The sequence below is a fragment of the Ambystoma mexicanum genome, chromosome 13 (assembly GCF_040938575.1).
Source record: "Ambystoma mexicanum isolate Mex_15411 chromosome 13, UKY_AmexF1_1, whole genome shotgun sequence".
Taxonomy (NCBI): domain Eukaryota; kingdom Metazoa; phylum Chordata; class Amphibia; order Caudata; family Ambystomatidae; genus Ambystoma; species Ambystoma mexicanum.
In genome coordinates, this window is record NC_090938.1 from 829451987 (window position 1) to 829596165 (window position 144179).

Here is a 144179-nt window from a genome sequence, read left to right on the forward strand (position 1 = left end):
AGACTTCAAAGTGAGCACTAGCCATTTGGACTTCCTCCTCAGGAGTGAAGGCTAAGGAGACTGTGCTGATCCCTGTAGGTTTACCCTTACATCTGGGATCTCCTTTGATGTGGTCAGTTGCCCCACAGAGAGAGCATGTTCCAAATGCTCTCTGGAAGGGTGGCTTGGCCTGACCTCCTTCTGGTTTGTGACCAGAAGGTACACTAGCCTGTAGTGGTTTACCCTGGGGCTTACCCTGGTTATTTTGTTGTTTGTGGCCCTCTTTGGTATGGGAGGTATTAGACTTCTCTGGATTCACTTTGGGTGGCTGCTTTCCCTCATCCTTTTTCTGAGTGACCCCTGAATCCTTGTGAGTGGCCCTGTTGGCAACCCACAAGTCAGCAGCCTTAGCTAGCTTCCTGGAATCTAATTCCTTTGAATCAGCCAAGTGCTGTCTGAGCTCAGGAGAGCAGGCATCATAAATTGACTCCAACATTACAAGATTTTTCATACCTTCATAACTGTTCACCTTGTAACCCTTAATCCATCCCTCTAAGTTTTTCAAACACTCACTCACCCAGGTAGCCCAAGGGGTACCATCATTCTTTTTGAGGGTCCTAAACCTCTTAAGGTACTGGGAAGGGGTCTTCCCGAATCTAGCTATCAAAGCTAGTTTCACACATTCATAATCCTTCTTATCCACCTCCCCCAACTCCATTACCACATCAGTTGCAACAGGGGGGAGCCTAGAGAACAACCAGGGAAGTAACTCATTCCCTGTGATGTCCTGGAGCCCATGATTATATTCAAACATGTTCAACCAATCCAACACATCCAATCTAGGTTCATACATACCCACTAATTCCTTAAGCATCCGGGGTCTTTTGGGACTGGAACTCCTAGAGGAACCAGAAGAGAGAGAAGCAGTTTCCACAGACAACTTTTTCATTTCAAGTTCATGATTAAGCTCCATTTCTCTGAGCTTCAACTAAGCTTGCTTCTGCTCAGCCTGGGCATTGATTCTCCTGAACTCTTAACTCTTGATTCCGTTCAGATTGAGCAATAAAACGTTTGTATTCGAATTCCAGCTTCATTTTTTCAAGTTCAAAATATTCAGGATTACATGTGGGACCTGGTATAGGTCCAGTAGGTACAGTTGGTAAGGCAGACAGAGGTTCAGGGTGGCTAACTGCATTAGGCTCACTTTCCTCTTCTGACTCATTATCAAGATTATCAATACTTTGATTCAGATCAATATCATCACTGTTATCTACATTTGCTTGGGGGGTAGATTCCTGTCATGACCACTGCTTCCAAGGAGTAAGGAGCAGCCCAACGCCCTTGGAAGCAGGCTCACAACATTCATTGCAGACGCCAGCAAGTCCCTTTAGGGACCTTTTGGGCCTTGTCCTGGCACCGGTGGTGCCAGGCTCATTGTGGGGACTGGCCCCGGCACAAGAAGCGCCAGGCTCATAGCAAATACAGAAGTGCTTGGGTGGACCTACCTGCAGCAGACCATGCTGCTTCCTTACCGACAAGATGATGTCTTCATCCTCTTCTGGCAGGAACTACTTTTCCTCTGGGTGGGGCTGGCACCACTCCCTAGGACTGGAACTCTTCTGGAAACTGGAACTCTTTTTCTTACCTGGGCGAGGCTGTGGAAGAAGACGCCTAAGCACTCCTGTGCACTATTTAAACCACACCCGATTGGTGCAACGTGCTTCGCGTTATTCTGCATCAGCAGCAGGACGCTCACCGTGTCAGCTCCAGGGAATCTTCCATTCCGGCTCCTGTGAACGCGAAATCTCCGGATTTACCTGATGAGAATCCAATCTTCAGTCTTCAGCAGCATCTGCAAAACAACAAAAACACAGATTAGCAAAGTCAAGGTCAGCGCTTCAACTTACCCGATCCACCGGAGTGTTTAAGGTATTTGCCGCATTCTTTCTCCGCCATCGAGCCCTGCAAAGACAAAAGAACATTGGTTAGTAACGTTCTGTTTCTGAACGGCTTACCTGTGCGACGTACGCTCCAAAGTCAGCTCGCACCGCACTCCGCCACCTGCAAGGCAAAAGAGAGACATTAAGGTGCGTTTAAAGGCCTAGAACAGACTTTCTACTTACGTGCCTTCATATGCTCCATCATCTTGTTCACTCTTCGGCACAAACCTGGGCATCATCTCCGGCGCCTTCATCATTCTCCATCTGAAAGGAAAAGACATTAAGGTGCGCATTAAAGTACTGTGGCATTCATTCTACTTACGTGCCTCCACGAACTTTGGCATTCTTTCGCCATCATTTCTTCTCAGTGAACCCTGCAGAAAAGGGACGTTAAAAGAGAACATTAAAGACTTTGATATATGCAAAATACGCTCGTGCAATTAACGGCAGCATCGCTCTCTACTTACGCTCTGCAATCAAGAGGCTGATCCCAAATCCAGTGAAGTAACTGGACCCAGAGCCCCTGCACAAGACGCAGGATGGAGAGCCCGGCATTCACCTATTTAAGGTGAGCACAGTTAGCAACCGAGTACCACGGGAGGAGAGAGTGTGAGGGTAGAGACTTCATCCAACCTTCCAGCTACTAATCCCCTGATTTTTCCACTTGTAGACATCTCACCCTCCAAGTCAAGCTTTCGGTGAGAAGGGGGCCAAACCAGGGAGCCAAACGAACCCTACGCCTAACATTGAAGACGGTTTCACCGCCCAGCCAAGACCCGCGCCTCCGAGGGAACCAGGTGAGCGTTACAGAACGCGAAGCCTTACCGCATATTTCCCGCCCAGGCGCAATGGAAACCTCAGACACAGACCAATTGGCCCAGTTGCTTGGGGAGTTGAGGGCAGAAGTACACGCAGCACGCCAGGAAACGAATGCCTTAAGGAGAGAGTTAGTTGTTTCTAAGGAGCGAACTGATGATCTTGCCAGACAGTTGTTACAAGCCCAAGCGGGACAAACTCCTCTGCCCGCCTCGGGAGGGAGCCATGCTCCAACGACTTCCACTAATCCGGTGCAGATTAATCTACCAGGAAATGTACCTTTGGCCCCGCCCGAGCGTTTTTCTGGTGATCCGAAGAGATTCGCTGTACTCTTCAATTAGTGTCGCTTGCACTTTTTGTGTAGACCCGCCGCATTCCCAACGGACCAGACCAAGGTGGCCTTCGTGCTCTCATATCTTAGTGGCAGTGCCGCAGATTGGTCTATACCTTTAGTGACTCAGGATGACCCTGTTCTTCATAACTTCCAAGACTTTCAAGCTAGTATGGAGAGATTGTTCGCACGACACTCCCAGGGTCAGGCCTTGGATAATGAACTTCTTTCACTACGACAGGGTAATCAAGACCTATTGGCTTACATTGCGTCATTTAACAGACTAGTGGTGGAAACCGGATGGCCGGAAGATAAGAGAATCACGCTTTTCTACAGAGGCCTGCGAGGGGAACTTAAAGACGTTCTGGCCCAAGTGGTAAATCCGCCACAAGACTGTTCTGAATATATCGATCTGGTGGTTCAATTAGATCACAGGCTACAGAATCGGAAGGCCGACCGTTCCAGATTTGAATCTCGTGTTTTTTCAAGACCACAGAGCTCCGCTAAAGGAAATGATTCCGTGGAACCCATGCAAATTGGGGTCGTGAAAGGACCCCTAACCCAAAAGGAACGGGAAAGGAGAAGACAATTGCAATTATGCCTCTATTGCGGAAATTCAGGACACTTTCTTCGAGATTGCCCGGTGAAACCAAAGAAGAAGATGGTAGGAGCATCCGATAAAGGTGCCGAAGGTTCTGAGTCGGAAAACGACCTCGCCCGACAAGTGTAGAGGTCCGCTTGCCGAGCGTTAAAACCAGTTCTTTGACCTCGCATTTCGTCATGCCTATGGTCCTCGTGAGTCCAGAGCAGCCTAATCGTATGCATGCCATAAAAGCATACATTGAAAGTGGCGCGATCGGCAATTACGTGGATTGTGAAATGGCCGCCAGGATGAATCTACCTCTTTGTCCTAAGACGGTGAGAGACGTCATTACCACCGTGGACGGTACGGAAATAGCTTCCGGACCAGTAACTCACACCACCTTGGAAGTGACGTTGGTAGGCCAAGATGGACATCAAGAGAAGATCGTGTTTGACGTGATCAAGGCCCTGCAGTTTCAAGTTATTCTGGGAATCCCTTGGTTGGAGAAGCACAATCCTCAAATCGACTGGCGAGCAAAGACAATTCGGTTTCCAGAATGCGCTCCCACCTGTTATCCTCAGCCTCCCAACAAGCTGGCAGCAACCTCCTCTGAGACTCCACAATTGCCTCCTGAATACCGGGAATATCATGATGTCTTTCGGAAAGATCAAGCTAACACCCTGCCTCCTCACAGGTCATACGACTGTCAGATAGACCTGATTCCGGGATCCACTCCTCCGTGCAGTCGAATTTATGCCCTTACCGAACCAGAAAATCTTCACCTAAGGCAATATTTGGACCAATACCTGGCTAATGGATTTATCCGTCCTTCAAAGTCCCCAGCCTCTTCAGCTCTGTTCTTCGTTCCAAAAAAGGAGGGAGACCTGAGAACATGTATAGATTACCATGCCCTGAATCAGATAACAATCAAGAACAGATATCCGTTACCATTGATCCCAGAACTACTAGACCAAGTTAAAAGTGCCTGTATTTATACTAAGTTGGACCTCAGAGGAGCTTACCATTTGGTACGAATAAAAGAGGGCGATGAATGGAAGACGGCCTTTCGTACTAAGTATGGATTATTCGAGTATCAAGTAATGCCCTTTGGATTATGCAATGCACCGGCCGCTTTTCAGTACTTTATGAATGACGTCCTCAGAGAACTCATTGATGTGTGTGTAGTTGTCTATACTGATGATATTCTGGTGTACTCGGCCTCTGAGACTGATCATCGAAAACACGTCACAGCGGTACTGGAGAGGCTCCGTCAACACAGACTTTTTGCCAAGCTGGAGAAATGCGTTTTTCACGTTACTGAGGTCGAATTTTTGGGATTCATTTTGTCACCTAACGGAGTTCACATGGACTCAAGAAAAGTGGACGCTATTCTTAAGTGGCCCTCACCAACCTCAGTAAAAGGAGTCCAAAGCATGTTGGGCTTCGCCAACTTTTATCGTAGGTTTATTCCAGACTTCTCTCGAATAGTTCAACCCATTACAGCCCTTCTCAGAAAAAACAAACGTTTCGAATGGTCTACAGAGGCCGAACAAGCCTTTCAAGAACTGAAAACTAAATTCATCTCAGCTCCGGTTTGAAAACATCCCCGCCCGGAACTTCCCTATATTGTTGAGACCGATGCCTCCAGTCTCGCGATGGGAGCAGTGCTTTCGCAGAGGGACCCAGAAACAAACCAGTTGCACCCTGTGGCCTTTTGGTCCCGCAAATTTTCGGCTCCCGAAATCAACTATACCATTACCGATAAAGAACTTTTAGCTATTAAGTCCGCCTTTAAGGCCTGGCAGCACTATCTCCTGGGAGCCCGGCACACAGTCACCGTCATTACGGATCATCGCAATTTACAATACTTGAAATCAGCCAAAGCTCAATCCTCTAGACAACTCCGTTGGGGTTTATTTTTCGCCGAATTCGACTTTGTAATTACTTACCGATCAGGCAACAAGAATGGAAAAGCAGATGCCCTCTCCCGAGTGGCAGTAGATGAACTCACGACTAGTCCTGAACCCGTACCAATAATTCCGGAACAAAGAATCCTGGGTTTAATTAACACAAAATCCCTTGAAGATATTGAAGCGAAAGTTAAAAAACTTATAACTCCAGCAGAAATAAAAGATTGGAAACTCAAGGGGAAAGATTTTACAACGGAAAAAGACTTACCATACTTTCAAGGTAGATTATATCTGCCATGTACGGATTTACAATCACAGGTCATCTCATGTTACCATGACTCCTTAATGGAAGGGCATCCCGGCATTGCTAAAACGTCTGAAAAAGTAAAAAGACATTTCTGGTGGCCATCTTGGAGGAAGGACATTAAAGATTTTGTAATCTCCTGTGGTGTGTGCGCTCAAAACAAAAGTCAGAAGGAGAAACCATCAGGCCTCTTACATCCAATAGACATTCCTCCTCACCCGTGGCATACTCTCTCCATGGATTTCATCACAGATTTACCACCATGCTCCGGATATAATACGATCTTAGTAATTGTGGACCTATTTTCTAAAATGGCTCATTTTATTCCATTGAAGGGGTTACCCACAGCTTCAATTCTAGCCCGGGAATTCCTCGAGAACATCGTTCGGTTGCACGGCTTTCCTTCAGTTCTAATCTCGGATAGAGGAAGTCAGTTTATTTCCCACTTCTGGCGGAGTTGCTGTCGCTTAGCCCAAATTGACGTAAGGCTTTCAACCAGCCATCATCCCCAGACGGACGGGCAGACCGAAAGGACCAACCAAACTCTGGAACAATATCTACGCTGCATGTTGCAGCAAGCAGAAGGCACTTGGAAAGAAATCCTCTGGATTGCGGAGTACGCTTATAATAATTCAGTCCATTCTGGAACTGGAAAAACCCCTTTTTTCCTCTTGTATGGAATCCACCCTCGCACCTCAAATCTCGATCCACCTCAGACTCTTGGAACACCTGCTGTAGATCACCTGCACTCTACAATCACTCAAGCCTTTAAGGAAGCCACTTCTCATCTTCAGCAAGCCAAGGAACATTACAAGAAGGGTGCAGACCAACATCGAAAGGAAGCTCCCCAATATCAAGTGGGAGATCAAGTCTGGCTGTCCACCAAACATTTACCCTTAAAAGGACCACGTACTTTCAATCCACGATACCTGGGACCTTACCCAATCGCTGCCATAATAAATCCAGTGGCAGTTAAATTGGGCCTACCTACTCATATGAAAGTTCATCCCGTCTTCCACGTTTCCTTACTAAAACCCATGCAACCTGGAACCCGTTTGACAAAATCTCCAGACCCTATCCTACTGGATGGAGAACTGGAGTTCGAAATTCAGAACATCCTAGACTCCAAGATTTCCAAATCAAAGCTATACTATCTGATTGACTGGAAAAGTTATGGCCCCCAGGAACGGTCTTGGGAACCATCGGAACATGTGCATGCACCCCGTCTGGTCAAGAAGTTTCATCGAACTTTTCCCGACAAACCAAGACCCCCGGAGAAGACGAACTTGGGAGGGGCCTGGAGGGGGGGTGCTGTCATGACCACTGCTTCCAAGGAGTCAGGAGCAGCCCAACGCCCTTGGAAGCAGGTTCAAAACATTCATTGAAGACGCCAGCAAGTCCCTTTAGGGACCTTTTGGGCCTTGTCCTGGCACCAGTGGTGCCAGGCTCATTGTGGGGACTGGTCCCGGCACAAGAAGCGCCGGGCTCATAGCAAATACAGAAGTGCTTGGGTGGACCTACCTGCAGCAGACCATGCTGCTTCCTTACCGACAAGATGGTGTCTTCATCCTCTTCTGGCAGGAACTACTTTTCCTCTGGGTGGGGCTGGCACCACTCCCTAGGACTGGAACTCTTCTGGAAATTGGAACTCTTTTTCTTACCTGGGCGAGGCTGTGGAAGAAGACGCCTAAGCACTCCTGTGCACTATTTAAACCACACCCGATTGGTGCAACGTGCTTCGCGTTATTCTGCATCAGCAGCAGGACGCTCACCGTGTCAGCTCCAGGGAATCTTCCATTCCGGCTCCTGTGAACGCGAAATCTCCGGATTTACCTGATGAGAATCCAATCTTCAGTCTTCAGCAGCATCTGCAAAACAACAAAAACACAGATTAGCAAAGTCAAGGTCAGCGCTTCAACTTACCCGATCCACCGGAGTGTTTAAGGTATTTGCCGCATTCTTTCTCCGCCATCGAGCCCTGCAAAGACAAAAGAACATTGGTTAGTAACGTTCTGTTTCTGAACGGCTTACCTGTGCGACGTACGCTCCAAAGTCAGCTCGCACCGCACTCCGCCACCTGCAAGGCAAAAGAGAGACATTAAGGTGCGTTTAAAGGCCTAGAACAGACTTTCTACTTACGTGCCTTCATATGCTCCATCATCTTGTTCACTCTTCGGCACAAACCTGGGCATCATCTCCGGCGCCTTCATCATTCTCCATCTGAAAGGAAAAGACATTAAGGTGCGCATTAAAGTACTGTGGCATTCATTCTACTTACATGCCTCCACGAACTTTGGCATTCTTTCGCCATCATTTCTTCTCAGTGAACCCTGCAGAAAAGGGACATTAAAAGAGAACATTAAGGACTTTGATATATGCAAAATACGCTCGTGCAATTAACGGCGGCATCGCTCTCTACTTACCCTCTGCAATCAAGAGGCTGATCCCAAATCCAGTGAAGTAACTGGACCCAGAGCCCCTGCACAAGACGCAGGATGGAGAGCCCGGCATTCACCTATTTAAGGTGAGCACAGTTAGCAACCGAGTACCACGGGAGGAGAGAGTGTGGGGGTAGAGACTTCATCCAACCTTCCAGCTACTAATCCCCTGATTTTTCCACTTGTAGACATCTCACCCTCCAAGTCAAGCTTTCGGTGAGAAGGGGGCCAAACCAGGTAGCCAAACGAACCCTACGCCTAACATTGAAGACGGTTTCACCGCCCAGCCAAGACCCGCGCCTCGGAGGGAACCAGGTGAGCGTTACAATTCCTCCCTAACCCCCAGACTTTGATTTTCTGACAATCTTTCTATGAGTTCGATTTTCTTGCCTTTCCCAGAGAGGTTCTTATGTCTACACAATACTTTCAAGCAATCAGCAGTTTTGGCAGACAATGATTATAGGGTATAACTTTCCATAGTAGACAGGTTTAGAAAATCAGCTTTTTAGTGCTAAGCTTTGTGGTTAGTTGTCCTAAAGTATCTACAAGCACACTAAAGTGTATACTCAATACAAATCCCACCGCTGTACACCAGTGTTAGGCAGAAACCTGTGCAGTTCCCTTAGGGACCACTGCAAAACGTTAAGGACTACAGGAGTTAGCAGTAAACCCCATTGGTAGCAGTCTGCACCACCCAGATTTACTTGGTAGCTGTGGCTGAGCAGTCAGACTTCTCTCAAGAAGAGTTAGGCAGTATACAGAGCATACACAATAGGCAGGTAAACACAGTAGAACAAGCAAACACTGACCAGAGCTTTGGTGTAAAAGATATATAATTATTTATTTAAAAACACATCTAAGAAAACACACTGGCACTAATCTCAAGCAAGTTCAAAAACACAGTCACTAAAGTATGTACACTCCCTTAAAAGAATATGAGACAAGTCTTAAGTAAAGCCCCACTTATTTTCAGACAGCGGTGAGCGCTTAACGCAGATGGCACTCTAATAATTCAGTTTATAAAGGGAGAGAAAGGCAGAGCATAAATTGAAACAGATCCCAACACTTTCAAAAGAACACAGCAAGAGAGGAAGGCAGAATCAAACCGTGAAGTGAGAGTTCAGAAAGCCGATCCACTTTAAGAGGATCAGAACAAAATGTGTCCAAGGTCACACGGTTGAAAAGTGCACAAAAGTCTTGAAAAGGTTCAGAAAGAAGTTGGACCAAAAGAAAGGGACCAGTTAGATGGTCAAGAGGCCAGCCCAGTCTAGAAGGTTAAAGATTTACTGTCACCTTGTAGCAATCTATAGAAAGGGAGGCCAGGCGGACACAGTACCTTGAAATGGTGAGAACAGTCCAGCGGGGGCAGTTGTTCCTGGCAGCGGTTGCGAGTCGGTGCTTCGTCCGGCAGAATAGAAGATCTCGTCGGGGAGGAAAGCAGGAGGTCGTTGTGCTGCCAGGGAAGAAACCAGCCGCGGAGTTTCTCGATTCAAAGGAGTGGTCCTTTCTTTCGCGGTTCAGTGGTAAGTGGCTATCCGGTTGCCGGGGTGCTTCGCACGGGCAATTCAACCACTAGACATCCTGGTAGGCAAAAAGGAAAGCAAACTGGTTGTCCCCAGCTCAAGGGGAAGAGACTCTCCGCCAAGAAGATCTCCTCTGTGGTCGGGAAGTGGTGAGACGGTGCAGCAGGGCTCCACCGGTGGTGTCGTCGTTGCAGGTCGGCTCAGCTTCTCCCTCCTCGCATTCTCAGGTCCTGTGGCGACTTCTGAAGTTCCAGTCCCAAAAGCCCTGCTTTTATGCAAGAAACCCCCATTCATTCAGCCTAGCAGTCAATCAAACATGCTAAGTGGTGAGCCGACCGGCTCACCACTTGGGCCAATCACACAAGAGTGCGACTTGAGTTGCCAAGGCAACTCAGTCCAGGGTGCCTAAACCCCCTCCCACACCCCCTGTGGTACCCAGACAGAGTGGCACCACTTTTGGAGGCTTCTGTGGAGAAGCCCGCCAAAAAGTGGAACAAAGGACTCGACTTGGGTTGGAGTCACAGAAGAGAACACAAACGCCATTTTAGAATTGAGTTCTGGCAAAAAAAAACAACCGGTGAATTAATATTAAATAAATAACCCGGCGGTATGTTCGAGGCTATAGGAATTAAATAATTAGAGTTGGTAGCCTCGAACAATGGGAAAATCCCATAGAGATATATTTGCGGTCGAATATAAAAAAGTAGTATCCACTGCCACCAGCCAAAACTCAATCAGGGGGGACGGAGACGTGCCCCCTAGAATAACAGACCCCCGGGTAATCGAATTGCCCCGACCAGTACGTCCACAATATGATGGTTTGTACTGGTTTCTGTTCATAATTTGGGACTAGTAAAGCCAATGGTGACTTTACATGCCCTGGGAGACAGTAGTCAGTCCCAGGGTAAGGAGTCTATGGTGGGGTGTCACTATGACACCCCTGTGTCACTGCACTGAGGGTGCTGTGTAACACACATAGTAAAAACACATGAGGCCCTATGGAGTAAAAGACCCCATAGCCCATAAAACACATTAACAGTCAAAGGAACCCCTCAAATCATGTCCAAGAGTGTGAGGAAGAGAGACTCACTCTTGGCAGGAGAAAAAAACAAACTCCAGAAATCCAGCAAAGCTGCTGGGGGACTCACTAGGTTAGGAAATTCAGCCTAAACAGAGAATTCTCCCTAACAGCAGCCCGTTCACATACTAATGCAAATTCGAATAACTATACATTTTTCAATGTTTTCCTCAAACACTAGACATGTTTTTCTATACATAAGCACAATGGTAAAATTTGTTTTCAAGCTTAAAGTTAATCCAGTTTCAAGGAACGTACACATAGATTTCTGCAAAGGCACACGGTTTCAGCTATTCAACATTCTATTCCAGTGTTTGAATAAGGATGACGCTATTGGTACAGACACCATCTAAATTACTGTTCAGTTCAACTCTAGTTTAGCTCCAAGGTTTCTTAGTTCAGGACAGACAATCCACTCTCAGCAGCCACAACATTTTTATCTGTGTTGATACGGTGCAAAGTTCATTTTTCTCAGCTGGAGCCGAAAACGCAAAGTTTAACACGAGGCAGAAACAGGAGTTAATCAAAATGGTGGATGATTCTAAAACGGCGGCGTAGTCAACCTTATTCAGGTTCATTCAACTGCGATTTTCAGTGCGATGCGAATGCGCTTAGGCCAATGTTCGATATCAAGTGGTATTATGTGAAATATACTTTAACACTCCTCTCTCTTGGACTGACCACTTTGTGCTCTCCTCTCACCTGTAACTCTCTGTCCCTCAGGTAAAGCCCCCCCCAGCACTGCTACCTACCTTCTCTGTCTTTTGGCCCATGAAGCGTGTGTCAGTGGATCCGTTTGCCGCTACTTTATCTCCTCCTCCTACTCCTGCAGCTGATTCAAACTGACACAGCCCTCGCTAACCTTGTATCTTTCTATCTCCAACACTCTGGAAATCCATGCCCCAGTCTTGAGAATCCGTCTGAAGCCTACCTCCAAGAGCAACTCTTGGTATGACTCCAACCTTGCAGCCCTGAAACGCAAGTGCAGGGTGGCTGAGAGGAAGTGGAGGGCTTCAGGCTCATCCTCTGACAAACAGGCCTGCCCCCTGCTCCAAAGGCAATACTCTGTCCAGTCAAAAAAGATAGTCCACATCTCTGCAGCCTCTAACAACAGTGCCAAACTGTTTAAAATCTGCAAGGAGTTGGTCAATCCTTCTGTAGTCTCCACCTCTCCTGTTCCCTTCCAGGCCCTAAGTACAGCTCTGACTTCTCACTTCACCACTAAAATGCAGGACATCCTGTCTTCTCTCTTCTCTACTTCTCCCTCTACCTCTCAAGGCCCCCCTCCGGCCACCCCTCCCTCTCCTCCTCCTTTCTCCTCTTTCTCTCCAACAATACCTGACAACGTTTCAAGACAGGACTGATACATGAAATTGTTGTCCAAACAAGTGCTCCCCTGCTTCTCCAGAACCATCAAGAACAACATTGACACCCTTGCTACAGCCTTTGGCGATTTCTGCAATCACCCTTTCACCACTAGAACTTTCCCCTCTCTCCTCAAGCACTCCCTTGTGCAGCACCTCCTTAAAAAGCCTTCTGCCGATCCTACCAGTCCAGAAAAGTATCGCCTAATCTCTATCACTCCTTTCCTGGGCAAACTCCTGGAAAAGCTGGCCATCTCCCAGCTTACTCTCCACACTGAATCTGTTGGCTGTCTCCATGACCACCAGTCTGGGTTTGGAGCTGCCAGAGGCACGGAAACTGCTCTTCAGAACACCCATGAATATCTGCTCACTAATCTCGATTGAAGCCTTCCTTCTGTCCTCTTCCTCCTTGACCTATCCTCTGCTTATGACACGGTCAATCACGCCATTCTGATCAATTGACTCTGTGAGAACCTGGGCATCACCAATCAGACCCTGGAGTGGTTGTCCTCCTTCCCACTGGACTAACCCTCCTAGGTGCAACTTGGGTCCTTTCTCTCCACCACCTCTATCTCCACATGTGGTGTTCCCTAGGGCTCTACTCTCTCACCCTGGCTCTTCAATGTCTACTTGGCCCCTTCGGTCCACCTGATCTCTACCTTCTCCTCTAACTTTCAGTGTTATGCAGATGACAATCAACTCTCATTCAGGCTCCCCTCAGCCTCCTTTCCTCTCTTGCTCATTCCTGACTGACTATCTGCGATTCAAGATTGGTGCACCACCAACAATCTCTGTCTTACTTCCAGTAAGACTCAGATCCTTCTCATTGGGACTCCTGCTCCCGCTTTCCCTCTTTCACTCTAGCCGCCCTCCATGGACCCTCTTCCTTTGCCTTCCTGTGCAACAAAAAAACCTTGGGGTCATCTTCGACTCCCCACTCTCCTTCTCTCCTCACATCTCTGACATCTCTAAGAAGTCACACTACCAGCTGCACCTCCTCAGAGGTATTCTTCTTTTCCTCTCCTTCCCCCAGAAGCTCACTGTCTCCAGAGCCCTGGTTCTCTCTAGGCTTGACTACTGCACAAGCCACTTTCTCAATCTGCCTAACTCTACTCTTCACCCTCTGCAACTCATCCAGAACAGGACCGCGAGACTTGCCCTTGGCCTCAAGTCCAGGGACCGTATCTCTCCAGCCCTAAAATCTCTCCACTGGCTCCCGGTGGCTGCAAGGATCAAGTTCAAGATGCACTGCATTGTCCACAAGGCTTTCTGGGGTCGGGGTCTGCATTACATTCAACGCCCCTGTCCAAAATACCTTTTTTCGCCAGCCCTTTGCTCAGCTGCGCCAACTTTTTGAGGGTCAGATGTTTCTCCAGGGAGAGAGTGGGGTAGATATCTCTCCTCTGCAGGTGCCTCCCTCTTGAATGGCCTCACTGCCCCTCTCAAACCTGAGCCGGACCACCTGAAATTCCGGAAACAGCCCAAGACCTTTCTTTTTGCCTCTGCTTTCTCTCTCTCTCTCTCTCTCTCTCTCTCCCCTGCTGACCTACCTGTCTGCTGCGCTGACTGGTGGCTGGGCTAGCCTCAGAGTCTCACTGGGTACCAGGTTCCTCCATGACCAGTCTTCACTGCATTGCCTTCGGGCCTTCCGTGCGCTTAGGGACTTTAACTGTAACCCAACAGTCCCCTTCCTCCTGGCACTGACCCAGAGCCATGCTGCCCTGGCTGCACTTCCTGAGAGCAATGTTGCCCTGATTGCACTTCCCATTTTACCTACCCTTTGCACTTTGCGCTGTCGCACCATCGGAATGATATTAGGCCTAGTAAGATTGTTTGTTTTGTCCTCAGTCTGTCTCCCCTCCTTGTCTTGTTGTGCCTAGAAACACTTGTGTACAGGCACGTTCTAAATGACTTATAACATACCATATCATAGCTACCAAAACAAACCATATTGGCAGATTAATTATAGGGGTAGCGATAACCACAGTAATTATAGGTGTTGCGGGGGTTTCAGCCCCCACACAGCACACCCCCAAGATGACGGCAGCCACCCACTGAAGCAGCCCCACAGACTATATCTGGATGTTATCACCAAAGTAACCATGAAGAGGTGACATGGCTGAACATACCCACAGAAACATTAGCCAGGTGCAAAACAACACTAATGAACTGCTTGCTGACACCGAAAAAGCAATTACCATGAACAGCCATTAAAGCAAAATGTAAGCCGCAGCTGCATTGAAATTAATTGGGAAAGCTTAAAAATGAAACGCAAAGCAGATCTAGCAGAGCAGGCAGCATGTCCAGCCCTGTAAAGGACTCTGGGAGAGAGTTCAAGTCAGACGAAAAGATACAGCATCTATGATGACAGAAGACCGAAATCCCTCATAAACGCAAGCAGGGGAAATCATTTTTACGCTCCCAGAACACGTGACCTGGAGCTGGGGAACAAGGACCATTCAGATAAGGTTGTTCCCATCAAACTGAAGACAGAAGATGGAGAAAATGTCCTTGCTCTGGGCTTGAGAAGTAGAAAGTAGCAACATTAATGGTGGGCAGGCGGTGCTCTGAGCTCACCTTCCCCACCCATCATTGTTGGCTCACATGCTGGTCAATTTCCTAAACTGACAAGGCTTGCACAGACCTCCTGGGAGTGGTGCCAGGCTAGACCAAACATATTATTTGTCCCTATATACTGTAATTATGCCTATACTGTTCACCCAATCCAAATCTCGCTTAGAGCCCAGGGTTCTAACATTTGGTTGTGATGGCAGACCTGTTCAACACCTCATTGCATGCCTTAATGAGCTGAGAGTGCATTTGGAGCTGTAGAATCAATGTGTATATTCCTGCTTGAATTAATAAAGCAGCAATTTGTCACATTTCTGGGGTCCTCCGTTTTCTGGGCATGAGAGGATTTCCCTCAAGCCGAACTCTTGTATTTCTAGCTACACTTCAAGTGGTAGCAGAGAGATGGCTGCTCGTACCCTCAGAAACAAATGCCATCTCTCCCCTGCATTCCTGCCTGCTACGGAGAGCCGAAGATGGGGGTGGCAGACTGGGGGACGTGACAGCGAGCCGAAAGCTGCAGCAAACTTGCGGAGCTGGTGTAAGTATGAGTCCAGGAATCTGACAAAGACAGGGGGTGGGGACCGGGGCAACAGCTATGTTTTTGACAGTTGTTTTGTGTGCAGATTATGGAATATAAGCTAAATGGCAAACAGGGGAGGGCATTGAAAGGGTCCACTTGATGTTCATGTTAAGGTTTTGGTTTCATATGGAATGTTGTTACATTTTTGTTTTGGTTAGGGAACATTTGGTCTTGGGTGATCAGTTTGGGCAGTGAGCTTAGACTACTGACTTAAGAGTACAGATGACAACAGGTATGTACATATTGGATTTCCTGTGAGATATGTGTTTTAGCTTGTTTCATGGATGAGGGTTACCTGTGAGTAGGGTTGGCAGTAGGGTTGGCAGAAATAGCTAGCTTGTATTATGGAAGGTGAGTTCCTTGGTTTTTCCTCATGCAGGTAGACCTCTACAGTTGACGCAGTAGATAAAAGAGGACCACAAGAATAACTGGAGAAGTTCCTTCTTAGGTAGACGGGAAGGTGGCCACGGATTGTTATTTAAGTATTGTTAAGTTTGTCAGTGTGCTAGGGAAGTGCTTAACTGGACTTGTAGTAAAGGAGAAGCTGTTCACTATTTGTTTTTTGTTGCCTTGCTGTAGGATTTGTGACATCACACGTGCGGTTATTGAATAGGACGTAAAGTGCTTAGAAGGTGGCAGATTCTATCTCAGTGTAGTTGCGCTTGAATTGGCTCGAGGAGCACATGACAGAACTGTATATTGGCCTTTGAGTGCATAGAATACAGAGAGGGTGCTGCCTGCGGGAGAGCTAGGAGGGCTTGTTGTTATTCTGGCAGAAGTGGGTTAACATGTATGCTAAGTGCCAAATGCATTGTGATCAATAGAGGAGCACAGATTCGGTGGAAAACACATTGAGGTTTTCAAGCTTTCCAAAATGTGACATTATTCGGGTGAATTTGAGAAGCGTGTGAAAGAATGATGGACTGGCCTAGGATGGAGGTTGAAGCGAAAGTGGTTGGTGGGGTGTGCGTGCTGAGGGCATTTGAACAAGTGGTGGGTGAGTTTATTGTATTTGTCGTGTGTGAGTGCTGTTGAATGTGTAATGTGTGGGGGAATGCATTCAATTGTGTGTGTTATGTGTTCAAAAATATAGTAACTGTGTGCGTTGTTTTTTTTTTCTTTCTTTTCCATGTCCTCTCTTTTGCTGCGGGAGGCTAAGATATGTTGTGTCCTATGTTCAAGCAGACGGCTCAGCTGTGAGCTGTCTGCAGAAAGATGGAAAACTCCTACATAGGAAAGTTTCTTTTTTAAGAGTTCGAAGATTATACTCCTGCAGCAGGCATTGGAAAATGACCAGCAGTGAAGGAAGGGGGAGGAACCCAAGTAGGCGAGGCTGGCTTTAGTTATCTCGGAAGGCAATGCGGCATTCAGCAGATTTTTGTTTTAACCTATATCTTGGACAAAATGAAATAAAACAAAGTAGGGAAATTGTATTAAGCATCATGGTAGGCAACTGAAGTGTGATAAATGGAGTAAGCACCCACAGAAGCAATGGTTTTTAAGATGGACAGGAGTTTGCGAGAAGCAACACATGTAGAAATTGTGAATGTTAATTTCCATTACATGACAAAAAAGGCAATGTGACTTTTGTGCATTGGGGAAAAAGTGCATGGAATTTAGGTATTGCAAAGTGCAAAGTAACAAAGGCACAGTTTGTTTTCAAGGATTGGGAGGTAACTAGAGATATGACAGAGGCGCAGAAAGGGGAAGCTTTGGTAAACTTTGGATTTTTGAATGACTGGGACAGAGTGTGGGGGCTTATGAGATGTGATGTGGGGAGCAGAAGAGATGTGGGGTGTGCAGTGAGTTAAGTAAACAAAGAGTTAACATTATTTAATGATTGTGATATACGAGATTGCACATTTATATTGGGATAATGAATAACAAAGTTCTTGGAACAATTTATGAGTGCAGCAGTTGCTGAATTTGTAAAGCTCTGCCTTGCAAACTGTAATGACAAAGCATTTAGTTTGTGTTGGAGGTTTAAACGTGTACTTTCTGCAGCCCCTTTTGGGCCACTTAATGGTGAGCATCACTTTGTCTGCATGTGGGACTGCACAGGAGAATGGGTGGGGCCATAAATAACATACATAGCAGGGCATGTCGGTATGTAAATAGTGTCTGGCGTGGGGAGGCAATACGTAAGATTTCATTTATATTATGATGAAGCAACATTTGTTTTATATAGAAGGTGTAAAAAAAGGTTTTGTTTGGCATTGGAAGTGGTACAAGTATCAGAACATGTTAAGTTATGTTATGTTAGCATTACTTCTAAAGTGCACGGTTTCCCAGGGGTATCTTGGTGCTAAGAGAAGGAGACTGCGACTACAAGCAGCTCAGCCTAAAAGAAATGACTTTTAATGGCCTTCCTAAAGGCTAGAGAGTTAGTGGTTTTCCTAAGAGCAAGCGGAAGGTCGTTCCATAGAGTATCAGCAGCTATGGGGAACGCCTGACCTCCGACCCGTACCCGTGTATAGATCGGAATCACCAGACGATTAGTCGAGGCGGAGCGCAGACTACGTCTGGGAAGATAATGGGTAAACGTAGCTTGGAGATATTCAGCGCCCTGGTCTTGCAGGCCACGATGAACTATCCATAGTGCTTTAAAGTGGACCCGCTGGGCCCTCAGAAGCCAATAAAGGGCCCGAAGCACAGGAGAAATATGTGCTCCATAAGATGTGCCAGCAGCCACACGGGCAGCTAGATTCTGCAAACATTGCAGCCGCTGGATCAGGCCCTTCGGTAATGCCAGGTACAGGGAGTGCAGTAGTCTAGCTGGGATAATACCATGGTTGCCACCACTGGAGGTCGCAGTGGGGCAGGAATCATGGGTAACACCTTCCTTAGGATCTTAAGCTGGAAATGGCCGGCTTGACAAACCGCAGTGACTTGCTTGCCCATAGATAGTGACACAGTCAAAATAACTCCCAGGTTTTTAACCTTATCAAAGAAAGGACTTGCCAGCAGAGCTAGAAAAACAGTGGCAAGACCGCTACCGATGAGCAAGGGCGAGCTCTGAAGAACAACATGGCTGGTGGAGGGCATCACCCCCCTTGGACACAAGGGGTCCAAAAGCACACCTTTTTTAGTTTCTGGTTAATATTTCTGTAAATAACAAAAGCCTATTGTCAATGCTTCATTCCACACAAACAATGGTACAGAGTTTTTGTAACTGTATAGGAGTACGCGAGAGAGCAAGGGTTCCCACACTACTCAGCCTATATGCGATGCCCCATTGGCAGGGGGGATGCCACACTGGTATATACTGCCACATCCTTCTCACCAAGAGTTGCCCATTTCCAGGACGTGCATGGCACCCTCACCACCCTAGGCCCAGGCTCATTGATTGATGCTCCCTTTGGAGATAGTCACTACCACCTCGCAGGCTTCTCTGGATTACATGGCGCTCCACAGTGAGGGAAAGGAGATCTGCATGACTGTTGCTGGGCCCGCCCCATGCCAAGATAGGCCCTTACTTAATCCCGGGTCGTTGCTGGCAGTCTGGGCCAAAGGAAACGAACTTCCCTAGGGCCCCCCACTACAGCAATTAGCGCCAGGCTGCTCTTGGCATACGCAGGCAGAATTCCTCAAAGGACCCCTCACACGCTGCCGCTGCTAATGCATCGGGCTGCCCCATGAATACGCAGCCCACCTTAAGAAAACCTTGGGGCCCCCTCCACACGCTGCTGCTCCTAATGCATCGGGCTGCCCCATGAATACGCAGCCAACCTTAAGAAAACCTTGGGTCCCCCTCCACACTCTGCTGCTCCTAATGCATCGGGCTGCCCCTGGAACACGCAGCCCACCTTAAGAAAACCTTGGGGCCCCCTCCACACCCTGCTGCTGCTAATGCATCGGGCTGCCCCATGAATACGCAGCCCACCTTAAGAAAACCTTGGGGCCCCCTCCCCACGCTGCTGCTCCTAATGCATCAGGCTGCCCCTGGAACACGCAGCCCACCTTAAGAAAACCTTGGGGCCCCCTCTACACCCTGCTGCTGCTAATGCATCGGGCTGCCCCTGGAACACGCAGCCCACCTTAAGAAAACCTTGGGGCCCCCTCTACACCCTGCTGCTGCTAATACATCGGGCTGCCCTGGAACACACAGCCCACCTTAAGAAAACATCGGGGGCCCCTCCACACCCTGCTGCTGCTAATGGATCGGGGTGCCCCATGAACATGCAGCCCACCTTAAGAAAACCTTGGGGCCCCCTCCACACCCTGCTGCTGCTAATGCATTGGGCTGCCCCTGGAACACGCAGCCCACCTTAAGAAAACCTTGGGGCCCCCTCCACACCCTGCTGCAACTAATGCATCGGGCTGCCCCTGGAACACACAGCCCACCTTAAGAAAACCTTGTGGCCCCCTCCACACCCTGCTGCTGCTAATGGATCGGGTGCCCATGACCATGCAGTCCACCTTAAGAAAACCTTGGGGCCCCCTCCACACTCTGCTGCTGCTAATGTATCGGGCTGCCCCTGAAACATGCAGCCCACCTTAAGAAAACCTTGGGGCCCCCTCCACACTCTACTGCTCCTAATGCATCGGGCTGCCCCTGGAACACACAGCACACCTTAAGAAAACCTTGGAGCCCCCTCTACACCCTGCGGCTGCTAATGCATTGAGCTGCCCCTGGAACACGCAGCCCACCTTAAGAAAACCTTGGGGCCCCCTCCACACCCTGCTGCTCTAATGCATCGGGCTGCCCCTGGAACACGCAGCCCACCTTAAGAAACCCTTGGGGCCCCCTCCACATCCTGCTGCTGCTAATGGATCGGGCTGCCCTTGGAACACGCAGCCCACCTTAAGAAAACCTTTGGGCCCCCTCCACACCCTGCTGCTGCTAATGCATCGGGCTGCCCCTGGAACACGCAGCCCACCTTAAGAAACCAGACTGCCCCTGAAACACGCAGCCCACCTTAAGAAACCTTGGGGCCCCTCCACACTCTGCTGCTAACCTTGGGGCCCCCTATACTCTGCTGCTAACCTTGGGGCCCCTCCATACTTACTGCTAACCTTGGGGCCCCCTCTACACACTGCTGCTCCTAATGCATCGGGCTGCCCCTGGAACACGCAGCCCACCTTAAGAAAACCTTGGAGCCCCCTCTACACCCTGCTGCTGCTAATGCATCGGGCTGTCCCCGGAACACGCAGCCCACCTTAAGAAAACCTTGGGGCCCCCTCCACACCCTGCTGCTGCTAATGCATTGGGCTGCCCCTGGAACACGCAGCCCACCTTAAGAAACCCTTGGGGCCCCCTCCACACCCTGCTGCTGCTAATGCATCGGGCTGCCCCTGGAACACGCAGCCCACCTTAAGAAAACCTTGGGGCCCCCTCCACACCCTGCTGCTGCTAATGCATCGGGCTGCCCCTGTAACACGCAGCCCACCTTAAGAAACTGGGCTGCCCCTGAAACACGCAGCCCACTTTAAGAAACCTTGGGGCTCCCTCCACACTCTGCTGCTAACCCTGGGGCCCCTCCATACTCTGCTGCTAACCTTGGGGCCACTCCATACTTACTGCTAACCTTGGGGCCCCCTCTACACGCTGCTGCTCTTAATGCATCGGGCTTCCCCTAGAACACGCAGCCCACCTTAAGAAAACCTTGGAGCCCCCTCTACACCCTGCTGCTGCTAATGCATCGGGCTGCCCCTGGAACACGCAGCCCAACTTAAGAAAATTTTGGGGCCCCCTCCACACCCTGCTGCTGCTAATGCATTGGGCTGCCCCTGGAACACGCAGCCTACCTTAAGAAACCCTTGGGGCCCCATCCACACCCTGCTGCTGCTAATGCATCGGGCTGCCCCTGGAACACGCAGCCCACCTTAAGAAAACCTTTGGGACCCCTCCACACCCTGCTGCTGCTAATGCATCGGGCTGCCCCTGTAACACGCAGCCCACCTTAAGAAACTGGGCTGCCCCTGAAACACGCAGCCCACTTTAAGAAACCTTGGGGCCCCCTCCACACTCTGCTGCTAATCCTGGGGCCCCTCCATACTCTGCTGCTAACCTTGGGGCCACTCCATACTTACTGCTAACCTTGGGGCCCCCTCCACACCCTGCTGCTGCTAATCCATTGGGCTGCCCCTGGAACACGCAGCCCACCTTAAGAAACCCTTGGGGCCCCCTCCACACCCTGCTGCTGCTAATGCATCGGGCTGCCCCTGGAACACGCAGCCCACCTTAAGTAAACCTTGGGGCCCCCTCCACACCCTGCTGCTGCTAATGCATCGGGCTGCCCCTGTAACACGCAGCCCACCTTAAGAAACTGGGCTGCCCCTGAAACACGCAGCCCACTTTAAGAAACCTTGGGGCCCACTCCACACTCTGCTGCTAACCCTGGGGCCCCTCCACACTCTGCTGCTAACCTTGGGGCCACTCCATACTTACTGCTAACCTTGGGGCCCCCTCTACACGCTGCTGCTCTTAATGCATCGGGCTTCCCCTGGAACACGCAGCCCACCTTAAGAAACCCTTGGGGCCCCCTCCACACCCTGCTGCTGCTAATGCATCGGGCAGCCCCTGGAACACGCAGCCCACCTTAAGAAAATTTTGGGGCCCCCTCCACACCCTGCTGCTGCTAATGCATTGGGCTGCCCCTGGAACACGCAGCCCACCTTAAGAAACCCTTGGGGCCCCCTCCACACCCTGCTGCTGCTAATGCATCGGGCTGCCCCTGTAACACGCAGCCCACCTTAAGAAACTGGGCTGCCCCTGAAACACGCAGCCCACTTTAAGAAACCTTGGGGCCCCTCCACACTCTGCTGCTAACCCTGGGGCCCCTCCATACTATAAGCACTTTTTAAATATTTTTGAAGGACTATTTTTTTTTGTTTAAAGCGACTGCTTAGGCATAGTAGTAATGCTTTACAGTGTGTAATGTGATTTCCACTTTTTGAATAAAAAATGTAAAACGGCTGATGCACTGGGGTTAAAGTTAAAAGCTGCATATATTTATATATATTGCAACCAACACCTAAAAGACCCGCACACCAGCTTCCTGTCTCTGCCTGCCCTTGCGTGGTATATATTTCCTCTAGCCTACTGTTCTTCCTAGGGGGATGGGGGGGTGGACTCGCTCTAGCCCTTGCCTCTGCTGCCCACCTCCTTGTCCTAGAGTGGCACAGCTGAGTCTTCAGACACTCAGGTAAGCAGGGGGTGCCGAGGACAGATACAAAGTGGGACAAGAATGGTAAGTAAGAGCAGGAGCATTACCCTGCCCGCCTGCACCTGTCTCCCACCAGGCCAACTCTAACGCCCTAAAGATGGCTTCTCTACCCTGTTTACCACATTCCATCCGCCAGCAGGATGAAATGCTCGTGCTCCTCAGGGAGAGTGTGTGGGGGGGGGGGGGGGGCAAGAAAGGGAAAAGAAACAGCCAATCCCATTCTCAATATGGCTCCCAGGCCCCAGAGGAGAACCCTTCATCTCCAGGTCAGGTCAGCACATGACCTCACAGCTGTGGATCACTTCCTCCTACAGGCTCTTCGGATGTCACAACCCCACCCTCGCACTCTAAGAGTCTATGAGGTCACAATAGGCAGGCAGAACACCTTAGAGTCTCGGGGAATGGTCCAGAGATGCCTGACTGTGCTGACGGGCCACCTCGAGCATCCTTTCCAGAGCCTGAGAAGAGGGAAGCCAACTGCCTAGGGTCAAACAGAGCTTCTGGGTCTGAGCTGAGACTCAAACTGTCCACATGCCCTGATGATGTCAAGCAGGGCCCTCTTCCTTGCTAGGCCACGCCCTCTTGGTCATGTCCACCAGTGACTATAATGAGCCTCCGTACAGTTCTCTGTCACTCTCTGATGAGGCCCGGAAGTCCCTGGAGACCACGCCTGCCTGGGCCATAGTCCTGCTCTGCCTTGCCTGCATCATCCTCGTCATGCTCTTTGGCGTCACCTGCATGGTAAGAGGGCCACACATTGCAAAGGGGCGGGGCAATGCGTGGAGGGGAAACCGGACATGGGGGTTTGGGATCCAGCCAGAGGTTATTGCCTCATTACGAGGTTGGAAACTCCCATCCGGGTGCAGCACCCGCAAATGGACAATTACGGGGCGGGAGGGTGGTAGCGCCAGTACATTATGTTCTGCTCGCAGGTGCCGTTACGGCCAGTAGGTCAGACCAGGTGGCTGCAAGGGCACCCCCGAGCAGAACTCCTAATGTGGCGGTACGGTAGCAACGGTGCCGGTAGCGATACCGGCGCCATTGTTGCCTTACCGCCATACTTGTAATTGTGTCTAAAATGATCACGGAAGAGTGTAGAAACACTTAACCAACTCCGTTGCAGGAACGTTTTAGGAGATCCCTGCCATGCGGACCTTGGGGGTCTGTGAGTGTGTGTGTGTGTGTAGGTACCTGCCTCTATGAATGTACATGTTTGTATGTATTTTTGTGTTCATGCATGAATGCATCTGCATGTGTGTCTTGTTATGAGCCGACAATTTCATTGCGTTTATTTATAAACAGGAGGTGGTGGGACAACAGCTTCTGGGGTTCAGAGTTTATCTGCAACAGAACAGGAACCCTACCCTTGCGACTGAGCAACTCAAGAGTCTCAGAATGGGGCAAAGAATAAAGTAGGGGTTCTGCTTCAGGTGGCCTCCCCAGGTTCTCCAAACACAACACAGCCTTCTGGGTGTAGTGTTCAGCTGCTTCTTGACTCGGAGCAAAGTCTCAGGCAAAAAGCAGCCAACCCTTCTCTAACTCTAGTCTTCTTGACAGGCAGTTAGGGCCCGCCTGGTTATGGGTAATCCAGTTTCATAGTACTGGGTCCACTTCTTCCCGCTCCAGGATGATAGGGTCGCCTAGCCACCATAAAAGGGTTAGGGGGGCCTTTGTAATCCCTTAGGGATCTCCCACCCCTCTTGCTCTGTTCAGGTCTGTCTTGCCTTCTCTCTTTCTGCTAAGGGATAACTTGTCCCTCCTCTCTGTCTTTCCCGCTATCAGGCTTTTCTGGCCCTTAAGCGGTATTTTGCCTTTCTCATCCTTAAGGGATATGTTGTATGAAAGACACCAAGCCCGCGCAGTGTTAATAACAGGTTTATTCTTCCTAAAAGCAGCCTCTGAGCCACAGCCATTTCAGGGTTCTTGAATCCAGTGAGATCAGAGATGGAAGGGAGGAAGAAGAAAGAGAAGTAGGACAACAGTAATATGGGAAGTGCACAGTGTCCACGGGCCAATGATGGCATTGTAGAATATAATAGGATAGCGCCCCCTTCTGACGAGTAAGGATATAATGCACGTTACCCACACAGGCAATTGGCCCCAGAATGTCAAGTCCAGATGTGGTGGCCTTTCCTCATCTTAAGCCTCTTCTGCTTGGCCAGCAATTCCAGTTGACTCGCTGACTCAAAGTCTTCATCCTTCTAGAGCAGGTGTCTGTAACCGTTGGCTCTCCAGATGTTTTGGACTATGACTCCCACAATCCTTCATCATTATTTATGCTGGCTAGGGCTAATGGGAGTTGGAGTCCGGAACATCTGGGAGTCAAAGGTTGGAACCCCTGGTTCTATAGTAATAGCACCTCCACCAAGGTTTATGCATTCCTCCGGCTGCCTCTGCTCCAACTTCTCTCCTTCCTGCTTTGTTTGCCCCTCCCCCACTTTTGGGTCAGCTTTTCATAGGCTCTGCCTAGTCTTTGTACTTCTTTCAATACTTCTGATAGGTTATCATCTGCACTCCTTTGTGAGTGGTTTTTAGATTGGCTGCATTTTTTTGAGGAACTCATTTGCTGCTCCCACTGATGATTTGTGACTGTCTGAAGCAATTACCTGTCTGGTGGCCATCTTTACTCCAGGCAGAAGTCGCGCCTCCTCTTGGGTTTCATCCTGGACCTCAGCAGCATTCATGCTCTGATCCCTGTGGCTAGTCCACATTTGCAGTGCTTTCTACTACTATTTATTTTTGCCTGTGGCATTTCTGTCCAGGCTTCCAGCCATAGGGTCGACCACCACACGCTCTCGACCCCATAGCGGAACCAATACATAAAGCACATCCTCTCTACCATTAATGTTCAGCCAGGTCTTCGTCAACAATGTTTGGTCTAGCAGGACTCACGCCAAGCCCCGCAACCACCGCATGGATGCCACTTGCTCCTAACAGTGTTCCTCGCGCCACACACCCTCTAGTTAGCCAATGTGCCTGAACTTGGAGGGATTGCATATCTCGCCAAGACATTGGACGTGGAGGTAAATCGAGGTTTGGTGGTGGACAGCACTTGAAGGTGTTCTTGGGGAGAGACCATTTAGTGAACTTGGAAGGGATGTGGGAGTGGCTACGAGGTTACACCTGACTGGTGTTGGGGCTGGTTAACACTTTGCATCGGATAGAACTTTGATACTGTGCATGTACCGCACCTGAAGTATGGGGAGTAGCTAGCGTGTTGCGCTTGAAGGAGTTGTGAAGACAGATCATGTGAAGGCAGAAGGTAGCCCTGTACTTCATAGGGTTGAATGTAGAGTGTAGCCAATGTGGAATCCAGGTGAGTGTAGAGTGTGGCCAAAGTAGTGAATCCGGGTGAGTCTAGAGTGTGGCCAATGTACTGAATCCAGGTGAGTCTAGAGTGTGGCCAATGTACTGAATCCAGGTGAGTCTGTGGCCAATGTGCTGAATCTAGGTGAGTCTAGAGTGTGGTCAATGTACTGAATCTAGGTGAGTCTAGAGTGTGGTCAATGTACTGAATCTAGGTGAGTCTAGAGTGTGGCCAATGTACTGAATCTAGGTGAGTCTAGAGTGTGGTCAATGTACTGAATCTAGGTGAGTCTAGAGTGTGGCCAATGTACTGAATCTAGGTGAGTCTAGAGTGTGGTCAATGTACTGAATCCAGGCAAATGTAGAATGCAGCCATTGTATCAAAACTGGGTGAGTGCAAAATACAGCCACTATAGTTCGTCTAGGTAAAGGTCGAGCGCACCCATTGTATTGAATGGCGGTGAACGGATAATGCAGTTTATGGATCGATCCTAGGTAACTACATTGCAGCCACTCATTTTCATTAATCTGGCCACTCTGGAATAGGGCGAATGGTTTCAGAACTAAGGGATTCACAGAAGTATAACCACCGTATTAAACCTTTCGCACTCCATGCTTATGGAACTTCAGCCACAAGCTATGGACGCATTCCCTCACACACTCACACCAGACTAAACACAAAGCACAGCACCTCTGCCATCAGAATGCAGCTATGTCCTATTCGGTGTAGCTGGATCCATAATTGAGTGTCTTGCACTCGCACGCTCCATCCGCATGCCTGACCATCGTGGGTAGCTTATTGGGGCTCAGTCCACCCACCTACTCCCTACTTCGGCCAAATTCACACATGCATTATAATCCTCTCTGGCTGTCTTTTTGCCACATGTGGACTTCGGTCCCTCAAGGGTACTCCCCCCACAAGCGCCTTGAGGCCATACTTATTTGATAAAGGCACTATATAAATGACAAACCACTACTAGTGAAAATCTCCTGGTTACGAGCACTCTGCGGCGCACACGTCCTGCAGCTTCCTTCTGCCCTTGCACGTGCTTTCCATGGGGATCGAGTGTGAACCACAACACTTTTGATCATGGCTGGTTTGAGCTATCTCCACACTCACCAGTCCCAACACCAGATGAACACCAAGATTGTTTGAATCCCTGCAGCGGCCAAAGCCCAGAATCCAGTATAACCACAGACCTGCATGTAGGCCCTGCGGGCAGAGAAGTGCCCACACAACATAGCATTGTCTCCTTCCATAACGTTTGCCAGCACGTGTCCCGTCCACTCTACCCGTTCTTTCGAGTCTACCCGGTCCGTCCTCGCCACACGTTCCATCCACTCTGCCGATTCCATCCACTCTGTCTGTTCCATCCACTCCGTCCATTCCATCCACTCCATCCGTTCCATCTGCTCCATTCGTTCCATCTGCTCCATCCATTCCATTTGCTGCATCCGTTCCATCTACTCCATCATTGCATCCGTTTCATCCAGTCTGCCCATTTCATCCACTCTGTCCGTTTCATCCACTTCGTCCGTTTCAACCACTCCATCCGTTTCAACCACTCTGTCAGTTTCATCCAGTCTGTCGGTTCCATGTTCATTTTTTCCCGTTCCATCCACTCTACCCGTTCCATCCACTGTATCCACTGTGTCATTCTTTCCTCTCCATCCATCACATCCACCCCGTCCCTCCATTTCATCCACCCCATCCTACTCCATTCATCCCATCGACCATTCATCCCATCCGTCCCATTCATCCATCCATCCCATCCATCCATCAAATGCATCCATCCATCCATCCTTCCATCCCATCCACTGCATCCCATCCACTCCACTCCATCCCATCCACTCCATCCCATCCACTCCATTCCATCCCATCCACTCTGCTCCATCTACTCTATCCACTCTGTCCATTCTGTAAGTGACTCCAATCAAGCAATCCCACTAAGTTGGTGTCTTGTCTGGAATGCCCAAGGGAAGCCCTTATTTATACATTTTTATGGCAAGTTATAATCTGGATGATGAACCCTTGTATAACACCCCTCTCTTAGAATCCCCACTGACCCCACTGAGCCAAGAAGTAGGCTTGTTTTGCAAATTTAAAAGGTTTATTTGAAAAATTAAACAATATATATATATATCACACTTTTATAATAAATTAATAATTGATATCACACTTATTAATATAATGTTGATCAACAATGGGTAATCTGACACTAGCACACCTCTTTACAATCAATGAGGAGTTGGTATAGGATGGATAAGGCAGCGAAAATACTTTTATGGTTTCAAGGGAAAAGCAATGAGGAATGAAATGCAGTACAGAAATAACTTGATAAGATTTTAGCAAAAGATAATATAATCACTTTTTCTCTGGCAATTCACCCCCCCTCCCCCCAATGGAATTGAATACCTATCTGTCCTGCACTGTCTGCTTTTATGTGTTTAGAAAGTGGGTGGAGAGGCTAGCTTCACTAAGCCTGCCCGTCTCTTAATTTGATAGGTCAATAGACTCTTTGGTCCCTGATTTGGGAAGGGATAGTGTGTCAGAGTGATGTCATTTTTATGACCTGCAGAAATGACACTCCCCTGGTCAATGTGCACACAAATCTATTTCTGATCCAAATACATATTTCCCAGGTGCACAAGTGGTTGACATTACATGTACATATTACACATTGCTTAAGGTAGTCTCTGTTCCGACTCTGGCGTTTCTAGGAGCTTGCATTCAAAAATGGCAACTTATTTTCGATTTTAGTGGGTTTGCAACATTGGTTTTTCATCAAAAATTATACAAATGTACACCCCCCTTCTACACATATCCCATTAAATTTCCAGGTCGCTAGCTTAAATACTGTGCAATATTCATAATTAGCGGGGTTTTGCACCAGAACATCACACACATTGGAGTTTGGTCTTGAATTGTGGGCACAGTTTTCATTTTAAGGATCCCCAAATTGCACATTTCTGTCATCGGGTTACAAAGAGTTATCAGTATTTTTATGAAACATATATTAGCCTTCAATTCAACTCCCCAACGTGTTTGGGTCCGCCTCCAGAAGCTTGGGTGGGTCAGGAAACACGTCTCTCCTTGCTGGCAGAGGGCTGTTGACAGGAAACACTCAAAATTAACATACCCCATTCAAGGGGAAGAGTCTTTTGTGTGGGCTCCAGCAAGCTGGAGGAAAACCCCTCCTTCTCACTCAGAAGGGCCATGTGATATCCTGCCTCCTGGTGTGGGAATCTCTGAGGTTTTAAGGTTTCTCAGCCTCTTGGCCTCTGGGAACAGCAGGTGGCTAAGATTTTTTAATTAACCAACAGGCTTTGAAATCCAGCTGACTCAGGTCCCTTTGTCAGCTATTGAACTCAGTTCTCCTGTCAGAGTTTAGACCGCTAGCGCCGCCTTGTGGAATTTGTCGGTACTGCATCCATTTAGGAGATGTCTTGAATTTGACAGGAGATTTTTGCTATTGTTTTGATAGGCATCCTTACATTAGAGTGGTTATGTGGAACCCCCCCCCCCCACAAGAAGGTTGAATCTTTAGAGTGGTCTTGTGCCCATGATTTCAGCAACTTTTTGACATCAGTAAAACTGATTTTTGAACAAAGGTCTCCGGTATTAGCTATCTTGCAATGTTTGGAATGGACATTTGGAGCTTGCCCTCAAAGCAACAGAGGTGATTTAAAAGCGCTTTTGCTCTGACAGGTGCTGCTATTTTTCCTTTGGCACCACCATTCACCGCTGGCGCTTTTGGTATGCGCACAACTGCGCGGTTCTCCTGGACTCTGGGATGGAATGATGGGCGGCGGCAGCTCATCCCCACATCTACCCAGTCTATTGATTCAGCATGGGTCAAAACCCTTCACAATTCCATCCACTCCATCCGTTCCATCCACTTTGTCCGTTTCATCAACTCTGTCCGTTTCATCGACTCTATTGGTTCCACGTCTGTTCCACCTGTTCCACGTCCATTCTACCTGTTCCATCCACTCTATCCACTGCGTCATTCCATCCACTCCATCTCATCCACTCCACCTCATCCACTCCATCTCATCCACTCACTCCATCCACTCCACTTACTCCATCCACTCCATCCACTCCATTCATTCATTTTGACTTTGTACTTGTAATCCCCTCTGTATTCCTGTCCTATAATCTGTATATTCTTTGAACTGCCTAATTTTTTATACTTTCCTGTCCTGCATCTTGCATATGCCTGTATCTTTGAAACAATGTATGGAATAAGTATTTTATGTAATGTGCAATGCGCCCAAATACCTCTGGGTTGGGAGTGATATATAAATAAACAAACCACGACCTTCTGAAGCAATTCAAACCCTAGCAACCCGATCACTAATGCTCAATGAGATTCCCAAGAATGACATCAATGAATATGCTCATTAACTTAGCCATTAAGCAACCGCATGCCCGAACCGCATGCCTAAAATGCAGAATAATGATATCCTTAGATCATAACTCCACGCAATCTCTCCCCTGATATTCACATATCCTTGCCAGTACACTTGCTGCCTCTTCACCATACTAGGCAGGCAACTCCCTGCCCACCTCAGGTATGCCTCCCACCCCTCGCAATGTTGCCATGTACCCCCAGCTCCTCTGGTTCCTGTGTTGTTGCTACATGTCCCCATTCCCCCTCAGATCCCAGTGATGTCAATATATGCCCCAGCCCCTCCGGTCCCCTCTGTTATCACTGTGTGCACCCTAGCCCCCTCCGTTCCACCATGATGTCACTGTGTGTGTTATCACTGTGTGCCCCTAACCCCTTTGGTCCCACATGTCGCTGTGTACCCCCTGCCCTCTGGTTCCCCGCGATGCCTCTGTGTACCCCTCTGGTCCCCTGTGTAGTCGATGTGTGCCCCCCAGTCCCTTCTGGTTCCCATGCAGTCTATGTGTGCCCACTATCCCCTTTGGTCCACTTTGTCGCTGTGTGCCCCCCAAACCCCTCTGGTCGACCGCGATGTCGCCATGTGCCCACGTGATGATATGCTTGTGTTTGCGAATTCTAAGTCTGAACATGATGAGGTTTAGAGGCAAGTGCTAGGAAGATTGTCAAACGCCGGGATGACTGTAAGAAGGAGCAAGTGTAAGATTGCTGTGGAGAAGGTGGAGTATCTTGGGCATGAGATCGATGAACTGGGAGTGTGACCAAAAAGATGTTTGGTAGAAGCGTGGAAAAAGCCCCTGTGCCGATGGACAAGGACCAAGTGAGGTCTTTTTTAGGCCTTGCAGAATATTATCATCGTTTTGTAAAAGATTTTGCTATAGTGTCGGCCCCAATAAGAATGATACTTAAAAAGGGGTCGAGATTTGAGTGGTCTCCGGAGTGTGGGAGAGCATTTGAAAGCATCAAGGAAGCAATCTTTGACAATCTTCTTAGCACTTGCCTCAAAACCTCATCATGTTCAGACTTAGAATTTGCAAACACAAGCATATCCTCTTGGAACACCACAACATTCCTCACACCCTCCATAACTTTGTCCATTACTCTCTGAAATACGGCCACTGCCGAGGCAAGACCGAATGACATCCTCCGATACTTGAAAGTTCCAAAAACTGTAATGAACGCCGTCAAATGCTGGCACTCTTCCTTCAAATGGATCTGGTGATACGCCTGAGAGAGGTCAATCACAGAAAATACTCTAGCCTTATCGAGAGTCGACAACTTGTCACTGATGATCTGCAAAGGGTGCCTGTCCACAAGAATGTTCCTGTTGATGTCCCTCATATCAACACAAAGTCTTATATCACCATTTGCCTGCTACGACGACTGGCGATGGAAGTCTCAGAAGTGTCCAGCAAACAAAGTGCTCCCACCGACGTATTTATGATGAACGGGAGAGTAGTGGCTTTGAAAGTGGATAGTTGCTCTCCATGGACTCTGATTTCGAGGAAGACGTATGAAGACTGTTTGCAAAGAAGAGTGAGCGAATTGAAGGAGCACGGCATAGAGCCATATGCCTATGGAAATGTGAAGATAGACGTGTTGGGCAAATTCCAAGCTGTGATTAAGTATAAGGGCAGGAGCTGTAATTCGGAAGTGTTTGTCACACAGGAAGGCTTGTCCTGGTTAGGGTGGGAGGAACAGCGCAAACTAGGAATCAGGATACAAGCAAGCGCCAAGGAACCACTTTCAGTAGCTGAGATTTGCGACAAGTGGGAGGAAGAGTTCCCGAGGGTTTTTAAGGAAGAATTGGGGATGGTTAGAGATTTTGAACATGAGATTCGCCTTAAAGCAGGAGCGGTCCCCAAGGTGCATAAGGTGAGGCCGATACAGGTCAGGCTACATCTATCCAACTCCCTCAAGAGAACACCAGTCACACATAAACATTCTAACCATTAACATTCCATTGTCAATCATGACACTCACTCCAGATTCGATTAGGATGCAGGGTAAGACCTGATCCTTAGTTATCTCCCCTCCTTAGAGATATAAAAAAAAAACAACCAGTTAACTCAAGCATAACAGCTATATACAGCACACACACACACACACACACAAACACAAACACCCACAAGTTCGATGCACCTGCATCATCTCTCCAAACTAAGACCATTCTGCTAACCACTTCCTATATTCCATGAGCATCCACACCACCGTGTGACACAATTACAACCAATGTCCCTTCCTCTTTCTGCTAAGTGAAGAAGAGGCATCCAACTACTGAAAACCATTACTACAATTTACAAACATAGAGGCACCCATACCTCTCATCCAAATCTTAACTCCAACGTCCCCCAATAGAACACGCACACAACTCCCTCACATCCTTCAATCTCAAACTGGTATGTGCCTCAACACATACCACCTCCAACTATGCTGAGTATCCCTGATACTCGGGTATCTACTTCCTTTCTCAGTGACTCCGTTACCCTAATTGTGCCCATGTTGAAAGTATTCCTCAGTACATCAAGCTCCTTTTTGGGAGAACCCCACTTCATACACCCCAGCAACACACAGACCTCAATAACTCTATTATCATGACAACTACGACAGCACAACAACCATTAACTTTCCTTGACCATCAGCACATATACACTTTAACATAACCAAACCTCTTCGCCAATGTGGAGTTCTGAGTTTTAGCAAAAAAGATATCAAGGTGTGGATGAGTAACTTCTTTAATCAGTTTCCAAGCATAACCTCCAGTTTCTAGAGTCATTATTCATCACATGGTAAAGTCCAGGTCTCATAGGCAAGCACCGGCATCCTCTCTCTCAGGCTACATCTCTCAACTCCCTCAAGAGAACACCAGTCACAAATAGACATTCTAACCAGTAACATTCCATTGCCAATCATGACACTCACTCAAGATTCCATTAGGATGCAGGATAAGACCAGATCCTTACATATCTCTCCTCCTTAGAGATATCAAAAAGACAACCAGTAAGAATGAAGGGGAGGCACTTTGAGTGGAACAAACAAGTAAGTTTATTCGGTAAGGGGCCCGCCGTGCCCAACCACTCGACAACTCCTCCAACGGCTCCCTGGGTCACGCGAACCAAGCTCCGAACAATGCTGGGAGATTGGTTTGCGTGCCCCAACATTCCAAAGACACATCACTACACACCTTCCTCCTTAAAGAAAACAAAATTCATTTCCACTACAATTTGTGAAACTAAGATTAACAATTTACCTATTGCATAAAATAGAGAATAACCAAATATAGAAATATTTGTGTAAATAAAACTACTATGCTTGTATCAGAATGGACACAAACGTAGACAAATAACCTTTGTCAACACCAAACAATTTACCATTTTAGCACGGATGATACACATTCTTGTCAATGTTTCAATAAGAAGCATAGTCTTTCATCCACACTGGTTTAGATCTGGATCTCTGATTACTACCAGAACTGTCATGTGCACCACCTCCACCTTGGGCACTCTCACTCCCACCTTGAACACTTTCACCATCTTCATCTCTTTTCTTTTTGCTGTCGTTATTAGACTCATTTGTTACCACTCCCCCATCCACGCCATGTGCCCTTGCAATTTTTCCTTTGGACCAGACCTCTCCTCCTTCCAATATAACCACGCTCTTCCTTACTGCGGAAATCTTCTTTGGGCCCACAAATTTGCTGTCCAAACATTTGTTCACCAACCTGGGATTCTTCATATATATCATATCTCCTACCTTCCACTCACGCTCCTTCACTTTCTCACGGGCATCAAAACACAATTTATTTTTTCTTGGCTTTCCTTGATACATTTCATTATCTGTTTTCTATCCACCTGGACTACACCTGCTACTCCCAGCCACCCTGGACACAATTTGGTTCCTGGTTCTCTTCCCTTAAGAGAAACAAATGGTGATACCTTTGTCACTGAATGTGGTGTAGTGAGATAATTCCACACCATAATCTCTAACATCTGCTTCCATGTCTGCCTTACCCGCATGGCTAGTTGCAAACCTTCCTTCAAAAACTGGTTGACCCTTTCCACTAGGCCATTGGCCCTTGGGTGATACACCACAGTTCTAACATGTCTAATGCCATAACTGCTGAGAAATTTCTTCATTGCCAACGAGACAAACTGAACCCCATTGTCCGAAATAAGTTCAGTGGGCACCCCCTCTCTAAAGAAAATGTTCTCTAAGAACGCAATGAGCTCTTTAGCTGTGACCTCTCTTACTGCTTCCCATTCATCCTCGTCGCCAATGTAAGAATGAAGGAGAGGCACTTCGAGTGGAACAAACAAGTACGTTTATTCGGTAAGGGGCCCGCCGTGCCCAACCACTCGACAACTCCTCCAACGGCTCCCTGGGTCACGCGAACCAAGCTCCGAACAATGCAGGGAGATTGGTTCGCGTGCCCCAACATTCCAAAGACACATCACTGCATTATTCTTGCCGCAACACAGTTTTCCCTTTCCTCTTCATGAGTCCTGTCTCACTAAATGCATGATACCGATGCCCAGCTTCTATACAATGGCAGCTTCACCTGCATTCTATTCACTATGTATAGCCAGCTTCTATGATAATTTAGTCTACTTGCATTTTAGCGTCTGTACAATTATTGAATGGTTGATTCTCTGTAGCACTGCATGCACATGTAATCTTCCTTTTCATATTTAAAAGTTCACTTAACTCTTTACTTCATAATAAGTTTCTGTAGGATCCATAAATCCTCTTCAGCTCGTATCTCGGGACGTTGTGTTATGTGTTCTTATGACGTCACTAGCTTCTTTCTTTGCTCTTTTCATATTCCTTCAGGGAGTTCCTCCCTTAGGTTGTCATCGCTTCGGGGATTCATTCGGTAAGGTTGTCTCAATGGGTATCCTTTTTCAAACACATGCTGCGGAATTGGCACAACTGCTGGTGTCAAACACAGCACAATCTCAGGTCTCCAACATATGGGGGTAAGGGGACAGGGTTTCCTGCAGAGGCATGCAGCTGCTCCTCTACATTCCCCTCTCTGGTCGAGTCCACAACCACCTCCTCAATCGTTTACACATCCTGGCATTTTCTCTTGAAGAAGTGTTTCTTTGGTGTCCAAATCTTCATCACCCCCTCAGGGTGCCGGCTGATTTGACATGTTCATCTACACTCCAGGTCAAATAGACCCATTGTCCCATGTACTTCTTATGATTCTTTGGATACAGGAACTTCATTCCCTCAGATTCTACGATACTGGCCTATATGTATTTCCTGACAGCATCATCAGTCAGCTCCTGGCGTTTGGTTCAGGTTTGACATTGATCAGGATCTTCATCCCTACCACCTTCTTTGCCATTTTCTTGCATTGGACAATCACCATCCGGACCACACAGAATCCAAACAATACTAGCACCAGTATTAGAACCTTGAATAGACATGCCAACCATTGTGGAATCCACAATAACAAAGAGTCAAACCAGCTGTCATCTTCAATGCCATCTGTCTCGTCTTCCATCTTGGCATGCAGGTCTGTCCACAACGTTATGGCCTCTGTCAAGGTTCCATTCTGGTCATCGTGAGAAGGTAAGAATGTGCAACATGATCGCCTGATCTTGGCGCAAACTTCTCCTTCGATTGCTGTGATCATATCAAGAACATAATGATTCTGGACGGTCATCATTCGTATGGCCCTCAGCTTTCTTTTAATGGCATTGAATCCCTTTATGGTAGCATTGATTGTCTGCAAAAGCTCCCATCTGGTGATCCAGGCATCAATATAGTTGTCATTACCATAGCAGTCTTGCGGAACAACCTGTGCTCCTCAGGAATGGTATCATACGCTGTTATAGATTTGGCTGAGAAATAATGTTCTCTTTTTGTCCGTCAGAGAAGTTCAAGCGATCTTCTTTTCCTAAAATGGGCATCCACCTTTGGAAATTCACCAATGTTCAAATCGCTCTGAGGAATCACAACTTCTGGAACATGAATGAGTACCAGGGAACACACTCCACCCCAATCCTTGGGCAGCTTCATATAGGCTCTAGATACACAAGCCCAATATTGATCCATAAGGACGGCTGTCCCTTCTCCCATTCTAGGGACATCAATTGTGGTCTTGCGTTCTTTGTTCTATCCCACATGGTTCTTTCCATGTCTTCGGTACCATAGTGTCACATTAACCAACAGAATTGCAACTACTTGGCCTGATTTGTCTTGTATCCATGTCAATAGTTTGGAGTGCTTGGCCCATGACTTTAAGCATCCATCATTCACTTTCTGCCCTTCTTGCACGTAGTCCGTCTACAGAGGGTGAGCTGCACAGGACACCATTCCTTCTTTCTATCCTTTCTTGGTATGCACTCGTCCATAGATCAACATTTGAGTTTGTTCCCAACATCCAGGTGATCCTGCTATTTGTGTCACATTGGGACAATTCATTCTCTTCATTTTTTCAATGATCACCTCATCCTGTCCTGCAGTAGGATATACTAGCATCTTGCTCTTCCATTCCGGCTCCTTCTTCATTTGTGTGGTCTTGATATAGACATCCTGGTATGGAAACAACCATTTTGATCTCCATCGCAAGGTCGCCCAATTTCCTTGAAAATTTCCTCCAGTAGTACATGCTGCAAGATGGCTGATGAAACCTCTTTCAAAATGAAAGTCCTTACTGTATTCATGGCATAGGGGATGAGAGAGAAGACATAGCAACTCTCCTCAGATCCTCAGATGCTCTTTCCCCCACCTTTTTCATGTGTTGATACCAAATGTTATTGCCCAGGGGAGCTGCATTACCTTGATATGTATTTATCCCTTCATTATCTTCATCTCCATCTCTTTTATGTCTCCCAATATACTTATAGAAATCAAGGAATTTTTCATTATGCGTTTTCATAGTGGGGCGAATCGTAAGAGCTCTTTCTTTGGTAGAAACATTAAGATGATAGAGACTGTGAAAGATAAGGAACAGAAAGACAAGGGGAACAATCATGCAAATATATATCATGCATAGAAATCTGGGCACCATGTCCCACGCCATCCCACTGCTTGCTGAACTTGTTCACTCTCTATGATCATGCCACCTTCTTCATTAATCATTTTTAATGCAATCATCAAGTTTCTTTTATGTCTGCAACTGTACAATTTCTTCAATTATAGCAATAAGGAGTCTTGTTATCACTGGACTGTTTTTAGAATCCTGTAAGAAAGTGTGAATAGTAACATCTTTTCTGACAACAGCAGGGTAAGATTCAAGTATAAACACAAAGACAGCAACCACAAGCCAATGAATGTCACTGTTGGCAGGTACCATGTGTTTTTATCACTTAAAACTAATATTCTCCACAAAATGAATCTGGATACTGATCTCTTTTCCAATTTCTGATCAAGAACTGACGTTGTAGAGGAGGTCCAAAGCACGATTTGCACCCCAACCAGCCATTTTGAAGTTCCAGGAACGTTCACGCCAAAATATGTGATGTATGATGAGCAAATAAACCAGCAGAGAGCCGCAGTTGGGCTCTGTCCAGTACCTATCAAACTGACAGCACCTATTGAAGTACCAACACCTAAGAAAACCTGGACAGTGAGGTACCCATTGAGAAAACCATACCGACAAATGAGACAGAATGATGGTTGTCAAAACGCAATCCCTAAAAGAAGATGAATAGTGACGTCATAAGAACCTGGACTGACTCACATATAGAAGATATGATGACCTGTGAATGATGAAAAGAGACAAACACCATGGATAAGTGACATCCCAACTCTAAAAGTGAAATAAGTGATGTCAAATTTTAGAAACTTATGCCATGAACTTGATGAAGATATTCAACCAGTTTACACGTGTACATATGCATAGTAACCGCAAGAAGCTAAGAAAATCGTGAGGCTTGCTTAAGCTTAGTAGTGAGATAGATTGCAGCAAGCGCCACCTATACGTATCTACCTCAAAAGGAGCACTTTTCTACAAGTATACTTCCACTATGCATAAAAGCAGAATCAACCAAAGGTTATTAAAGGTCTCAAGAGAAGAGCCTCGCAGCAAGCAAATCGAGAATTAAAGACAGAGAGAAAACTCAGATGAAGGCAAGTCATGCCAAGAAGCCAAGGTCGTATCAGCTGAAACAGACCCACAGTAGATACAATTAATGAAGAGAAGAACAGAGTATCCTATTCTGAATGGTCAAGATAAGCCACAGATGGCAGATGGCAGATGGCTGGCAAAGCTGGCAAAATTAAATGAAATGCACAAATTACAAGGAGAATAAGACAATTTCACGGTGTCAAAATCACGTGACCAAGCAAGCAGAAGGGATGAAACTTTCACACCTACGCATAGACTTGTGCCATGCCCAGACACCTTAACTTTTCCAGCCCAAGAAGCAGTTTCAAGGCCAAAATACAAAGAAATTATGGACAAATGACCACTGAAGTGAGGATTGATGGTTGCAATAATTGGAGGGAGGCTGGGGGTGCAGACAAACTCCCTGCACCTGGCCGGCTATTCTGCATGCTGCTAAGCTAGTGGAAAAGTATGAGTGGGGTTGATGCCAACCCAATCATAGTGGACCAAGTAATCTAGGGTCCTATAGTTAGTAGAACCAATGAGACGTTGTACTTTTAGTGACGTCTACAGAAGTCATTTTGAAAGAAGGGCTTAGATGCCCCACCTGACACTGTTTATCCAATCCCCTCACTTTGTTACCATATACAGATATAGCACCTATATTAAAGTTACCTTCCTAGAACCAATCAACTTGCATGCTAAGTTTTGAGATATTACACATCAGTGATGATGGATTTTTAGTATAAAAGATGTGTTTTTTATGAAATTAAGTGGAGTTAAAGCGAGAAGGAAGATCAAGCAACTGCTGATATTCATAACTCCCCTGTTTTTTGTACTTGTCATTAAACGGTCTCCTTTTGCCAAACTATCGAGTTCTCGTTATTCATGTGATGCGAGAGTATTAATATGCATCCCCATCCATCTCACGGGTGCTGCTATTCCATCTTAAAGTGCTATTGAGCAAACCCCAGCTCTATGGGCCGGTTGGGGGTCCTACTGTACACTTGGTAGCAAAGATAGATGGTTATTGATTATCGATTAGATAGGACACCCATTGGCTGTCGACATAAGTAACTCTAGGTCCTCGGCAATATCACGAGTTCTTTGCCATCCGGCTAAGTAGACCGAAAGGCTCCCCGTAGATAGTGGTTAGTATAAAGTGCAAAACCTGCAGGTTAAGGTCTGAAGGAACCTGTGCTTTCCCCCACAACCCCTTCCCACTTCTAGGAACAGCTAATCAAACGAAAATCGATGAACAAGGCAATCTGAAGGAAATGGGCTTACACTCCATGTCGGAGTAAATCATAGGGGCATGAGATTTGTATAGCCGGCCGGAGTCTGTCTAGATCGTCATGTCTGTCTTATGTTTTTTTTCTCTGACGTCACGAGGTAAGAACATTTTTTTGGGGAAACAGCATGACAATTACGCAATTGTATAGCTAGGATTTTGTATGACATGAAGTGATGGTTGTTGTTTGAAAAAGTAAAAGAATTTTTTGGTGAAAAATGGGATTGGAGGGGGGTGCTGTTGCGCCGCAGCAAGATGGCCGCCTAAGCGTAACGCTCCGGACGGATAGAGCGACTGATCCTCATTTTCCCCTTCATAACGCTGCCTACACCCTGCTGCGCTGCTGACAATCCTTTAGGAACCTCTTTGCTGCATCCCCACGAAGTTTCAGCACGGAACGCCCACTGGGCACCTGACTAACTCCTCCAGTTTCGCCTGCGGCTGTGGCTGCCCGCTCTCCCCACACTGCGGCTCCTGTGACCGCGGCTCTCTCACCCACCTGAGAGCGTGGTGCTGCGGGCCGCTGTGGGGGAGGAGCCAACAGGGTTGCTCCCCTGCACGTCTCACCATCTTGCGGAGGTCTTCTTTGGCCTGCCGGCCCTCCCGCTCTGGGCCGCGGCCCCCCTGCATCGGCAGCATCTGTGAGCCGGGTGCCCCGGCGCCACTTCCTTCAGCACCGTGACTGCCTTGCCGGACTTCGCTTCGCCGGCCTCCCCCCCCGCCGCTCCTCTACACGGATAGCAGCACTTGAATACGGCAAGGTAGGGGGCGCGGGGGACGGCCCACTATCCTCTCTACCGCTATAGCTGCGGTTACTCTGCTGCTCTGGGGTGCGCGAGCTGGCGTGGCTAAAGAGCTTGCGCCGGTGCTGCTCCCCCACCCGTGGCCCTTGGGTCGCCTTTCCGGATCCTCTCATCCACACGGTGCCATTGTCTCCTCCTGCTGGTGCCCACCTCCTTCTAGGATACTGGCTGCAGGCCCCTAACCTCAACTACTGCTGGGTCCTAATCCTGGGCTGGGTGACCCACTGCAAGACACCCTGTCCCCGGCTCCACTCCTGCGCCACGATCGATTGGCTCTCCCCACCCCTCTTGACTGCGCTGACACGTGCCTGGGCTGATTTGGGGGGCCTCACCGACCGCAGTGACATTTACCATCTAGGTGTGCTACCCGGTGCACTTGGACCCACACCTGCAGCCTACCACTAATCACTGCTGAACACCTTTTCTCCACCTGCCACAGGAACATTGGCTTCTCACCTCCTCACAGCGATACAGCTATATTAAGCCACCTACCTGTTGTGCCCCTATCGTTCTCAAATACAGGACACTGTGACTTGCAGATCTGCTCCCATGGGCCTCCTGCCACCTCAACTGGTCTGAACTATATCCGTGGACCCTCTCGCTACCCCACTCCTCCGCTAACCGTGCATACGCCCCACGCCCCTTGACCTAGGGGTGGGGACCCGTGTTGGCACCTGGTTTACCTTCCCCAGCTCCCCTGCAGTGGTTGGAGCGCTTCATCATGAGCTCCGCAGTACCTTGTACGTCCCACCCTTGTGCCAGCAACCTGTGCTACGCCTTCCTGCATCACAACACTGATCCAACGATCCAGTGTCAACATCACGTCTGGACCACCCCTCCGGCCCCCGTGGGCTCGCCACCTGGCTCTGTGTGCCCTGGTGGTGAACCCCTGGTGCTGCCTCCAGCGTCACTAACCACAATCCTCGCCTTGCCCCTCCCCCCCTGGGGCACTCGGTGGGGTTGTGATCGGAGGGCCTGCCTGTCATATGCATACTGGGCCCTGGGTGCCGGCCACGGCCTGTCACCATGACCAAGGGAGCGGGGGCTAGCAAGAAGCAAAGCTCACTAAATATGTTTGCTAAGACGCCCTCCAAGCCGCTAATTGACCCTCCGGGGGAGACGCCGGCTGCCACAACATCCTCAACCCCTGATGACTCGCAGAAAATGCTGGAATATATGCGCGAGGGCTTCACTACGCTTCACACTAAGTTAGACGATATGAACGGACCATCTCATCTATAAGGGCCCATATCGAAAGAACAGACAGTAGGGATGCTGAGATCGAGACAAGGGTTGGCACCGCGGAGGACGACCTGGGTTCCTTACGTGCCGCTGTACCACCTTGACCAGCCGGGTCTCGATGGTCGAAAAGAAAAATGATGACCTTGAATCCCGCTCCAGGCGGAATAACCTCTGCATCGTTGGCATACCAGAGGACAACATCAGGGAGCCCATGGAGGATTACGTGGAGCGAACCCTTCTAACACTCCTTGATAGCCCCAAGCTTTCGGCACAATTTGCGGTGGAAAGAGCTCACCGCTCCTTGACCGCGAGGCCCAGGCCGGGTGCCCCACCCCGCCCCATCATAGCCAGAATCCTCAACTTCTGTGACTATGATGCCCTGGTCCGGGCGGTCAGGGCCTAGGGGGAGCTGCATCTTGGGACGGAAAGGATACACTTGTACCCGGATTACTCTGTGGCTGTGCAACAAGAGCGTAAGACTTTCCTTGCAGTCAAAAAGAGACTTCGAGACTTAGGAGTCAAGTACTCCATGCTCTTCCCCGCCAAGCTGAGGATGGAACACTCCAATCAAACATACTTTTTCACCATCCCAGAAGAGGCTTTGAAATTTATAGACAAACACATTCCTAGTTGATCTAAACAGTGCTAATATAAGTCTCATGTTTCTCAATGGCTGTTATCATACCTAGGCCACGTGGCGGGACCGCCATGGCACTCCCCCCCCCCACGATGGCCACTTCTCATCGTAGTTTATTTGTTGTTCAGTTTGATAATTGTTGCTCCATTACTTCTCTGCGTAGGGGACCTTCGCGCCACACTGTCGCATTGTATGCAGTAATATCTGCTTCTTGTTGGGCCCCCGACTCGGTGCCAACCGGCACTACAACCCAGCCACTTCTGTGATTATACCCCGATACCTTGACCCGCCCGGACTGGGACCACACCCAACTCTTTCCTAGCCGTGTCAAGGCACATGGCTACACCCCACACTCCCATGGGTCCTTTGTTTATAGACCTGGCCCGATGTAACCCGCACCCACTCTAAACGCCCTGCTTTATCCTACTATGTAGCATAACTCTCCTTACGCTCTTCCCAGTCCGGCGCGCCATCGCCCGGCTGCTAGCAGACCCCCAGGCGTTGATGCCTAAAAGTTTGTGGTTGTTTTGGTTCTGTTCGGGTTTCGTCCCTCTGTTTGGGGGAGGGATGTTGGTGGGGGGTTGGGTGGGAACATTATGGTTTAAAAAAGTCTTGACAGCCTCCAGAGGCATCGCATGCACCGCGCCAAATCAATTCATATGTGTGGTCAGTCAATTGCATACATCTAAGGTTTACGCCTTTCATTTTCCAGAAATCTACTTTTACTTATTCCACCATCACCCCCTCAAATATGGCTGACACTACCCTGACCTTTATGAGCTGGAACATCAGGGGATTAGGCAATTACAAAAAGATGCGACAGATTCAGCTCCACGCTGAACGCCACAGAGTAAAGATCCTATGTTTACAGGAAACCCACGCTCGCTCGGAGCAATGTGAATGGTTTGCCAAGCAATGGGGCCCCCAGAGGTATTACACTAACTATTCCACTCAGAGCCGAGGCACCCTCACCCTAATACATAAAAGTCTGAAGTTTACGTGTCAGCACTCCCACATAGATCCACTTGGAAGGTTTGTGTTCATCACTGATATGTTACAGCATCAGGAGATAGCCATCCTGAACATATATGGTCCCAACATAGACGACCCTGACATCTACCTCCACCTGGCCACTCTACTTGAGAGCTACCCCCTGATTCCTATTGTATGGGGCAGGGACTTCAATACGATACTTGATGTCACCCTAGATAGATCGGGTTCTCGGCCTCGCCAACTGTCTAGGGCAGCATATTCTATCCTGACCTCGCTCCCCCGTCTGTCACTGGTGGATGCTTGGCGTCTGATGTATCCCGAGGACCGTACATACTCCTTTTATTCCTCAGTGCATGATTCCCACTCTAGAATACATAGATGGCTTATCACAGACATACTGATTAGATGTATAACTCACTTAGCCATTCTCCACAGGACACTATCAGTCCACTCACCGGTACTTATCTCCTTAAACTGGGGATTAGACGCCAAGAAAACCAGACAGTGGAGGATGAGTCCCCACGCGCTTCTTGACCAGGTTTTTGCCTCCGAGCTAGAATCCTCCATCGAGAAATATTTTGAGATTAACACAAATTCTGTCTCAACACAAGCTGTGCTCTGGGAAGCCTTCAAAGCACACACGAGAGGGGTCGTCATTTCCAAGAGCAGTGGCATCCTGAAGGGCATCCGTGCCAACATCGCTACCAGCGAATCAGCCCTGTCTGTCTATGAATCCCAATACGGGGTAGATCACTCGCCGGCTACCCTAGCAACGCTGGGCTCGGAGCTGGTCAGGTTCCGCAGCCTTGCCGAGCGCGAAGTTAAGTTCCTGGACTCCCCTCGATCGGCGAGGAAATACGGCGAGGGGGAATGGCCCGGCAGAATGCTAGCTAGGCTGCTGTGCTGTGAATTCAATGCCCCCAATATACCGGCCATTACTAGACCGGATGGCACACTCGCCACCTCCCCCCAAGACATCAATTCTGAGTTCCTCTCGTTCTACACCTCCCTGTATTCGGAGGTTGACAGATCCCAGATTTCTGAAATCGATACCTACTTGGAGAACCTACCTTTATCAGTCCTGCCAGCCGACGCTAGCGGCTTCCTCGAGAGGCCCTTCACCCTAAAGGAAATTGTAGAGGCCATCGAGTCACTGGCATCAGGGAAGGCCCCCGACCCAGATGGGCTCCCGATGGACTTCTACAAACTGTACAAGTCCCAACTAGCGCCGCACCTACTGACCCTATGGAAGGAGTCGTGCGACAAGGGCATACTTTCACCATCCCTCCGGGAGGCACTGATTACAGTGCTCCTTAAACCTGGTAAACCGCCTACGCAGTGCAGCTCATAGCGACCCCTCTCGCTGATTAACAGCGATATTAAAATATTTGCCAAACTACTTGCCAACTGCTTAGCCCCGTACATGTCCCACATTATCCACCCAGACCAGGCCGGCTTCATCCCGGGTAGGTCCACTTCCCTAAATTTAAGGAGGCTCTTCAATGTAATCAGCAGAATCGACCCGGCCACACAGGCGGTGGCAGCTACATTGGACATGCAGAAGGTATTTGATTCAGTCTCGTGGAAATACCTGTGGTGTGTTCTCGAAAAATGCAAATTCGGCCCCAACTTCCGTACCTGGATAAAGCTCCTTTATATTGCCCCGTCGGCCAAGGTCCGCACGGAAGACAGATGCTCTTCCCCCTTCCAGATATCTAGAGGCACACGCCAAGGATGCCCCTTCTCCCCACTCATTTTTGCTATAGCCATGGAGCCCTTCGCTGACATGATTCAGCAATCACATTTGCACAGGGGGTTGCGCACATCTGGCCAAACCGATATAGTCTCCCTCTACGCTGACGATGCCCTGCTGTATGTTCGATCCCCTGAAATCAACCTTGCCCCTATCCTGACAGATGTGGCACGATTTGGGGATATATCCGGTTTGAAGGTTAACTGCTCCAAGTCTACATTATTTCCACTCACAGACTCAATACAACCCCCACCCGATTTACATGGGTTCAACTGGTCTCCATCTAGCTTTACCTACCTGGGGGTGGTGGTCTCCCGGCACACGTCACAGTTGCATGACGACAACTACCAGAGTTACCTAACTAACCTGGAGGCTAAAACCTCCAGCTGGACTAAGCTTCCCCTCTCACTAGCAGGCAGAATTGGGATACTCAAAATGATTGTATTACCTCAATTACTGTACCGATTCACCAATCTGCCTCTATGGCCCGGGGATACTTTTTTCCAAACACTGCGCGGCATCTGTAACACCTTCCTCTGGCACTCTGGGGCCGTCCGCCTCAAATCATCCACACTGACTGCTTCTAAGGCGTTGGGCGGTTTCAGCGCACCCGATTTCATCAGATACTGGGTGGTGGCCCAATCACAGTTCGCTGCATACTGGTTCAATACGACTGACCCACCCCACATGTTCGCCTCGAGAAGCTAGCGGTCTGTGACCGAGTGATCGGATCCCTGGTCCTCCAACCAATCCCCCCTGACTCAAACTCTGCGAATCCTGTAGCCAGTACATCCTTGGCTTTGACCAAACTCTGGACCATGGTCGACACACCCCATCCATTTCACGGGGATCTGCCATTATGGAACTTCTTCCCTGATGTCCCACACATTCCACTTTCAGTTGTCACTCGCTGGGACGGTGCTGGCTTCCTGACGCTACGCGATGCCTTTGAACAGGGAAACTTTATCGAATGGTCTGATCTCCCTCCTTCACTCAGGCACCGACCCTTGGTGTGGCTACAATACTCCTCACTCCGCGAACATCTAGTTCATGAACATCCAGATATTCAGACTTCCCCACCTTGCCCCCTGACGAACCTATAGTGGAGGAGCTCTGCTCCTTTCTCTCCTTCAGAGGCAAGGTGTCGAGACTCTACTCCTTATTACAAACTAGAGCGGTCCCCTACTTCACCGAGCTGAGACGCAGATGGGAGGAGGACCTTGGTTCTGAGATCACCGATGAGAGGTGGTCTCGGATGTGCGCTCGTACCCACGAGGTCTCCTACAACACTAAATTTAAACTCATCCAGTTCAAAATCCTACACAGGTATCATCATATACCTATTAGACTCCATCGCATGTTCAACGCCACCCCTCCCTCCTGCCCCAGGTGTGGCGCGGATCAAGCCTCCTATATACACATGTTGTGGTTCTGTCCCCGGCTGACCCAATTTTGGCTATCCATTTGCTACACACTGTCTGACATTCTGGAGCACTCGATCACCCCCACCCCACTGCACTGCTTGTCCCATGACCTCCCTCAGTTACCCCGTGATTCTAAGAAACTGGCAGGTCTCTGCATGCTACTGGCAGTTCGCTGTATATTACTTTGTTTGCTCCGCCCTAGAGCGCCTACATATACACAATGGCTCAGATCGGTCGCATGGGCTCACAACACGGAGCAGTCCTGGAACGCGATGCAGCATCCACACTCTAGGCCGAGGGATATCTGGCCGAGATTCCGAGACTATATGTCTGCCATGGCCTCACCATCAACTTCCCCCTCTACTTCCCCAGGTGGCCCCCCATAGATGTTGACCCGTTTTGGTGTATGTATCAATACTTTGTATATTGCCTTTCATCAATACGCTTCATTCTACTTATTATTCGCATTGCTTGCTCCTAACGCTGGTACCATGTGGCTCCCTCTGTCTCTTTTTTGTGCTGTCAAGTCAAATTAAAAAAAAGTTTAAAAATAAATAAATAATGGGATTGGAGCTTGCGACGATTGGTGCTCGCTTATACTATTGAATTTGTTTAAGAAACGTAAAACGTGATAAAGTATTGTATGAGGAGAAGATAAATACATTTAAGCATGGAAGACATTACACTGTTAGTACACTTGTGCAAACAGTTGCCAGAACATGCACCTAAGCTGAAAAAGTACAGTGCAGAATGGGTTAAATGAACCACCACAAAATGTTTATGCCATGGCCCCAGGGTGGATCGCTATCTAAAACGATCCTGCAACACATGACGACATATTTGTAAGCCACGAACACTGGCAAAAAGTTAGATAAACGCCTAGCTAGTTTAGAGCTTTGGAAGATGTACCAAGAGGATAAGGAGGAGGAGCCGCCAGTAGATTGGATACTTAGCATATGCACAGAGGGGGGTGAAACACCTTCTGCGCCACCCGCCCCGTCTGAAACAAAAAGCAAAGCTAGTAAAGATGAAGGATTATATCCATTGATGGAACTTAAAGCATCCACGGGATATAGCAACCCGGCATATGAGTCACCTACGCAAAGTAGTGACGAAAACCCAGACAAAGACTAAGATAGAGATATCACCTCCAAAGTCCCGAGGGACAAGGAGAGACGCGAGAAAGAAAAAGGAGACCAAGCACAAGCAAGTACATCTCTAGATGTGAACAGAGAGGGAAAGAGAAAGAAAGGAGATGAGGACAGAACTAATGAAATGGCATTCACACAGAACAAATGGATGGGAGGTCAGATTCTATTGAAACTCGATGGTAAAGACATTGAGGACGTGAGACAAAAGGGAGAGTAAGACGATTCAAAAAGACAAGAGAAGGAAAAGGAAAAAGGGTTGAGAGATGAAAGAATCTGGAAAAAAGATAGACAGAGACTAGAGCATTTGTATCACAAAGAGCAAGAAAGGAAACACGATCAAAAGCCAAGAGCAGCTAATGATCAGGAAAGGCAAGAACAACGAAGAATAGAGGAAGAAGAACAAAAGGTACGGCAGAAGAGAATAAAAAGACAAAGGGATGAGGAAATATGAAGGGCAAATTAATGTAGAGTTGCGAAGAAACAGGAAGAAGATAGGATCAGAGAGGAAGCGAGGAAGCGCAGAGAGTTCAATGACAACGTAGAACATAAGCAAAGACAGAGAGCACGGGATCTTGAATATCTGGAAAGAGAGGTTAAAAAACGAGATGCAGTGGTAGACTGGGAGGACATAGAAGAATTATTTCCTGAGTACGATTCAGTACCAGACACGTCTAGGGCAAATATTGAAGATGACTTCGACACCAGAAGCATCAGGGAAACGACCAACAGAATATATGACGAATAATGGGACTAAAACAGGTATCCCAAGGGAAAGGAGAGGACGAGCGTCTTGAGAGCACTCAGTTGTATAATACTAAGGATGCCTCCAGAAGTAGCAGAATTAGAGAACTGTCCCTAGACAGGTTGACACTTAACAGGAATGAGGAAGATGAGAGGAGTTACATGAGTTGGGCACAGACAATATCAGACGCAGAAAGAGAGTATTATGAAGAAAAGGAAGACTAGAGAAGATGTGAAAAACTCTTCTCGAGGGGAATGGGAATAAGATGGTCAGATTCTAGCGAGTCTGCACCTAAGGCATCAGTGGATAGAAACATGATGAGGGAGGAAAAGGAGTGCTATGTATGACAATTCCCATTGCTCGAGAAAGGAGGAACGAGTCAACAGTATATACCCTGGCCACACATGGATCGAGAAAATCACGTTTGCTATAGGGGATATGAAGGGTCTTTTAATCACCATACTTGGTGATAGAGCTGGCGATGTGTGGACATGAGCAGGTTATCCTGGCGGGACTACAATTAATACTGCACACGATGGAGCTCCATTTAACAAATCCAGAGCTCACGGTATGGAAAGCATTACGATTGCTATACCCGGATACTTCTGACATGGGAGCTATAATGACACGTAAAATGAAGGAGTCAGAGGATCCTTTGCTTTACATACAGAATTTCCAAGACGTGTGGGTACTTGAAACGTGGGAATCTTGGGGGAAATCAATACCTGTGTTTTACCATATACTATGCCAAGGGATGCCAGATCAGGTACAGGAGCAGCTCAAGAAATTGGTAGGGCTCAAGGCCAAACCGTGGTCTGAAATACAGTTGACCATCGCACACTATTGCAGGCTATTGCAAGAGAAGAATCACAAAAAAGAGGCTGCACGAAAAGCTGAAGAGGCAAAATTAGTGCAGAAGAAATTGTCAAAATATGCCATTGAAGAGGCAATGATAACTAGCTCGGATGGATCGAACATACAGCAGGTCAATAATCAACAGCAGGTTAACCAAGGCACTAATGGGCTTTATCCCAGAGGGAGAGGCTTTCGAGGAAGAGGATGGCAGAGTAATCAGGGAGGTTTCCAAGGTAATCAGGGAGGTTTTCAAAACATGCAAAATCCCCTCCTACTATTTAGTCTAGTCAGTTGTTGAGCTTCAAAATCCTATGGGCTTTTACTTGCTTATGAGCTGATGTTTAAAGTGGTGGCAGTATAGAAATGTCTATTTACCAATTTACCACTGTATGTTCTTACCCACTTTTGCTGGTCGCCAACTCGCCAAACAGCAAAACAGTAGACGAGCCCTTTCGAAGCAGGCTTACGCCGCAAGGGCGCTTGGGAAATCCTTTTATACACAGCTGATGCACAGCTGATTTCATCCTCGCAGTGGAGGAGTTAAATGGACAAAGTCTTTTTCTCTTTTTTCTCCTTTCAGATGTCCGTATTCAGAGCGTAAAATAAATAAATAGGTCTCCTTTCCCAAATTGGAAACCAGCAGCTAATGTTCTCACATGAAGCATAACACAGCAAAACAGCAGACTAGCCCTTTCAACGCAGGGCTTACCAAAGATTGTTCACAAAAGGAAGTCTCCTCTCATAACTGGCTCTATAATACCACTGTAATATGCCAAAGGTTTGTACCCTAATGTGGTTCTTTGTGTAAGCACTGCTTTCATTATTGACCCATCTGTGTATGACAACAAAAACAATTATTCGACATAATTGGGAACTCCTAAAACTGGGTCTGTACAAATTGCTTTTTTCAATTCTTCAAATCCTTTCTCCATTTCTTCAGTCCATTCTAGTTTTGTTTTACCACTTGTGCTTTCTTTAATGCTTGTAAAAGTGTCCTTGTGTATGAACTATAGTTAAACACCCAGGCTCTAACATAATTGCAAAAACCCAAAAACTGCTATATCTGTCTCACTGTGTTCGGTTTTGATGTTTTCATGATGGCCTCAGCTCTCTCAGGTGTCAATTTCTTTCCTTTATGCAAAATCAACTGACCTATGTATTATAACACCTCTTCTTGACAGTACTGTAACTTCTCCTTGTCCACCTTACATCCCTTGCCTGCTAGAATAGTCATTAATCGGATAGAGTCCTCTCTGCACTCATCATTTGTCTAACTGCAAATCAATAGGTCATCTACGTATTGTATCACCACACTTTCGAGATCGATATTGCCAAGGACTCTGTTAAAGATTGATGGGGACTCACAGTACCCTTGAGTCAAACAAGTATTTTTTGGTGAAACGTAAATGAAGTCAAGTCTTGGGAGTCCTTATGCAACGAGTATCGAGAAAAACACATTCTTCAAATCGATCACCGTGAAGTATCGGGCTTCTACTGGGATACTGCATAATATTGTCGCCGGATTAGGAACTAAAGGAAACTCAGCATCTACAATCTGGTTAAGACGTCTCAAATCCTGAATAAATCTCCATGATCCTCCTTTACATTTTTTAATCAGATACACTGCGGTATTGCACAATGACACTGATGGCTTCAGAATCCCCTGATTCATCAGTGCTGAAATAGTCTGAAATATACCTTCATCAGCTTCTCGAGACATGGGGCACTGTTTTGTTCAGGGTAAAATTGCTCCTGGCTTATGCTTTATTTTAACCTCCCCTATCCGCTTCAATACACCTATGTCATAGGGCCTGTGCTACAAAGGGCGCACAGTACTTTTTCAAGTCCTCCTGAAAACATGCTGGTCGCTGCCGCATTATCGCCATTTTTTGTGGAACTTCCCTTTTCTTTATCCTTATCCAGTATGTAATGCTCATGAAGAACACCACTTTATCATCGCTTTGGTCTTCTCCGTCATCATCAGTTATGTCAGTCAATCTGTACCCCTCTGCAAGACCTATCACTGTTCTCCATGGCCTACTCTCATTGTCTATTCCTTCGTGCATTGCCATTTCTTTTCGTACTATAGCTGCTTCCAATGCTATAGGAATAGTCTGTCCACCCTCCTCCTCCATAGGTATTTGTGGTCTAAATAAAAACTCCTCAGATATTCTCACAATATTTCCTACCAGGCCAGATAGCCATGTCAGTAAAATGCTTACCCCCATATAGAAAAATCTCTGGATCTACTGGAACGCTTCGCAAATCCACTTGCCCTGTGAATGCCAGTATAAACTCTCCCATGTTTAAATAGTGTATTCCTGGCGTGTAGCACACTATTCATTGATCAGTAAATTAATTTGTCACATTAAGTCTCGTCATTGAATCTCTTCCTAAAATGTTAACCGGTGTCTGTTGTGAATTTAACAGAGGAACAGACACGTCACATTCTCTGATGCGGACTGCTAATTTATCAGTAAAAGGAACTCAACTCATAGCTCCAGAGAACCACTGAACATTGGATATTTTCCCTCTTGTATACCACTCTTGTATACAGGAACAAGTTGCTTCAGTGTCTACAAGGAAAGAAAAGGATTTGCCTCCTATCATCACATCGACCCTTAGTCCCTGTTGGGGGTCTGGTGTCCCAGATAGTACTGAACACATCAAGTCACCCTGTGAGTTGTCCTGTTGTCCTGTTGTGGATACAAGCGCATCCCCATCCACAGTGACACCTCCTATTCTAGGTGTTAATACCTGTCCTGTATTTGCATACTGCTGTGTCTGCATAGGGGCTTGTTGTGACTGCCCTTGTGGTGGATTCATTTGCACTTGTCCCTGCTGTCGCACCTGTTGTACTCGTGGTGCTTGTGCCTGATAAGATGTGTGATCCTGGGCAAATCCCTCTCTGGTCTGTGTGCTATATGGCAGAGGATAATCTGTCCCCCTCTGGAAAATTGACCATTTTGTACATTCCCTTGGTTTCCACATCCGTGAAATATGTCCTGTCAATCCACAATTCCAACATATTTGAGGAACCCCCCTGTTAATCCCTCTTTGGTTATATCCTTCCTGAGCACTCTGGTTCTCATTTTGTGTATTTTGAAACCCACCTTGGTTATTCTGAAATCCGCCTCCTCTTCCTCTATAACCCATACCTCTGAACCGTGGCGTAAACCGATACCCACCTTTGTCCATCGGCACTGATTATTCACCCGCGATGCACCCACTGCTTCCTACATTCCGGGTCCTTCTCCGCTTGTCAGTACCGCCCCTTCTATGACACATTTTGACAACTTTTTCTGAACTAACTTGGCTTCCTTGATCTTCCTATTCTCTTCCTTCTTCTTGTTTTTCTCTTGTAATAACCAGCAATGGTGCACTATCGTCAGCTGTATCTAAGCCCATGGCTTCGCTTCCATCCCTACTTATTTTATCATCTGCCTCTGTACTGGTTCAGACAACCCCTTTACATAAAATGTGGTCAAATAATGCCACTGTCTTTTTCCATGGCTTGTAAGTTTCAAATTGCCATGTCTCCTGAATATCCTGAATGTAAGAAATAGGGTCTTCATCTTCCTTCATTTTATGTGTCATAATTGCACCCATATCTGATATGTCAGGACATTGTACCCTGAGAGCCCTCCAAACGCCTGCTCTACAATCATTAAATGGCGCTCCATCATACGCTGTGTTTTGTGCAGTCACACTTGAATATCCGGCTTTCCTCCATATGTCATCAGCCCTCTCTCCAAGAATGACTGCCGGGAGACCTTTTATGTCCCCTATGGCCAGTGTATTTCCTTTTGTCATTTTCTCTAATTCGTAAATACATTTCCCAGCACCTGAAGTCAAACTAGGAAGCTTGCATTTTAAGTTATCCTTTTTCTGTGGCCATGGAATGTATTGCGGTCTTGCCCCCCCCACTTCTCTAAAAAGGGGAACTGTGTGAAACCCATCCCATAGTCGGATCCCACCATTAGTCTATCTATGGCAGGGATAATCGTCCCTGTTTGTCTTCTTGTCGGTAATGACCTGAACCTGCTTACATATGGTGGTCACTCTCCCTTCTCAATATGTCTCCGTCCTCGTGGATGCTCAGGATATGCTATGGGAAATGGCATTCTATCTTTAGGTTTTCCAGATCCGACCATCTCACTTCCTTATCCATTTGCGGGCTTCCTTCAGGGGTGCACATGTTCCCTCCTTCTGCCCCAAGACCAAACTCCCTTTCCTCGTCTGACATGTCTAGGCCCCAATCTGTGTGACTATTATCCTCCTCACCCTTGTCTAAGTTCAGTCTGCTCAAAGACAATGCTCGACGTTCATCACTAAACAGGGTTCCTTCATCACTTTGTGATTGAGGTACTGGGGATCGATCACCATTACCTCGAGTTTTAAACTCACTACCTCGTCACAACTGTTGATAGACCTTTTTGATCCTTTATCCTATGCTTTCTGCATCAATTCTTTCTTCTTCTAGTGATACTCTAGATACTGCTGGCGTTACTTCCTTTATCGGAAGATTCTCTTCTACTCTGTCCCATTGTTTGTAACTTTTTCATCTCTTCACAATTTCTATAGCTCCTCGATATTTTCCTCAACAGACAACATTGAGACTATAAAACACTGTGATCTCCTCTTCCCTTGCCTTTAATTTCTTTTACCCTGTACAGAGTTTGAGGCATTACCTTACTGAGTGCTGACTGAGCGTTTTATATTTCACCCTATTCCTGCTCAAGTTTGAAAGGTCTCCTTCTAATTCCCTTGAATTAGGATTCTTAGGCGGTATCTCTTTATCTTGACAATATTTCCCAGTTACTCAAAATTATCACAATCCAGTCTATTTATTTGCCATTCCCCTTAATCTACTCACCATTTGTTAATCGACTAGGTATCGACTCCTCCTCCAATCTGACCACTTTGCCTTCCGTCCACAGAGCACCCGTGGAAACTGGGCAGGGAGTTCTTCAAAGGGGGCCTGCCCACTGTCTCGGTTCTTCTTGCAAGTTTATTTTTATTAGGCCGCTATCCACAGGAAACTCTGCGATCTTCCAACTAATGGCGGAGGATGCCTGATCGTCCAAAAATCTGAAGCGAAACTAGTTTGGATCTTTTGAACCATCCGCACAGCTACCACGTGAGCTTATGGTCCTTTAGGAACGTGCATATAATGGATGGGATCACACAGAATAACTCTAAGTCCAAATAACCGAACCAACTCAGGAAGATGGCAAAGTACTGTTTTATTAACAATGATCTAAAACGGAGTTTACAATGAACATCAACTGACATACACTCAGGTTCTCTCAGCGATTCTTTCACAAAACAGAGGTTATATATCAAAAATACATCAGAGGTGATGTCATACTAGGTGGCAAATAATGAAAAACTTACTAAGGGTCAGGATTGGTTTAAGGGGAACATCCAAGTATATTATCTATAGGGACCGGGATTGTGATTGGCTGCCCACTGTCGGATGGACAATATATGCCTAGCTCTAAAACATGTCATCTCCAAAAACATTAGATACACAGTTTCTCATTGGTTTTCAAACTATAAGGTCCTTCGTTATATGGACCACTACAATTGGTTGGCATGCTTGTGTTTCAAGGGGATAGATCAGGGGAAACGTGTTCATTTTGGAAGCAAGATGATGCGGAGCAACACCAGTTTGATCCCTGGGTCAGCGCTTAGAAACCTCTGGGTATTAGGCGCGTTAAAAATAACCTATCATATCTATCATCATATCATGTCTGGGACATTTGGTTCACTTAGCAGCACATAAGCCCAGATGCAGGTACAAGTAGATAGGACATGTTACTACCTCCCCACCCAATTAGCCCAGCATTTCTCATCCCCAAACCTTCTGCCATCAAGATTGTCTTTGAACTTGGAACCTGGCCTTTCAAAAGTATCCTTGTCTTCAGAATACAGGGGAGTGCGAGCACTCACTATCGTGTTCTGGGACTCCAAGTCGGAACGCTATTTCCATCCTTGGCCCACTTGACAGGAGACCACAATTCCTGATCCATTTTGCAGGTTTTAGATGCCTTGAATGAATTAAACTTGGCACTCTTGGTTTTCTTTCTTTACTCCTTTCCAGAATAGATAGTTGACCTTGGCTGCTTCAGTCTTGACTCGAGGCCAGACATCCCCACCATGCAGCTCCACGATTCAGCTTATTCTTGCTGCGACCCAGTTTTCCCTTTCCCCTTCATGAGTCCTAGCTAACAAAATTGATGATACCGATGTCCAGCTTCTATACAATGGCGGCTTTGCCTGCATTCTGTTCACTATGTATAGCCAGCTTCTATGATGACTTAGTCTACTTGCGTTTCAGCGTCTGTACAATTAATGAACAGTTAATTCTTTGCAGCACTTCGTGCATGTGTAATCATCTGTTTCGTATTTAAATGTTCACTTGATTCCTTATTACGTGGTTAGTTTCTTTAGGATCCCTGTATTCTCCTCAGCCGGTATCTCGGGATGTTGTATATGTCTCTTGTGACATCACTAGCTTCTTTCTTCGCTCTTTTCATATTCCTTCAGGGAGTTCCTCCCTTAGGTTGTCATCGCTTCGGGGATACATTCGGTACGGGTGTGTCAATGGGTATCCTTTTTCAAACACACGCTGTGGTATTGGCACAACTGCTTGTGTCAAACAGGCACGATCTCAGGTCTCCAACATATGGGGACTAAGGGGGTAAGGTTTCCTGCAGAGGCATCAGCTGCTCCTCTACATGATCAATACCCAATCCCAAGAAGCAAGAAGATTCCTATATCTGCCTGAGATCAGCATCATCAATACGCAATCCCAGGAAGAGTTCTTGATCTTCCTAAGATCAGCACGATCAGTGCGTGATCAATACCCAATACCAGGAAGATTCCTTATTCTGCCTCAGATCAGCATGATCAATACCCAATCCAAGTAAAATAATGGAAGGGAAAACACTAGGTGAAGTAATCTGTGTTTATATGATGAATGTGAAACGAATTGAATAAAACATAACACTGTATGAAAAACACCAACATGTGCGTACCTCACAGTCATTACAAAGCTGGGAACTTGTGAGGACAGCTTAATTAAAAAGTGCAAAGACTCACATAGAAGAAAAAAATGTTGTCTTTTCGTAAAGTCAAGGTGATGAGTATTCTAAAATGGCCATAGTTCCCTACATTGGTACAGCCAGTCTGGACATGTTTTCTTACTGAAGCATTGCATTTTTTTCTGGCAAAGACAACAGGAGTATATTCACACATGGAGATACTAGCATATATTGTCTTACATTGTCTGATTCAGCGTGAACATGTTCTCTTACAGTATCATTACTGGCATTATGGGCAAAGCAAACATGAGTACCTTCTTATATGGGTTTACTTGCATACATTTCTACAGCCAGCATGGACATGTATGGGCTCAACGAGCATGAACATGTTTATTATACTGGCATCATGAAAATGTATTGGAAAATAGTCCTGTGCACTGTTTGTGACATGGCATCTGTTGGAATTTTTCATGTTTATTCTACGAAACCTATGGCCAACTGTCCGGATTTTTACCAAATCTCTCAAAGAGACTGTACTGTAAAATACACATTTTCAACCCATTATTTCAAAATGTTTTCAGGTGGAGAACCCCCTGAGCCTCTCTTGGTTGGTTTGGGCTATGTGAAGACTCCTGTGGATCACTCACTGAAACCCTGCTTAGAGTCTCCTCTCGGGTGGCCAGGGGAGTGCTGACCCTTCCTGACCCTATCCTGGGGTGGTGTACTGCAGAAGGATCCCCTGGGGGGAGACAGGGCCCAGGGCAGTGAGGAGATTTCGTGGAATAGGATGCAGTATTTCTCCTCTGAAGGGAATACTCTCACCACGGTTCCAAAAGAGATCATGGCTTATTGTTATTTTAATATCTCTCAATCTCCTGTTAAAACGTAGGTTGTAAACCGTTAGGTTGTTACACCCAAGCCTATTGCGCGAAAAGAAAGAATCCCTTTGGTCCCTAAAAGCAAAGATCTTCCTTCATATGAAAGGTATACTACAAGCAATAGTAAAAGTGTTGCCTCCTCTACGACATCTTCCTCTAATAGAATTAAATCGTATAGCCCCTCTGTTAAAAATATTACAAGAAGTGGAAAAACCTAACTTTGATAAAATGAACTACATGTTCCAGAATCCCATAGGGACTGAGACGAAGAAGAGGGCTGAAGAGGCATGTAGTGGTAGAGAACAGGAAATCAGGCCTAACAGCCTTTCCCAAGGTCAGGCAAATAACAGTAATAGCCTGCACCTGAAAGGCATAAAAGACTGCAGCAGGAGAGGGAAGATGGAGCTGGAAGGCTGGCAGTAGTAGAATGAGAAGAGCACGAGGCTGGAAGTTCATGAGGAAGTGTGTTCACTTAAGAGACACCGGGACACGAGGAGAGTTGATTTCACCTGCAAGTTGTGAAAGGGTCATGTGTTCACAGACCCTGCCTTGCCATGGCTGCACTGAGAGAGACGTGCTGAAAGTGAAGGTCTTCCTAGGTGCACCTAGTGGCTGTAATTGCAGAGCTGTGATCGTGTTGAAGCCTGAGGCCCGCAGCAAGAAGCAAGCAAGCAAGGGGACAGAGAAGTGCAGAAGACTCCCAGTTGGAGTGGCCGGACCAGAGACCCCCGTGCTGCAGAGGGGTAGGGGACCCAATGGTGCCTAAAGCCATAGTAGAAGAAGAAGAAGTCGGGAAGAGGAAGCAGCCCCTAACCGCAGCATTCATTGGAGCCGGTTAGTGAGGTTTGGGATTCAGGTTCACTCATAAACCCTTGTCAGTAACTGTTACCAGCTCTATAGTGGCTCTTGTAAGAGTAGAAGCGAGTATAAACTGTTTGTCCTTGTGAAAGCTGTTCTTTACAACGGAAATGTATCACGCACACTTCGAGTAAAAGCTACAGTGCTCGCGTGTGAAGGAAAGCCTTTCATTTCTCATTGCCAAACTTTTAAATGTTACCAGAGTGGTTGCGTGTCTCCATTGAAAAAATGTAACATTTTTGAAAGTACTCTGAAAACTCTGAAGCTGACTTTCACATTTGTTACAAGATCTTACGGTATCAAAGGAAGGTCGTGTGTGACCTATTGTGATTCCCAACCAGAGTAGAAAGTGCCTCTGTGTTAATGCGTGGGAGTACAATACCTTACAGACACTAAAGGATGAAGATCTACCTTAAAGAGTGGTGGCGTATGCCCAAAATTGTTTTTCCTTTGAAGACTAAACCTTGTAACTCTAAGAACGAATATTTTTTAAACACAGAAGTTGTTGTATTAGTAAGAACAAGCATTACCCAAACCAAGAGGCAAACCCTTTCTATAGTGAAGAAAACCCTGTTTAAATCATTCCACCTAACGCCAAAGTTGTAAAAGGCCCAGTGTCCTCTGATAGAAGTGTGATTTATTTTCTGAAGTTGAAATGTGGCACTACAGCTTCAAGGTTGCTACTGGAACCAAGAAGGTGTGAACAAAGCTGGGGAAGGGAGGCAGGTGCTTGTACGAAGGTTAAACATATAACCTGCAATGCTGAGACTGCTGAAGTTGGGAGAAAGTCAGTCTGGAAGCAGAGGCAGGTTATACTTGTGGCAGTAAAAGCAGACAGAAAAAGAGAAGAGTCTGTCCTTTTTTTGAAGCATAGGAAAGAAGAGTGGGTTGCCTACCTGTAGAGGTCGATCGAAATGTCTTGTCTTTAAAATGCCGAACCATTGTAATATATAAAGTTGAAGCAGAAATACCAGAACTGTGCATGTGACTGTCAGTAGATGTCACACTGAAGTTGGTTGAAGTGGTGGCATACTGTTAATCCAAGGAGTCCGATTCCACAGCATCAGTAGTAAAAGGGGGCTTGTTAAGAGGAGAGCAACAACCCAAAAGAAGCATCCTGGCAATTATGCCAAAAGTAATGCAGAGGTTACGAACATTTGTATAATTGTAGACCAAGTGGCTACTCTATTCTCTGAACTGTGGCAAAGCAATCTTGGAAGGAAGACGTCCAGGATTACCATTGGTGCTATTTCCTTGGCCGGAATTGGAAAGGGATCTTTTCAACTGAAAGCTGAAGAACGGTTACCAGTGGATTTTTGTTAGGTGAACATGTATTTCATTTGAAACTTACAAGAACTGGTTCCAGATTGTATTCCTTTATTTGAACATTTAGGGAAATTGACTTTGAACAATCATGGCAAGGGATCTACCCAGCACAGGTGAAGGGCATCCAAATTGCTGGTTCTTTATTATCCATTCTTTTATGTTGTTGATCATTTGCTTTGCATGTTTTGTTCTTTAGTGAGAGGGACAGTTTTTTTTTCTGTTAGGAGTGACCCCCTTAGTTCTTATAGGGAGCACCCTGATAGAGGAGGTTTAGGGAGGATCTATTTGCATATTTCTCTTTTAATAAAATGTTTAATTCTGAGAAACGTACAAGCAGTAGTCCGCCTCGCATTACTGACCCCTCACAGCTACCTCACTACGCTCCGTTGCTCAAACATTCACGTCCCCTCAATTAAAACATCCTCCAGCCACCACTGGTCAGAGGCCTCCACAGTGCCTGAGAGAAGACAGGGGGCCTCATCACGACTTTGGTGGTAACCCTTAAATCTGGCGGTAGCACTATTACCGCCGGATTTAAGGGTCCGCCAAATCAGGACTTTGGCGGATTTCGGCCCAGCTCTGAGCTGGGAGGAAATCCGCCAAAAATTTGTGCTATTACCGCCGGCGGGAAATCCGCTGGCGGTAAGAGTGCGAATGTTCCCCATTGAGCCCAATGGGGAATGGGGCATTCCCGAATGGGCTCAAAGGGGAATGGGGATTTACTTTACCGCCGAACTCGTGATCCGGCGCTATTAGCGCCGGGGAGTTCGGCGGTAGGGCTCATACCGCCAGCGGTAATACCGCCGGTGTTACCGCCCAAGTCGTGATGAGGCCCAAGGTATGCTTTTTCGGATTACATGGGAAGTAATCATATCAACCTCTGCTTGTTCCCACACAGCAGTCTCCTAGTTGAGACTGTTTTTTGTGGGTCTTGAGCACAGTCCCAATGTGCCACAGAAGTAACAAGCAAGCTCGTTGTTTTCCTATGCTTGGAAAATCCAACAGACTGGAAGGCCTCTGTTTAGCTTAGCCCATGAGTGAAGAAAGGCATTGCTCTGGAGCTAAATAACTTCTCGGGTTTTACTCAGCTGGTTGCCGACTAAGCATTCATTTGGTTCCCCGCTCTCTATAAACCCTCATAAGAGTGCACTTAAAGAATATACGTTTTTCATATGTTCACAGCGCTTCATGTGGGTTTGTCAGATTGTGGAGGTCAACAACCTTGAACCCTCAATCGTTTGCTGTCACTAGAACCTATAGTTCAGAGAGCCTGGCCACCCACAGTCCATTGTTTATCACTGGAAGTCCTGAAAGTCAATTCCTATCCCACCAATTACTGGGGTGTTAGGGATTTTGTCAGAAGGCTGTACCTAACCTTGTGTTATTCTCTTATGGTGGTATAAAGTGGTGTGGCGTATTATGGTACTGCCCTTTATGGTGTGACAAAACTCTCCTCTAATACCTGTATTCTATTTAGGTTCAACTCTAGAGACAGATTATCAGGATTAGTAGATGTGGAAACTTGAGAGTGCTCACTGTCACCCCAGTGACTTATCTACGAGGCTGGACTACTGCCTTTGGCAGATTGGTTCAGCTGTAAGCATGCACAGCCGAAACACCGCACTCACACTCTGTCTAATTACAGCCCCCAATGTATCATTTTCATAAAAGCCTTAACACTCACCCTCTTGCCTTTGCAAGCATATTAAATGCAGTGACCCAAATGTCATAAAGAAGGGTTCATACACACAATGATTCTTTATGATGCCTGTTTATCTTGCCAGATAACTTACCACTTGTACACAGCAATCATTACATAACAAGACTTGGTAGTGCGAACGTGGAAAGGCAAAAAAATAAACACCATTCAACAATAATGGACTGTAGTCAATCTCCCCGACCTTGGATTGTGGGTCTTGGAAAAAAAACATGCTTAGTAACAAAACTCGTGTACCTTTTAGAAATACATTTGGATGTGGCATTGAACAATTACATATAGCACTTCTGCTGACTAAGGAAACATCCATTCATTCAGGCGTGCCCTTGCATTTTTTACTGGCATGCTCACCTCGGAGACAGAGGATTTTCTCTCTCTGTTATCTCTGGTACACCCCTCTCTGTGTCAGCTTGACAGCAAATGCAGTTGCGACCTCCAGCAATAATACAAACTCTATGTCAGGATAACCGCTCCTCCGTCTATCGCCTGCCTTCTGCTCAGCTGCTGTTCGTCTGCCTGGAAGCATCTGTCAGTCTGACCCACAGCCCCTGGAGCTCTTCCTTTGAAAGTCTATCCCTGTCACTCAAAGGAACCTGCCTCTTTTTCTGACATGCTCACATCACCTGAGCTTGGTCAAAATGTCTCCCCTTGGAGAATAATTTTGCGCAGATATTTGCAACACTTGCTTCTGGAAGCTTACAATCGTGCCTTCTCAACAGTGCCTTTTTACTCGCAGTTTGTGTAATGAAATTACAGCCAGTAAACCGTGCCTGCATGGTTTAAATCCATTCTAGAAAAAGCACTTCAATTCTGACCTGTCAACTGGGCCTGCTTTGCACTGATCTGTTAAGGACAGGTCACCAAATTAATGGGGAAGGGTGTTAATGGATTAGTTTAGAATACTATGTGCACAGTGCAAACCAGACAGCTGACCTGTTTACCCTGAACTCTTAGCATTTTAAACACGTGCTTACTGCAAGAATGTGCACCAACCATGTGATGTCTGTATTCCTCACATGAATCCCTTTGCCACTGTGTACTGCCTCATCTGAATGTAATGCCATGGCTCACTTACTGCCTCCTTATAGTGTCCCTGTATATCCCTCCTTTTCTACGGCTGGGATCCCCGGGATAGCACTGCAGGAGAAACTAAAACAACCTTTCAAAAATAAAATAAAATAAAAATAAAATCATATGTGTACTCCCAATAGAAGTGTCCAGATCCGACATACACCATATACATTGAACCCCAGGCATCATTAAGTATGTACATACGCCAGCTTCATGCAACATTAACATGTCCAATCATATACATGAATGATGTTTCAACACATTGATAGCATATATTTTTCAGCAGATTTTCTGGGGTAAGGCAAACTTCCTGCTGGCCAATCTCACTGTCCAACTGAATCCCAAAGCCCGGGATTGGCTAGAACTTCAGGATCCTGCAGGATTCACTGGCAATCTAACCAGTGCTCAGATGCACTCGTTAGATCAGAGGGAGGATTTCCACTTCAGCCAATCGTCCCTGGCTAATCTGTCATGTGGATTCAATGGTCCAATCAGAGCCCGACAGTCTCTGGGAAGGGTTAGCTCACTCACTTTCACTTTTATCTTGGTGGGTTTTGTTGGGCTGCAAGTATAAGAGTCTGTTAGACAGGCACAACATGTGTGTTGCAGTAGTTTTGGTGGACTTTAGTATAGTGTGGTGGACGTGGTGCAGTTTGGTGGACTTCTCTTGCACGTTAAAGAGGTTTTTATGGTTGACGTTTCTTACTTGCTCGCTTGTGTCTGTGTGTTTGTTAGACCCTCCTTGTCAAAGATTCCTTTTTACCTTTACTTTTCCCTCTTTCAAGTTTTCAAAATCACACCAGAAAAGTGCCCCTGTCCTTATACTGCCACCTTTCCCCCTTGTGACACCTAAAACTTTGAAAACCCTATAAAATGTACAAACCCCTTTAATTTTGGTGTCCGATATTAATCAAAACAAATACTAAGCCATTATTCCTTTTGTATTTCTAAACCCATTTGTTTGTCACAGTAGGGCTTGTGAAACTTCTTCCATTAATGTCCCTTACTTTGCCCTTTACACAAACAATTAAATAATAAATAACACGCTCTTCCCTCTTGTATGGTCGCCTTTTTGTGAAAGCAGAAATCTACCCATTACATGTGAACCAGAGAGTCCTTCCGGTGTTCCAGCCACCTTCTCTTGACCCACAGCAGGAGATGCCTGAGGTGGGAGAGAAATTGGGGTTGGCCCAGGAAGAGCAGAGGCGGCAGAGCTGACAATGGAGGGTTGCCTCTGCCACACGAGAAGGTGGGGCCTCAGGTGGAGCAGGGGATGAGGCAAGTGTGTTCTAGTATCCCACGCCAGTGCAGGGGGTTGTGGCACATGTGGTGAGGTGTCTGGGGAGCAAAAGGCCGTTACTGGGCAGTTTATCTTAGTTGTTGCACCTGGAAGCTGGAGAGAGGGTGGTGGCAAGGTAGTGGCAGAGTTGTGGGGCACCCTAAAGAGACATAGGAGGGGTTGCTGATTGTGGTGTTGCATGACACCCAATAACAACAGGTGGGGGGACACGGGTGCTCCCCCAGCAGGTAGTTGACGGCAAGGAAGAGTCTTAGACCTCCGCACATGCGCCTACGCTAGCATGTTGGCAAGGCAGCTCCTGGCATCCTTGCGAACTCTCTTGCGGGACAAGGGACGTACCCAGATTCCCCACCAATGACAGTGTCCAGCTCGTCACTGGTCTGGGACTACCTCACCTTGCCTGATGGGAAGATTGACAAGGGGGGGGGAGGGGGGATGCACTGTGGATTGTAACCTATTCAAGAGTCCAGTTCAGCGGAGTATACAAAGGCAGGGGTGTGCATTGAGTACCACGGTAGCGTTCATTGAGAACCACTCTAGTGTGCACTGAGTACCATTGTAGTGTGCACTGAGAACCACGGTATTGTGCATTGAGAACCACTGTAGTGTACGTTGAGTACCATTGTAGTGTGCACTGAGAACCACGGTATTGTGCATTGAGAACCACTGTAGTGTGCATTGAGTACCATTGTAGTGTGCACTGAGAACCACGGTATTGTGCATTGAGAACCACTGTAGTGTGCATTGAGTACCATTGTAGTGTGCACTGAGAACCACGGTATTGTGCATTGAGAACCACTGTAGTGTACGTTGAGTACCACTGTAGTGTGCATTGAGAATCACTATAGTGTGCATTGAGTACCACTGTAGTGTGCATTGAGAACCACAGTAGTGTGCATTGAGAACCACTGTAGTGTGCATTTAACAGTGGTATGGTCTGGATTGTCCTAGAGTGCCCATGCCACCTTCCAATGGCTTCTCTTCTCTGCGACCTTCCCGTGGTATTGGCAGTGTCTGGCGGTTCCCTTTTGGAGGGCACACCTGCTCATCGCCAGACACCGGCACAAGCAGTACTTAATCCCCCGCCCTGAGAGCCTGTCCTGCAGCTCTGCCCTCCATGCACAGCAATGCACAGCCTGCGGAAGGGCCTTCGTCCGCCAGCAGGCCTGGGTTGCCTCCGCCACAGCAGCTTGTAGACGGTGGTGGCGGTAGTATTGTGGCTGTCGTACTATTTCGGAAATCATTAAGGAGCCAGCTGAGGTGCATTAAGGCGCGCTTAACTCTGGTGTATTTCCTCTTTTCAGGTGGCAGGCCATTGCCACCTAAGGGGAGGGTCGAACACCGCATGCCCAACGCCACGCAAGAGCAGATGAAAGTGAGGGTGTGCCATCGCACTGAGGGCAACCTGTTCAAGGGTGGAAAAGTGGAGAGCGGTACATACCTGAGTCCTCCAAGGGGGTGTGATGATTAAAGGCCCCAGGCTCCACCTGAACGTTTAGTGAATGCTCTTTCTATTAATGCCCACTGCCCGGCATCACCTGAAAGCACAGGCCAGTGAATGCTGTTTCTATTAATGCCCACTGCTCGGCATCACGTGAAAGCACAGGCCAGTGAATGCTCTTTCTATTAATGCCCACTGCCCGGCGTCACCTGAAAGCACAGGCCAGTGAATGCTGTTTCTATTAATGCCCACTGCTCGGCGTCACGTGAAAGCACAGGCCAGTGAATGCTGTTTCTATTAATGCCCACTGCTCGGCGTCACCTGAAAGAACAGGCCAGTGAATGCTCTTTCTATTAATGCCCACTGCTCGGCGTCACCTGAAAGAACAGGCCAGTGAATGCTCTTTCTATTAATGCCCACTGCCCGGCGTCACCTGAAAGCACAGGCCAGTGAATGCTCTTTCTATTAATGCCCACTGCTCGGCGTCACGTGAAAGCACATGCCAGTGAATGCTCTTTCTATTAATGCCCACTGCTCGGCGTCACCTGAAAGAACAGGCCAGTGAATGCTCTTTCTATTAATGCCCACTGCCCGGCATCACCTGAAAGCACAGGCCAGTGAATGCTGTTTCTATTAATGCCCACTGCTCGGCGTCACGTGAAAGCACAGGCCAGTGAATGCTCTTTCTATTAATGCCCACTGCTCGGCGTCACCTGAAAGAACAGGCCAGTGAATGCTCTTTCTATTAATGCCCACTGCTCGGCGTCACCTGAAAGAACAGGCCAGTGAATGCTCTTTCTATTAATGCCCACTGCTCGGCGTCACCTGAAAGAACAGGCCAGTGAATGCTCTTTCTATTAATGCCCACTGCCCGGCATCACCTGAAAGCACAGGCCAGTGAATGCTGTTTCTATTAATGCCCACTGCTCAGCGTCACGTGAAAGCACAGGCCAGTGAATGCTCTTTCTATTAATGCCCACAGGCCAGTGATGGCTCTTTCTATTAATGCCCACTGCTCAGCATCACGGGAAAGTACAGGCCAGTGAGAAAGCAGAGGCCAATGATGGCTCTTTCTATTAACGCCCACTGCTCAGCGTCACCTGAAAGAACAGTCCAGTGAATGTTCTTTCTATTAACACCCACTGCTCAGCGTCACCTGAAAGAACAGGCCAGTGAATGCTCTTTCTATTAATGCCCACTGCTCAGCGTCACCTGAAAGAACAGGCCAGTGAATGTTATTTCTATTAATGCCCACTGCTCAGCGTCACGTGAAAGCACAGGCCAGTGATGGCTCTTTCTATTAATGCCCACTGCTCAGCATCACGGGAAAGTACAGGCCAGTGAGAAAGCAGAGGCCAATGATGGCTCTTTCTATTAACGCCCACTGCTCAGCGTCACCTGAAAGAACAGTCCAGTGAATGTTTTTTCTATTAACACCCACTGCTCAGCGTCACCTGAAAGAACAGGCCAGTGAATGTTATTTCTATTAACGCCCACTGCTCAGCATCACCTGAAAGAACAGGCCAGTGAATGCTCTTTCTATTAACGCCCACTGCTCAGCATCACCTGAAAGAACAGGCCAGTGAATGCTCTTTCTATTAACGCCCACTGCTCAGCATCACCTGAAAGAACAGGCCAGTGAATGCTCTTTCTATTAATGCCCACTGAACAGGCCAGTAGGGCTCTATAAGACAATAAAAGACCTGGCCCATGAAGCCACCGAGGGGATCTCTAGTGAAATTCAGAGCCGCAGCTGACACTTCTCACCTCGCCTAGGTCACCCTGTACTGCTGACGTGTGCCCTTACTCAGGCACACAGGTAGCCCTGGGTGACCCACTGGCACCTAAAGTACCCTGAAAGGCAATATCCTGGCAGGTCAGTCTGTGGAAGGGCATGCCTCATCCAACCCCTCTTTTGACATACATGCTCGAGGGGTGCACCTGAGACTGGGCTGAATGAGGGGAGTAGTCCCTAGGGCAGTTCCAACAAATACCCTCGGCCAAGAGCAGCCGCAGCCTGTCATGGACTTCACATTAGTGCCCAAACTATATCGGCCACCTGCAGGCCACTTCATACTCTCTGAGGTGCAGCCTATCATGCTTACCCCTTGGTCACGTCTGACCCCTGTGCCCCAAATTTCCTCGGTACATAGAATCCACCTTCATCTTCCAGGTGCAGAATGCTTCAGTGAAACTGCCCCCTCCCCCATGGCCTTACTCGTTCTGACTTCCAGGCGTTACGGAACTCCCATTGCATCTGCGACAGGTCCCTGGTGCCCAAAGTCCTGTTAGTCAGCTCATGTCTGCCATTGCTGTTTTCTGCTAGTAGCAGGTATGATCCCTGGGAGGGCACCCTGCTTCCTCTGTCGCCACTTCCTGCTCCTGCCTCCCCCTCCAACGATGTTTAACAATGGACAGCGTATATGGCTGTTTTAGGAATCTACCTGCCTGCTAACCAGTACCACTGTATGCACCCGTTCATAGACTTTGATTGTAGCACAACTGACATGTTAAAAGCCACAAATGACCATGGCATTAATTTGCCTGTTTTAATGCTGCAGTTTTGGACCCGATTACTTTCATGTTCCATTCCGGGTTTTGGGTTAAACTAGCTGATGCATTCTGGTGCATGTATGTTGTCCAAAAGGCAAAGGGCTGAGGAGGCATACTAAATAGACTCACTTGCAATAGCCAGCTAGGAGCTGGAGAGATCCTGATTGCATTCACCTGTTACAAGCTCCTGCAGGTTAGGCTATCAAGAGAGAGAGAGGCCTTCATTGCCATCCACTGCTGCAAGCTACTGAAATCTGGACTGGGCTTAATTAAACACAGCTGCCCCAGGCTGCAATCAGCTCCATCCTGTTGGGCTGTGGGCTGGGAGGGCTTCATAAACTCACTCTGAGGATTAGTAAGTGTTCTATCAAATGTCTTTACCTGGAGTTCCCGCTTCATATGGTTTTTTAACCTTCCATGCTATCTTGCTTTTGGTTACTAAATCCTACCTTCTATAGCTGCTTTTCCGTTTCTGTCTTGTTTGCTGTTAAAACTAATCCAAGGCTTGCAAAATCTACTAGCCCACTAGCATTAGCTAGTAGTTTTTAAAAAGGGCAAGTACCATTTGCATGATACTAAACCTTGCTGGTGAGTGTGGGGATGTTAGAAACTTATTTTTCATTTACTGCAAGCACACTTTGTTTGCAGTAAATGGCAAATACAAGTTTCACTGTTCATGCTTGACAGCATTACACCAAATATGAAGCATGCTTATGGCGACATGCACCATTTTACAAAAAGCCCTAGTAACCTTGGGGCAAGTGCATTTCTCTTAGGTCGAGTATGTAAACTAAGGACATCGTCCTACAGGTATAGTGGGATTTTTAAGAATTTCCAAGTCCTGAAATCCTTTTTCTCAAGCTTAGTTTGTCTGTGATTGGACCCCCCCCCGCACCGGCTCACAGGCTCAACTTGTTTCTAGCAAAGCTTGCCCCTTCCTCATGTCACTTTGCAATCTAAGTTTCATGATTTGATTGCTAAGATCCTTGTCTATAGTTTATGTACCGGCTTTTTAGTGTACTTAGTTTTCTGAACCACGTGTTTGCAGCAACGTCTTCTCTTGTCTGTTACTAGTGCACTGAGTTTCATGAACCTCGTATCTGCTGAGTTGGCAACAGCCCTTTCTCTTGGTCTCTTGCCTATGACTAGTGCACTGAGTTTCTTGAACCATGTATTCACTGAGTTTGCAGGCACTGACTACTTTTCCTACGACTAAAGCTTCATGTTTCATGATCTTCCTAGGACGCTAGGTTTCCAAGTTTACTGTGGCAACTTTCCTTGCCTACGTCCCCGCTTAGAGTCCCTGTCAACGGTTTCAGCTCTTTGCTTCTACAGTGTGTACTTGGACATCTATCTATTGCCCTGTGCAGTCCTGCCAGACTGAAGCCGAGGGAAGAGCCCACACTGCACCAGCTGGGCAGCAGCACTCAGCAGAGATCAGAGTGCAGCTTGCTTCTTGAAGCTAGGAGCGAGCAGAACATTTGGTAGAGGGTGGCTGCAGCATCTTTGCGGGACCAGTGGGTAATTGCCACTCTCTGTTCCCCACACTAATTCCCTATAGCCATGAACTTGCCAGCAAGGGCAGGCTATTCCCTTTTTTTTCCCGTGCTGGCAGAACACAAAGCCGGCAGGACGGGTGCTGGAGTACCCCACGCAATGCTGTGCTGGGTTCTTCTCTTCATGTTGGCTGGCACCTCTCTCTCAATCAACAGCACTCCACCAAAGCCAGGTGGGGCTGTGGCCAACAGGGTAGCGGCACTCTGACCCCCCTTTGCAAAAGCTCTAACAACAGGTTCTATCGACAGGGTGTTTTCCATAGACTGTGGATCTGAGGAAAGACCTAAAAGCATTCACTCCGGCCCGGGACAGGCCCTGGGCAGGCCCTGGACAGGCCCTGGATAGGCCTGGCAGCCCCCTTGGCATGGTCACCAAGATGGCAGCCACTCAGAGGGCTGGCACTATTCTCTGCCCTCTTCTCCCAGTCCTCCCTTTGCTCCGTTACTGATGGGCAGAGCTGGAAGGGCCCACGCAAGGGCGGCCAGATCATTGTCCAGGTGGCAGAATATTCTGGACAGCACTTCTTTTGGGGTGCACCAACCTGTCCAGATCATGGCTCCTGCTGGGGGGATGTGGCAAAACACTTCCTTCATGTTCATTTAAACATTCCCACTCTCCTAACAGCAGAAAGTGCCTCTACCAGAGAAATGACATGGATGGTTCCTGTGAGGGCTTTGTTTGGGCATGGAGTGTCACACAGGCTTCCTGCCGTGCCAGATAATGGTCAGGGGGGGCTGCCACACATGCTGTTGGAGGGCGCTGTGGATGGGCACATGCCCCATTACCATCCTACTCTCTTTTAGAGTACTGGGGTAGAGGGTCAGAAAATGGCACACATGGTTGAGTGACTTCCTCGGAGTCAGACGGAGAGTCCCAAAATGTTGTGTGAGCAGCTGTGCTCTGTCCAGGAGTCCCCTCAACTATACAAGAGGTTCACAAACCGAAACGCTTCTAGAAGATTCTTTCACTGCCAATTATTTTGCAAAAAAGAAATGCAACAGTACTTTATACTGAAGTTTGCACCACTGTGGGCAGCGTTGAAAGAGAGTTCATTCAGAATCAAACTAATCGACCAATGTCACTGTAGCCTATTGTTGGCCTGTGCAGGCACAGGATTCTGATAATGGCATGATGTCTTCTGACGTCAGACATCTACTGAATGGCATTCCACCTGTTGGTAGGTACTGACCGTTTTTTATCTGCGGGATGTGAAATGCTGACAGCTAAGAAAGATCCCTCGTGATCACCCTGTGCAATGCTGACAGCTAAGACAGATCCCTCGTGATCACCCTGCGTAATGCTGACAGCTAAGAAAGATCCCTCATGATCACCCCGCGCAATACTGAGAGCTAAGAAAGATACATTGTGATCACCCTGTGCAATGCTGACAGCTAAGGAATACCCCTCGTGATCGCCCTATGCAATGCTGACAGCTAAGAAAGATCCCACGTGATCACCCCGCGCAATACTGACAGCTAAGAAAGATACATTGTGATCACCCTGTGCAATGCTGACAGCTAAAACAGATCCCTCGTGATCACCCTATGCAATGCTGACAGCTAAGAAAGATCCCTCGTGATCACATCATGGCTAAGAATGATCCCTCGTGATCGCCTTGTGCAATGCTGACAGCTAAGAAAGATCTGATCACCTTGTGCAAACAGCTAAGAAAGATCCGTCATGATCACCCTGCGCAATGCTGACAGCTAAAACAGATCCCTCGTGATCACCCTATGCAATGCTGACAGCTAAGAAAGATCCCTCGTGATCACATCATGGCTAAGAATGATCCCTCGTGATCGCCTTGTGCAATGCTGACAGCTAAGAAAGATCTGATCACCTTGTGCAAACAGCTAAGAAAGATCCGTCATGATCACCCTGCGCAATGCTGACAGCTAAGAAAGATTCCTCGTGATCACCGTATGCAATGCTGACAGCTAAGAAAGATCCCCCGTGATCACCCTGTGCAATGCTGACAGCTAAGAAAGATCCCTCGTGATCACCGTATGCAATGCTGACAGCTAAGAAAGATCCCCCGTGATCACCCTGTGCAATGCTGACAGCTAAGAAAGATCCCTCGTGATCACTGTATGCAATGCTGACAGCTAAGAAAGATCCCTCGTGATCACCGTATGCAATGCTGACAGCTAAGAAAGATCCCTCGTGATCACCGTATGCAATGCTGACAGCTAAGAAAGATCCCTCGTGATCACCCTGCGCAATGCTCACGGCTAAGAAAGATCCCTCGTGATCGCCCTGTGCAATCCTGTTTTAGTTTGCATCCCTCCCTGTACTAAAGCCTATTTTCCTTTTCAGCCTCTTCTTCAAATGCATCCTAAACTAATGCTCTACTTTTCCTCACCAGCTTTAGCAAACTTCTGCCTCTGACTACAGGCCTGAGCATGAACCTGAGCCATGTATGCCCAATTTACATGATTGTAGTCCAAACTCACTTACATTTGGGTGGCCTGAATCCCAAAAGAATTCCAAAAGAGCTTTCTCTGACTGAAACAGCCAGCATCTGGGTCCTTCAGGAACTGGCAGAAGATGGACACCCAGGCTCACTAATCATCAGATAATGCCTTTACTTCTACTACTGCTCTTTTCCTCGGTACCTGTTATATTGTTCAGTTGAGGGGGCCCATAGCAGCTCCATCTATGGGGGTCCACAACAGATCCATGCCAGGGGGTGTATAGCAGCTCCATGCCAAGTCTCTAGTGTTTGCATGCAGAGCCTCTAGTTTCTCCATGTCAGATCTCCGGAGATCCATGTTAAGAGGTCTTTGCATCTCCATGTCAGGAGCACTTTAGCTGCTTCATGTCAGAAGGTCTTTCGTAGCTCCATGCTGTATGTCTAGTGTCGATTCACGCCAGGAGCAGCTGCGCATTAAGTCTCTTGTGGCTCCATATCAGGTGGTGTGTCGAAGCTCCTGAGGCCTGTGGCAGCTCCATGTCCAACATCTAGTAGCTTCATATGGGGCTGCCCTCAGAACCAGGGCGTCTTTTTTTCCACTGGATTTCAGGAGGTGTAAGAAGTTCCATTTTCGGATATTAATAGCAGCTCTGTGTCAGGACATTGTTAGGAGCTCCACATCAAGTCATTGTAAGCATCTTCATGGCAGCACCACCTTAGCAGCTCCATGGCAAGACCTCCTCAGCAGATTCATGGCAGCACCTCCTCAGCAGCTCCATGGGAGGGCCTCCTTAGCAGCTCCATGGCAGGACCTCCTCAGCAGCTCTATGGGAGGACCTCCTTAGCAGCTCCATGGCAGCACCACCTTAGCAGCACCATGGCAGGACCTCCTCAGCAGCTCCATGGCAGCACCACCTTAGCAGCTCCATGGCAGGACCTCCTTAGCAGCTCCATGGAATGACCTCCTTAGCAGCTCCATGCCAGGCCCTCCTTAGCAGCTCCATGGCAGGACCTCCTCAGCAGCTCCATGCCAGGACCTCCTTAGCAGCTCCATGACAGGACCTCCTTAGCAGCTCCATGGCAGGACCTCCTCAGCAGCTCTATGGCAGGACCTCCTTCACAGCTCCATGGCAGGACCTCCTTAGCAGCTCCATGGAATGACCTCCTTAGCAGCTCCACGGCAGGACCTCCTTAGCAGCTCCACGGGAGCACCTCCTTAGCAGCTCCATGGCAGCACCACCTTAGCAGCTCCATGGAATGACATCCTTAGCAGCTCCATGGCAGGACCTCCTTAGCAACTCCATGGCAGGACCTCCTTAGCAGCTCCATGGAATGACCTCCTTAGCAGCTCCATGGCAGGACCTCCTTAGCAGCTCCATGGAATGACCTCCTTAGCAGCTCCATGCCAGGATCTCCTTAGCAGCTCCATGGCAGGACCTCCTACACAGCTCCATGGCAGGACCTCCTTAGAAGCTCCATGGAATGACCTCCTTAGCAGCTCCATTGCAGGACCTCCTCAGCAGCTCCATGGAATGACCTCCTTAGCAGCTCCATGCCAGGACCTCCTTAGCAGCTCCATGGCAGCACCTCCTTAGCAGCTCCATGGCAGGACCTCCTTAGCAGCTCCATGGCAGGACCTCCTTAGCAGCTCCATGGAATGACCTCCTTAGCAGCTCCATGGCAGGACCTCCTTAGCAGCTCCATGGCAGCACCACCTTAGCAGCTCCATGGCAGGACCTCCTCAGCAGCTCCATGGAATGACCTCCTTAGCAGCTCCATGGCAGCACCTCCTTAGCAGCTCCATGGCAGCACCACCTTAGCACCTCCATGGCAGGACCTCCTCAGCAGCTTCATGGCAGCACCACCTTAGCAGCTCCATGGCAAGACCTCCTTAGAAGCTCCATGGCAGGACCTCCTTAGCAGCTCCTTCGGCATGACCTCCTTAGCAGCTCCACGGCAGGACCTCCTCAGCAGATTCATGGCAGCACCACCTTAGCAGCTCCATGGCAGGACTTCCTTAGCAGCTCCATGGCAGGACCTCCTTAGAAGCTCCATGGCAGGACCTCCTTAGCAGCTGCACGGCAGGACCTCCTTAGCAGCTCAATGGAATGACCTCCTTAGCAGCTCCATGGCAGGACCTCCTTAGAAGCTCCATGGCAGGACCTCCTTAGCAGCTCCACGGCAGGACCTCCTTAGAAGCTCCATGGCAGGACCTCCTTAGCAGCTCCATGGCAGGACCTCCTCAGCAGCTTTATGGCAGCACCTCCTTAGCAGCTCCATGGCAGGACCTCCTCAGCAGCTCCATGGCAGCACCACCTTAGCAGCTCCATGGGAGGACCTCCTTAGCAGCTCCATGGAATGACCTCCTTAGCAGCTCCTTGGTAGCACCTCCTTAGCAGCTCCATGGCAGCACCACCTTAGCAGCTCCATGGCAGCACCTCCTTAGCAGCTTCATGGCAGGACCTCCTCAGCAGCTTCATGGCAGCACCACCTTAGCAGCTCCATGGCAGGACTTCCTTAGCAGCTCCATGGCAGGACCTCCTTAGAAGCTCCATGGCAGGACCTCCTTAGCAGCTCCACGGCAGGACCTCCTTAGCAGCTCCACGCCAGGACCTCCTTAACAGCTCCATGCCAGGACCTCCTTAGCAGCTCCATGGCAGGACCTCCTCAGCAGCTCCATGGGAGGACCTCCTTAGCAGCTCAATGGCAGGACCTCCTTAGCAGCTCAATGGCAGGACCTCCTTAGCAGCTCCGTGGCAGGACCACCTTAGCAGCTCCGTGGCAGGACCTCCTTAGCAGCTCCACAGCAGGACCTCCTTAGAAGCTCCATGGCAGGACCTCCTTAGCAGCTCCATGGCAGACCTCCTCAGCAGCTTTATGGCAGCACCTCCTTGGCAGCTCCATGGCAGGACCTCCTCAGCAGCTCCATGGCAGCACCACCTTAGCAGCTCCATGGGAGGACCTCCTTAGCAGCTCCATGGAATGACTTCCTTAGCAGCTACATGGCAGGACCTCCTTAGAAGCTCCATGGCAGGACCTCCTTAGCAGCTGCACGGCAGGACCTCCTTAGCAGCTCCATGGAATGACCTCCTTAGCAGCTCCATGGCAGGACCTCCTTAGAAGCTCCATGGCAGGACCTCCTTAGCAGCTCCACGGCAGGACCTCCTTAGAAGCTCCATGGCAGGACCTCCTTAGCAGCTCCATGGCAGGACCTCCTCAGCAGCTTTATGGCAGCACCTCCTTAGCAGCTCCATGGCAGGACCTCCTCAGCAGCTCCATGGCAGCACCACCTTAGCAGCTCCATGGGAGGACCTCCTTAGCAGCTCCATGGAATGACCTCCTTAGCAGCTCCATGGTAGCACCTCCTTAGCAGCTCCATGGCAGCACCACCTTAGCAGCTCCATGGCAGCACCTCCTTAGCAGCTTCATGGCAGGACCTCCTCAGCAGCTTCATGGCAGCACCACCTTAGCAGCTCCATGGCAAGAACTCCTCAGCAGATTCATGGCTGCACCACCTTAACAGTTCCATTGCAGGACTTCCTTAGCAGCTCCATGGCAGGACCTCCTTAGAAGCTCCATGGCAGGACCTCCTTAGCAGCTCCACGGCAGGACCTCCTTAGCAGTTCCACGCCAGGACCTCCTTAACAGCTCCATGGGAGGACCTCCTTAGCAGCTCCATGGCAGGACCTCCTCAGCAGCTCTATGGCAGGACCTCCTTAGCAGCTCCATGGAATGACCTCCTTAGCAGCTCCATGCCAGTACCTCCTTAGCAGCTCCATGGCAGCACCACCTTAGCAGCTCCATGGCAGGACCTCCTCAGCAGCTCCATGGAATGACCTCCTTAGCAGCTCCATGGCAGCACCTCCTTAGCAGCTCCATGGCAGCACCACCTTAGCAGCTCCATGGCAGAACCTCCTCAGCAGCTTCATGGCAGCACCACCTTAGCAGCTCCATGGCAAGACCTCCTTAGAAGCTCAATGGCAGGACCTCCTTAGCAGCTCCACGGCAAGAACTCCTCAGCAGATTCATGGCTGCACCACCTTAACAGTTCCATTGCAGGACTTCCTTAGCAGCTCCATGGCAGGACCTCCTTAGAAGCTCCATGGCAGGACCTCCTCAGCAGCTCCATGGAATGACCTCCTTAGCAGCTCCATGGCAGCACCTCCTTAGCAGCTCCATGGCAGCACCACCTTAGCACCTCCATGGCAGGACCTCCTCAGCAGCTTCATGGCAGCACCACCTTAGCAGCTCCATGGCAAGACCTCCTTAGAAGCTCCATGGCAGGACCTCCTTAGCAGCTCCTTCGGCATGACCTCCTTAGCAGCTCCACGGCAGGACCTCCTCAGCAGATTCATGGCAGCACCACCTTAGCAGCTCCATGGCAGGACTTCCTTAGCAGCTCCATGGCAGGACCTCCTTAGAAGCTCCATGGCAGGACCTCCTTAGCAGCTGCATGGCAGGACCTCCTTAGCAGCTCAATGGAATGACCTCCTTAGCAGCTCCATGGCAGGACCTCCTTAGAAGCTCCATGGCAGGACCTCCTTAGCAGCTCCACGGCAGGACCTCCTTAGAAGCTCCATGGCAGGACTTCCTTAGCAGCTCCATGGCAGGACCTCCTCAGCAGCTTTATGGCAGCACCTCCTTAGCAGCTCCATGGCAGGACCTCCTCAGCAGCTCCATGGCAGCACCACCTTAGCAGCTCCATGGGAGGACCTCCTTAGCAGCTCCATGGAATGACCTCCTTAGCAGCTCCATGGTAGCACCTCCTTAGCAGCTCCATGGCAGCACCACCTTAGCAGCTCCATGGCAGCACCTACTTAGCAGCTTCATGGCAGGACCTCCTCAGCAGCTTCATGGCAGCACCACCTTAGCAGCTCCATGGCAGGACTTCCTTAGCAGCTCCAATGCAGGACCTCCTTAGAAGCTCCATGGCAGGACCTCCTTAGCAGCTCCACGGCAGGACCTCCTTAGCAGCTCCACGCCAGGACCTCCTTAACAGCTCCATGCCAGGACCTCCTTAGCAGCTCCATGGCAGGACCTCCTCAGCAGCTCCATGGGAGGACCTCCTTAGCAGCTCAATGGCAGGACCTCCTTAGCAGCTCAATGGCAGGACCTCCTTAGCAGCTCCGTGGCAGGACCACCTTAGCAGCTCCGTGGCAGGACCTCCTTAGCAGCTCCACAGCAGGACCTTCTTAGAAGCTCCATGGCAGGACCACCTTAGCAGCTCCATGGCAGGACCTCCTCAGCAGCTTTATGGCAGCACCTCCTTGGCAGCTCCATGGCAGGACCTCCTCAGCAGCTCCATGGCAGCACCACCTTAGCAGCTCCATGGGAGGACCTCCTTAGCAGCTCCATGGAATGACTTCCTTAGCAGCTACATGGCAGGACCTCCTTAGAAGCTCCATGGCAGGACCTCCTTAGCAGCTGCACGGCAGGACCTCCTTAGCAGCTCCATGGAATGACCTCCTTAGCAGCTCCATGGCAGGACCTCCTTAGAAGCTCCATGGCAGGACCTCCTTAGCAGCTCCACGGCAGGACCTCCTTAGAAGCTCCATGGCAGGACCTCCTTAGCAGCTCCATAGCATGACCTCCTCAGCAGCTTTATGGCAGCACCTCCTTAGCAGCTCCATGGCAGGACCTCCTCAGCAGCTCCATGGCAGCACCACCTTAGCAGCTCCATTGGAGGACCTCCTTAGCAGCTCCATGGAATGACCTCCTTAGCAGCTCCATGGTAGCACCTCCTTAGCAGCTCCATGGCAGCACCACCTTAGCAGCTCCATGGCAGCACCTCCTTAGCAGCTTCATGGCAGGACCTCCTCAGCAGCTTCATGGCAGCACCACCTTAGCAGCTCCATGGCAAGAACTCCTCAGCAGATTCATGGCTGCACCACCTTAACAGTTCCATTGCAGGACTTCCTTAGCAGCTCCATGGCAGGACCTCCTTAGAAGCTCCATGGCAGGACCTCCTTAGCAGCTCCACGGCAGGACCTACTTAGCAGCCCCACGCCAGGACCTCCTTAACAGCTCCATGGGAGGACCTCCTTAGCAGCTCCATGGCAGGACCTCCTCAGCAGCTCTATGGCAGGACCTCCTTAGCAGCTCCATGGAATGACCTCCTTAGCAGCTCCATGCCAGTACCTCCTTTGGCAGCTCCATGGCAGGACCTCCTTAGCAGCTCCATGGCAGCACCACCTTAGCAGCTCCATGGCAGGACCTCCTCAGCAGCTCCATGGAATGACCTCCTTAGCAGCTCCATGGCAGCACCTCCTTAGCAGCTCCATGGCAGCACCACCTTAGCAGCTCCATGGCAGAACCTCCTCAGCAGCTTCATGGCAGCACCACCTTAGCAGCTCCATGGCAAGACCTCCTTAGAAGCTCAATGGCAGGACCTCCTTAGCAGCTCCACGGCAGGACCTCCTTAGCAGCTCCACGGCAGGACCTCCTCAGCAGATTCATGGCAGCACCACCTTAGCAGCTCCATGGCAGGACTTCCTTAGCAGCTCCATGGCAGGACCTCCTTAGAAGCTCCATGGCAGGACCTCCTTAGCAGCTGCACGGCAGGACCTCCTTAGCAGCTCCATGGAATGACCTCCTTAGCAGCTCCATGGCAGGACCTCCTTAGAAGCTCCATGGCAGGACCTCCTTAGCAGCTCCACGGCAGGACCTCCTTAGAAGCTCCATGGCAGGACCTCCTTAGCAGCTCCATGGCAGGACCTCCTCAGCAGCTTTATGGCAGCACCTCCTTAGCAGCTCCATGGCAGGACCTCCTCAGCAGCTCCATGGCAGCACCACCTTAGCAGCTCCATGGGAGGACCTCCTTAGCAGCTCCATGGAATGACCTCCTTAGCAGCTCCATGGTAGCACCTCCTTAGCAGCTCCATGGCAGCACCACCTTAGCAGCTCCATGGCAGCACCTCCTTAGCAGCTTCATGGCAGGACCTCCTCAGCAGCTTCATGGCAGCACCACCTTAGCAGCTCCATGGCAAGAACTCCTCAGCAGATTCATGGCTGCACCACCTTAGCAGCTCCATGGCAGGACTTCCTTAGCAGCTCCATGGCAGGACCTCCTTAGAAGCTCCATGGCAGAACCTCCTTAGCAGCTCCACGGCAGGACCTCCTTAGCAGCTCCACGCCAGGACCTCCTTAACAGCTCCATGCCAGGACCTCCTTAGCAGCTCCATGGCAGGACCTCCTCAGCAGCTCCATGGGAGGACCTCCTTAGCAGCTCAATGGCAGGAGCTCCTTAGCAGCTCAATGGCAGGACCTCCTTAGCAGCTCCATGGCAGGACCTCCTCAGCAGCTCCATGGAATGTCCTCCTTAGCAGCTCCATGGCAGCACCTCCTTAGCAGCTCCATGGCAGCACCACCTTAGCAGCTCCATGGCAGAACCTCCTCAGCAGCTTCATGGCAGCACCACCTTAGCAGCTCCATGGCAAGACCTCCTTAGAAGCTCAATGGCAGGACCTCCTTAGCAGCTCCACGGCAGGAACTCCTTAGCAGCTCCACGGCAGGACCTCCTCAGCAGATTCATGGCAGCACCACCTTAGCAGCTCCATGGCAGGACTTCCTTAGCAGCTCCATGGCAGGACCTCCTTAGAAGCTCCATGGCAGGACCTCCTCAGCAGCTCCACGGCAGGACCTCCTCAGCAGCTTCATGGCAGCACCACCTTAGCAGCTCCATGGCAAGACCTCCTTAGAAGCTCCATGGCAGGAACTCCTTAGCAGCTCCACGGCAGGACCTCCTCAGCAGCTCCACGGCAGGACCACCTTAGCAGCTCCATGGCAGGACTTCCTTAGCAGCTCAATGGCAGGACTTCCTTAGCAGCTCAATGGCAGGACCTCCTTAGAAGCTGCACGGCAGGACCTCCTTAGCAGCTGCACGGCAGGACCTCCTTAGCAGCTCCACGGTAGGACCTCCTCAGCAGCTTCATGGCAGCACCACCTTAGCAGCTCCATGGCAAGACCTCCTTAGCAGCTCCATGGCAGGACTTCCTTAGCAGCTCCATGGCAGGACCTCCTTAAAAGCTCCATGGCAGGACCTCCTTAGCAGCTCCACGGCAGGACCTCCTTAGCAGCTCCACGCCAGGACCTCCTTAACAGCTCCATGCCAGGACCCCCTTAGCAGCTCCATGGCAGGACCTCCTCAGCAGCTCCATGGGAGGACCTCCTTAGCAGCTCAATGGCAGGAGCTCCTTAGCAGCTCAATGGCAGGACCTCCTTAGCAGCTCCGTGGCAGGACTTCCTTAGCAGCTCCACCGCAGGACCTCCTTAGAAGCTCCATGGCAGGACCTCCTTAGCAGCTCAATGGCAGGACCTCCTCAGCAGCTTTATGGCAGCACCTCCTTAGCAGCTCCATGGCAGGACCTCCTCAGCAGCTCCATGGCAGCACCACCTTAGCAGCTCCATGGGAGGACCTCCTTAGCAGCTCCATGGAATGACCTCCTTAGCAGCTCCATGGTAGCACCTCCTTAGCAGCTCCATGGCAGCACCACCTTAGCAGCTCCATGGCAGGACTTCCTTAGCAGCTCCATGGCAGGACCTCCTTAGAAGCTCCATGGCAGGACCTCCTTATCAGCTCCACGGCAGGACCTCCTTAGCAGCTCCACGCCAGGACCTCCTTAACAGCTCCATGCCAGGACCTCCTTAGCAGCTCCATGGCAGGACCTCCTCAGCAGCTCCATGGGAGGACCTCCTTAGCAGCTCAATGGCAGGACCTCCTTAGCAGCTCAATGGCAGGACCTCCTTAGCAGCTCCGTGGCAGGACCACCTTAGCAGCTCCGTGGCAGGACCTCCTTAGCAGCTCCACAGCAGGACCTCCTTAGAAGCTCCATGGCAGGATCTCCTTAGCAGCTCCATGGCAGGACCTCCTTAGAAGCTCCACGGCAGGACCTCCTTATCAGCTCCACGGCAGGACCTCCTTAGCAGCTCCACGCCAGGACCTCCTTAACAGCTCCATGCCAGGACCTCCTTAGCAGCTCCATGGCAGGACCTCCTCAGCAGCTCCATGGGAGGACCTCCTTAGCAGCTCAATGGCAGGACCTCCTTAGCAGCTCAATGGCAGGACCTCCTTAGCAGCTCCGTGGCAGGACCACCTTAGCAGCTCCGTGGCAGGACCTCCTTAGCAGCTCCACAGCAGGACCTCCTTAGATGCTCCATGGCAGGATCTCCTTAGCAGCTCCATGGCAGGACCTCCTCAGCAGCTTTATGGCAGCACCTCCTTCGCAGCTCCATGGCAGGACCTCCTCAGCAGCTCCATGGCAGCACCACCTTAGCAGCTCCATGGGAGGACCTCCTTAGCAGCTCCATGGAATGACCTCCTTAGCAGCTCCATGGTAGCACCTCCTTAGCAGCTCCATGGCAGCACCACCTTAGCAGCTCCATGGCAGCACCTCGTTAGCAGCTTCATGGCAGGACCTCCTCAGCAGCTTCATGGCAGCACCACCTTAGCAGCTCCATGGCAAGACCTCCTCAGCAGATTCATGGCTGCACCACCCTAGCAGCTCCATGGCAGGACTTCCTTAGCAGCTCCATGGCAGGACCTCCTTAGAAGCTCCATGGCAGGACCTCCTTAGCAGCTCCACGGCAGGACCTCCTTAGCAGCTCCACGCCAGGACCTCCTTAAAAGCTCCATGCCAGGACCTCCTTAGCAGCACCATGGCAGGACCTCCTGAGCAGCTCCATGGGAGGACCTCCTTAGCAGCTCAATGGCAGGACCTCCTTAGCAGCTCAATGGCAGGACCTCCTTAGCAGCTCTGTGGCAGGACCACCTTAGCAGCTCCGTGGCAGGACCTCCTTAGCAGCTCCATGGCAGGACCTCCTCTGCAGCTCCATGGCAGCACCACCTGAGCAGCTCCATGGCAAGACCTCCTCAGCAGATTCATGGCAGCACCACCTTAGCAGCTCCATGGCAGGACTTCCTTAGCAGCTCCATGGCAGGACCTCCTTAGAAGCTCCATGGCAGGACCTCCTTAGCAGCTCCACGGCAGGACCTCCTTAGCAGCTCCACGCCAGGACCTCCTTAGCAGCTCCATGCCAGGACCTCCTTAGCAGCTCCATGGCAGGACCTCTTCAGCAGCTCCATGGGAGGACCACCTTAGTAGCTCAATGGCAGGACCTCCTTAGCGGCTCAATGGCAGGACCTCCTTAGCAGCTCTGTGGCAGGACCACCTTAGCAGCTCCGTGGCAGGACCTCCTTAGCAGCTCCGTGGCAGGACCTCCTTAGCAGCTCCGTGGCAGGACCACCTTAGCAGCTCCATGGCAGGAACACCTTAGCAGCTCCATGCCAGGACCTCCTTAGCAGCTCCATGGCAGGAACACCTTAGCAGCTCCATGGCAGGACCTCCCCGGCAGCTCCATGACAGGACCACCTCAGCAGCTTCATGGCTGGACCTCCTCAGCAGCTCCATGGCAGCACCTCCTTAGCAGCTCCACGGAAGGACCTCGTTAACAGCTCCATGGCAGGACCTACTTAGCAGCTCCATGGCAGCACCACCTTAGCAGCTCCAAAGGAGGATCTCCTTAGCAGCTCCATGGACGGAACACCTTGGCAGCTCCCTGGCAGGACCTCCTTAGCAGCTCCATGGCAGGAACACCTTAGCAGCTCCATGGGAGGACCTCCTTAGCAGCTCCATGGGAGGACCTCCTTAGCAGCTCCATGGCAGGACCTCCTCAGCAGCTCTATGGCAGGACCTCCTTCACAGCTCCATGCCAGCACCACCTTAGCAGCTCCATGGGAGGACCTCCTTAGCAGCTCCATGGAATGACCTCCTTAGCAGCTGCATGGTAGCACCTCCTTAGCAGCTCCATGGCAGGACTTCCTTAGCAGCTCCATGGCAGGACCTCCTTAGAAGCTCCATGGCAGGACCTCCTTAGCAGTTCCACGGCAGGACCTCCTTAGCAGCTCCACGCCAGGACCTCCTTAACAGCTCCATGCCAGGACCTCCTTAGCAGCTCCATGGGAGGACCTCCTCAGCAGCTCCATGGGAGGACCTCCTTAGCAGCTCAATGGCAGGACCTCCTTAGCAGCTCAATGGCAGGACCTCCTTAGCAGCTCTGTGGCAGGACCACCTTAGCAGCTCCGTGGCAGGACCCCCTTAGCAGCTCCATGGCAGGACCTCCTCTGCAGCTCCATGGCAGTACCACCTTAGCAGCTCCATGGCAAGACCTCCTCAGCAGATTCATGGCAGCACCACCTTAGCAGCTCCATGGCAGGACTTCCTTAGCAGCTCCATGGCAGGACCTCCTTAGAAGCTCCATGGCAGGACCACCTTAGCAGCTCCATGGGAGGACCTCCTTAGCAGCTCCATGGAATGACCTCCTTAGCAGCTGCATGGTAGCACCTCCTTAGCAGCTCCATGGCAGGACTTCCTTAGCAGCTCCATGGCAGGACCTCCTTAGAAGCTCCATGGCAGGACCTCCTTAGCAGTTCCACGGCAGGACCTCCTTAGCAGCTCCACGCCAGGACCTCCTTAACAGCTCCATGCCAGGACCTCCTTAGCAGCTCCATGGGAGGACCTCCTCAGCAGCTCCATGGGAGGACCTCCTTAGCAGCTCAATGGCAGGACCTCCTTAGCAGCTCAATGGCAGGACCTCCTTAGCAGCTCTGTGGCAGGACCACCTTAGCAGCTCCGTGGCAGGACCCCCTTAGCAGCTCCATGGCAGGACCTCCTCTGCAGCTCCATGGCAGTACCACCTTAGCAGCTCCATGGCAAGACCTCCTCAGCAGATTCATGGCAGCACCACCTTAGCAGCTCCATGGCAGGACTTCCTTAGCAGCTCCATGGCAGGACCTCCTTAGAAGCTCCATGGCAGGACCTCCTTAGCAGCTGCACGGCAGGACCTCCTTAGCAGCTCCACGCCATTACCTCCTTAGCAGCTCCATGCCAGGACCTCCTTAGCAGCTCCATGGAAGGACCTCGTTAACAGCTCCATGGCAGGACCTACTTAGCAGCTCCATGGCAGCACCACCTTAGCAGCTCCAAAGGAGGATCTCCTTAGCAGCTCCATGGAAGGACCGCCTTAGCAGCTCCCTGGCAGGACCTCCTTAGCAACTCCATAGCAGGAACACCTTAGCAGCTCCATGGGAGGACCTCCTTAGCAGCTCCATGGGAGGACCTCCTTAGCAGCTCCATGGCAGGACCTCCTCAGCAGCTCTATGGCAGGACCTCCTTCACAGCTCCATGCCAGGACCTCCTTAGCAGCTCCATGCCAGGACCTCCTTAGCAGCTCCATGCCAGGACCTCCTTAGCAGCTCCATGGGAGGACCTCCTTAGCAGCTCCATGGCAGGACCTCCTCAGCAGCTCTATGGCAGGACCTCCTACACAGCTCCATGGCAGGACCTCCTCAGCAGCTCTATGGCAGGACCTCCTTCACAGCTCCATGCCAGGACCTCCTTAGCAGCTCCATATCAGGACGACATTAGTGGCCATCTCAGGTCATCGTTCAGCGGCTCAATGTCATGAGATCGTTACATCCCCATGTTAGAGCATGCTTACCGGCTACGTGACAGGAGATGGTGTCCGCTACATGGGAGGGGTTTAGGGGGGGTCCAAGTCTGGATTTCTTGGGGTTCTTTGGCAGCTCCAGCTTCACATTTGCTTGTCTCTTTGCTCCTCAGATCTTTGGTCACCAGGATTCCAGGAAGAAATGATTCAAGCTTCAGATCCCTGGATTAGCATGGCTAACACCCGTCTGTGCCCTATGACATATTCTCAAGTACAAAGACACCCCAGGAGTGGCCAAGAGGCAGGAGAAAGTCATTAGTACCAGCAGACTCGTCACCCCAGAGCTCTTAGTGGTGCTCGCAACCTGAGGAGCAGTTCACACAGTGCGTTGCCTCGCAGCAGATGGGTCGTCCGATCAAATTCTTTTAGTCCTGCCACAGGAATTCCACACTTGTGTTTCCACCTTCTTAAATATTGTTTTCTAAAAGAATAAATGTGTATGTTAGCCAATCCAGCTACACTGTGTGTGTTTAACAAAGGCATGAAAGCAGTATTATTCCAGGGAGAAATGTCAGCAGCCTTTACACACATGTTCGATGTCTACCACCCCACCTTCTTTCTTATCTTCCTTCTTTGTATTTTCTGTTTCTCTCCTTCCCAGTCCTTCCTGATTCTCTTACTGTTTTGTCAAAGTCTCTCTTCTAAAACGCTTCCTTCCTTCTGTGATGTGGTCACGTGGCACAACGGCAACGTTCTGCCATTGCCCGTGTTAAGGAATAAAGGGGGTGGTCCCGCACCACAGCAGTGCATGCCAGGAGCCTGATACGGCAGGACGTGTGTCTGTGTGTTCCTTTCAAGGCCTGCATCCAGGGGTCCTGGGGCAACAGAGTGTATAACAATGTCAACGATGATGCAGGGGGAAGGTATTCCAACGTTGATTTTATCTCTGGCAACCTGATTCGACGCCTGTCAGATGCATCAATCATCGCAGTAAGGAAAACACTGCCATTTTGTGACCTAACGACAGCGGCTTCACACGTGGAGTGCTTGTGCGCTGTTTGTGTGATTTTTGGAACCCACAAGGGTCAAAGGCTAGAAACATGGAACACAGGGACCCTTTTGGAAAAAAAAGGAAATCATTTATTTTTCTTTTCTCTTTTGTTATCCATTGGGATTTCTCTCAGTCCCACTGAGTTATTGTCCTGAGGGGCCAACATGCCTAACACCAGGGTGTGGTCATCGGATAGGAGCAGAGCTTGACCATCACAGCACCAGACGTCCCAGAAGTGCATCAGCAGGTGCAAATAACCGCCTTGTTTTGCAAAGGGGGTGCCAGTGGGATCTGCAGCCATGAGCAATGAAGACAACCTCCAAGGCGCTGGGCAAGATGCTTCAAGGCCCCCTCGGGCGAGAAGGGCAACACGCCAACAAGGGACACTGGCCCCAATGCCAGAATGTGACACTTCAGGCAATCCCTCGAAGCTGGGACCAAAATGATTGCTCGGATGGAGAAGTTGGACATGTATTTTAGAGCAACCGGTGAGACAGATGATGAAGCAAAAATTGCAACCCTCATATACTAATCTGGTTCGGAGGTTCACAAGATTTTCAAGTCTCTTCATAGGAGTCATCCTGGTCAGATTCATCAGCCATGACATTGTTGAACCTGAACAGGGACGCCCGTCCATCAATCTCTGATGGACGCTGGCCTGCCGGCTCAATCATGCTGGGCCTATTTGAGTCTGGCTGCCTCATGGTTCCCGGTTCTTGTGAACCGGTGGACATGAAGTTAGCAGCTCCTTGCGCATACAGGGTGCTAAGTTGACTTGAGGCCCTTGGTACAGCGGGCATCCCACTGATCGGCCCTGCCACTATCTAGCTTTTTGGGGTTCCTCAAGTCCTTATTTAACCTAGCACACTCTTTTTCTAGCCTCTCAAATTTCTCTTTTTCAGACCCTACTTCTTGATAGTAGGCAAAGGCCTGAGCCTTGTGCTCTGCTATCAGGGCTTGACTGGCCTCTATGACCTTCCCTTGTGCTACTACCTGGCTCTGGAGTCCCCTGTTCTCGTCACAAAGGGTCTCATTGTCTTTTTGTGCTTCTTGTATTGTCTGGGAGTACTCAGACAATTACTGCTGCAGGAGCTACATCTCCTCACTCTGAGCATTTCTTTTCTCTGTTGTCTGATCCAGATCATGTTCTATTTGCCTTGTGTGTACCATCAATTGTTCATGCTCTGCTTTTAGATCAGTCAGTTCCTGAAGATCTGACTCCCTTCTCTCCAGTTCTGTTTTTAATGTGCGCACTTCCTGGCATAGGCCATCTTTTCCCTGATACAGGGTGTCAATCTGTTCCATCAGGTTATCTCTCTGTTGTTTTATAGCGCCTAACTTTTGGCGCTCCTGGTCAAAATCTGTTTTGGAATGGACTTCTTTAATGATTAACTTATTATTCTCCTCTTTTAACTGCTCAATCTGCTTTTGCAAAGTAATCAAATCACCTAAGCAGGTTCTATTGTATACCACTTGTTGGTCCAATTTTAGTTGACTCTCCACCCTTTCCTGGTATTACTCTTTAATGTAGATAATTGGGCCTCCTGTTCTAAGTTAGTTTGTTGCTGTACTGCCAACTCCTCCTTGAGCCGATTGATGAGGTTTCCCAATTCTACCTCAGAACTTTGTCTCTCTCGTATTTTTTCTTCTTTTATTTTATTTATTTTTTAAATTGTACATTTGTAAAGTGCACTGCAGCCCTAAGGCATAGAGGGGTGATAAGAGGTGCGTAAGAAGGCTTGATTAAGGGTTACAAAAAAGCCGCCCCAGAAGAGTTCTTAGAATATACATACAGTGTTACAGATACATAGGTCCAGGGTAGAGAACAAAAAACAGGCACATTATTTGAAGAGACTAGTCTTGATGGCCTTGCGAAAGGCAGTGTGTGAGTCGAGTCGTCTAATGTGCGGTGGAAGGGAGTTCCAAAGGTTGGAAGTCCATGGTGGGAAAGCTTGTGCCACCAGCACGCACTCTGCGGGTTTTTGGCACAGTTAGTAAATTGGAGTAGGCCACTCTGGAGGGCCTGGAAGCACAGGGTTTAGAAAATCTCTGGACGAGATATATAGGGGCCTGATCGTGAAGACATTTGTGCATGAGGGCAAGGGTTTTGAACAAGATTCTTTCCTTGACTGGTAGCCAGTGGACCTGACGCCTGTGGTCAGAGATGTGGTCCCTGCGTGATAGTCCAGTGGCGGCCCTTAGGGCATTGTTTTGGACTAGTTGGAGTTTAGCTAGGTTTTTTCTTGACGTCCCTGTTAGAAGGGCGTTGCAATAGTCCACTCTTGAGCCAATGATTCCCCTGGTGATAGTTAGGCAATTCTGTTGGGAGAGGTGCGGTCTGATTGCGTTGAGCAGTTTGGAGTAGTAGGCTGAGGAGGATGCAATGGCATTGACCTGCCTGTTCATGTTCAAGTTTGGGTCCAGGTAGACACCCAAGGTCTTGACTGTTTGGGAGACAGGGATAGGAATGTTATCTATGGTGAAGGAGTTGTATTGCTTGTCCAGCTTGCCCAGGGTGGACGGGGAGCCAATCAGCAGAAGCTCGGTTTTCTCGCTGTTGAGGCATAAATAGTTTTCTGCCATCCAGGATTGGATCGTGGTGTAAATGGAGTTGAGCGTGTTCAGGTCAGACAGGTAGTCCCCGGAGAGGAGGATAAGCACCTGAGTGTCATCAGCATAGTTCGTGTATGAGATGCCCAGGGCGTCAAGGATCTTGAACAGCGGCCTCGTGAAGAGGTTGTAGAGGGTTGGGGCGATGCACGATCCCTGTGGGATGCCACATTGGATGATGCTCGGGTCAGCGCAGGAAGAGTCGGAGAAGACCTTCATTGCTCTGTCCTGCAGGAAGGAGGTTATCCAGTTGCAGGCAGTCGGGGAGAAGTTGGCTGCCGTGGCAAGATGGTGGCAGAGGGTCTTGTGACCCACCAGATCGAATGCAGCTGATAGGTCCAAAAGGAGGAGTAGAGCAGGTTTGCCTGCATCTCTGAGGTCGTCCATCTGGTTTTTGAGGTCAAGAAGTGCCGTTTCGGTGCCATGTCTTGGCCTGAAGCTTGACTGCCGAAGACCAAGAAGATGGTTATCTTCGAGGAATTTTTGAACTTGCAGGTAAGCTGCTTTGTCCAAGATTTTTAGTAAAAATGGGACAGTGGTAATGGGTCTATAATTCCCTGGGACCGAAGGGTCTAAGGAGGGTTTTTTGATAAGCGGACGAACCCATGCTTCCTTGAGCTCAGCTGGAACATGGCCAGACTTGAATGAGGCATTAATGAAGGCAGTGATGAGGGGGACAAGGGCAGGGGCACAGTCCTTGATCACCTGGGCTGGGCAGACGTCCCCTTTGCAATTGGAGGGCTTGATGGATCTAAGGAGGGCAGTGACTTCGGTTTCAGTCATGTCCTTGAACTCAAACAGAGGGGCTTGGCTGGTGTCAGCTGGTGGAGCAGGGGAGCCAGTGGGTTTGGCTAGAAGGTTGTTGAGGGCTTTTTGGTGTGCAAGGATCTTGGCGTGTAGAGTGTCCAATTTATCCAGCATGGCGGATTGAATTTTGTTGCACCAGGCTTCATCTTTTAGGAGAGTAGAAGGGGGGGACGCAGGGGTCTCCAGCTCTCTAAAGATGGTGAAGATTTCATTGGTCCCTGATTTGGCTTCTGAAATCCTAGTGTTGAAGGAAGACGCCTTAGCCTTGATTATGGAGATTTTGTATTCAGTGGATAGGGCCTTAAAAGCGGCTTTAGTGGTGTCTTTGGGGTTATTCTTCCAGGCAGAGAGTGCAGCTCTTTTTTTTGGACGTAGCTGTGAGAGCTCCTGGGTGAACCAGGCATTGGTATGTTTGACCTTTTTTGCTTTTTTGAGGGTAAGAGGGGCTACAGTGTCCACAGCCTTGGTGATGATCCTCCTGAAGTCTTTAGCAAGTACTGAGTGATCATTAGAGAAGGGTGGAGATAGTGCAGGTACCAGGAGATGTTTAGTAAGGTTCTCCTTTTTGAGCTGCCGAGAGCTTCTGGTGAGTGCGGCAGGGAGCGAAGTCGCTGGCCTAGGCGGCCCTTTTGATGTGGTGATGTCAAATTTAATGCAATGGTGGTCAGACCAAGGGATAGGAGAGATGTCTTTGACCTCAAGGGTGCATTTGTGGTGGGCAACCCAATCTAGCGTCCGCCCTTTAGAGTGGGTGGGCCTGGAGATAGATTGGGAGAACCCAAGGTTGGAGAGAGCTTTATTGAGGGCAGTGGCGTGGGAGTCCTTAGAGTCATTGAGACCGAGGTTAAAGTCACCTAGGAGGATAACTTTAGATGAGCTTTTTAGATTGTCTCAGAGCGAGTGAATTAGGGTTTCCTGGAAGTCAGTGCTCGGCCCAGACGGGTAGTAGACAGCATGGAAAGCAATGGTACAGGTGGCTGAGAGCTGGAGTTTGGGTAGGAGGTAGTCAGAGCTCTGACCCAAGTCTGCTTGAATCCTTCTGAATTGTAGATTCTCCTTGGCAATGCCTTAATTCACACTGGGTTTGATTTAAAAGGTCAGACTGATTTTGCCCAGAGGTTACACTTTCTTGGTGTTTTTCTTCCATGACTATAATGTGGAAGTACATGTACGCAATGAGTTGGCCCATCTTAATCTGTTCCTCTTTGATGTTCTGAGTCATATAGAACTCAGTCAGGGCTCGATGTAACAGGCCACTGTCCTGCCACACATCCATGCTTATGGAGGTGACCTGTTGCATCATGCTGGATAGCCAGGCCTCCTGCCCCTGCTCTGCCCATTCCCCTCTAATGAATAGTTTAGACAGAAGGTGCTGCCTAGCTATGTTAATTTGCACCATGCTCAATATGAAGATTGTTCTTCCTTTGGTTAGTTATCTATGCAAGGACAAATCTGTACCCTGCTCTTGCCTAGTTTATTGTTACACTGCTTTATTTTGAGACACACGTCTGATACCTAGAGTATACTTTGTGACATAGCACCTTTACAGTTTAACACAGCTTTCTAACCCCCAAAGATAACACTACCTTTACTGAGTTAGCCTGCTGTGTTAGACTGTCACAGGCGGAAACACTTATCTCAATCACGGCATGAGCCCACAGGCAGCCACGGAAAGGGCTAGCTGTCAAAATCGGAAATCGGCTTTAAGGACAAGGTAAAGCGGTACATAACGGGTAGGACTCTGACAGAAAGGGATGGTTCTCAATGGGACCCCTTTCAGCCTGGCTTCCACCTCACACATGGCAGCATGTGTGGGATGCTCTTCTGGCACATGCTCTGTTGATTATCTGAGGCCTCTCGTCAGCCTTTGATACCATGGGCCACCACTTCTTTCTGAGCCTGGTGACTATGGAAGCACTTGATCTCCTCTGCAAGAGCATGAACTCTAAGTCACCCTCAGCATCTTTCCCTTGACCTCATCGAGGATGTATTGCGGGGTGCCTCAGGGATCCCTGCTGTCTTCACTATTTGCCCCCTTATGGGTCTCCTTCCTTCTCTAAAGTGCACGTGCATCCAGAGGTGCAAGATCCACAGGTCCACTCGATGGGTAGTGGCTTAGACCGTGATTTTGCTTCCCTCTCTGCATGTCTGGGGGGAGACCGTGATTGGCTTAGAAGAAGCAGCAGTAAGCTGCAAGGCCCTGAAATAGTTATCCCTAGAGGCACAGACAGGGTAGTGCCTGAACGGGCAAGGCCCACCCAAAATCTGGAAATGTAATTGTCATTTGTATAGCGCCTTTCACCAAAGGTATTCTGTCAAAGCGCTGTTTATTGAACGCCCTTGGGGGACAGAGGTCCAGGTGTGGGGAATTCATCAGAGAGTTAGCCAATACAAAGGTAGGTGGGGTGGCCAAGTTCCTGCTAGTCACCGATCTCGAGCAGACATGTTGATGGGTGTAAAGAGGTAGTCTGGAGAGTATGCAAGGAAACATTGGGCCTCATTACAAGTGTGGTGGTCTGGAAATAAGGATGCCGATCGCACCATACCTGCACCCTTTACGAACCGCCACACTAGAACTCTGCGGGTGGGGGCCATTGCCCCTGACAGGTCTGACTTGCCGGTCATAATGGCACCCGCCCGCAGAGTTTTCACAGAAGCACTGGCACCGTTAACAATAGTGCCGGTCCTTCCGTGTTCCCATTCCCATATCGGACTCCATAGGAATGGGGGCTTACACTTTCTGCCGCCTCATATCCGCGGCCGCCAGGACTTGTAAAGTTCTGGTGGCATGGGATCTCAGATGACAGAAACAGTGTTACGAGCCGGTATGTGGGGTGAAATATAGCCCTTGAATGCTAGAAATCAAGAGGCCTGGGTCATTTGTAAAAGCCCACAGAAGTTTAAGGTGGCACAGAGGTTTAAGGTGGCACAGAGGTTTAAGGTGGCACAGAGGTTTAAGGTGGCACAGAGGTTTAAGGTGGCACAGAAATGGTGATGTCAGATAAAAGGCCCATTGAACCTAAATCACCATGGAATGAACATGGGCCGGAAGTTCAAAAATGCAAAGATATGCGCAATGAATTTCTCCAAGGAAAAGAAAGACATGTGGCTGATAATGCCATATTTTTCAATCCTTGGAGAGCTGCACTTATACATAAAGAAACGGCAGTACATACATTATCTTCAATGAAATACCAGATTGTGCTCCAAGCAGCTAAAGTGAAACCAAGCTACTTGCATGTACAACAAAGAAAAGATTTTCCTGTTTGTTTTTCCCCTCATCCAAATGACGGTATGCAGAGAAAATGCTCACTAGACTTTCAAAGTTTGAACATGGCTTTCTCATACAACTGCCCTACACATATGGACAATCCAGAAGTCCTACTCCTGTATTTTGAACATGTGAAAGCCTTATAAGATGTCATGGAAATGCATTGGGTGTGAGTTTAAAAGCCATTTGCTTGCAGGTTCCATTTCTCCAAACATTCAACTTGACCTCCAAGACCTTGGGTGTCATCATCAATCAGAGCCATCACTTAAACATATAAGAAAGAAATGCACTGATAAGCCACGTTTGCTCTCTCAGCAGAAGTGACCTCAAGGTCACAATTCCCATAAAAGTGTCTATTAAGAGTTGCTATCCAGGGCCTCTCAGGCCTGGAAAAGATAAACATGTGCCAGCCTCTGCTAGTCACATGTTTAAGGATAAATGAAACTGAGAGGAACAAGGGTGGGGGCTGGAGTGAAAGAGGCCTGTGAAACTGCAGTTTGATTAAATGGGAGAAATACATTTTATTGCATGAAAACGGCAGCGTATGTGCCACAATGGTCATTCCAGACTTTTAGTAAAGGTGACAGTCACCCCCTTGTAACCATGCTAAAATGATTTTTGTGTGATAACCATAACTAAAGTTATTAATTAAAATTTGATTTGGGCCTTCCCTTGATTCTGAGAGATGTGAACGTTGGTGTGAGGGTGAAGGAAATAATTAACACAGGGACTGTAAAGTGGCATATTTTCCACTGATATTGCTCCTGAGTAAATTAAGAAAAACTGTATCTCTGCATAGGAAGGTGTGCCGACTTCAGACTAGCCTCATCTGATTCGTCTTAAAATGTAATTCTCAAAAATATATGCATACATGTAAAGATTTGAACATTTAGTGTACTTGCCATTTTGAGAGATTTCTGAGTTTTAAAACATGCTGAGCACACTGTCAAAGTGGGATGACGAAGAATTCTCCTCCCAGAGCTGTCCGTCTCACTCCCCCCATCTCCTTGTCCTATTAGCACACAGGTGGGAAGAGAAAATCAACCAATCCCTTTTGTGGAAATCCTGATAAGTTAGTGTCGTCATTTTCCCTATAAGTAGATCAGTTTGCATTAGAACTGGGCTTTTTGTCACTTATTTTAGGAGGCAACCTGCTGCTAAACTCTCTTGTAAGAAACATCGCAGAAGAGAGGCCTAAATCTTGCATTGGAGACAGGGACCAGGAGACATAGGAGCTTACCAGGACCCCTTGGAGGATTCAGTGGAGATCCTTCACTGACCCCCCTGGCTGTGCCCTGTCGTTCCCTGATGCCCATTTCGAGGCCTCTCCTATAAGTAAAACTACCCCAAAGCCATAGATTGTGTGGGCCCTGCATTATTTTTCAAGCATTGTTTTAGTTATTTCCCCATAGCAAAATACCCTGTTTGTTTGTGTAGATCCTTAGCATATTTAATTAAAGTAAATCAATTAATTCCCTCATAGAAATCAGTGGGTCTTGTTGGCTTTCGAAACCAACAAGCTCTTTCCAGTGTGTTTTGAGCTGGTATAGACATAAAGATTTGCCAAAGGAATGAATACCAAAACCCTGTTTCCACGTGAGGGTGCAAGGTGCAAAATGAAATTTCCCACTGATCCCCTTCATTTTAAATCTCAAGTGTGAAGCCTGGTAGTGCCTTTGCATGTGCAGGGAGCAAAACGATATTGCCCCCTTGTCCCCACTGTGCTCTGACCAAAACCACAAAGCCCTGCCTGTTCTTTTTAGATGTTGTAAAACGAGTTTCCCTTTGCTTGACTTTCCCTCACATTGCAGCTGTGCTTAGAATACCAAAACCGATTTGCCCATTGTGTTCCCACTCTCTGCTCCTGGCCTTCCATTCAGAGGGGTCCAGTCTAATTGATGTTTGGAGGGTGGGGGTTGCTCGGAGAAAAGTACTATAACCCAATAAGCAATCACTGAGTGTCTTGAAGTATTCTTTTTCTGTACTGGTGGGTGATTTAAAAATAAATAATGTGACTGCACATCTCAGTGTTCTCTCTGTGTTGGTGCCATTATAGAAGTCATTTTTGTTCTTGTGTTGCCACAGCATTGGTGGCTGATGTTAGTCTATTTTTCAAATTTGGTTTTAATAAATTAATAAATATATATATTCTGACTACACACCAGCCTGGTTCTTAGTCCATTGTGGCATCGGGTGTTTGTTGGGGTTGTGTGCGAGACGGGTTGGCGGCCTTACCAAAATTAATAAAATAATACTAATAGTGCTTTATTGTGTGCCACATCTATTGGGGGAAAGGAACTCCCGGAGCTGAGTGTGACCGTGTAATAAACCGCGACAGGTAGCACCAGCGGGTTACCGCCATACTTTATGGCCCATTATGTGTGCAACTAGAGCACATTTTCTATCGTGGTGGATAGCTGCATTCTGATGACAGAGGTGCTGTGCAGTGTGTCCTAGAGTGGTGCATGTAGTGGAGGGTGCTGAGATGTGGGTGAAAGCCGGAGAGACATTATGTGTGTCTACAGCACTTTGTGGGCATTTTCAGATGTTAATGCCACTGTGGTGGGCCCAACTACATTAGCTTCAGGCCTACTTGTTAGACAATCCTGGATACGCCTTCTTGGACCTCGCCATCTGCTAAGTTCGCGTCAGAAATGTATGGCCTTTGTCATACATTTGCCAATAAAATCTGAGAGTTTACTAGAGGATCAACCTCTGGAGTGGCCTAGGGGGCCAACCCCACAGTTTGAAGATCAATGGCTTAAATGATCAGGTAATGGCAGCCATGAGTGACATTTGTTATAAAACTCTGTGATACTCAATGGGTACTGATCGCAAGCAATTGTAAACAGTACAATTCATTTTACAAGAGATTTGTTTACAATATTTATTTCATGCCAGTGACCTAATGACAAAAATGTGAACTATGGGGCTGATTCATGGAATCTTTGTGCAAATTTTTGCAGTGCAAAGTCAGTGCAAAGTTCATTTTGTACTGCAAAAATGACTTTGCACTGCAAAAATACACTTTGCACAAAGATTCCATGAATCAGGGTTTGTGTCGGCAGTGCAAAGTCACTTCTTAGCAGTGCAAAGTCACTTCTCAGCAGTGCAAAGTCACTTTGAACCGTGCAAAAAATTCTATGAATCGAGCTCTATATGTCGTTTCTAGAAGTAAACTGCATAGCCTTTTGCGTGATGTGTATTCACCACTTAAAATGCGCTATGAACACTATAGCAAACTGTTATCAAGATGCAGTAACAATGGTGGTCAGGATGAGCACGAGTAAAGAATAAAGAGAGCTTCACTATAAATGGGGCTTCCCTACTCTCTATCTTCTGAATAAAAGGGAACAGGTGCCGAAGATCTCTACAATCAATGACTGAACTGAACGGGAATCCAACTCTTCCATTGACGCAGAGGACAAAGAGGAGCAAAAGACACAGGTCAAGGCCTTCACGGGGAGAGGAACTACAAAGAAAATGGCGGGTACTAGCACATTTAGCAAGATTTCGGACTCCCTTGCAAATAAGTTGAATTAATAAAACTCTGGTTGTAAAGAAAGATTTTGTGCAGAGACTGAGGACCTTTAGGGGCTGATTTATGGAATTATGTGAGTGTAAAATCAGAATCCTGCACAGCAAACTGCGTGTGAAACACCACTCGTTGATTCATGGAACCGTCTGTGTGGGACTTTTACGGGACTTGTGTGGAGTTTACACAATCTCGGCATGGCTCTGCGAGCGGCGGAGTCCCTTGCACGAGACTCCACGCAGGGGGTGGCCTTGATCTGCGAAGGGGCCAGAATAGGGGGCGGAACACTCAAAATGGGGAAGACCAAGCCTGAAAGTGGGCGTTAAAAGGGACGAACTGCAGGCAGTCCAAAGCACGCCCACAAATGGGCACGCCAAAACGTATTCATGGATGTGACCACGCAACCCCTCGCCTTCGAAATTCCCTACCAGTCTCCTCAAAATCTCTGCCAACTGGAAGCAGCAGTACAGACTTGCACGGAGGAATCGCAACTCTGGAGGTGAGTTTGCATGTTGGATTTAGGGGTGCATGCATGCAGAAGTGGTTCTGATGGTAATTAAGGGTGTGCATACGCAGCATAGCGGGGTGCAGGGACTGTTTATGGGGATTCGTTCGCAGTTTGACCGGAAAAATAAATGCTTTCTGGAAACTGTACGCATGTCCTCTGGGTGCCGGTTATAGTTACGAGAGATACCGTGCAGTGGTGCCTAGGCGCACGTGTGGTTGTGGGGGGATTCTCACGCACTGTTCATGGGATGTGTGTGTTTGCACACTGGGAGCCCACAAGTGTAAGTGAATGTGGCTGTTTTTGCTTTGCGTAGGGGCGCGTCAGGGCTTTCTGGCCCCGACTTGCGTATTGGCCTAATTTGTGGGAACTATTCCATGAATGCGCTGGGCGTGCATTTGTTCTTATGCACGCTAGCTCACGCAGTTTGGTTCTCGCGTGCAGGCACTGTGGGATAAATGCATACTTTTGCATGAATCAGACCCTTAGATTGTTTCAGCGGCAATGTTCTTTTTGATGACTTTACTCCGATATTGGGAATTGGGTGACGATGCATCGGAGTCGTGAGTCAGGGGAGCCGGAGGCGGTAGAATCCTGGTGGCCTGGATATTTCTGGGAGTCTTACATAAGAAAATTGGATCTTTCTTGATTTTTAATAGCTATGTTCTGTCAGATGGAACATTTGAAGGGGAAGGTGGAGAAGGGGCCAAGCTTAGCAGATTTATCCTGGGTCAGAATCATGGTCGTGTGTTTCTATATTATGTTTTCTGCGGAGATGCTAAAAAACGTTGTCCACCTTAAAGACTTGAGGATGTGTAGTATGAGAATATCCACCTTTGAAGCCAAAGGCCTCAACTCAACCACCAAAAGGCCTTTATTGGGAGAGGGATGAGGAATAATCACTTGTCAATGATCTTTGTACAGGAAACTCACCATCGAAGAGGGTAGTGTAGCCTGTGGCCCCACGGGGCACGGCTAGTGGGGCTACATGCTTGCATCGCGAGGTAAAACACAGTTGAAAAAATAGACAGTTGATTATAAAAATGAGGCGGCGACCCCCCAGATGGAAATGCTGCACTGCTTGAAAGACGCATAGCTGGCAATCAGAGCAGATGGAAATGCTGCGCTGCTTGAAAGACGCATAGCTGGCAATCAGAGCAGATGGAAATGCTGCGCTGCTTGAAAGACGCATAGCTGGCAATCAGAGCAGATGGAAATGCTGCGCTGATTGAAAGACGCAAAGCTGGCAATCAGAGCAGATGGAAATGCTGCGCTGCTTGAAAGACGCACAGCTGGCAGACAGAGCTGATGGAAATGCTGCGCTGCTTGAAAGACGCACAGCTGGCAGACAGAGCATATGGAAATGCTGCGCTGCTTGAAAGACGCATAGCTGGCAATCAGAGCAGATGGAAATGCTGCGCTGCTTGAAAGTCGCATAGCTGGCAATCAGAGCAGATGGAAATGCTGCGCTGCTTGAAAGACGTATAGCTGGCAATCAGAGCAGATGGAAATGCTGCGCTGCTTGAAAGACGCATAGCTGGCAATCAGAGCAGATGGAAATGCTGCGCTGCTTGAAAGACGCATAGCTGGCAATCAGAGCAGATGGAAATGCTGCGCTGCTTGAAAGACGCATAGCTGGCAATCAGAGCAGATGGAAATGCTGCGCTGCTTGAAAGACGCACAGCTGGCAGTCAGAGCAGATGGAAATGCTGCGCTGCTTGAAAGACGCACAGCTGGCAGTCAGAGCAGATGGAAATGCTGCGCTGCTTGAAAGACGCACAGCTGGCAATCAGAGCAGATGGAAATGCTGCGCTGCTTGAAAGACGCACAGCTGGCAATCAGAGCAGATGGAAATGATGCGCTGCTTGAAAGACGCGTAGCTGGCAGACAGAGCAGATGGAAACGCTGCGCTGCTTGAAAGACTCGTAGCTGGCAATCAGAGCAGATGGAAACGCTGCGCTGCTTGAAAGACGCGTAGCTGGCAATCAGAGCAGATGGAAACGATGCGCTGCTTGAAAGACGCGTAGCTGGCAATCAGAGCAGATGGCAATGCTGCGCTGGTTGAAAGACGCATAGCTGGCAATCAGAGAAGATGGAAATGCTGCGCTGGTTGAAAGACGCATAGCTGGCAATCAGAGCAGATGGAAATGCTGTGCTGCTTGAAAGACGCATAGCTGGCAGACAGAGCAGATGGAAATGCTGCGCTGCTTGAAAGACGCATAGCTGGCAATCAGAGCAGATGGAAATGCTGCGCTGCTTGAAAGACGCATAGCTGGCAATCAGAGCAGATGGAAATGCTGCGCTGCTTGAAAGACGCATAGCTGGCAGACAGAGCAGATGGAAATGCTGCGCTGCTTGAAAGACGCATAGCTGGCAATCAGAGCAGATGGAAATGCTGCGCTGCTTGAAAGACGCATAGCTGGCAATCAGAGCAGATGGAAATGCTGCACTGCTTGAAAGACGCATAGCTGGCAATCAGAGCAGATGGAAATGCTGCGCTGATTGAAAGACGCAAATGCTGCGCTGATTGAAAGACGCAAAGCTGGCAATCAGCGGAGATGGAAATGCTGCACTGCTTGAAAGACGCATAGCTGGCAATCTTGCAATCAGAGCAGATGGAAATGCTGCGCTGCTTGAAAGACGCACAGCTGGCAATCAGAGCAGATGGAAATGCTGTGCTGATTGAAAGACGCATAGCTGGCAATCAGAGCAGATGGAAATGCTGCGCTGCTTGAAAGACGCATAGCCGGCAGACAAAGCAGATGGAAATGCTGCGCTGCTTGAAAGACGCATAGCCGGCAATCAGAGCAGATGGAAATGCTGCGCTGCTTGAAAGACGCATGGCCGGCAATCAGAGCAGATGGAAATGCTGCGCTGCTTGAAAGACGCATAGCCGGCAATCAGAGCAGATGGAAATGCTGCGCTGATTGAAAGACGCATAGCTGGCAATCAGAGGAGATGGAAATGCTGCGCTGCTTGAAAGACGCATAGCTGGCAACCAGAGCAGATGGAAATGCTGCGCTGCTTGAAAGACGCATAGCTGGTAGACAGAGCAGATGGAAATGCTGCGCTGCTTGAAAGACGCATAGCTGGCAATCAGAGCAGATGGAAATGCTGCGCTGATTGAAAGACGCATAGCTGGCAATCAGAGCAGATGGAAATGCTGCGCTGCTTGAAAGACGCATAGCTGGCAGACAGAGCATATGGAAATGCTGCGCTGCTTGAAAGACGCATAGCTGGCAATCAGAGCAGATGGAAATGCTGCGCTGCTTGAAAGACGCATAGCTGGCAATCAGAGCAGATGGAAATGCTGCGCTGCTTGAAAGTCGCATAGCTGGCAATCAGAGCAGATGGAAATGCTGTGCTGCTTGAAAGACGCACAGCTGGCAGACAGAGCAGATGGAAATGCTGCGCTGCTTGAAAGATGCATAGCTGGCAATCAGAGCAGATGGAAATGCTGCGCTGCTTGAAAGACGTATAGCTGGCAATCAGAGCAGATGTAAATGCTGTGCTGCTTGAAAGACGCATAGCTGGCAATCAGAGCAGATGGAAATGCTGCGCTGCTTGAAAGACGCAAAGCTGGCAATCAGAGCTCTGCTGCTTGAAAGACGCATAGCTGGCAATCAGAGCAGATGGAAATGCTGCGTTGCTTGAAAGACGCATAGCTGGCAATCAGAGCAGATGGAAATGCTTCGCTGCTTGAAAGACGCATAGCTGGCAGACAGAGCAGATGGAAACGCTGCTCTGCTTGAAAGACTCATAGCTGGCAATCAGAGCAGATGGAAACACTGTGCTGCTTGAAAGACGCTTAGCTGGCAATCAGAGCAGATGGAAATGATGCGCTGCTTGAAAGACGCGTAGCTGGCAATCAGAGCAGATGGAAATGCTGCGCTGATTGAAAGACGCATAGCTGGCAATCAGAGAAGATGGAAATGCTGCGCTGATTGAAAGACGCATAGCTGGCAATCAGAGCAGATGGAAATTCTGCGCTGCTTGAAAGACGCATAGCTGGCAGACAGAGCAGATGGAAATGCTGCGCTGCTTGAAAGACGCATTGCTGGCAATCAGAGCAGATGGAAATGCTGCGCTGCTTGAAAGACGCATAGCTGGCAATCAGAGCAGATGGAAATGCTGCGCTGCTTGAAAGACGCATAGCTGGCAATCAGAGCAGATGGAAATGCTGCACTGCTTGAAAGACGCATAGCTGGCAATCAGAGCAGATGGAAATGCTGCACTGATTGAAAGACACATAGCTGGCAATCAGGCAATCAGAGCAGATGGAAATGCTGCGCTGCTTGAAAGACGCATAGCTGGCAATCGGAGCAGATGGAAATGCTGCGCTGCTTGAAAGACGCATAGCTGGCAATCAGAGCAGATGGAAATGCTGCGCTGCTTGAAAGACGCATAGCTGGCAATCAGAGCAGATGGAAATGCTGCGCTGCTTGAAAGACGCATAGCTGGCAATCAGAGCAGATGGAAATGCTGCGCTGCTTGAAAGACGCATAGCTGGCAATCAGAGCAGATGGAAATGCTGCACTGCTTGAAAGATGCATAGCTGGCAATCAGAGCAGATGGAAATGCTGCGCTGATTGAAAGACACATAGCTGGCAATCAGAGCAGATGGAAATGCTGCGCTGCTTGAAAGACGCATAGCTGGCAATCGGAGCAGATGGAAATGCAGCGCTGCTTGAAAGACGCGTAGCTGGCAGACAGAGCAGATGGAAATGCTGCGCTGCTTGAAAGATGCATAGTTGGCAATCAGAGCAGATGGAAATGCTGCGCTGCTTGAAAGACGCATAACTGGCAATCAGAGCAGATGGAAATTCTGCGCTGATTGAAAGACGCATAACTGGCAATCAGAGCAGATGGAAATGCTGCGCTGCTTGAAAGACGCATAGCTGGCAGACAGAGCAGATGGAAATGTTGCGCTGCTTGAAAGACGCACAGCTGGCAATCAGAGCAGATGGAAATGCTGCGGTGCTTGAAAGACACACAGCTGGCAGACAGAGCAGATGGAAATGCTGCGCTGCTTGAAAGACGCATAGCTGGCAATCAGAGCAGATGGAAATGCTGCTCAGATTGAAAGACGCATAGCTTCCAATCAGAGCAGATGGAAATAATGCGCTGCTTGAAAGACGCATAGCTGGCAATCAGAGCAGATGGAAATGCTGCACTGCTTGAAAGATGCATAGCTGGCAGACAGAGCAGATGGAAATGCTGCGCTGCTTGAAAGACGCATAGCTGGCAATCAGAGCAGATGGAAATGCTGCACTGCTTGAAAGACGCATAGCTGGCAATCAGAGCAGATGGAAATGCTACGCTGCTTGAAAGACGCATAGCTGGCAATCAGAGCAGATGGAAATGCTGTGCTGCTTGAAAGACGCATAGCTGGCAATAAGAAGAGATGGAAATGCTGCGCTGCTTGAAAGACGCATAGCTGGCAATCTGGCAATCAGAGCAGATGGAAATGCTGCGCTGCTTGAAAGACGCATAGCTGGCAATCAGAGCAGATGGAAATGCTGCGCTGCTTGAAAGACGCATAGCTGGCAGACAGAGCAGATGGAAATGCTGGGCTGCTTGAAAGACGCATAGCTGGCAATCAGAGCAGATGGAAATGCTGCGCTGCTTGAAAGACGCATAGCTGGCAATCGGAGCAGATGGAAATGCTGCGCTGGTTGAAAGACGCATAGCTGGCAATCGGAGCAGATAGAAATGCAGCGCTGCTTGAAAGACGCATAGCTGGCAGACAGAGCAGATGGAAATGCTGCGCTGCTTGAAAGACGCATAGTTGGCAATTAGAGCAGATGGAAATGCTGCGCTGCTTGAAAGTCGCATAACTGGCAATCAGAGCAGATGGAAATTCTGCGCTGATTGAAAGACGCATAGCTGGCAATCAGAGCAGATGGAAATGCTGCGCTGCTTGAAAGACGCATAGCTGGCAGACAGAGCAGATGGAAATGTTGCGCTGCTTGAAAGACGCACAGCTGGCAATCAGCGCAGATGGAAATGCTGCGGTGCTTGAAAGACGCACAGCTGGCAGACAGAGCAGATGGAAATGCTGCGCTGCTTGAAAGACGCATAGCTGGCAATCAGAGCAGATGGAAATGCTGCGCTGCTTGAAAGACGCATAGCTGGCAATCAGAGCAGATGGAAATGCTACGCTGCTTGAAAGACGCATAGCTGGCAATCAGAGCAGATGGAAATGCTGCGCTGCTTGAAAGACGCATAGCTGGCAATAAGAAGAGATGGAAATGCTGCGCTGCTTGAAAGACGCATAGCTGGCAATCTGGCAATCAGAGCAGATGGAAATGCTGCGCTGCTTGAAAGACGCATAGCTGGCAATCAGAGCAGATGGAAATGCTGCGCTGCTTGAAAGACGCATAGGTGGCAGACAGAGCAGATGGAAATGCTGGGCTGCTTGAAAGACGCATAGCTGGCAATCAGAGCAGATGGAAATGCTGCGCTGCTTGAAAGACGCATAGCTGGCAATCAGAGCAGATGGAAATGCTGCGCTGATTGAAAGACGCATAGCTGGCAATCAGAGCAGATGGAAATGCTGCGCTGCTTGAAAGACGCATAGCTGGCAGACAGAGCAGATCGAAATGTTGCGCTGCTTGAAAGACGCATAGCTGGCAATCAGAGCAGATGGAAATGCTGCGCTGCTTGAAAGACGCATAGCTGGCAATCAGAGGAGATGGAAATGCTGCGCTGCTTGAAAGACGCATAGCTGGCAATCAGAGCAGATGGAAATGCTGCGTTGCTTGAAAGACGCATAGCTGGCAATCAGAGCAGATGGAAATGCTGCGCTGCTTGAAAGACGCACAGCTGGCAATCAGAGCAGATGGAAATGCTGCGCTGCTTGAAAGACGCACAACTGGCAGACAGAGCAGATGGAAATGCTGCGCTGCTTGAAAGACGCATAGCTGGCAATCAGAGCAGATGGAAATGCTGCTCAGATTGGAAGACGCATAGCTGGCAATCAGAGCAGATGGAAATGCTGCACTGCTTGAAAGACGCACAGCTGGCAATCAGAGCAGATGGAAATGCTTCGCTGCTTGAAAGACGCACAGCTGGCAGACAGAGCAGATGGAAATGCTGCGCTGCTTGAAAGACGCATAGCTGGCAATCAGAGCAGATGGAAATGCTGCTCAGATTGAAAGACGCATAGCTGGCAATCAGAGCAGATGGAAATGCTGCGCTGCTTGAAAGACGCATTGCTGGCAATCAGAGCAGATGGAAATGCTGCGCTGCTTGAAAGACGCACAGCTGGCAATCAGAGCAGATGGAAATGCTGCGCTGCTTGAAAGACGCATAGCTGGCAATCAGAGCAGATGGAAATGCTGCGCTGCTTGAAAGACGCACAGCTGGCAATCAGAGCAGATGGAAATGCTGCGCTGCTTGAAAGACGCATTGCTGGCAATCAGAGCAGATGGAAATGCTGCGCTGCTTGAAAGACGCACAGCTGGCAATCAGAGCAGATGGAAATGCTGCGCTGCTTGAAAGACGCACAGCTGGCAATCAGAGCAGATGGAAATGCTGCGCTGCTTGAAAGACGCACAGCTGGCAGACAGAGCAGATGGAAATGCTGCGCTGCTTGAAAGACGCATAGCTGGCAATCAGAGCAGATGGAAATGCTGCTCAGATTGAAAGACGCATAGCTGGCAATCAGAGCAGATGGAAATGCTGCGCTGCTTGAAAGACGCATAGCTGGCAGTCAGAGCAGATGGAAATGCTGCGCTGCTTGAAAGACGCATAGCTGGCAATCAGAGCAGATGGAAATGCTGCGCTGCTTGAAAGACGCATAGCTGGCAATCAGAGCAGATGGAAATGCTGCGCTGCTTGAAAGACGCACAGCTCGCAATCAGAGCAGATAGAAATGCTGCGCTGCTTGAAAGACGCACATCTGGCAGACAGAGCAGATAGAAATGCTGCGCTGCTTGAAAGACGCATAGCTGGCAGACAGAGCAGATGGAAATGCTGCGCTGCTTGAAAGACGCATAGCTGGCAGACAGAGCAGATGGAAATGCTGCGCTGCTTGAAAGACGCATAGCTGGCAATCAGAGCAGATGGAAATGCTACGCTGCTTGAAAGACGCATAGCTGGCAATCAGAGCAGATGGAAATGCTGCGCTGCTTGAAAGACGCACAGCTGGCAGACAGAGAAGATGGAAATGCTGCGCTGCTTGAAAGACGCATAGCTGGCAATCAGAGCAGATGGAAATGCTGCTCAGATTGAAAGACGGATAGCTGGCAGTCAGAGCAGATGGAAATGCTGCGCTGCTTGAAAGACGCATAGCTGGCAGTCAGAGCAGATGGAAATGCTGCGCTGCTTGAAAGACACATAGCTGGCAATCAGAGCAGATGGAAATGCTGCGCTGCTTGAAAGACGCATAGCTGGCAGACAGAGCAGATGGAAATGCTGCGCTGCTTGAAAGACGCACAGCTGGCAGACAGAGCAGATGGAAATGCTGCGCTGCTTGAAAGACGCACAGCTGGCCATCAGAGCAGATGGAAATGCTGCGCTGCTTGAAAGACGCATAGCTGGTAATCAGAGCAGGTGGAAATGCTGCGCTGCTTGAAAGACGCATAGCTGGCAATCAGAGCAGATGGAAATGCTGCGCTGCTTGAAAGACGCACAGCTGGCAGACAGAGCAGATGGAAATGCTGCGCTGCATGAAAGACGCATAGCTGGCAATCAGAGCAGATGGAAATGCTGCGCTGCTTGAAAGACGCATAGCTGGCAATCAGAGCAGATGGAAATGCTACGCCTCTTGAAAGACGCATAGCTGGCAGACAGAGCAGATAGAAATGCTGCGCTGCTTGAAAGACGCATAGCTGGAAGACAGAGCAGATGGAAATGCTGCGCTGCTTGAAAGACGCACAGCTGGCAATCAGAGTAGATGGAAATGCTGCTCAGATTGAAAGACGTACAGCTGGCAGTCAGAGCAGATGGAAATGCTGGCTGCTTGAAAGACGCATAGCAGGCAATCAGAGCAGATGGAAATGCTGCGCTGCTTGAAAGACGCATAGCTGGCAATCAGAGCAGATGGAAATGCTGCGCTTCTTGAAAGACGCACAGCTCGCAATCAGAGCAGATGGAAATGCTGCGCTGCTTGAAAGAACAATAGCTGGCAGACAGCACAGATAGAAATGCTGCGCTGCTTGAAAGACGCATAGCTGGCAGACAGAGCAGATAGAAATGCTGCGCTGCTTGAAAGACGCATAGCTGGCAGACAGAGCAGATGGAAATGCTGCGCTGCTTGAAAGTCGCATAGCTGGCAATCAGAGCAGATGGAAATGCTGCGCTGCTTGAAAAACGCATAGCTGGCAATCAGTGCAGATGGAAATGCTGCGCTGCTTGAAAGACGCATAGCTGGCAATCAGAGCAGATGGAAATGCTGCGCTGCTTGAAAGACGCATAGCTGGCAATCAGAGCAGATGGAAATGCTGCGCTGCTTGAAAGACGCACAGCTGGCAGACAGAACTGATGGAAATGCTGCGCTGCTTGAAAGACGCATAGCTGGCAATCAGAGCAGATGGAAATGCTGCTCAGATTGAAAGACGCATAGCTGGCAGTCAGAGCAGATGGAAATGCTGCACTGCTTGAAAGACGCACAGCTCGCAATCAGAGCAAATGGAAATGATGCGCTGCTTGAAAGACGAATAGCTGGCAGACAGCGCAGATAGAAATGCTGCACTGCTTGAAAGACGCATAGCTGGCAGACAGAGCAGATAGAAATGCTGCGCTGCTTGAAAGACTCATAGCTGGAAGACAGAGCAGATGGAAATGCTGCGCTGCTTGAAAGACGCATAGCTGGCAATCAGAGCAGATGGAAATGCTGCGCTGCTTGAAAGACGCATAGCTGGCAATCAGAGCAGATGGAAATGCTGCGCTGCTTGAAAGACGCATAGCTGGCAATCAGAGCAGATGGAAATGCTGCGCTGCTTGAAAGACGCATAGCTGGCAATCAGAGCAGATGGAAATGCTGCGCTGCTTGAAAGACGCACAGCTGGCAGACAGAGAAGATGGAAATGCTGCGCTGCTTGAAAGACGCATAGCTGGCAATCAGAGCAGATGGAAATGCTGCTCAGATTGAAAGACGCATAGCTGGCAGTCAGAGCAGATGGAAATGCTGCGCTGCTTGAAAGACGCATAGCTGGCAGTCAGAGCAGATGGAAATGCTGCGCTGCTTGAAAGACGCATAGCTGGCAATCAGAGTAGATGGAAATGCTGCGCTGCTTGAAAGACGCATAGCTGGCAATCAGAGCAGATGGAAATGCTGCGCTGCTTGAAAGACGCATAGCTGGCAATCAGAGCAGATGGAAATGCTACGCCTCTTGAAAGACGCATAGCTGGCAGACAGAGCAGATAGAAATGCTGCGCTGCTTGAAAGACGCATAGCTGCCAGACAGAGCAGATGGAAATGCTGCGCTGCTTGAAAGACGCACAGCTGGCAATCAGAGTAGATGGAAATGCTGCTCAGATTGAAAGACGTACAGCTGGCAGACAGAGCAGATGGAAATGCTGCGCTGCTTGAAAGATGCATAGCTGGCAGTCAGAGCAGATGGAAATGCTGCGCTGCTTGAAAGACGCATAGCTGGCAATCAGAGCAGATGGAAATGCTGCGCTGCTTGAAAGACGCACAGCTGGCAATCAGAGTAGATGGAAATGCTGCTCAGATTGAAAGACGTACAGCTGGCAGACAGAGCAGATAGAAATGCTGCGCTGCTTGAAAGACTCATAGCTGGAAGACAGAGCAGATGGAAATGCTGCACTGCTTGAAAGACGCATAGCTGGCAATCAGAGCAGATGGAAATGCTGCGCTGCTTGAAAGACGCATAGCTGGCAATCAGAGCAGATGGAAATGCTGCGCTGCTTGAAAGACGCATAGCTGGCAATCAGAGCAGATGGAAATGCTGCGCTGCTTGAAAGACGCATAGCTGGCAATCAGAGCAGATGGAAATGCTGCGCTGCTTGAAAGACGCACAGCTGGCAGACAGAGAAGATGGAAATGCTGCGCTGCTTGAAAGACGCATAGCTGGCAATCAGAGCAGATGGAAATGCTGCTCAGATTGAAAGACGCATAGCTGGCAGTCAGAGCAGATGGAAATGCTGCGCTGCTTGAAAGACGCATAGCTGGCAATCAGAGCAGATGGAAATGCTGCTCAGATTGAAAGACGCATAGCTGGCAGTCAGAGCAGATGGAAATGCTGCACTGCTTGAAAGACGCACAGCTCGCAATCAGAGCAAATGGAAATGATGCGCTGCTTGAAAGACGAATAGCTGGCAGACAGCGCAGATAGAAATGCTGCACTGCTTGAAAGACGCATAGCTGGCAGACAGAGCAGATAGAAATGCTGCGCTGCTTGAAAGACTCATAGCTGGAAGACAGAGCAGATGGAAATGCTGCGCTGCTTGAAAGACGCATAGCTGGCAATCAGAGCAGATGGAAATGCTGCGCTGCTTGAAAGACGCATAGCTGGCAATCAGAGCAGATGGAAATGCTGCGCTGCTTGAAAGACGCATAGCTGGCAATCAGAGCAGATGGAAATGCTGCGCTGCTTGAAAGACGCATAGCTGGCAATCAGAGCAGATGGAAATGCTGCGCTGCTTGAAAGACGCATAGCTGGCAATCAGAGCAGATGGAAATGCTGCGCTGCTTGAAAGACGCACAGCTGGCAGACAGAGAAGATGGAAATGCTGCGCTGCTTGAAAGACGCATAGCTGGCAATCAGAGCAGATGGAAATGCTGCTCAGATTGAAAGACGCATAGCTGGCAGTCAGAGCAGATGGAAATGCTGCGCTGCTTGAAAGACGCATAGCTGGTAGTCAGAGCAGATGGAAATGCTGCGCTGCTTGAAAGACGCATAGCTGGCAATCAGAGTAGATGGAAATGCTGCGCTGCTTGAAAGACGCATAGCTGGCAATCAGAGCAGATGGAAATGCTGCGCTGCTTGAAAGACGCATAGCTGGCAATCAGAGCAGATGGAAATGCTACGCCTCTTGAAAGACGCATAGCTGCCAGACAGAGCAGATGGAAATGCTGCGCTGCTTGAAAGACGCACAGCTGGCAATCAGAGTAGATGGAAATGCTGCTCAGATTGAAAGACGTACAGCTGGCAGACAGAGCAGATGGAAATGCTGCGCTGCTTGAAAGATGCATAGCTGGCAGTCAGAGCAGATGGAAATGCTGCGCTGCTTGAAAGACGCATAGCTGGCAATCAGAGCAGATGGAAATGCTGCGCTGCTTGAAAGACGCACAGCTGGCAATCAGAGTAGATGGAAATGCTGCTCAGATTGAAAGACGTACAGCTGGCAGACAGAGCAGATAGAAATGCTGCGCTGCTTGAAAGACTCATAGCTGGAAGACAGAGCAGATGGAAATGCTGCGCTGCTTGAAAGACGCATAGCTGGCAATCAGAGCAGATGGAAATGCTGCGCTGCTTGAAAGACGCATAGCTGGCAATCAGAGCAGATGGAAATGCTGCGCTGCTTGAAAGACGCATAGCTGGCAATCAGAGCAGATGGAAATGCTGCGCTGCTTGAAAGACGCATAGCTGGCAATCAGAGCAGATGGAAATGCTGCGCTGCTTGAAAGACGCACAGCTGGCAGACAGAGAAGATGGAAATGCTGCGCTGCTTGAAAGACGCATAGCTGGCAATCAGAGCAGATGGAAATGCTGCTCAGATTGAAAGACGCATAGCTGGCAGTCAGAGCAGATGGAAATGCTGCGCTGCTTGAAAGACGCATAGCTGGCAGTCAGAGCAGATGGAAATGCTGCGCTGCTTGAAAGACGCATAGCTGGCAATCAGAGCAGATGGAAATGCTGCGCTGCTTGAAAGACGCATAGCTGGCAATCAGAGCAGATGGAAATGCTACGCCTCTTGAAAGACGCATAGCTGGCAGACAGAGCAGATAGAAATGCTGCGCTGCTTGAAAGACGCATAGCTGCCAGACAGAGCAGATGGAAATGCTGCGCTTCTTGAAAGACGCACAGCTGGCAATCAGAGTAGATGGAAATGCTGCTCAGATTGAAAGACGTACAGCTGGCAGACAGAGCAGATGGAAATGCTGCGCTGCTTGAAAGATGCATAGCTGGCAGTCAGAGCAGATGGAAATGCTGCGCTGCTTGAAAGACGCATAGCTGGCAATCAGAGCAGATGGAAATGCTGCGCTGCTTGAAAGACGCATAGCTGGCAATCAGAGCAGATGGAAATGCTGCGCTGCTTGAAAGACGCATAATTGGCAATCAGAGCAGATGGAAATGCTGCGCTTCTTGAAAGACGCATAGCTGGCAATCAGTGCAGATGGAAATGCTGCGCTGCTTGAAAGACGCATAGCTGGCAATCAGAGCAGATGGAAATGCTGCGCTGCTTGAAAGACGCATAGCTGGCAATCAGAGCAGATGGAAATGCTGCGCTGCTTGAAACACGCACAGCTGGCAGACAGAGCAGATGGAAATGCTGCGCTGCTTGAAAGACGCATAGCTGGCAATCAGAGCAGATGGAAATGCTGCTCAGATTGAAAGACGCATAGCTGGCAGTCAGAGCAGATGGAAATGCTGTGCTGCTTGAAAGACGCATAGCTGGCAGTCAGAGCAGATGGAAATGCTGCGCTGTTTGAAAGACGCATAACTGGCAATCAGAGCAGATGGAAATGCTGCGCTGCTTGAAAGACGCATAGCTGGCAATCAGAGCAGATGGAAATGCTGCGCTGCTTGAAAGACGCATAGCTGGCAATCAGAGCAGATGGAAATGCTACGCCTCTTGAAAGACGCATAGCTGGCAGACAGAGCAGATAGAAATGCTGCGCTGCTTGAAAGACTCATAGCTGGCAGACAGAGCAGATGGAAATGCTGCGCTGCTTGAAAGACGCATAGCTGGCAATCAGAGCAGATGGAAATGCTGCTCAGATTGAAAGACGCATAGCTGGCAATCAGAGCAGATGAAATGCTGCGCTGCTTGAAAGACGCATAGCTGGCAGTCAGAGCAGATGGAAATGCTGCGCTGCTTGAAAGACGCATAGCTGGCAATCAGAGCAGATGGAAATGCTGCACTGCTTGAAAGACGCATAGCTGGCAATCAGAGCAGATGGAAATGCTGCGCTGCTTGAAAGACGCACAGCTCGCAATCAGAGCAGATGGAAATGCTGCGCTGCTTGAAAGTCGCACAGCTGGCAGACAGAGCAGATAGAAATGCTGCGCTGCTTGAAAGACGCACAGCTGGCAGACAGAGCAGATGGAAATGCTGCGCTGCTTGAAAGACACATAGCTGGCAGACAGAGCAGACGGAAATGCTGCGCTGCTTGAAAGACGCATAGCTGGCAATCAGAGCAGATGGAAATGCTACGCTGCTTGAAAGACGCATAGCTGGCCATCAGAGCAGATGGAAATGCTGCGCTGCTTGAAAGATGCATAGCTGGCAGTCAGAGCAGATGGAAATGCTGCGCTGCTTGAAAGACGCATAGCTGGCAATCAGAGCAGATGGAAATGCTGCGCTGCTTGAAAGACGCATAGCTGGCAATCAGAGCAGATGGAAATGCTGCGCTGCTTGAAAGATGCATAGCTGGCAATCAGAGGAGATGGAAATGCTACGCCTCTTGAAAGACGCATAGCTGGCAGACAGAGCAGATAGAAATGCTGCGCTGCTTGAAAGACGCATAGCTGGAAGACAGAGCAGATGGAAATGCTGCGCTGCTTGAAAGACGCACAGCTGGCAATCAGAGTAGATGGAAATGCTGCTCAGATTGAAAGACGTACAGCTGGCAGTCAGAGCAGATGGAAATGCTGGCTGCTTGAAAGACGCATAGCAGGCAATCAGAGCAGATGGAAATGCTGCGCTGCTTGAAAGACGCATAGCTGGCAATCAGAGCAGATGGAAATGCTGCGCTGCTTGAAAGACGCATAGTTGGCAATCAGAGCAGATGGAAATGCTGCGCTTCTTGAAAGACGCACAGCTCGCAATCAGAGCAGATGGAAATGCTGCGCTGCTTGAAAGAACAATAGCTGGCAGACAGCACAGATAGAAATGCTGCGCTGCTTGAAAGACGCATAGCTGGCAGACAGAGCAGATAGAAATGCTGCGCTGCTTGAAAGACGCATAGCTGGCAGACAGAGCAGATGGAAATGCTGCGCTGCTTGAAAGACGCATAGCTGGCAATCAGAGCAGATGGAAATGCTGCGCTGCTTGAAAAACGCATAGCTGGCAATCAGTGCAGATGGAAATGCTGCGCTGCTTGAAAGACGCATAGCTGGCAATCAGAGCAGATGGAAATGCTGCGCTGCTTGAAAGACGCATAGCTGGCAATCAGAGCAGATGGAAATGCTGCGCTGCTTGAAAGACGCACAGCTGGCAGACAGAACTGATGGAAATGCTGCGCTGCTTGAAAGACGCATAGCTGGAAATCAGAGCAGATGGAAATGCTGCTCAGATTGAAAGACGCATAGCTGGCAGTCAGAGCAGATGGAAATGCTGCGCTGCTTGAAAGACGCACAGCTCGCAATCAGAGCAAATGGAAATGCTGCGCTGCTTGAAAGACTCATAGCTGGAAGACAGAGCAGATGGAAATGCTGCGCTGCTTGAAAGACGCATAGCTGGCAATCAGAGCAGATGGAAATGCTGCGCTGCTTGAAAGACGCATAGCTGGCAATCAGAGCAGATGGAAATGCTGCGCTGCTTGAAAGACGCATAGCTGGCAATCAGAGCAGATGGAAATGCTGCGCTGCTTGAAAGACGCACAGCTGGCAGACAGAGAAGATGGAAATGCTGCGCTGCTTGAAAGACGCATAGCTGGCAATCAGAGCAGATGGAAATGCTGCTCAGATTGAAAGACGCATAGCTGGCAGTCAGAGCAGATGGAAATGCTGCGCTGCTTGAAAGACGCATAGCTGGCAGTCAGAGCAGATGGAAATGCTGCGCTGCTTGAAAGACGCATAGCTGGCAATCAGAGTAGATGGAAATGCTGCGCTCCTTGAAAGACGCATAGCTGGCAATCAGAGCAGATGGAAATGCTGCGCTGCTTGAAAGACGCATAGCTGGCAATCAGAGCAGATGGAAATGCTACGCCTCTTGAAAGACGCATAGCTGGCAGACAGAGCAGATAGAAATGCTGCGCTGCTTGAAAGACGCATAGCTGGCAGACAGAGCAGATGGAAATGCTGCGCTGCTTGAAAGACGCACAGCTGGCAATCAGAGTAGATGGAAATGCTGCTCAGATTGAAAGACGTACAGCTGGCAGACAGAGCAGATGGAAATGCTGCGCTGCTTGAAAGATGCATAGCTGGCAGTCAGAGCAGATGGAAATGCTGCGCTGCTTGAAAGACGCATAGCTGGCAATCAGAGCAGATGGAAATGCTGCGCTGCTTGAAAGACGCATAGCTGGCAATCAGAGCAGATGGAAATGCTGCGCTGCTTGAAAGACGCATAATTGGCAATCAGAGCAGATGGAAATGCTGCACTTCTTGAAAGACGCACAGCTCGCAATCAGAGCAGATGGAAATGCTGCGCTGCTTGAAAGACAAATAGCTGGCAGACAGCACAGATAGAAATGCTGCGCTGCTTGAAAGACGCATAGCTGGCAGACAGAGCAGATAGAAATGATGCGCTGCTTGAAAGACGCATAGCTGGCAGACAGAGCAGATGGAAATGCTGCGCTGCTTGAAAGACGCATAGCTGGCAATCAGAGCAGATGGAAATGCTGCGCTGCTTGAAAGACGCATAGCTGGCAATCAGTGCAGATGGAAATGCTGCGCTGCTTGAAAGACGCATAGCTGGCAATCAGAGCAGATGGAAATGCTGCGCTGCTTGAAAGACGCATAGCTGGCAATCAGAGCAGATGGAAATGCTGCGCTGCTTGAAACACGCACAGCTGGCAGACAGAGCAGATGGAAATGCTGCGCTGCTTGAAAGACGCATAGCTGGCAATCAGAGCAGATGGAAATGCTGCTCAGATTGAAAGACGCATAGCTGGCAGTCAGAGCAGATGGAAATGCTGTGCTGCTTGAAAGACGCATAGCTGGCAGTCAGAGCAGATGGAAATGCTGCGCTGTTTGAAAGACGCATAACTGGCAATCAGAGCAGATGGAAATGCTGCGCTGCTTGAAAGACGCATAGCTGGCAATCAGAGCAGATGGAAATGCTGCGCTGCTTGAAAGACGCACAGCTGGCAATCAGAGCAGATGGAAATGCTACGCCTCTTGAAAGACGCATAGCTAGCAGACAGAGCAGATAGAAATGCTGCGCTGCTTGAAAGACTCATAGCTGGCAGACAGAGCAGATGGAAATGCTGCGCTGCTTGAAAGACGCATAGCTGGCAATCAGAGCAGATGGAAATGCTGCTCAGATTGAAAGACGCATAGCTGGCAATCAGAGCAGATGAAATGCTGCGCTGCTTGAAAGACGCATAGCTGGCAGTCAGAGCAGATGGAAATGCTGCGCTGCTTGAAAGACGCATAGCTGGCAATCAGAGCAGATGGAAATGCTGCGCTGCTTGAAAGACGCATAGCTGGCAATCAGAGCAGATGGAAATGCTGCGCTGCTTGAAAGACGCACAGCTCGCAATCAGAGCAGATGGAAATGCTGCGCTGCTTGAAAGACGCACAGCTGGCAGACAGAGCACATAGAAATGTTGCGCTGCTTGAAAGACGCACAGCTGGCAGACAGAGCAGATGGAAATGCTGCGCTGCTTGAAAGACACATAGCTGGCAGACAGAGCAGACGGAAATGCTGCGCTGCTTGAAAGACGCATAGCTGGCAATCAGAGCAGATGGAAATGCTACGCTGCTTGAAAGACGCATAGCTGGCCATCAGAGCAGATGGAAATGCTGCGCTGCTTGAAAGACGCATAGCTGGTAATCAGAGCAGGTGGAAATGCTGCGCTGCTTGAAAGACGCATAGCTGGCAATCAGAGCAGATGGAAATGCTGCGCTGCTTGAAAGACGCACAGCTGGCAGACAGAGCAGATGGAAATGCTGCGCTGCATGAAAGACGCATAGCTGGTAATCAGAGCAGATGGAAATGCTGCTCAGATTTAAAGACGCATAGCTGGCAATCAGAGCAGATGGAAATGCTGCGCTGCTTGAAAGACGCAAAGCTGGCAGTGAGAGCAGATGGAAATGCTGCGCTGCTTGAAAGACGCATAGCTGGCAATCTGGCAATCAGAGCAGATGGACATGCTGCGCTGCTTGAAAGACGCATAGCTGGCAATCAGAGCAGATGGAAATGCTGCGCTGACTGAAAGACACATAGCTGGCAATCAGAGCAGATGGAAATGCTGCGCTGCTTGAAAGAGGCAACGCTGGCAGACAGAGCAGATGGAAATGCTGCGCTGCTTGAAAGACGCATAGCTGGCAATCAGAGCAGATGGAAATGCTGCGCTGATTGAAAGACGCATAGCTGGCAATCAGAGCAGATGGAAATGCTGCGCTGCTTGAAAGACGCATAGCTGGCAGACAGAGCAGATGGAAATGCTGCGCTGCTTGAAAGACGCATAGCTGGCAATCAGAGCAGATGGAAATGCTGCACTGCTCGAAAGACGCATAGCTGGCAATCAGAGCCGATGGAAATGCTGCGCTGCTTGAAAGACGCATAGCTGGCAGACAGAGCAGATAGAAATGTTGCGTTGCTTGAAAGACGCATAGCTGGCAATCAGAGCAGATGGAAATGCTGCGCTGCTTGAAAGACGCATAGCTGGCAATCAGAGGAGATGGAAATGCTGCGCTGCTTGAAAGAAGCATAGCTGGCAATCAGAGCAGATGGAAATGCTGCGCTGCTTGAAAGACGCATAGCTGGCAATCAGAGCAGATGGAAATGCTGCGCTGCTTGAAAGACGCACAGCTGGCAATCAGAGCAGATGGAAATGCTGCGCTGCTTGAAAGACGCACAGCTGGCAGACAGCGCAGATGGAAATGCTGCGCTGCTTGAAAGACGCATAGCTGGCAATCAGAGCAGATGGAAATGCTGCGCTGCTTGAAAGACGCACAGCTGGCAATCAGAGCAGATGGAAATGCTGCGCTGCTTGAAAGACGCACAGCTGGCAGACAGAGCAGATGGAAATGCTGCGCTGCTTGAAAGACGCATAGCTGGCAATCAGAGCAGATGGAAATGCTGCTCAGATTGAAAGACGCATAGCTGGCAATCAGAGCAGATGGAAATGCTGCGCTGCTTGAAAGACGCATAGCTGGCAATCAGAGCAGATGGAAATGCTGCGCTTCTTGAAAGACGCACAGCTCGCAATCAGAGCAAATGGAAATGCTGCGCTGCTTGAAAGACGAATAGCTGGCAGACAGCGCAGATAGAAATGCTGCGCTGCTTGAAAGACGCAACGCTGGCAGACAGAGCAGATAGAAATGCTGCGCTGCTTGAAAGACGCATAGCTGGCAGACAGAGCAGATGGAAATGCTGCGCTGCTTGAAAGACGCATAGCTGGCAATCAGAGCAGATGGAAATGCTGCACTGCTTGAAAGACGCATAGCTGGCAATCAGAGCAGATGGAAATGCTGCGCTGCTTGAAAGACGCATAGCTGGCAATCAGAGCAGATGGAAATGCTGCGCTGCTTGAAAGACGCATAGCTGGCAATCAGAGCAGATGGAAATGCTGCGCTGCTTGAAAGACGCACAGCTGGCAGACAGAGAAGATGGAAATGCTGCGCTGCTTGAAAGACGCATAGCTGGCAATCAGAGCAGATGGAAATGCTGCTCAGATTGAAAGACGCATAGCTGGCAGTCAGAGCAGATGGAAATGCTGCGCTGCTTGAAAGACGCATAGCTGGCAGTCAGAGCAGATGGAAATGCTGCGCTGCTTGAAAGACGCATAGCTGGCAATCAGAGCAGATGGAAATGCTGCGCTGCTTGAAAGACGCATAGCTGGCAATCAGAGCAGATGGAAATGCTGCGCTGCTTGAAAGACGCATAGCTGGCAATCAGAGCAGATGGAAATGCTACGCCTCTTGAAAGACGCATAGCTGGCAGACAGAGCAGATAGAAATGCTGCGCTGCTTGAAAGACGCATAGCTGGCAGACAGAGCAGATGGAAATGCTGCGCTGCTTGAAAGACGCACAGCTGGCAATCAGAGTAGATGGAAATGCTGCTCAGATTGAAAGTCGTACAGCTGGCAATCAGAGCAGATGGAAATGCTGCGCTGCTTGAAAGATGCATAGCTGGCAGTCAGAGCAGATGGAAATGCTGCGCTGCTTGAAAGACGCATAGCAGGCAATCAGAGCAGATGGAAATGCTGCGCTGCTTGAAAGACGCATAGCTGGCAATCAGAGCAGATGGAAATGCTGCGCTGCTTGAAAGACGCATAGTTGGCAATCAGAGCAGATGGAAATGCTGCGCTTCTTGAAAGACGCACAGCTCGCAATCAGAGCAGATGGAAATGCTGCGCTGCTTGAAAGACGAATAGCTGGCAGACAGCACAGATAGAAATGCTGCGCTGCTTGAAAGACGCATAGCTGGCAGACAGAGCAGATGGAAATGCTGCGCTGCTTGAAAGACGCATAGCTGGCAATCAGAGCAGATGGAAATGCTGCGCTGCTTGAAAGACGCATAGCTGGCAATCAGAGCAGATGGAAATGCTGCGCTGCTTGAAAGACGCATAGCTGGCAATCAGAGCAGATGGAAATGCTGCGCTGCTTGAAAGACGCATAGCTGGCAATCAGAGCAGATGGAAATGCTGCACTGCTTGAAAGACGCATAGCTGGCAATCAGAGCAGATGGAAATGCTGCGCTGATTGAAAGACACATAGCTGGCAATCAGAGCAGATGGAAATGCTGCGCTGCTTGAAAGACGCATAGCTGGCAATCGGAGCAGATGGAAATGCAGCGCTGCTTGAAAGACGCGTAGCTGGCAGACAGAGCAGATGGAAATGCTGCGCTGCTTGAAAGACGCATAGTTGGCAATCAGAGCAGATGGAAATGCTGCGCTGCTTGAAAGACGCATAACTGGCAATCAGAGCAGATGGAAATTCTGCGCTGATTGAAAGACGCATAACTGGCAATCAGAGCAGATGGAAATGCTGCGCTGCTTGAAAGACGCATAGCTGGCAGACAGAGCAGATGGAAATGTTGCGCTGCTTGAAAGACGCACAGCTGGCAATCAGAGCAGATGGAAATGCTGCGGTGCTTGAAAGACACACAGCTGGCAGACAGAGCAGATGGAAATGCTGCGCTGCTTGAAAGACGCATAGCTGGCAATCAGAGCAGATGGAAATGCTGCTCAGATTGAAAGACGCATAGCTTCCAATCAGAGCAGATTGAAATAATGCGCTGCTTGAAAGACGCATAGCTGGCAATCAGAGCAGATGGAAATGCTGCGCTGCTTGAAAGATGCATAGCTGGCAGACAGAGCAGATGGAAATGCTGCGCTGCTTGAAAGACGCATAGCTGGCAATCAGAGCAGATGGAAATGCTGCACTGCTTGAAAGACGCATAGCTGGCAATCAGAGCAGATGGAAATGCTACGCTGCTTGAAAGACGCATAGCTGGCAATCAGAGCAGATGGAAATGCTGTGCTGCTTGAAAGACGCATAGCTGGCAATAAGAAGAGATGGAAATGCTGCGCTGCTTGAAAGACGCATAGCTGGCAATCTGGCAATCAGAGCAGATGGAAATGCTGCGCTGCTTGAAAGACGCATAGCTGGCAATCAGAGCAGATGGAAATGCTGCGCTGCTTGAAAGACGCATAGCTGGCAGACAGAGCAGATGGAAATGCTGGGCTGCTTGAAAGACGCATAGCTGGCAATCAGAGCAGATGGAAATGCTGCGCTGCTTGAAAGACGCATAGCTGGCAATCGGAGCAGATCGAAATGCTGCGCTGGTTGAAAGACGCATAGCTGGCAATCGGAGCAGATAGAAATGCAGCGCTGCTTGAAAGACGCATAGCTGGCAGACAGAGCAGATGGAAATGCTGCGCTGCTTGAAAGACGCATAGTTGGCAATTAGAGCAGATGGAAATGCTGCGCTGCTTGAAAGTCGCATAACTGGCAATCAGAGCAGATGGAAATTCTGCGCTGATTGAAAGACGCATAGCTGGCAATCAGAGCACATGGAAATGCTGCGCTGCTTGAAAGACGCATAGCTGGCAGACAGAGCAGATGGAAATGTTGCGCTGCTTGAAAGACGCACAGCTGGCAATCAGCGCAGATGGAAATGCTGCGGTGCTTGAAAGACGCACAGCTGGCAGACAGAGCAGATGGAAATGCTGCGCTGCTTGAAAGACGCATAGCTGGCAATCAGAGCAGATGGAAATGCTGCGCTGCTTGAAAGACGCATAGCTGGCAATCAGAGCAGATGGAAATGCTACGCTGCTTGAAAGACGCATAGCTGGCAATCAGAGCAGATGGAAATGCTGCGCTGCTTGAAAGACGCATAGCTGGCAATAAGAAGAGATGGAAATGCTGCGCTGCTTGAAAGACGCATAGCTGGCAATCTGGCAATCAGAGCAGATGGAAATGCTGCGCTGCTTGAAAGACGCATAGCTGGCAATCAGAGCAGATGGAAATGCTGCGCTGCTTGAAAGACGCATAGGTGGCAGACAGAGCAGATGGAAATGCTGGGCTGCTTGAAAGACGCATAGCTGGCAATCAGAGCAGATGGAAATTCTGCGCTGATTGAAAGACGCATAACTGGCAATCAGAGCAGATGGAAATGCTGCGCTGCTTGAAAGACGCATAGCTGGCAGACAGAGCAGATGGAAATGTTGCGCTGCTTGAAAGACGCACAGCTGGCAATCAGAGCAGATGGAAATGCTGCGGTGCTTGAAAGACACACAGCTGGCAGACAGAGCAGATGGAAATGCTGCGCTGCTTGAAAGACGCATAGCTGGCAATCAGAGCAGATGGAAATGCTGCTCAGATTGAAAGACGCATAGCTTCCAATCAGAGCAGATGGAAATAATGCGCTGCTTGAAAGACGCATAGCTGGCAATCAGAGCAGATGGAAATGCTGCGCTGCTTGAAAGATGCATAGCTGGCAGACAGAGCAGATGGAAATGCTGCGCTGCTTGAAAGACGCATAGCTGGCAATCAGAGCAGATGGAAATGCTGCACTGCTTGAAAGACGCATAGCTGGCAATCAGAGCAGATGGAAATGCTACGCTGCTTGAAAGACGCATAGCTGGCAATCAGAGCAGATGGAAATGCTGCGCTGCTTGAAAGACGCATAGCTGGCAATCAGAGCAGATGGAAATGCTGCGCTGCTTGAAAGACGCATAGTTGGCAATCAGAGCAGATGGAAATGCTGCGCTTCTTGAAAGACGCACAGCTCGCAATCAGAGCAGATGGAAATGCTGCGCTGCTTGAAAGAACAATAGCTGGCAGACAGCACAGATAGAAATGCTGCGCTGCTTGAAAGACGCATAGCTGGCAGACAGAGCAGATAGAAATGCTGCGCTGCTTGAAAGACGCATAGCTGGCAGACAGAGCAGATGGAAATGCTGCGCTGCTTGAAAGACGCATAGCTGGCAATCAGAGCAGATGGAAATGCTGCGCTGCTTGAAAAACGCATAGCTGGCAATCAGTGCAGATGGAAATGCTGCGCTGCTTGAAAGACGCATAGCTGGCAATCAGAGCAGATGGAAATGCTGCGCTGCTTGAAAGACGCATAGCTGGCAATCAGAGCAGATGGAAATGCTGCGCTGCTTGAAAGACGCACAGCTGGCAGACAGAACTGATGGAAATGCTGCGCTGCTTGAAAGACGCATAGCTGGCAATCAGAGCAGATGGAAATGCTGCTCAGATTGAAAGACGCATAGCTGGCAGTCAGAGCAGATGGAAATGCTGCGCTGCTTGAAAGACGCACAGCTCGCAATCAGAGCAAATGGAAATGCTGCGCTGCTTGAAAGACTCATAGCTGGAAGACAGAGCAGATGGAAATGCTGCGCTGCTTGAAAGACGCATAGCTGGCAATCAGAGCAGATGGAAATGCTGCGCTGCTTGAAAGACGCATAGCTGGCAATCAGAGCAGATGGAAATGCTGCGCTGCTTGAAAGACGCATAGCTGGCAATCAGAGCAGATGGAAATGCTGCGCTGCTTGAAAGACGCACAGCTGGCAGACAGAGAAGATGGAAATGCTGCGCTGCTTGAAAGACGCATAGCTGGCAATCAGAGCAGATGGAAATGCTGCTCAGATTGAAAGACGCATAGCTGGCAGTCAGAGCAGATGGAAATGCTGCGCTGCTTGAAAGACGCATAGCTGGCAGTCAGAGCAGATGGAAATGCTGCGCTGCTTGAAAGACGCATAGCTGGCAATCAGAGTAGATGGAAATGCTGCGCTCCTTGAAAGACGCATAGCTGGCAATCAGAGCAGATGGAAATGCTGCGCTGCTTGAAAGACGCATAGCTGGCAATCAGAGCAGATGGAAATGCTACGCCTCTTGAAAGACGCATAGCTGGCAGACAGAGCAGATAGAAATGCTGCGCTGCTTGAAAGACGCATAGCTGGCAGACAGAGCAGATGGAAATGCTGCGCTGCTTGAAAGACGCACAGCTGGCAATCAGAGTAGATGGAAATGCTGCTCAGATTGAAAGACGTACAGCTGGCAGACAGAGCAGATGGAAATGCTGCGCTGCTTGAAAGATGCATAGCTGGCAGTCAGAGCAGATGGAAATGCTGCGCTGCTTGAAAGACGCATAGCTGGCAATCAGAGCAGATGGAAATGCTGCGCTGCTTGAAAGACGCATAGCTGGCAATCAGAGCAGATGGAAATGCTGCCCTGCTTGAAAGACGCATAATTGGCAATCAGAGCAGATGGAAATGCTGCACTTCTTGAAAGACGCACAGCTCGCAATCAGAGCAGATGGAAATGCTGCGCTGCTTGAAAGACAAATAGCTGGCAGACAGCACAGATAGAAATGCTGCGCTGCTTGAAAGACGCATAGCTGGCAGACAGAGCAGATAGAAATGATGCGCTGCTTGAAAGACGCATAGCTGGCAGACAGAGCAGATGGAAATGCTGCGCTGCTTGAAAGACGCATAGCTGGCAATCAGAGCAGATGGAAATGCTGCGCTGCTTGAAAGACGCATAGCTGGCAATCAGTGCAGATGGAAATGCTGCGCTGCTTGAAAGACGCATAGCTGGCAATCAGAGCAGATGGAAATGCTGCGCTGCTTGAAAGACGCATAGCTGGCAATCAGAGCAGATGGAAATGCTGCGCTGCTTGAAACACGCACAGCTGGCAGACAGAGCAGATGGAAATGCTGCGCTGCTTGAAAGACGCATAGCTGGCAATCAGAGCAGATGGAAATGCTGCTCAGATTGAAAGACGCATAGCTGGCAGTCAGAGCAGATGGAAATGCTGTGCTGCTTGAAAGACGCATAGCTGGCAGTCAGAGCAGATGGAAATGCTGCGCTGTTTGAAAGACGCATAACTGGCAATCAGAGCAGATGGAAATGCTGCGCTGCTTGAAAGACGCATAGCTGGCAATCAGAGCAGATGGAAATGCTGCGCTGCTTGAAAGACGCACAGCTGGCAATCAGAGCAGATGGAAATGCTACGCCTCTTGAAAGACGCATAGCTAGCAGACAGAGCAGATAGAAATGCTGCGCTGCTTGAAAGACTCATAGCTGGCAGACAGAGCAGATGGAAATGCTGCGCTGCTTGAAAGACGCATAGCTGGCAATCAGAGCAGATGGAAATGCTGCTCAGATTGAAAGACGCATAGCTGGCAATCAGAGCAGATGAAATGCTGCGCTGCTTGAAAGACGCATAGCTGGCAGTCAGAGCAGATGGAAATGCTGCGCTGCTTGAAAGACGCATAGCTGGCAATCAGAGCAGATGGAAATGCTGCGCTGCTTGAAAGACGCATAGCTGGCAATCAGAGCAGATGGAAATGCTGCGCTGCTTGAAAGACGCACAGCTCGCAATCAGAGCAGATGGAAATGCTGCGCTGCTTGAAAGACGCACAGCTGGCAGACAGAGCAGATAGAAATGTTGCGCTGCTTGAAAGACGCACAGCTGGCAGACAGAGCAGATGGAAATGCTGCGCTGCTTGAAAGACACATAGCTGGCAGACAGAGCAGACGGAAATGCTGCGCTGCTTGAAAGACGCATAGCTGGCAATCAGAGCAGATGGAAATGCTACGCTGCTTGAAAGACGCATAGCTGGCCATCAGAGCAGATGGAAATGCTGCGCTGCTTGAAAGACGCATAGCTGGTAATCAGAGCAGGTGGAAATGCTGCGCTGCTTGAAAGACGCATAGCTGGCAATCAGAGCAGATGGAAATGCTGCGCTGCTTGAAAGACGCACAGCTGGCAGACAGAGCAGATGGAAATGCTGCGCTGCATGAAAGACGCATAGCTGGTAATCAGAGCAGATGGAAATGCTGCTCAGATTTAAAGACGCATAGCTGGCAATCAGAGCAGATGGAAATGCTGCGCTGCTTGAAAGACGCAAAGCTGGCAGTGAGAGCAGATGGAAATGCTGCGCTGCTTGAAAGACGCATAGCTGGCAATCTGGCAATCAGAGCAGATGGACATGCTGCGCTGCTTGAAAGACGCATAGCTGGCAATCAGAGCAGATGGAAATGCTGCGCTGACTGAAAGACACATAGCTGGCAATCAGAGCAGATGGAAATGCTGCGCTGCTTGAAAGAGGCAACGCTGGCAGACAGAGCAGATGGAAATGCTGCGCTGCTTGAAAGACGCATAGCTGGCAATCAGAGCAGATGGAAATGCTGCGCTGATTGAAAGACGCATAGCTGGCAATCAGAGCAGATGGAAATGCTGCGCTGCTTGAAAGACGCATAGCTGGCAGACAGAGCAGATGGAAATGCTGCGCTGCTTGAAAGACGCATAGCTGGCAATCAGAGCAGATGGAAATGCTGCACTGCTCGAAAGACGCATAGCTGGCAATCAGAGCCGATGGAAATGCTGCGCTGCTTGAAAGACGCATAGCTGGCAGACAGAGCAGATAGAAATGTTGCGTTGCTTGAAAGACGCATAGCTGGCAATCAGAGCAGATGGAAATGCTGCGCTGCTTGAAAGACGCATAGCTGGCAATCAGAGGAGATGGAAATGCTGCGCTGCTTGAAAGAAGCATAGCTGGCAATCAGAGCAGATGGAAATGCTGCGCTGCTTGAAAGACGCATAGCTGGCAATCAGAGCAGATGGAAATGCTGCGCTGCTTGAAAGACGCACAGCTGGCAATCAGAGCAGATGGAAATGCTGCGCTGCTTGAAAGACGCACAGCTGGCAGACAGCGCAGATGGAAATGCTGCGCTGCTTGAAAGACGCATAGCTGGCAATCAGAGCAGATGGAAATGCTGCGCTGCTTGAAAGACGCACAGCTGGCAATCAGAGCAGATGGAAATGCTGCGCTGCTTGAAAGACGCACAGCTGGCAGACAGAGCAGATGGAAATGCTGCGCTGCTTGAAAGACGCATAGCTGGCAATCAGAGCAGATGGAAATGCTGCTCAGATTGAAAGACGCATAGCTGGCAATCAGAGCAGATGGAAATGCTGCGCTGCTTGAAAGACGCATAGCTGGCAATCAGAGCAGATGGAAATGCTGCGCTTCTTGAAAGACGCACAGCTCGCAATCAGAGCAAATGGAAATGCTGCGCTGCTTGAAAGACGAATAGCTGGCAGACAGCGCAGATAGAAATGCTGCGCTGCTTGAAAGACGCAACGCTGGCAGACAGAGCAGATAGAAATGCTGCGCTGCTTGAAAGACGCATAGCTGGCAGACAGAGCAGATGGAAATGCTGCGCTGCTTGAAAGACGCATAGCTGGCAATCAGAGCAGATGGAAATGCTGCACTGCTTGAAAGACGCATAGCTGGCAATCAGAGCAGATGGAAATGCTGCGCTGCTTGAAAGACGCATAGCTGGCAATCAGAGCAGATGGAAATGCTGCGCTGCTTGAAAGACGCATAGCTGGCAATCAGAGCAGATGGAAATGCTGCGCTGCTTGAAAGACGCACAGCTGGCAGACAGAGAAGATGGAAATGCTGCGCTGCTTGAAAGACGCATAGCTGGCAATCAGAGCAGATGGAAATGCTGCTCAGATTGAAAGACGCATAGCTGGCAGTCAGAGCAGATGGAAATGCTGCGCTGCTTGAAAGACGCATAGCTGGCAGTCAGAGCAGATGGAAATGCTGCGCTGCTTGAAAGACGCATAGCTGGCAATCAGAGCAGATGGAAATGCTGCGCTGCTTGAAAGACGCATAGCTGGCAATCAGAGCAGATGGAAATGCTGCGCTGCTTGAAAGACGCATAGCTGGCAATCAGAGCAGATGGAAATGCTACGCCTCTTGAAAGACGCATAGCTGGCAGACAGAGCAGATAGAAATGCTGCGCTGCTTGAAAGACGCATAGCTGGCAGACAGAGCAGATGGAAATGCTGCGCTGCTTGAAAGACGCACAGCTGGCAATCAGAGTAGATGGAAATGCTGCTCAGATTGAAAGTCGTACAGCTGGCAATCAGAGCAGATGGAAATGCTGCGCTGCTTGAAAGATGCATAGCTGGCAGTCAGAGCAGATGGAAATGCTGCGCTGCTTGAAAGACGCATAGCAGGCAATCAGAGCAGATGGAAATGCTGCGCTGCTTGAAAGACGCATAGCTGGCAATCAGAGCAGATGGAAATGCTGCGCTGCTTGAAAGACGCATAGTTGGCAATCAGAGCAGATGGAAATGCTGCGCTTCTTGAAAGACGCACAGCTCGCAATCAGAGCAGATGGAAATGCTGCGCTGCTTGAAAGACGAATAGCTGGCAGACAGCACAGATAGAAATGCTGCGCTGCTTGAAAGACGCATAGCTGGCAGACAGAGCAGATGGAAATGCTGCGCTGCTTGAAAGACGCATAGCTGGCAATCAGAGCAGATGGAAATGCTGCGCTGCTTGAAAGACGCATAGCTGGCAATCAGAGCAGATGGAAATGCTGCGCTGCTTGAAAGACGCATAGCTGGCAATCAGAGCAGATGGAAATGCTGCGCTGCTTGAAAGACGCATAGCTGGCAATCAGAGCAGATGGAAATGCTGCACTGCTTGAAAGACGCATAGCTGGCAATCAGAGCAGATGGAAATGCTGCGCTGATTGAAAGACACATAGCTGGCAATCAGAGCAGATGGAAATGCTGCGCTGCTTGAAAGACGCATAGCTGGCAATCGGAGCAGATGGAAATGCAGCGCTGCTTGAAAGACGCGTAGCTGGCAGACAGAGCAGATGGAAATGCTGCGCTGCTTGAAAGACGCATAGTTGGCAATCAGAGCAGATGGAAATGCTGCGCTGCTTGAAAGACGCATAACTGGCAATCAGAGCAGATGGAAATTCTGCGCTGATTGAAAGACGCATAACTGGCAATCAGAGCAGATGGAAATGCTGCGCTGCTTGAAAGACGCATAGCTGGCAGACAGAGCAGATGGAAATGTTGCGCTGCTTGAAAGACGCACAGCTGGCAATCAGAGCAGATGGAAATGCTGCGGTGCTTGAAAGACACACAGCTGGCAGACAGAGCAGATGGAAATGCTGCGCTGCTTGAAAGACGCATAGCTGGCAATCAGAGCAGATGGAAATGCTGCTCAGATTGAAAGACGCATAGCTTCCAATCAGAGCAGATGGAAATAATGCGCTGCTTGAAAGACGCATAGCTGGCAATCAGAGCAGATGGAAATGCTGCGCTGCTTGAAAGATGCATAGCTGGCAGACAGAGCAGATGGAAATGCTGCGCTGCTTGAAAGACGCATAGCTGGCAATCAGAGCAGATGGAAATGCTGCACTGCTTGAAAGACGCATAGCTGGCAATCAGAGCAGATGGAAATGCTACGCTGCTTGAAAGACGCATAGCTGGCAATCAGAGCAGATGGAAATGCTGTGCTGCTTGAAAGACGCATAGCTGGCAATAAGAAGAGATGGAAATGCTGCGCTGCTTGAAAGACGCATAGCTGGCAATCTGGCAATCAGAGCAGATGGAAATGCTGCGCTGCTTGAAAGACGCATAGCTGGCAATCAGAGCAGATGGAAATGCTGCGCTGCTTGAAAGACGCATAGCTGGCAGACAGAGCAGATGGAAATGCTGGGCTGCTTGAAAGACGCATAGCTGGCAATCAGAGCAGATGGAAATGCTGCGCTGCTTGAAAGACGCATAGCTGGCAATCGGAGCAGATGGAAATGCTGCGCTGGTTGAAAGACGCATAGCTGGCAATCGGAGCAGATAGAAATGCAGCGCTGCTTGAAAGACGCATAGCTGGCAGACAGAGCAGATGGAAATGCTGCGCTGCTTGAAAGACGCATAGTTGGCAATTAGAGCAGATGGAAATGCTGCGCTGCTTGAAAGTCGCATAACTGGCAATCAGAGCAGATGGAAATTCTGCGCTGATTGAAAGACGCATAGCTGGCAATCAGAGCACATGGAAATGCTGCGCTGCTTGAAAGACGCATAGCTGGCAGACAGAGCAGATGGAAATGTTGCGCTGCTTGAAAGACGCACAGCTGGCAATCAGCGCAGATGGAAATGCTGCGGTGCTTGAAAGACGCACAGCTGGCAGACAGAGCAGATGGAAATGCTGCGCTGCTTGAAAGACGCATAGCTGGCAATCAGAGCAGATGGAAATGCTGCGCTGCTTGAAAGACGCATAGCTGGCAATCAGAGCAGATGGAAATGCTACGCTGCTTGAAAGACGCATAGCTGGCAATCAGAGCAGATGGAAATGCTGCGCTGCTTGAAAGACGCATAGCTGGCAATAAGAAGAGATGGAAATGCTGCGCTGCTTGAAAGACGCATAGCTGGCAATCTGTCAATCAGAGCAGATGGAAATGCTGCGCTGCTTGAAAGACGCATAGCTGGCAATCAGAGCAGATGGAAATGCTGCGCTGCTTGAAAGACGCATAGGTGGCAGACAGAGCAGATGGAAATGCTGGGCTGCTTGAAAGACGCATAGCTGGCAATCAGAGCAGATGGAAATTCTGCGCTGATTGAAAGACGCATAACTGGCAATCAGAGCAGATGGAAATGCTGCGCTGCTTGAAAGACGCATAGCTGGCAGACAGAGCAGATGGAAATGTTGCGCTGCTTGAAAGACGCACAGCTGGCAATCAGAGCAGATGGAAATGCTGCGGTGCTTGAAAGACACACAGCTGGCAGACAGAGCAGATGGAAATGCTGCGCTGCTTGAAAGACGCATAGCTGGCAATCAGAGCAGATGGAAATGCTGCTCAGATTGAAAGACGCATAGCTTCCAATCAGAGCAGATGGAAATAATGCGCTGCTTGAAAGACGCATAGCTGGCAATCAGAGCAGATGGAAATGCTGCGCTGCTTGAAAGATGCATAGCTGGCAGACAGAGCAGATGGAAATGCTGCGCTGCTTGAAAGACGCATAGCTGGCAATCAGAGCAGATGGAAATGCTGCACTGCTTGAAAGACGCATAGCTGGCAATCAGAGCAGATGGAAATGCTACGCTGCTTGAAAGACGCATAGCTGGCAATCAGAGCAGATGGAAATGCTGTGCTGCTTGAAAGACGCATAGCTGGCAATAAGAAGAGATGGAAATGCTGCGCTGCTTGAAAGACGCATAGCTGGCAATCTGGCAATCAGAGCAGATGGAAATGCTGCGCTGCTTGAAAGACGCATAGCTGGCAATCAGAGCAGATGGAAATGCTGCGCTGCTTGAAAGACGCATAGCTGGCAGACAGAGCAGATGGAAATGCTGGGCTGCTTGAAAGACGCATAGCTGGCAATCAGAGCAGATGGAAATGCTGCGCTGCTTGAAAGACGCATAGCTGGCAATCGGAGCAGATGGAAATGCTGCGCTGGTTGAAAGACGCATAGCTGGCAATCGGAGCAGATAGAAATGCAGCGCTGCTTGAAAGACGCATAGCTGGCAGACAGAGCAGATGGAAATGCTGCGCTGCTTGAAAGACGCATAGTTGGCAATTAGAGCAGATGGAAATGCTGCGCTGCTTGAAAGTCGCATAACTGGCAATCAGAGCAGATGGAAATTCTGCGCTGATTGAAAGACACATAGCTGGCAATCAGAGCAGATGGAAATGCTGCGCTGCTTGAAAGACGCATAGCTGGCAGACAGAGCAGATGGAAATGTTGCGCTGCTTGAAAGACGCACAGCTGGCAATCAGCGCAGATGGAAATGCTGCGGTGCTTGAAAGACGCACAGCTGGCAGACAGAGCAGATGGAAATGCTGCGCTGCTTGAAAGACGCATAGCTGGCAATCAGAGCAGATGGAAATGCTGCGCTGCTTGAAAGACGCATAGCTGGCAATCAGAGCAGATGGAAATGCTACGCTGCTTGAAAGACGCATAGCTGGCAATCAGAGCAGATGGAAATGCTGCGCTGCTTGAAAGACGCATAGCTGGCAATAAGAAGAGATGGAAATGCTGCGCTGCTTGAAAGACGCATAGCTGGCAATCTGGCAATCAGAGCAGATGGAAATGCTGCGCTGCTTGAAAGACGCATAGCTGGCAATCAGAGCAGATGGAAATGCTGCGCTGCTTGAAAGACGCATAGGTGGCAGACAGAGCAGATGGAAATGCTGGGCTGCTTGAAAGACGCATAGCTGGCAATCAGAGCAGATGGAAATGCTGCGCTGCTTGAAAGACGCATAGCTGGCAATCAGAGCAGATGGAAATGCTGCGCTGATTGAAAGACGCATAGCTGGCAATCAGAGCAGATGGAAATGCTGCGCTGCTTGAAAGACGCATAGCTGGCAGACAGAGCAGATCGAAATGTTGCGCTGCTTGAAAGACGCATAGCTGGCAATCAGAGCAGATGGAAATGCTGCGCTGCTTGAAAGACGCATAGCTGGCAATCAGAGGAGATGGAAATGCTGCGCTGCTTGAAAGACGCATAGCTGGCAATCAGAGCAGATGGAAATGCTGCGTTGCTTGAAAGACGCATAGCTGGCAATCAGAGCAGATGGAAATGCTGCGCTGCTTGAAAGACGCACAGCTGGCAATCAGAGCAGATGGAAATGCTGCGCTGCTTGAAAGACGCACAACTGGCAGACAGAGCAGATGGAAATGCTGCGCTGCTTGAAAGACGCATAGCTGGCAATCAGAGCAGATGGAAATGCTGCTCAGATTGGAAGACGCATAGCTGGCAATCAGAGCAGATGGAAATGCTGCACTGCTTGAAAGACGCACAGCTGGCAATCAGAGCAGATGGAAATGCTTCGCTGCTTGAAAGACGCACAGCTGGCAGACAGAGCAGATGGAAATGCTGCGCTGCTTGAAAGACGCATAGCTGGCAATCAGAGCAGATGGAAATGCTGCTCAGATTGAAAGACGCATAGCTGGCAATCAGAGCAGATGGAAATGCTGCGCTGCTTGAAAGACGCATTGCTGGCAATCAGAGCAGATGGAAATGCTGCGCTGCTTGAAAGACGCACAGCTGGCAATCAGAGCAGATGGAAATGCTGCGCTGCTTGAAAGACGCATAGCTGGCAATCAGAGCAGATGGAAATGCTGCGCTGCTTGAAAGACGCACAGCTGTCAATCAGAGCAGATGGAAATGCTGCGCTGCTTGAAAGACGCATTGCTGGCAATCAGAGCAGATGGAAATGCTGCGCTGCTTGAAAGACGCACAGCTGGCAATCAGAGCAGATGGAAATGCTGCGCTGCTTGAAAGACGCACAGCTGGCAATCAGAGCAGATGGAAATGCTGCGCTGCTTGAAAGACGCACAGCTGGCAGACAGAGCAGATGGAAATGCTGCGCTGCTTGAAAGACGCATAGCTGGCAATCAGAGCAGATGGAAATGCTGCTCAGATTGAAAGACGCATAGCTGGCAATCAGAGCAGATGGAAATGCTGCGCTGCTTGAAAGACGCATAGCTGGCAGTCAGAGCAGATGGAAATGCTGCGCTGCTTGAAAGACGCATAGCTGGCAATCAGAGCAGATGGAAATGCTGTGCTGCTTGAAAGACGCATAGCTGGCAATCAGAGCAGATGGAAATGCTGCGCTGCTTGAAAGACGCACAGCTCGCAATCAGAGCAGATAGAAATGCTGCGCTGCTTGAAAGACGCACATCTGGCAGACAGAGCAGATAGAAATGCTGCGCTGCTTGAAAGACGCATAGCTGGCAGACAGAGCAGATGGAAATGCTGCGCTGCTTGAAAGACGCATAGCTGGCAGACAGAGCAGATGGAAATGCTGCGCTGCTTGAAAGACGCATAGCTGGCAATCAGAGCAGATGGAAATGCTACGCTGCTTGAAAGACGCATAGCTGGCAATCAGAGCAGATGGAAATGCTGCGCTGCTTGAAAGACGCACAGCTGGCAGACAGAGAAGATGGAAATGCTGCGCTGCTTGAAAGACGCATAGCTGGCAATCAGAGCAGATGGAAATGCTGCTCAGATTGAAAGACGGATAGCTGGCAGTCAGAGCAGATGGAAATGCTGCGCTGCTTGAAAGACGCATAGCTGGCAGTCAGAGCAGATGGAAATGCTGCGCTGCTTGAAAGACACATAGCTGGCAATCAGAGCAGATGGAAATGCTGCGCTGCTTGAAAGACGCATAGCTGGCAGACAGAGCAGATGGAAATGCTGCGCTGCTTGAAAGACGCACAGCTGGCAGACAGAGCAGATGGAAATGCTGCGCTGCTTGAAAGACGCACAGCTGGCCATCAGAGCAGATGGAAATGCTGCGCTGCTTGAAAGACGCATAGCTGGTAATCAGAGCAGGTGGAAATGCTGCGCTGCTTGAAAGACGCATAGCTGGCAATCAGAGCAGATGGAAATGCTGCGCTGCTTGAAAGACGCACAGCTGGCAGACAGAGCAGATGGAAATGCTGCGCTGCATGAAAGACGCATAGCTGGCAATCAGAGCAGATGGAAATGCTGCGCTGCTTGAAAGACGCATAGCTGGCAATCAGAGCAGATGGAAATGCTACGCCTCTTGAAAGACGCATAGCTGGCAGACAGAGCAGATAGAAATGCTGCGCTGCTTGAAAGACGCATAGCTGGAAGACAGAGCAGATGGAAATGCTGCGCTGCTTGAAAGACGCACAGCTGGCAATCAGAGTAGATGGAAATGCTGCTCAGATTGAAAGACGTACAGCTGGCAGTCAGAGCAGATGGAAATGCTGGCTGCTTGAAAGACGCATAGCAGGCAATCAGAGCAGATGGAAATGCTGCGCTGCTTGAAAGACGCATAGCTGGCAATCAGAGCAGATGGAAATGCTGCGCTTCTTGAAAGACGCACAGCTCGCAATCAGAGCAGATGGAAATGCTGCGCTGCTTGAAAGAACAATAGCTGGCAGACAGCACAGATAGAAATGCTGCGCTGCTTGAAAGACGCATAGCTGGCAGACAGAGCAGATAGAAATGCTGCGCTGCTTGAAAGACGCATAGCTGGCAGACAGAGCAGATGGAAATGCTGCGCTGCTTGAAAGTCGCATAGCTGGCAATCAGAGCAGATGGAAATGCTGCGCTGCTTGAAAAACGCATAGCTGGCAATCAGTGCAGATGGAAATGCTGCGCTGCTTGAAAGACGCATAGCTGGCAATCAGAGCAGATGGAAATGCTGCGCTGCTTGAAAGACGCATAGCTGGCAATCAGAGCAGATGGAAATGCTGCGCTGCTTGAAAGACGCACAGCTGGCAGACAGAACTGATGGAAATGCTGCGCTGCTTGAAAGACGCATAGCTGGCAATCAGAGCAGATGGAAATGCTGCTCAGATTGAAAGACGCATAGCTGGCAGTCAGAGCAGATGGAAATGCTGCACTGCTTGAAAGACGCACAGCTCGCAATCAGAGCAAATGGAAATGATGCGCTGCTTGAAAGACGAATAGCTGGCAGACAGCGCAGATAGAAATGCTGCACTGCTTGAAAGACGCATAGCTGGCAGACAGAGCAGATAGAAATGCTGCGCTGCTTGAAAGACTCATAGCTGGAAGACAGAGCAGATGGAAATGCTGCGCTGCTTGAAAGACGCATAGCTGGCAATCAGAGCAGATGGAAATGCTGCGCTGCTTGAAAGACGCATAGCTGGCAATCAGAGCAGATGGAAATGCTGCGCTGCTTGAAAGACGCATAGCTGGCAATCAGAGCAGATGGAAATGCTGCGCTGCTTGAAAGACGCATAGCTGGCAATCAGAGCAGATGGAAATGCTGCGCTGCTTGAAAGACGCACAGCTGGCAGACAGAGAAGATGGAAATGCTGCGCTGCTTGAAAGACGCATAGCTGGCAATCAGAGCAGATGGAAATGCTGCTCAGATTGAAAGACGCATAGCTGGCAGTCAGAGCAGATGGAAATGCTGCGCTGCTTGAAAGACGCATAGCTGGCAGTCAGAGCAGATGGAAATGCTGCGCTGCTTGAAAGACGCATAGCTGGCAATCAGAGTAGATGGAAATGCTGCGCTGCTTGAAAGACGCATAGCTGGCAATCAGAGCAGATGGAAATGCTGCGCTGCTTGAAAGACGCATAGCTGGCAATCAGAGCAGATGGAAATGCTACGCCTCTTGAAAGACGCATAGCTGGCAGACAGAGCAGATAGAAATGCTGCGCTGCTTGAAAGACGCATAGCTGCCAGACAGAGCAGATGGAAATGCTGCGCTGCTTGAAAGACGCACAGCTGGCAATCAGAGTAGATGGAAATGCTGCTCAGATTGAAAGACGTACAGCTGGCAGACAGAGCAGATGGAAATGCTGCGCTGCTTGAAAGATGCATAGCTGGCAGTCAGAGCAGATGGAAATGCTGCGCTGCTTGAAAGACGCATAGCTGGCAATCAGAGCAGATGGAAATGCTGCGCTGCTTGAAAGACGCACAGCTGGCAATCAGAGTAGATGGAAATGCTGCTCAGATTGAAAGACGTACAGCTGGCAGACAGAGCAGATAGAAATGCTGCGCTGCTTGAAAGACTCATAGCTGGAAGACAGAGCAGATGGAAATGCTGCACTGCTTGAAAGACGCATAGCTGGCAATCAGAGCAGATGGAAATGCTGCGCTGCTTGAAAGACGCATAGCTGGCAATCAGAGCAGATGGAAATGCTGCGCTGCTTGAAAGACGCATAGCTGGCAATCAGAGCAGATGGAAATGCTGCGCTGCTTGAAAGACGCATAGCTGGCAATCAGAGCAGATGGAAATGCTGCGCTGCTTGAAAGACGCACAGCTGGCAGACAGAGAAGATGGAAATGCTGCGCTGCTTGAAAGACGCATAGCTGGCAATCAGAGCAGATGGAAATGCTGCTCAGATTGAAAGACGCATAGCTGGCAGTCAGAGCAGATGGAAATGCTGCGCTGCTTGAAAGACGCATAGCTGGCAATCAGAGCAGATGGAAATGCTGCTCAGATTGAAAGACGCATAGCTGGCAGTCAGAGCAGATGGAAATGCTGCACTGCTTGAAAGACGCACAGCTCGCAATCAGAGCAAATGGAAATGATGCGCTGCTTGAAAGACGAATAGCTGGCAGACAGCGCAGATAGAAATGCTGCACTGCTTGAAAGACGCATAGCTGGCAGACAGAGCAGATAGAAATGCTGCGCTGCTTGAAAGACTCATAGCTGGAAGACAGAGCAGATGGAAATGCTGCGCTGCTTGAAAGACGCATAGCTGGCAATCAGAGCAGATGGAAATGCTGCGCTGCTTGAAAGACGCATAGCTGGCAATCAGAGCAGATGGAAATGCTGCGCTGCTTGAAAGACGCATAGCTGGCAATCAGAGCAGATGGAAATGCTGCGCTGCTTGAAAGACGCATAGCTGGCAATCAGAGCAGATGGAAATGCTGCGCTGCTTGAAAGACGCACAGCTGGCAGACAGAGAAGATGGAAATGCTGCGCTGCTTGAAAGACGCATAGCTGGCAATCAGAGCAGATGGAAATGCTGCTCAGATTGAAAGACGCATAGCTGGCAGTCAGAGCAGATGGAAATGCTGCGCTGCTTGAAAGACGCATAGCTGGCAGTCAGAGCAGATGGAAATGCTGCGCTGCTTGAAAGACGCATAGCTGGCAATCAGAGTAGATGGAAATGCTGCGCTGCTTGAAAGACGCATAGCTGGCAATCAGAGCAGATGGAAATGCTGCGCTGCTTGAAAGACGCATAGCTGGCAATCAGAGCAGATGGAAATGCTACGCCTCTTGAAAGACGCATAGCTGCCAGACAGAGCAGATGGAAATGCTGCGCTGCTTGAAAGACGCACAGCTGGCAATCAGAGTAGATGGAAATGCTGCTCAGATTGAAAGACGTACAGCTGGCAGACAGAGCAGATGGAAATGCTGCGCTGCTTGAAAGATGCATAGCTGGCAGTCAGAGCAGATGGAAATGCTGCGCTGCTTGAAAGACGCATAGCTGGCAATCAGAGCAGATGGAAATGCTGCGCTGCTTGAAAGACGCACAGCTGGCAATCAGAGTAGATGGAAATGCTGCTCAGATTGAAAGACGTACAGCTGGCAGACAGAGCAGATAGAAATGCTGCGCTGCTTGAAAGACTCATAGCTGGAAGACAGAGCAGATGGAAATGCTGCGCTGCTTGAAAGACGCATAGCTGGCAATCAGAGCAGATGGAAATGCTGCGCTGCTTGAAAGACGCATAGCTGGCAATCAGAGCAGATGGAAATGCTGCGCTGCTTGAAAGACGCATAGCTGGCAATCAGAGCAGATGGAAATGCTGCGCTGCTTGAAAGACGCATAGCTGGCAATCAGAGCAGATGGAAATGCTGCGCTGCTTGAAAGACGCACAGCTGGCAGACAGAGAAGATGGAAATGCTGCGCTGCTTGAAAGACGCATAGCTGGCAATCAGAGCAGATGGAAATGCTGCTCAGATTGAAAGACGCATAGCTGGCAGTCAGAGCAGATGGAAATGCTGCGCTGCTTGAAAGACGCATAGCTGGCAGTCAGAGCAGATGGAAATGCTGCGCTGCTTGAAAGACGCATAGCTGGCAATCAGAGTAGATGGAAATGCTGCGCTGCTTGAAAGACGCATAGCTGGCAATCAGAGCAGATGGAAATGCTGCGCTGCTTGAAAGACGCATAGCTGGCAATCAGAGCAGATGGAAATGCTACGCCTCTTGAAAGACGCATAGCTGGCAGACAGAGCAGATAGAAATGCTGCGCTGCTTGAAAGACGCACAGCTGGCAATCAGAGTAGATGGAAATGCTGCTCAGATTGAAAGACGTACAGCTGGCAGACAGAGCAGATGGAAATGCTGCGCTGCTTGAAAGATGCATAGCTGGCAGTCAGAGCAGATGGAAATGCTGCGCTGCTTGAAAGACGCATAGCTGGCAATCAGAGCAGATGGAAATGCTGCGCTGCTTGAAAGACGCATAGCTGGCAATCAGAGCAGATGGAAATGCTGCGCTGCTTGAAAGACGCATAATTGGCAATCAGAGCAGATGGAAATGCTGCGCTTCTTGAAAGACGCATAGCTGGCAATCAGTGCAGATGGAAATGCTGCGCTGCTTGAAAGACGCATAGCTGGCAATCAGAGCAGATGGAAATGCTGCGCTGCTTGAAAGACGCATAGCTGGCAATCAGAGCAGATGGAAATGCTGCGCTGCTTGAAACACGCACAGCTGGCAGACAGAGCAGATGGAAATGCTGCGCTGCTTGAAAGACGCATAGCTGGCAATCAGAGCAGATGGAAATGCTGCTCAGATTGAAAGACGCATAGCTGGCAGTCAGAGCAGATGGAAATGCTGTGCTGCTTGAAAGACGCATAGCTGGCAGTCAGAGCAGATGGAAATGCTGCGCTGTTTGAAAGACGCATAACTGGCAATCAGAGCAGATGGAAATGCTGCGCTGCTTGAAAGACGCATAGCTGGCAATCAGAGCAGATGGAAATGCTGCGCTGCTTGAAAGACGCATAGCTGGCAATCAGAGCAGATGGAAATGCTACGCCTCTTGAAAGACGCATAGCTGGCAGACAGAGCAGATAGAAATGCTGCGCTGCTTGAAAGACTCATAGCTGGCAGACAGAGCAGATGGAAATGCTGCGCTGCTTGAAAGACGCATAGCTGGCAATCAGAGCAGATGGAAATGCTGCTCAGATTGAAAGACGCATAGCTGGCAATCAGAGCAGATGAAATGCTGCGCTGCTTGAAAGACGCATAGCTGGCAGTCAGAGCAGATGGAAATGCTGCGCTGCTTGAAAGACGCATAGCTGGCAATCAGAGCAGATGGAAATGCTGCGCTGCTTGAAAGACGCATAGCTGGCAATCAGAGCAGATGGAAATGCTGCGCTGCTTGAAAGACGCACAGCTCGCAATCAGAGCAGATGGAAATGCTGCGCTGCTTGAAAGTCGCACAGCTGGCAGACAGAGCAGATAGAAATGCTGCGCTGCTTGAAAGACGCACAGCTGGCAGACAGAGCAGATGGAAATGCTGCGCTGCTTGAAAGACACATAGCTGGCAGACATAGCAGACGGAAATGCTGCGCTGCTTGAAAGACGCATAGCTGGCAATCAGAGCAGATGGAAATGCTACGCTGCTTGAAAGACGCATAGCTGGCCATCAGAGCAGATGGAAATGCTGCGCTGCTTGAAAGACGCATAGCTGGCAGTCAGAGCAGATGGAAATGCTGCGCTGCTTGAAAGACGCATAGCTGGCAATCAGAGCAGATGGAAATGCTGCGCTGCTTGAAAGACGCATAGCTGGCAATCAGAGCAGATGGAAATGCTGCGCTGCTTGAAAGACGCATAGCTGGCAATCAGAGGAGATGGAAATGCTACGCCTCTTGAAAGACACATAGCTGGCAGACAGAGCAGATAGAAATGCTGCGCTGCTTGAAAGACGCATAGCTGGAAGACAGAGCAGATGGAAATGCTGCGCTGCTTGAAAGACGCACAGCTGGCAATCAGAGTAGATGGAAATGCTGCTCAGATTGAAAGACGTACAGCTGGCAGTCAGAGCAGATGGAAATGCTGGCTGCTTGAAAGACGCATAGCAGGCAATCAGAGCAGATGGAAATGCTGCGCTGCTTGAAAGACGCATAGCTGGCAATCAGAGCAGATGGAAATGCTGCGCTGCTTGAAAGACGCATAGTTGGCAATCAGAGCAGATGGAAATGCTGCGCTTCTTGAAAGACGCACAGCTCGCAATCAGAGCAGATGGAAATGCTGCGCTGCTTGAAAGAACAATAGCTGGCAGACAGCACAGATAGAAATGCTGCGCTGCTTGAAAGACGCATAGCTGGCAGACAGAGCAGATAGAAATGCTGCGCTGCTTGAAAGACGCATAGCTGGCAGACAGAGCAGATGGAAATGCTGCGCTGCTTGAAAGACGCATAGCTGGCAATCAGAGCAGATGGAAATGCTGCGCTGCTTGAAAAACGCATAGCTGGCAATCAGTGCAGATGGAAATGCTGCGCTGCTTGAAAGACGCATAGCTGGCAATCAGAGCAGATGGAAATGCTGCGCTGCTTGAAAGACGCATAGCTGGCAATCAGAGCAGATGGAAATGCTGCGCTGCTTGAAAGACGCACAGCTGGCAGACAGAACTGATGGAAATGCTGCGCTGCTTGAAAGACGCATAGCTGGCAATCAGAGCAGATGGAAATGCTGCTCAGATTGAAAGACGCATAGCTGGCAGTCAGAGCAGATGGAAATGCTGCTCTGCTTGAAAGACGCACAGCTCGCAATCAGAGCAAATGGAAATGCTGCGCTGCTTGAAAGACGAATAGCTGGCAGACAGAGCAGATAGAAATGCTGCGCTGCTTGAAAGACTCATAGCTGGAAGACAGAGCAGATGGAAATACTGCGCTGCTTGAAAGACGCATAGCTGGCAATCAGAGCAGATGGAAATGCTGCGCTGCTTGAAAGACGCATAGCTGGCAATCAGAGCAGATGGAAATGCTGCGCTGCTTGAAAGACGCATAGCTGGCAATCAGAGCAGATGGAAATGCTGCGCTGCTTGAAAGACGCACAGCTGGCAGACAGAGAAGATGGAAATGCTGCGCTGCTTGAAAGACGCATAGCTGGCAATCAGAGCAGATGGAAATGCTGCTCAGTTTGAAAGACGCATAGCTGGCAGTCAGAGCAGATGGAAATGCTGCGCTGCTTGAAAGACGCATAGCTGGCAGTCAGAGCAGATGGAAATGCTGCGCTGCTTGAAAGACGCATAGCTGGCAATCAGAGTAGATGGAAATGCTGCGCTCCTTGAAAGACGCATAGCTGGCAATCAGAGCAGATGGAAATGCTGCGCTGCTTGAAAGACGCATAGCTGGCAATCAGAGCAGATGGAAATGCTACGCCTCTTGAAAGACGCATAGCTGGCAGACAGAGCAGATAGAAATGCTGCGCTGCTTGAAAGACGCATAGCTGGCAGACAGAGCAGATGGAAATGCTGCGCTGCTTGAAAGACGCACAGCTGGCAATCAGAGTAGATGGAAATGCTGCTCAGATTGAAAGACGTACAGCTGGCAGACAGAGCAGATGGAAATGCTGCGCTGCTTGAAAGATGCATAGCTGGCAGTCAGAGCAGATGGAAATGCTGCGCTGCTTGAAAGACGCATAGCTGGCAATCAGAGCAGATGGAAATGCTGCGCTGCTTGAAAGACGCATAGCTGGCAATCAGAGCAGATGGAAATGCTGCGCTGCTTGAAAGACGCATAATTGGCAATCAGAGCAGATGGAAATGCTGCACTTCTTGAAAGACGCACAGCTCGCAATCAGAGCAGATGGAAATGCTGCGCTGCTTGAAAGACAAATAGCTGGCAGACAGCACAGATAGAAATGCTGCGCTGCTTGAAAGACGCATAGCTGGCAGACAGAGCAGATAGAAATGATGCGCTGCTTGAAAGACGCATAGCTGGCAGACAGAGCAGATGGAAATGCTGCGCTGCTTGAAAGACGCATAGCTGGCAATCAGAGCAGATGGAAATGCTGCGCTGCTTGAAAGACGCATAGCTGGCAATCAGTGCAGATGGAAATGCTGCGCTGCTTGAAAGACGCATAGCTGGCAATCAGAGCAGATGGAAATGCTGCGCTGCTTGAAAGACGCATAGCTGGCAATCAGAGCAGATGGAAATGCTGCGCTGCTTGAAACACGCACAGCTGGCAGACAGAGCAGATGGAAATGCTGCGCTGCTTGAAAGACGCATAGCTGGCAATCAGAGCAGATGGAAATGCTGCTCAGATTGAAAGACGCATAGCTGGCAGTCAGAGCAGATGGAAATGCTGTGCTGCTTGAAAGACGCATAGCTGGCAGTCAGAGCAGATGGAAATGCTGCGCTGTTTGAAAGACGCATAACTGGCAATCAGAGCAGATGGAAATGCTGCGCTGCTTGAAAGACGCATAGCTGGCAATCAGAGCAGATGGAAATGCTGCGCTGCTTGAAAGACGCACAGCTGGCAATCAGAGCAGATGGAAATGCTACGCCTCTTGAAAGACGCATAGCTGGCAGACAGAGCAGATAGAAATGCTGGGCTGCTTGAAAGACTCATAGCTGGCAGACAGAGCAGATGGAAATGCTGCGCTGCTTGAAAGACGCATAGCTGGCAATCAGAGCAGATGGAAATGCTGCTCAGATTGAAAGACGCATAGCTGGCAATCAGAGCAGATGAAATGCTGCGCTGCTTGAAAGACGCATAGCTGGCAGTCAGAGCAGATGGAAATGCTGCGCTGCTTGAAAGACGCATAGCTGGCAATCAGAGCAGATGGAAATGCTGCGCTGCTTGAAAGACGCATAGCTGGCAATCAGAGCAGATGGAAATGCTGCGCTGCTTGAAAGACGCACAGCTCGCAATCAGAGCAGATGGAAATGCTGCGCTGCTTGAAAGACGCACAGCTGGCAGACAGAGCAGATAGAAATGTTGCGCTGCTTGAAAGACGCACAGCTGGCAATCAGAGCAGATGGAAATGCTGCGCTGCTTGAAAGACGCACAGCTGGCAGACAGAGCAGATGGAAATGCTGCGCTGCTTGAAAGACGCATAGCTGGCAATCAGAGCAGATGGAAATGCTGCGCTGCTTGAAAGACGCATAGCTGGCAATCAGAGCAGATGGAAATGCTGCGCTGCTTGAAAGACGCATAGCTGGCAATCAGAGCAGATGGAAATGCTGCGCTGCTTGAAAGACGCATAGCTGGCAATCAGAGCAGATGGAAATGCTGCGCTGCTTGAAAGACGCACAGCTGGCAGACAGAGAAGATGGAAATGCTGCGCTGCTTGAAAGACGCATAGCTGGCAATCAGAGCAGATGGAAATGCTGCTCAGATTGAAAGACGCATAGCTGGCAGTCAGAGCAGATGGAAATGCTGCGCTGCTTGAAAGACGCATAGCTGGCAGTCAGAGCAGATGGAAATGCTGCGCTGCTTGAAAGACGCATAGCTGGCAATCAGAGTAGATGGAAATGCTGCGCTGCTTGAAAGACGCATAGCTGGCAATCAGAGCAGATGGAAATGCTGCGCTGCTTGAAAGACGCATAGCTGGCAATCAGAGCAGATGGAAATGCTACGCCTCTTGAAAGACGCATAGCTGGCAGACAGAGCAGATAGAAATGCTGCGCTGCTTGAAAGACGCACAGCTGGCAATCAGAGTAGATGGAAATGCTGCTCAGATTGAAAGACGTACAGCTGGCAGACAGAGCAGATGGAAATGCTGCGCTGCTTGAAAGATGCATAGCTGGCAGTCAGAGCAGATGGAAATGCTGCGCTGCTTGAAAGACGCATAGCTGGCAATCAGAGCAGATGGAAATGCTGCGCTGCTTGAAAGACGCATAGCTGGCAATCAGAGCAGATGGAAATGCTGCGCTGCTTGAAAGACGCATAATTGGCAATCAGAGCAGATGGAAATGCTGCGCTTCTTGAAAGACGCATAGCTGGCAATCAGTGCAGATGGAAATGCTGCGCTGCTTGAAAGACGCATAGCTGGCAATCAGAGCAGATGGAAATGCTGCGCTGCTTGAAAGACGCATAGCTGGCAATCAGAGCAGATGGAAATGCTGCGCTGCTTGAAACACGCACAGCTGGCAGACAGAGCAGATGGAAATGCTGCGCTGCTTGAAAGACGCATAGCTGGCAATCAGAGCAGATGGAAATGCTGCTCAGATTGAAAGACGCATAGCTGGCAGTCAGAGCAGATGGAAATGCTGTGCTGCTTGAAAGACGCATAGCTGGCAGTCAGAGCAGATGGAAATGCTGCGCTGTTTGAAAGACGCATAACTGGCAATCAGAGCAGATGGAAATGCTGCGCTGCTTGAAAGACGCATAGCTGGCAATCAGAGCAGATGGAAATGCTGCGCTGCTTGAAAGACGCATAGCTGGCAATCAGAGCAGATGGAAATGCTACGCCTCTTGAAAGACGCATAGCTGGCAGACAGAGCAGATAGAAATGCTGCGCTGCTTGAAAGACTCATAGCTGGCAGACAGAGCAGATGGAAATGCTGCGCTGCTTGAAAGACGCATAGCTGGCAATCAGAGCAGATGGAAATGCTGCTCAGATTGAAAGACGCATAGCTGGCAATCAGAGCAGATGAAATGCTGCGCTGCTTGAAAGACGCATAGCTGGCAGTCAGAGCAGATGGAAATGCTGCGCTGCTTGAAAGACGCATAGCTGGCAATCAGAGCAGATGGAAATGCTGCGCTGCTTGAAAGACGCATAGCTGGCAATCAGAGCAGATGGAAATGCTGCGCTGCTTGAAAGACGCACAGCTCGCAATCAGAGCAGATGGAAATGCTGCGCTGCTTGAAAGTCGCACAGCTGGCAGACAGAGCAGATAGAAATGCTGCGCTGCTTGAAAGACGCACAGCTGGCAGACAGAGCAGATGGAAATGCTGCGCTGCTTGAAAGACACATAGCTGGCAGACATAGCAGACGGAAATGCTGCGCTGCTTGAAAGACGCATAGCTGGCAATCAGAGCAGATGGAAATGCTACGCTGCTTGAAAGACGCATAGCTGGCCATCAGAGCAGATGGAAATGCTGCGCTGCTTGAAAGACGCATAGCTGGCAGTCAGAGCAGATGGAAATGCTGCGCTGCTTGAAAGACGCATAGCTGGCAATCAGAGCAGATGGAAATGCTGCGCTGCTTGAAAGACGCATAGCTGGCAATCAGAGCAGATGGAAATGCTGCGCTGCTTGAAAGACGCATAGCTGGCAATCAGAGGAGATGGAAATGCTACGCCTCTTGAAAGACACATAGCTGGCAGACAGAGCAGATAGAAATGCTGCGCTGCTTGAAAGACGCATAGCTGGAAGACAGAGCAGATGGAAATGCTGCGCTGCTTGAAAGACGCACAGCTGGCAATCAGAGTAGATGGAAATGCTGCTCAGATTGAAAGACGTACAGCTGGCAGTCAGAGCAGATGGAAATGCTGGCTGCTTGAAAGACGCATAGCAGGCAATCAGAGCAGATGGAAATGCTGCGCTGCTTGAAAGACGCATAGCTGGCAATCAGAGCAGATGGAAATGCTGCGCTGCTTGAAAGACGCATAGTTGGCAATCAGAGCAGATGGAAATGCTGCGCTTCTTGAAAGACGCACAGCTCGCAATCAGAGCAGATGGAAATGCTGCGCTGCTTGAAAGAACAATAGCTGGCAGACAGCACAGATAGAAATGCTGCGCTGCTTGAAAGACGCATAGCTGGCAGACAGAGCAGATAGAAATGCTGCGCTGCTTGAAAGACGCATAGCTGGCAGACAGAGCAGATGGAAATGCTGCGCTGCTTGAAAGACGCATAGCTGGCAATCAGAGCAGATGGAAATGCTGCGCTGCTTGAAAAACGCATAGCTGGCAATCAGTGCAGATGGAAATGCTGCGCTGCTTGAAAGACGCATAGCTGGCAATCAGAGCAGATGGAAATGCTGCGCTGCTTGAAAGACGCATAGCTGGCAATCAGAGCAGATGGAAATGCTGCGCTGCTTGAAAGACGCACAGCTGGCAGACAGAACTGATGGAAATGCTGCGCTGCTTGAAAGACGCATAGCTGGCAATCAGAGCAGATGGAAATGCTGCTCAGATTGAAAGACGCATAGCTGGCAGTCAGAGCAGATGGAAATGCTGCTCTGCTTGAAAGACGCACAGCTCGCAATCAGAGCAAATGGAAATGCTGCGCTGCTTGAAAGACGAATAGCTGGCAGACAGAGCAGATAGAAATGCTGCGCTGCTTGAAAGACTCATAGCTGGAAGACAGAGCAGATGGAAATACTGCGCTGCTTGAAAGACGCATAGCTGGCAATCAGAGCAGATGGAAATGCTGCGCTGCTTGAAAGACGCATAGCTGGCAATCAGAGCAGATGGAAATGCTGCGCTGCTTGAAAGACGCATAGCTGGCAATCAGAGCAGATGGAAATGCTGCGCTGCTTGAAAGACGCACAGCTGGCAGACAGAGAAGATGGAAATGCTGCGCTGCTTGAAAGACGCATAGCTGGCAATCAGAGCAGATGGAAATGCTGCTCAGTTTGAAAGACGCATAGCTGGCAGTCAGAGCAGATGGAAATGCTGCGCTGCTTGAAAGACGCATAGCTGGCAGTCAGAGCAGATGGAAATGCTGCGCTGCTTGAAAGACGCATAGCTGGCAATCAGAGTAGATGGAAATGCTGCGCTCCTTGAAAGACGCATAGCTGGCAATCAGAGCAGATGGAAATGCTGCGCTGCTTGAAAGACGCATAGCTGGCAATCAGAGCAGATGGAAATGCTACGCCTCTTGAAAGACGCATAGCTGGCAGACAGAGCAGATAGAAATGCTGCGCTGCTTGAAAGACGCATAGCTGGCAGACAGAGCAGATGGAAATGCTGCGCTGCTTGAAAGACGCACAGCTGGCAATCAGAGTAGATGGAAATGCTGCTCAGATTGAAAGACGTACAGCTGGCAGACAGAGCAGATGGAAATGCTGCGCTGCTTGAAAGATGCATAGCTGGCAGTCAGAGCAGATGGAAATGCTGCGCTGCTTGAAAGACGCATAGCTGGCAATCAGAGCAGATGGAAATGCTGCGCTGCTTGAAAGACGCATAGCTGGCAATCAGAGCAGATGGAAATGCTGCGCTGCTTGAAAGACGCATAATTGGCAATCAGAGCAGATGGAAATGCTGCACTTCTTGAAAGACGCACAGCTCGCAATCAGAGCAGATGGAAATGCTGCGCTGCTTGAAAGACAAATAGCTGGCAGACAGCACAGATAGAAATGCTGCGCTGCTTGAAAGACGCATAGCTGGCAGACAGAGCAGATAGAAATGATGCGCTGCTTGAAAGACGCATAGCTGGCAGACAGAGCAGATGGAAATGCTGCGCTGCTTGAAAGACGCATAGCTGGCAATCAGAGCAGATGGAAATGCTGCGCTGCTTGAAAGACGCATAGCTGGCAATCAGTGCAGATGGAAATGCTGCGCTGCTTGAAAGACGCATAGCTGGCAATCAGAGCAGATGGAAATGCTGCGCTGCTTGAAAGACGCATAGCTGGCAATCAGAGCAGATGGAAATGCTGCGCTGCTTGAAACACGCACAGCTGGCAGACAGAGCAGATGGAAATGCTGCGCTGCTTGAAAGACGCATAGCTGGCAATCAGAGCAGATGGAAATGCTGCTCAGATTGAAAGACGCATAGCTGGCAGTCAGAGCAGATGGAAATGCTGTGCTGCTTGAAAGACGCATAGCTGGCAGTCAGAGCAGATGGAAATGCTGCGCTGTTTGAAAGACGCATAACTGGCAATCAGAGC

General features: G+C 49.3%; 1 long non-coding RNA gene across 1 annotated transcript; it reads left to right on the top strand.

Moving 5' to 3' along the window:
* The first annotated feature begins 22994 nt into the window (after window positions 1-22994).
* LOC138520701 (uncharacterized) lies at window positions 22995-84372 on the top strand. The gene is made up of 2 exons (XR_011282867.1): window positions 22995-23327; window positions 84032-84372. It is a non-coding gene; the product is annotated as an uncharacterized lncRNA (long non-coding RNA).
* The last annotated feature ends 59807 nt before the right edge of the window (window positions 84373-144179 follow it).